The sequence below is a fragment of the Macrotis lagotis genome, chromosome X (assembly GCF_037893015.1).
Source record: "Macrotis lagotis isolate mMagLag1 chromosome X, bilby.v1.9.chrom.fasta, whole genome shotgun sequence".
NCBI lineage: Eukaryota > Metazoa > Chordata > Mammalia > Peramelemorphia > Peramelidae > Macrotis > Macrotis lagotis.
Window position 1 is genome coordinate 424,272,112 of NC_133666.1, and position 110,974 is coordinate 424,383,085.

The 110,974-nt window shown below is 36.5% G+C and overlaps 3 protein-coding genes, 1 long non-coding RNA gene, 1 other non-coding gene and 2 pseudogenes across 6 annotated transcripts; 6 read left to right on the top strand and 1 right to left on the bottom strand.

Moving 5' to 3' along the window:
* Nucleotides 1-1,175: 1,175 nt before the first annotated feature.
* MOS (MOS proto-oncogene, serine/threonine kinase) lies at nt 1,176-2,228 on the top strand. Its single transcript, XM_074208344.1, has one exon. It carries the CDS (start codon nt 1,176-1,178, stop codon nt 2,226-2,228), a length of 1,053 nt encoding a protein of 350 aa, XP_074064445.1.
* A 17,265-nt stretch (nt 2,229-19,493) lies between these two features.
* LOC141499215 (tetraspanin-17 pseudogene) lies at nt 19,494-20,254 on the bottom strand (annotated as a pseudogene).
* LOC141499216 (creatine kinase B-type pseudogene) lies at nt 20,253-23,897 on the top strand (annotated as a pseudogene).
* A 3,768-nt stretch (nt 23,898-27,665) lies between these two features.
* On the top strand, nt 27,666-28,790 carry RPS20 (ribosomal protein S20). The gene is made up of 4 exons (XM_074200722.1): nt 27,666-27,756; nt 27,980-28,079; nt 28,325-28,398; nt 28,568-28,790. Exons 1-4 carry the CDS (start codon nt 27,754-27,756, stop codon nt 28,748-28,750), a joined length of 360 nt encoding a protein of 119 aa, XP_074056823.1. The 5' UTR covers nt 27,666-27,753; the 3' UTR covers nt 28,751-28,790.
* On the top strand, nt 28,184-28,253 carry LOC141503872 (small nucleolar RNA U54). Its single transcript, XR_012473156.1, has one exon. It is a non-coding gene; the product is annotated as a small nucleolar RNA U54 (small nucleolar RNA).
* Nucleotides 28,791-32,569: 3,779 nt separating the features above from the next.
* LOC141499733 (uncharacterized) lies at nt 32,570-76,861 on the top strand. 2 transcript variants are annotated; one of them, XR_012471748.1, is made up of 4 exons: nt 32,570-33,559; nt 54,786-54,909; nt 66,490-66,573; nt 75,268-76,861. It is a non-coding gene; the product is annotated as an uncharacterized LOC141499733 (long non-coding RNA). The 2 variants fall into 2 exon arrangements; XR_012471747.1 differs by lacking the exon at nt 32,570-33,559 and adding an exon at nt 51,443-51,516.
* Nucleotides 76,862-91,293: 14,432 nt separating this feature from the next.
* On the top strand, nt 91,294-92,400 carry LOC141499217 (small ribosomal subunit protein uS15m-like). The gene is given in 2 exon segments (XM_074202061.1): nt 91,294-91,383; nt 91,660-92,400. Coding segments are annotated over 2 exon segments (831 nt in total).
* The last annotated feature ends 18,574 nt before the right edge of the window (nt 92,401-110,974 follow it).

A 110,974-nucleotide genomic window follows, 5' to 3' on the forward strand; every position in this document is an offset into this window, starting at 1 on the left:
AAATCCAGACTCTGATCATTTCTAGAAGCTTTGTTTTTGTAAACTGAAAAAATATTGAACTTTGGTGTTTCCTTCATAAAGCAGGTGTGAAAAATGTTCCAATTTTTTGGTATCAATAACAATTATTTGTTTTATGTATGAGAGAATAAATGCAAGAATGATTTCTAATACTTTGTATTGCATTTCATGCATTTGCTCTACAAAAGTATCAGAGTCTGCAGACTTTGTTTTTACTTAAACCTTTTCTTCTACTTTTTACTCTATATTTACCGTTATTTGAGAGGATGACTATGACTATTCTTTATTCTTTCCTCTTTTGTTGCCAATTTCACTACAAGACTTCTGTAACTCATTTGTCTAGAATCTCTCTTGCTAGTGAACTCACTGGGTGGGCTGAATTGCTATGGAAGGTTAGAAGGATTGTAAGGAATTCCTTCTATATGTTGCTAAGAAGTATTGCTAATTTCCTCTCAATGCTGAATGGAATGTCAAAGCCTTAACTTTTCCCTGATATGTAGGGGAGAGAGAGCCTTGACTTATGAGTACAAGTGATTTTGTTTGTATCAATTACATTAGCATTGCAATTCTTTATTGCTGAATATTCCACCTAATTGTTCCTTTAATAAGTTAAATAAATATGTGCTGTTCTTATTTCAACTATTTCTGCCAGTAACTGCTGGAAGTTATTTAATACAGCTGGAGACAAAGCTGACAATCACTCTAGCCTGAAAAGTGTGAAATAATTTTATTTCATTGTTGTGGTCTATGTAGTCTAAGAATGGATTTCAGCTGATGACACTTGGGGGAAAATACTTCCTTTTAATTAGGGACATAGTAGAAAAGGGAAGATGCTATAAGGTGAGCTGTAGGGCATATATGCCTGTTGTTTATGTTGTGGACTCTACTTGGGAATTTTTTTTTAAATATAAGAACTTGAGTTAGGCGATTGAGATAATGCTTTAATCTGAAAGTAATTGTTTTTGCCTTCATTCAGATTTTTTTCCCCTTCATCTGAAAAAATCCCATCAGCAACAGATGTAACTTATTTGTTGTGGGTTGTGGGGCGGAAGAGGGGAAATGAAGGAAAGAGAATAAAAGAGGCAGTGATGTATCAGGGCGAATGACCTTTTTTTCTCTCCATTCGAGGGGAGCTGGTCCCCTTTTCAGGATGCCACATGCCTTCACCCGTTCCCTTGACCCGTTTCTTTCCCAGGGAGTTTTCTCCCTCGGTGGACTTGCGGTCCTGCAGCAGCCCTCTGGAGCTCCCGGGGAAGGGGGGAAAGCTCTTTTTAGAGGGAACTCCCTCTCCTAGAGCTCGGCGGCTGCCTCAGAGGTTGGCTTGGTGCTCCATTGACTGGGAGCAGGTAAGTTTCTTACAGAAGTTGGGGACCGGAGGGTTTGGCTCAGTCTATAAGGGCACCTACCGGGGGCTTACCGTCGCGATAAAGCAAGTGAAGAAGTGTAGCAAGAACCGACTGGCTTCGCGACAGAGCTTCTGGGCCGAGCTCAACGTCGCCAGGCTGAGCCATAAAAACGTGGTGCGGGTCGTGGCCGCCAGCACTTGCACCCCTGCGGGTTACAACAGCCTAGGGACCATCATCATGGAGTATGGTGGCCACACAACTTTGCACGATGTCATCTATGGGACTAGCTCCGCGCCGGATGAAGAGGAGTCCAGGGTCCAGGAATCCTTGGACCTGGGAAGATGCCTCCAGTATTCCCTGGACGTGGTCAGTGGCTTGCTTTTCCTTCACTCTCAAGGCATCGCCCACTTGGACCTCAAGCCGGCCAACATTTTGATCGGTGAGCAAGAGGTCTGCAAAATTGGGGACTTTGGGTGTTCTCAAAGGCTGGAAGATCTATTAGGCTTGAGCGCCCACCACTGCCACCTGGGTGGCACCTACACACATCGGGCTCCAGAGATCCTCAAAGGAGAGGCTGTGACTAGCAAAGCAGACATCTATTCTTTTGCCATCACACTCTGGCAAATGGTCACAAAGGAAGTGCCATATTCAGGTGACCACCAATACATAGTGTATGCCGTGGTGGCTTATAACCTCCGGCCACCGCTCACTTCCTCTGTCTTCACTGACTCTATCCCTGGCCAAAGACTGGAACACATTATCCGATGCTGCTGGACCGCTGACACATTGGTCAGACCCAGTTCAGACCTGCTCCTGAATGATCTTCAGTCTTTGCACGCTATCTTGGCCCGACTTGAATGCTAGAAGTTAACAAAAAACTTTTGTGTGTCTGCTCATTTCTGTTTTCTTTCTCTTCGCTTGCTTCCATGTGGAGAGTTGGGAATTTTTTTTCTTTTAAAAATATGTAATTCTTGATTTCGAGAGACTTTTTAGAAAATAAAGTGACTTGAACTTTTGTGGGTCTCATTTAATTGAGATTGAATATAGAGTTCCAAGTTCTGTAATTAAAACCTACTTCTAATTAGAAACCAACCTCTGAGCATTATGTCATTTTGAACTGGCTTTCTGCTGCTGCTTTAGTTTCAAAGCTCTTTAGGATTGCACACATACAAACTAACAACTTGTGAAGCTGACAAAATTTGCTTTTATGAAATAGAACCCAGTTGCAGACATTCAGCAGCCAACTCAAATGCAGACTGTTTTTGAAAGAAATACACTATGCCTATATTCATGTAGTTATTTATTTTGCACTTATGCCTTATCCATTAAATCCACACAGGGTCACTTTCTGATAGATGTGCCATTTCCCACAGTAGACTGGGAACATAAGCACCCAATAAATGTTTGTTTGACTTGAGAAAACCAAGGCAGAGAGTTGAATGACTTATCTTGGATCACATTCTTAGTGGTAAAATTAAGATTAGAATGTGTTTCCTAATTTTTGTTAATCTCTTGTCTTAAACATTTATGATATTTTTAGCATTTAAGTATATAATAGCCAATAGGCAGCATATATATGTGCATATATATATATATATAATTTACTATTTCTCTTCACCTGCTTTCACATGGAGAGATGAAAAATTACAATTGTCATCTCATCTGATCCTCACAACTACCTGCGAAGTAGATAACCACATTATCTAGGTTTCACAGATAAGCAAACTGAGGCAAACAGATGTAAAGAGACTCGCCCAGGATCACACAGCTAGTAAGTGTCTGAAGTCACATTTGACCTCAGGTCAGACTCCAGACCCAAAAACTCTAGGCACAGTTGTGACTCCTAGCTGTGTAAAACAACCCCCCAAACCTATCTTTCTTCCCTCTGTATTTTTTTAAATAACTGTTCACTGATGAATGGACCACCTCTACAAGTATTCCTTTTCAGGCTTAACAATGCGCTTTCCTCTTATTTTTTTAAAAATGGTTTCAAGTACTGCTTTTTTTTTACATCACTGTCACGGCCATATGCAAGAGATAAATCTGCTAATTAACACCTTAGTCATGTCTGAAAAATATGTGCCTGGAGCAGTGTCCTCAGATGCTTTTTGTATTATAAACATTGACAGGGATGCATCAGTAAAACTAAATTCATTCATCAGTGTATGTGCATTGAATATTTATCATTTTTAAAAAAATATCAAGTGAGTTTTTTTTTGCATTCTAGTGATCTGCAAATGGTTTTGATCACATACTCATTGATTTTTTAAAAAAAGTTTCAGGGTATAACAATAAATTTAAATTTATAAAGTACATTGCTCTATATGATGTACATTAAAAATGACAATAGAAATAGAGATAGAATGGGCATTTTTTTTGTATTAATAGTAACTCTTCTTTTGTTGTTTTCACTAAAGTATTATGAATAAAAAGTTTGAGAGAAAAGAGTTTCCTATTGCCTCTAGAAGTAAATACAAAATCCATTTGACATTCAAAGCCCTTCATGTCCTAGCCCACCTCTGAGCTCTGGACATTTTTTCTGGCTGACCCCTAAGTCTGGAATGCTTTCCCTACTCAATTCAAACTACTGATCTGCTGGCTTCCCTTTGGTCCCAACTAAAATTTCACCATCTGCAGGAAGCCTTCCCTAACCCCTTTTAAACCCAGTGATTACTCTTTTAATTATTTCCTATTTATCCTAAGTTTGTTTTATATGTATTTGCTTATTGTCTCCCTGACAGAGTATAAGATGCTGGAGGACAATGCCTGGGGTGTTGAGTTTTTTGTTTGCTTTGTTTTTTGGCTCTTTTTCTATTCCCAGTGCTTAGCATATAGTAGGGTTTTAATATTTATTGGCTGATTGAATAGGCTTCATTATTTTTAATAATTTTCCTTGAGATGTATTCCTAATAATGATGTAACTATCAAAGAGAATGCAGTTTTGGGACTATTTGAGATTGCTTTGAAATTTTTTTTTAAACAAACTATAATTCCAAATTGTTTTCTGTAACTGTTAGACCAATTCACAGTTTCAACATGGTATATAGTGCAGTGTTTGTAAACTGTGTTCCAAGTTTCCTGGAGTCCTGGTCAAATTTTCATTACACTAAGGCATTTTAATTTCGAATATTGTAAATATCAATAGATATTTACCATGTAAGTCAAAGTTTTTTTGGGGGGAGGGGGCTTCTATAATGTTTAAGAGTATAATGAATGCAGTCCAGAGACCAAAATATTGGAGAACCATCAGAGGGTTATGGGAATAATAAGGCATTGATTCATACACAACTATAATACTAATCTCTGTGATCCTGGGAAAGATCTTTTCTTTAACCTCTGGATTTCAGCTTCTCATGTATACAATGAAAAGGTAAACTCAATGACTTCTAACCCTCTTCCAGTTCTAAATCTGTGAGATTTATGATCCCTCCAATGTTCAGTATTTTTTTTCTTTTGTCATCTTTGCCAATCTGATTTCCCCCTTTCATGTTGCCCTTGACATTCATTTTTAAACTGACATCAGCACTATGTCAATGTTGAGGTTTAGGGAAGATAAGGTATTGATTATAGGCCCACTGAGGCAAGGAGCTGATAATATGGGCACTCTAAGCCAAAAGTGTGGATTTCTAAGAGAGCTCAACCTTGAGATTTTTTTAAATTTAGTCATTACATCACAATTTTTGACCTGTAGCAAGCTATTTTAAAAATTATACAAGTGAAATATATTGAATCTTGAAAGTATCTGCAAAAGGATTTCTCTGATCAGCCCACAAAGATGATAATATGAACACTAATTAGCTGTGCTATACTGAAGATAATCTTTTACTAATATTCAGAGATACTGAGAGTTTTTATTAAAAAACAAAAGAAAACAAAACAAAACATGAAGTCATAGTTCCCTGGCAATGATATGTGACATATTAAAGGAATTTTTCAACTGATTAGCATCAACCATTTTCCTCTTTGGTTTTGGTGAAATTGCATTTTTCTTCTTTGAAACAATAATTGTTACTTTTTATTTATTAAATATAATAGAAAATAAAGTGAAATAAATTTAATCCATCACTTTTTTGAAGTTTATATAGTTACCTTAAAGGAATTTCTTTGAAAGCTTTATGCTCAGTTAAGGAATCCATTTTCTTTGAAGTCTAACCCTAGCTTTCGGTGGTTCAAACACTACTGGAATATGTAATATGCATAATGAGATTCAAGTGTTGACTATAGCACTAGTTAAAAAGTCTGAGAATACTTCAGTTCTCACTTTTTTAATTTAGAAGGATGGAAAAGAGCCTTTTTCCTTCTTAAATTTGCATTTTTGATTATGTACTTCTGTGATACATTGAGTCAGTTTCTAATAGAAGAAATAAAACAATTTGAAATTATGGTAGTATTTAAACTCACTGAAATCTCAAAGGTCCTTGAATTTTAATGCTCTTCCCCCCCCCCCTTTTCCTTCACCCACAGTGGACCTTGGAGAAAAAAGGACTGGGACATGTGTCCTTTGAGGAATGTGGATTTCATGTTCTGAGTTAACTAGGGGGCAGTGCCTATTCTGCCTCAGGTTTTTATTAGTTGTATTACTCTGAGTTATGCAATCTCTTTTTACCTCTCTTTCCTCTTCTCCAAAATCTTATTTCTTTTTTTTTTCTTTTAGGTTTTTGCAAGGCAGATGGGGTTAAGTGGCTTGCCCAAGGCCACACAGCTAAGTAATTATTAAGTGTCTGAGACCGGATTTGAACCCAAGTACTCCTGACTCCAGGGCCAGTGCTTTGTCCACTGTGCCACCTAGCCGCCCCCCCAAATCTCATTTCTAACAGCACCTCCCTCTAAGGAGAGATAATAGATAAAAGAAGTTTGAAAATCTGAAGACACCATAGTAAGAGGAGGAGGAAGAGGATGATGATAAAATATGTTGAGTGCTGAGCCTGGAGACAGAACAAAACTTGAATTCAAATCTGACCTCAGACACTGATCCTGGGCAAGTCACTTAACCTTAACGGTCTCAGTTTATTCATCTGCAAAATGAACTGAGAAGGAAATGGCAAACCACTTCAGAATCTTTACCAAAATCAAATGATGGAGAAAGTGATACCTGAACTTTGAAGAAAGACAATTAATTAGAAAAGGATGAATTAGGAGGGAACACCTCTCTCCCAAGCATAGAGGGCAGCTTATGTAAATATAAACATATATAGAAGAGGGAAGTGGCAGGTTGAGTATGAGAAACATCTGTTTGCCCAGTTTCTTCAAAACATGGAAAATGTGAAAGGAATCAGTCTAAAATAAGGCTAGAAATGTAGGTAGAAACTAGACTGGAGGAACTTTGATGTGAGGTTAATGGGTTTATATTCTCCTAAAGATAATAAGGGGCCACTGAAGATTTTTGCATAGGAAACTCACTTTGAAGTTACAAACTTGAAATACAGGAAGGATGGTGATACCCATGACAAAAACAGTAATGCTTGGAGTTCAAGTGGATTTAGAGGATGAAGATGAGGTACCTCTGAAATATTTAAGTGGGAATGTCCAATAGGCAGTTAGAGATATGGGATTAGAGATTGGCTATGGAATGGGTACAGAACACTTAATAAACTGTCAGAATTACTTGATCCGCTAGTTAGGCTTCCCCCTTTCATTTTTATTCATTCTTATAAAAGATGGCTGTCATATGGAATCTGAATGCAGAGCAAAGTATACTGTATTCACTTCTTAAATTTCATTTTATATTTTTTCTTTCTTTCTCATGGTTATTCCCCCTTGTTCTAATTCCTCTTTTACAACATGACTTATATGAAAATGTTAAACATGATTGTACATGTACAACATATATGCTATGGAGAAGAGGAAGAAAAAATGTGGAACTTAAAAACTTGTAAAAGGATGAATGTAGAAAACTACTTTTGTGTATGTCTGGAAAAAATGAATAAAATTAAAAAACAACAAAGGATAATTCTCTGAGTAGAAGAAGAAGATGAGAAATTTGGAAATGAAGGTGATATAACAATAGGTTAATAATAATAATAATAAAAACAAAGCACTCAAGCTATCCACACACTATGGCTCATTCTTATCATATAACTGACCCTCTTTTTCTTGTCATATCTGGTCTAGTCATAGCTGTCCTCAATATCTTTTATGCCACTTCACAAAAAATAAGTCATTATTGGTCATATGCAGCAGTGTACTTATATGCATCATGCATCTTTGTATTGATCTTTCTACCACCTAATCTCTTATGAGATTGTAATTTTCTGAAATTCACATTCATATAGTACTACCAGGAAAGTAATTATAGGCAAAAAAGTTGGGCTTCTATAGCAGCTGGTGACTTAGCACAGCACTCCCTCATTCAAATCTGAATCATGGGCTTGTCATGGCATCATTTCTCTTCTGTTGTCTTTTTTTTTTGATAAGGAAGGATGAAGATCATTATGTTGATATGACCAAAAAATTTCATCATCTAAATACCAAGTGTCTGTTGATAGTGCCTCTCCAAGGTTAGTTAAGAAAATAGCTTCTGTCATTAGGATCAAACATAAGAGTCCTAACAGGTTAGTGGTCCGATTTTTAAAAAAGCCTTAAATACCTAAAGTCATTGCTATTCCAAGATAAAATATTAGAGTATGGCATTTGTGGAGGAATTCAGTTATATTCTCAGGTAAATAGGTTATTGTGGTTCAGCAGAGAAATCTGCTTATGATTTTTTTTCTATAGGAAGTTCCAAATAACAGACTTAAGAACTTTTAGAAAACAACTATTATGTATGTTGGGAAAGAGACAGACACATGTATAAGAAATGACAATAAATTATTTCTTTTTTGACCAGACTTATGGTTTTCTTGATAGGGGAAATTCTCATACAGGTCTTAAATTAAAGTCTTCCCTAAAATGATTTTTATGTGTTGCTTATAGAAGTCAATTTTAATATTTTATTCATGCTTTGATTTAAATACATTTCAAAATTCATTTTTATACATGGCAGAGCATTATGCTTAAAATCAAGAAACTAGAATTTTAGTACCACTTCTGATATTGTGTGACCAAAAAAGATCACTTAACCATTCTAAGCTTCATTTTCTTCTATAAAATAGGAGTAAAAATACTCACAGTATTTATCTAGTTGTCATGAAGATTAAATGACATAATACATAAAGTGCTGTGATGGTAAATTTTTATTAATAGCAAGAGGAGACTATTCAAGAAACCAACCTGAATATATGCCCCCTTGAACATTGCACCTCAACAAAGGAACAAGAGAAGCTTAGGAGGGCAAAGTAATGCCTATAAAGAAACTATACTGGCATGGGGAATAACAAATTAATAGGTACAGTTTTCCCCTGGATATGGGTTACTATTTAAGCCAAATTTGCTATAAAAATTTAGAATTTCTAACTGGGGCATATAGTATAAAAAAAGTAACAAAAAAATCATGCAAATCATTTCCTAAAATTCTAGCTAAGCAATTTGGAATTTTGCTAATGAAATAGGTCTACTTTCTATTTAATGATCAAAAAAATCCCAGTCAATGAAACAGCTAGTCTTTGCTTGGACCAGCCACAATTTCATTGTATGTGTTGACATTTTGATTTTTAGCCTTATCATCATTCATGTTGGGGAATGTTTTCTGAATTCATTCAGGGCAATGTCTTTGTGGATATAAATTTCTTTGAACTTTGTAAAAACTTCATAAGTTCATGTCTAAGTAACATGAGATCCCTGAATGAAAGGTGGAGACAAAACATTTTCATAATCACAATTACAAAGATTCCATCTTGATGACTTCATCCTTTAAGTTAACCACAAATACTCTTAAGACTTTTATCTATGAGTTTCACAGAATCTGAGTTGGAAGGGACCTTGGTAGGCATTGCCCAAACTTGTTGTAAATGCCACAGATTTTTTTTTCTCCTTTTACCCTCACAAAATGATTTTTAAAGAGTGCCAACTAAAATCATCATAAAATGTCTAGGAATGCTTTTAAAAAAGGAAGAGAAGGTCTTATTCCTTTTCAAAAAGGTAAAATCTTCTGCAAGTTCACATATTTAATTATGCTTTGTTGGTATCAGGGATGACATAACATTCCTCTCAAAAATGTAGACATTTAAGACAATCCATATTTTTGAGAGGAATGTTATGTCATCCCTGATACCAACCAATACTTCAAGACTCTCTTTTTTTTAATGCTGTCAGTCTTTAGACAATGTGTTTCTGTTTTGCATGTTGCTCTGACTGCTCACAAGATGGCACTAATGGTAAAATATGCAGGCGCCTGATTAAAAAAAAAGACACAGAGAAGCTTGTATTTAGTAATACATGCCAGGAGGATTCACACCCATTATTTTTTAAAAATTAATAATAGAAATGAAGGCCATTAAAAACAAAACTTGCTAAAGTACTTATCTAGTAAACCTATTACTTAAATTCACCTTCATCATTTAAATTGCAGAAATGGAGAAATGGTCAACAAAGACCAAATCCAATTCAATGGAAAGCTTATAAATATAATTTTAAAGATAAAGTTTATGTTTCTGGCCATTTGCTATCTTTAAAGCAGTGAGGGTTTTGTGTTTATGGCAAAAAAAAGGAATATTGAAAAATTTTTAAAAATTTTTTCATCCAAAACACTTATAAAAATAGAAGTAGTAAATGAAATAGTGCTCTAATATGAGTTGACTATACATTGATTAGGTTAATCTAAGTTAAACTAAAAAATTTATAAAATAATATTTGATTGGTTTATGAAAGTTACAAGAAAATATAGGCTACTTCTGTATAAAGGGGATATAAAATTTTACTTCCTATTCATTTTTAAAATGCTCTGTTACTATAATGCATAAAGAATACAGCATTTAAAACTGTTTGATTAAAAACTGAAGTTCAATGAATTCACTGGTAGAATGCTTCTTTACCAAAAAAGCTAAAAACATAGGTTTGGAGAAGACTAATTTTAATGTGGATAGAGCAAAACCTAATTTCCTTGGAGGGAATTTTTTGAACAGAACCTTATTGGTAAGTTTTGATGTAAGGAGAGGTCTAGGTTACTGGGTCCCTGAAACAAAATAATAAAATAAAATATTGAAAAGAGATATGGAAGACCAAAGGAGATACAGAGGAGTATAGAAAAGTTATTTATATTTGTTATTTATAACAAAATAAGTTCCTCTGGACTTGTGATTTCATTAGAATAGAACTCCTTGAGTTAAGGAGTATCTAATTTAAAGCCTGAATTCCCTGGGTGGAAGGGAATAAAAAGTGAATCTGGTAATGCAAGTAGTATGTATCTAATGAAGGCAAGTAGTATGCATCTAATGAAGGAAATGAGTTCAGATGCTTTAAACTCCTAGGACAGACCTCTGTCTATTGCATCATATGGCTTCTGTTGCCACTTCATATCTATTATATGACCTTGTATAACTTGTTCTCTTTACCTTCAGGTAAGCATAAATTCCCTAGTTGCTGACTTCTTGGGAAGCTTAGTTTTCCTTTTCTAAGAAACTCCTTCAACCTTTTTCCAAGATTTTTTTTCTCATAGTCAGTGCTGAAAATGACCTCCAACAAAGAAAGCCAGAAGGAGGGAAAATATCATCAATCAATCAATCAATCAATCAATAAACTTTTATTATTTAATCCCTGGGTCAACAAAATGAGGTTAAAAAAATAATCCCTGCCCTCAAGAACCTCATAATCCCATGAGGGAGAAGACATTTAAACAAATATATATAAAGCAAGCTATATACAGGAAAAATAGGAAACAAGAGAGGGAAGGTATTAGAATTAAGAGGGGATGAGAAAAGAAAATTATAAAAAACAACTAGATTAGTCAGAATTTAATGGAAACAAGAGAAGACAGCATGCAGAAATGAGGAAGTAGACAATCTCATGGGGGACACAGAGAAAATTCCTGGAGTTTAAAGCTGTTGTTGTTTCCCCCATGGAATAGCTAGAAGATCATATCACTGGATCAAAGAGCATATATTGGAAAACTTGAATGGTAGGAGAGGTCTAGAATAGATTACGAAAAAGCTTTAATAGAGAAGATTTTGTTTATCATTTGTTCTTTTTGCAGCTTGGGTTTTTTCTTTTCTCCTTTTTTTTTTTTAAAAGAGAAATTTCTTAAGAGAAAATTTATTCAATTTATCCCTGTGGAAAGCAAACCCAAATCATAAGAGTTATATGGTATTGTTCTTTGTAGATTACAAATTTCAAATTAATTGTCAGATTTTGGAGGGAATGTTAGTACATGATCATCTATTTGCAGATGATTGTATTCTCAATGCAGCCACTGAAGCTGAGATACAACAAAGTATGGATAGATTCTCTGCTGCTTGTGCTAATTTTGGTCTAACAATTAACACCAAGAAAACACAGGTGCTCCATCAACCAGCACCACACCATCCATATGTGGAACCATTGATTACAGCAAATGGAGAAGTTTTAAGTACTGTGGACAAGTTCACTTACCTTGGCAGTGTCCTTTCCAAAGAGATACACATTGACAATGAGTTTGACACTGACATTGCCAGAGCTAGCTCAGTATTTGGGAGGCTCCAAAAGAAAGTATAGCATTAGACTGACTGCCAAACTGAAGGTCTACAGAGCTGTTGTGCTGACCTCATTGCTATATGCCTGTGAAACCTGGACAGTCTAGCAGTGCCATGTCAGGAAACTGAATCACTTCCATTTAAATTGTCTTAGGAAGATTCTGAAGATCACCTGGCAGGAGAAGATACCAGTTACTGAGGTCCTTTCTTGAGCTAAACTACCAGGTATTCCAGCATTACTACAGAGTGTGCAATTACAATGGACAGGACATGTTGTTAGAATGCCAGATATTCACTTGCCCCAAAATAACTATTCTATGGAGAACTCACACAGGGCAGGTGCTCACAAGGGGGTCAGAAGAAGTGATACCAAGACACCCTGAAGGTCTTATTGAAGAAATTTGTGCAGCATGGGAGACACTGATGCAAGACTACCTAGCATGGTATGCCCTAATCAGTGAGGGTGCTGAGCTCTATGAGAAAGGAAGAATTGAAGCAGCTCAAAAGAAATCTGACATTTCTGAATTTACAGTACCCACCCAGGTGTTCTCATGGATTATTTGTACCCAACCTGTGGAAAAGCATTCTGAGCTTGTATTGGTCTGATCAGCCACACACAATAGGACACACTGTAATTTGTCTCAAACATAGTGATGATATTTTGTTCTTCTTTGATATTGAAGGACAAGAACCAAGATAGATAGCTAGATCTCAGATAGATCTCACAGTATGATTTAGGAAATCAAAGTCTTAATTTAAAAAGAGGATAAGATTTTACCTAGTCCAGTGGAAAACAAGGAATTGAAAGGGAGCAAAAATTCCAAAGGGACATCTGACTCCCAGAGGATAAGAAAGTGAGAAAATGTCCCTCTAATTTTTCATTTCTTTCTCCATTCCAGACTCATTATAGTCATTGAAATGAACTAGATTTTGGTGTCCTTGCCTTCCCACTGTATCTGTCCATCTTCCATATTGGCTTTCAAGTCTCTTCCAGTTTTGGGAGTGAGGAAGAATCTTAGGAGTGTATATATATATATATATATATATATATATATATAGAGAGAGATAGATATAGATATAGATATAGATATAGATATAGATATATATATATGTATATTGCTAGTGTCAGTGTCATTTCCTCTGTAGGGCATTTACAAAAGACCTGCTACATAAAGATGAAAAATTAATCCTCTGACTTCAAATCCCCATTCCTCCCTCCCTCCCTCCCTCACTGTTATATTGTCTTTCTTAACTGCCCACTGTTATTTTAACTACCTACATATAAAAAATGATATCATTTAGCTCTTGATTCATAGCAGATTGATGTAGATGCTATAGTTTAGGGTCTTAGATAATGAAAGGCCTTAAAGCATTAAAATAATTATGAAATTTTAAGTTTTTAATTATTTAGGTATTATTGGTAACTTTTAGGTACTCAAAGAGATACTGTCCCATAGCTTAAATTAAGTTGATCCTGCATTTGGAACTTGACTTTTTTGAGACTCTGGTTTTGGAGTTCTTAGGGAAAGCAAAGCCAGAAACCAATATTAATGGTCATTCATGTAGCCCACTACATTAAGAAGCACAAGCAAAATGACTAGGGACTGAGAGAAGATTCTAGGAAAATGATGAAGGACAAAAACCTTTTAGCTCTTCAAATTTCCTCCACAAAAAAGGACAAAACATCACCTCAAGAAATGTAGAACAGCAGAAATAAAAAAGAGTCAGTTTGGGTTTTTTTTACTTATATGTGAAAATGTTATCAATATTTTTACAACATATCATTATTTAAGTAGTTTGAAAGAAAGACTTGGACTGAGCTGTGTATGATGGGGTGACTCTAAAAAGTAAAACTGGGTAGAGCGAGATAAAAAGGAGTAATTATTTTATACAAATGAGACCTGAAAGAATTGATTCAGAAGAAACAATTGATAGAGAGGGTGATAGGGACTCATCAGATATGAGTCAAAGAGGGAACATTAATCATATATATATATATTTATATATATATATATATATATATATATATATATACAGTATAAAAGTCATTTTAAATTTAGAAAGAAAAAAAGATGGGGGAACTGAGTGGGAGAAGAGGGCAGGACTCTTAGAGGGAGAGTAGATCCAGGAATAGTAGGGCAAGGTAGCAATTAGAAGTAAATTAGAAGGGATAGGGTAAATAAGGTGCAAAGGATAGTAAGAACAAATAGGAAGGAGGGAAATGTAAAAGTTAACCTTAGAATGGGATGAATTTACTCAGCAAACATAAATGGATAGCAAATTTAAAATGTTAATATAACAATATATTGCTTTCAGGAAACAATAAAGAGACACAAAATAAAATAAAGGATCAGAGTAGAATTTATCATGTAATAAAAGTAGGAATAGTAATCATGATCACAGACAAAACCAAAGCTAAACCAGATTTAATTAAAAGAGAAAAATAGGGAAACTACACTGTCACCAATGTAATTCAATATTGTTATGGGATTAAAATAATTAGACAGTATAAAATATCTGAGAATATACCTGCCAACACAACCAACTACAGGAACAATATGAACATAAGCACAAAATGCTTTTTTTTTATACAAATAAATTCAGATTGAAATAATTGGAGTAACATTTGTAAATAAAGCCAACATAATAAAAAATGACATATTAACTTAACTAATCTTTTCAAAGTCATCCCAATTAAATTATTAAATATTATTTTTATGGTTAAAAAAATAATAAAGTTTATTTGGAAGAACAAAACATCAGAACCAGAGGGAAAAGATGTGAAGAAAGGAAATTCAGCAATATCAGATCTTAAATCATATTTAAGGTGAGAACATTGTTAAAAGTCCAAAATTATTTTAAATCAAAACTTTTACATATAAATAAAACCCTTGTAACCAAATATGGAAGGATTGCGGAAATTTGGGGAAAATTTTTTATAATAGACAACCTCTCAGATAAGATATGATTGTGTTAAAATACTGTTGTGGTATAGGAAATGATGATTTCATTGATTTAGAAAAACATAGAAAGACTTGGATCTATGAAGAAAGATGCTATCCACCTATAGAGAAAGAGATGACAAGTGGAAATATGCACAGAACAGTCATATATGTGTATATATATATATAAAATATATGTGTATGTGAGTGTATATACATATATATGTATATATATATATATGTGTGTGTGTGTGTGTGTGTGTGTGTGTGTGTGTATATACAGGTTACTTGTAACCTTGTGGGGAGTGAATAAAGTTAAAGTTCACAGTAGAGAACAAAAGGAAAGCTTAGAAGGAAGCAGAGTTGGGTAGCTTTGAAAAACATGTGTAATATATATTATATAGGTGTTCTTAAAATTGAAATTTATTGTTTTATACGAAATCCTCTCATGTTCTATATAATATATGGAAGTTTTCTCTTTTTGTATTTAAGTTTAAAATGAATAAATTTTTTTTAAAAAAGTTAATTGGGTATTGATCTCTTGGTACTGGCTCCTTTCATGCTCTAATGAACAAAATCAGCAACTGAACTGATTAGAGCACATTGGTGAAATTTTAGAGCAGTGGAAGACAACTTTATTTTTTCCTTCATTTACCTGTTAGAGAAGGATGAGCTCAAAATTCAGACTTCCAAGAAGATGGTGGATAATGTTTTCTCCCTTTGGAAGAAGGCTACACTCAGGGGAATAAACTGTTACTATTCCTCATTCCAGGAAATTCAGGAAGCTATTTTCTTAAAATTTCTTATTCAATCACTTACCATTATTGCTATTATTGTATCATTGTGTCACTGACATGTTATAACTATATAACATTCTGTGATTCTTTATCTCAACCCCTAATCAATATGGCAGGTCATCAGAGCATAATTTTCACTGTCTCCTTAAAATCCAGAGGTATCCTTGAAGGGTTGGAGAGTTTTTATTGTTATGACTCATAAGTCCTCAACTTATGTTTTCCCTTATAATTATTATTTAATATCAATTAGTCCAAGCAAATTAGCTTTTAGAAATAAAGAGGTATTTACTAAGATGGTATAGTTTTATTTTAACAAAAAAAAAATCTCACCACCACCAAAGTCTGTCACATACCAGTACAAACAAAATCTGGGGGAAATAGGCTCTAATTTAGAGAGCATACTACAAAAAAAAAAAGCTAACTCAAGTCCAGGACATTGTTTTGCTGGAGTCCTCAATATATTTCTCTTAGGTATATTGTAGCCAAGCTCTTTAAAAGCTTTTTATCTTTTCCTCCTTATATCTTATCTCCTACTTCAGGTACTGCCACTAGTCACTGTCATCCAGGCACAATACTAGGCTAATAGAGATAAGAAGTCTAAAATTGTCCTAATCCTTCAAAGTTAAAGAAGATACTTCTCTAGTCAAAGTGGGGGGGGGGGGGGTAAAACTATTATCCTCTGACCCTAATTCTTTCTCAAGTCTTCTTGACTGGAAGACTTCTAGATACTCAAATGTGTGGCTTCTGAACTCGTTCCCTAATTTTATAGACAGCTCGTTGATTGTGATCAAATTTCCCTGACAAACTGGAATAGCCTTCCTGTTACACCTCACTGAAATGACTAGAATTTAATTCTACTGAGATGTTCTTACTAGAGTAAAGTAATGGGCTATAAAATCTTGTCACTTAAGGGTTTGATCAAATCAATGATATTTAACTTTACATTACTATTATGTCTTCTTTATATAAAAGAAAATTCAGTAAATCTTTGTCTAGTGTAATTAATGTTGATAGTAGATCAGAGATCTGGCAAGAAGTTATGGATCTCTGTAGATCGGGGTGGAGAATCTTTTTTTCTGCCAAGGGTCATTTGGATATTTATAACATAATTTGCAGGTTGTACAAAATTATCAACTTAAAAATTAGCCTGTTATATTTGGTCAAACATTTAATTAATTCACCCTTAAAAAGCTCCTAGATTTCTTGAACTCCGAGTACTGCTGCCATTGCTGTGGCAGTGACAGATCAAATGATTTTGCAGGCCTTATATGGCTCCAATGTAGAGGGAGAAAGGGCAAAACTTTACTTCAGGAAGACTGAGTTTGGGGTGGGGGGAGAGAGACAGATATGAACTCCATTTGGAAGTCAAAAATGAAAGTCCCAAATAAATATTGAAACCATACCCCCCTAGGCAAGCAGAAGTTTCTATAAAAATGAGAACATTTACACAGAAAGAATAATATGTGCACACACACACACACACAAATATATGTATAATAATTCTTTTGGCAATGTTTGAATTGACTGTTTTATGTGGGGTCCTAAAAATTGCTAAAGATACTGAAAACTGTATTTCTCCCAAGTTCAGAAAGAGAAGTGATTTCAAGATTGGAACTGGAGGATAGAATTTTCCTCTAAAAGAGAAGAAGTTTTAAAAAGTCTCTAGAGAGAACATAACTTTTTATGACAGTGCTCTTTCCTGGTTCTCTATACTTATCTCACTCCTTTTAAGTCTCCTTTGCTAGATCATTCCATAGATGTCCTAGATTCTATCCTGGACATTCCTTTCTTTTGTCCTCGTTCATCCTTTCCTTCTTTTCTCTGTCTATTTTATTTGAAGATAGCATGAATTCAGTCAATCAAGCCTGAAACTCTCCCTGGACCTTCATATCTTAAGCTGCTGATTAAACATCTTGAACTGAAAATTCTATAGATATCTTAAATCCCACATGTCAAGAATAGAATCCGTTGTCCCTCTCCCTCAATCTCCCCTTTTCTAATTTCTCAAATGCTGTCAAAGGCACCATTATCTTCCTAGTTACTTAGGTGAACAACCTAGTTGTCATCCTTGACTCCTCACTATATTTCACCCAACCCTACATATCCAGCCACTTGCCAAGAACTCTCATTTCTATCTTTATAAATTTTTCATATGCAGTCACCCTTCAAGCCCTCATTATTTCATACCTAGGTTACTGCAATAGCCTACTTTTATTTACCTTAACTAAAGTTTCTCCCCCCACCTGCCAATGCTGTTCATCTTACATTGAGCTATCAAAATCATCTTCCTAAAACTCATGTTTAGTTTTTTCTTCTTATTGAGATATTTGCTGATTTTGGAATTATTCAAATCTTACCTGGAGTAATTCCTACATATTAATTATCCTTATTATCTAGTGCTATCAATAAGAATACAAGAATATATTCATTACCTTAATAAAACTTTTCTTGGGTAAGTTAAAATGATGAATATTTATCAGATATTTATTGACTTGTCCACCCTTTAAAATAATAAAACTATTACTATATTACCCAGTAGCCCAGTTTTTTCCCCATCTCAATTTCCCTGTCTCAAATTTCTCCTTACTTTTGTCCCTATAATTGCAGATTTTAGAACTGTTAGAAAAATGAGACAGATCCACACACCTACCACAAAGTAAAACAAAATTCAAGATTGTATGATATAATAACTCATGCATCCTTCTAAGAATTTCTTCTTTATTATCTTCCTACTTCTTGATTTACACACTGTTCTAAAAGTCCCTCCTCTATCCTGCATCCACACTCTTATTTCTTTTATAAAATTAAAAGACTTTTATATCTTTCTAGAGATGTTATTCCCTCTTTAACTCATTTCTAGTGAGAATAAGATTCCAGCACTACAGTCCTCCACCCCTACTTGCTTTCACTGTAACAGTTCTTCCTTTCATGCCTTGTTTGCACAAGATAATTGCCCCATATCACCTCTCTCTACCCAATTTTATTTATTAGAGTCATACCATCATACTTAACTCTTTATTATTCTAAAGAGTACAGATAACATTTTCCCACATAAGAATTAAATATCTAGACCTTATTCATTCCCTTATAATTGGTCTTTAATATTTACCCTACATTTCTCCTGGATCTTATATGTCAAAGTATCCATTGAGTTCTGATCTTTTTGCCACAAAAACTTGAAAGCTTTTCAATTCATTAAATGTCCTTTTTTTCATTCAGGATTATATTCAGTTTTGTTGGGTAAGTAATTCTTTTTTTTTTTTTTTGAGCTTCAGGACAATTTATTAGTCTCCACGAGGTTGATAGGGGGCAACAGCAGAACCCTTCCCCACCCCAGCTTTCCCTAGCACATGCCCTCCCCCCCCTCACCCCAAGGACTGTGGCCTGGGTAGCATCAAGGAATGATACTGCCCCTGTTATCAGGACTCTCAGGAACCAGTAATCGATTTAGAACCTTTTATTCTCCCCTACCCCACTTTACATGGAGCTGTTTCCATGACAACCAGCCACCCCAGAAGTCCTTGATAACATCTCTGGACTTTATAGCTGTGCCCAGGGGAGGGAATAGGCAGCTGCGCCCCTTACATTGCCCCAGCATGGACACATACCCACCCCCACTCTGTACAGTTCTCTGTAACCTAAATATGAATACCCTCCCTGCAGCCCCACCCGACTGCAATAACTCAGGGGTGCCACGATCATTGAGCCTGGTGCTGAGTAGGGGCTCCTCAAGGTGGGCCTGCTAAAGTCACCCCTGGAGTTCATCGGCACAGCTGACTGTGGCACCAGCCAGTGCTGCCCATCCTCTGAGGAGTGGATCCTGTTGGCTCAGAGTCACCCTCTCTGCCCTCACCAATTGGCTTTCACCGCATTGATGTCACAAGATTCTGGGCCAAACAAATGCCAATGATCTGGAGCATGGTGATGCCCACGAAGACCCTGGCCACCACAAGCAAGTTGTCTTGCAGCCACTTTTCAAATTGGCCCACACAGCCTTTTGTATGGATGAAGCTCTTTTCCAATTCCAGTTTGAGCCAGACATCATAGCCACATTGGGTATTGAGAACATCCTCTGCAGGATCCTTGACACAGCAGAAGGGCGCTCCACACCGCTCATGGCTGGGGTTCCAGTCAGTGCAGTTAAAATAGATGTTGAGGTTCCAGTCGCTGGGCCCTCAGGCTCCACAGCAAGACCAATATTCCTGAGCAAAGTCAATGAGGTTTTGCAGGTTGATATCATCCTGATAGGCCTTGATGTTGTTGTTGATGAAGATATTGAGCTGATCTCTAAACCAGTCCTTAAAAACAAAGACCAGGGTTCCTGTGACCAGAACCAGAAAGAAGATAAGGCCAAGGAACATTAAGAAAAACTTGAGTAAAAGGTATTGCAGCCTGCAAAGTCTAGCACAGACATGATACCTCCAACCACCATGAAGAACCAGACAGGATCCAGGCCACTCAGGTGGGTAAGTGAGGAGATGTTGGAAAGGATACCCTTCTCCCCCCAGGCCCACAGGCCTATGATCAACAGCAACAGCCTCCAAAAGCCAGAAAACAATGTTAAAACCAAATAGGAAGTATTTCCCGAAGCACTGCTGCTTGGCCAGCATGGGAGCCCCAGGCCTGGGTTGGTGGCCGCCAGGTAAGTTATTCTTGGTTGAAGGATAACTCACCCTTTTGCTCTTCAAAATGTTTTCAAGTCCTTCACTCTTTTAATGTAGAAGTTACTAGGTCTTGTTTTATCCTGACTGTAGCTTTACAATATTTATTTTTTCCCCTTTGTTACTTGTATTTTTTTTCCCTTTATCTGAGAACTTTGAAACTTGGCTATGATGTTCCCATGAGTTTTCATCTTGAGATCTCTTTCAGATGGTGACTGATGGATTTTTTTCTATTTACATTTTACCTTCTCATAGAACTCCAAGGCAATAGTCACTGATTTTTGTAATCTATTTAGACTTTTTTAAAAACAATTTTCAGTCCAACATATCGTAAATTAAATCTTTGATTTTTTTTTGGGGGGGGTTGCAAGGCAATGGGTTTAAGTGACTTGCCCAAGGTCATACAACTAGGCAATTATTAAGTGTCCTAGATCACATTTGAACTCAGGTCCTCCCGATTCCAGGGCCTCCTGACTCCAGGGCTGATGCTGTATCCTTTGAGCCACCTAGCTGCCCCTGATCTGTTTGATAGATCAATTGTTTCTCTAATGAGATGCTTCACATTCTCTTCCATTTTTTTCATCCTTTTGTTTTATTACTTCTTGGTATCTTATACCATTTTTAGCTTCCCCTTGCCCAATACTAGGGATTTTTTTTAGGCTTTTTTTTTTTTTGCAAGGCAAATGGGGTTAAGTGGCTTGCCCAAGGCCACACAGCTAGGTAATTATTAAGTGTCTGACACTGGATTTTGAACCCAGGTACTCCTGACTCCAAGGCCAGTGCTTTATCCACTACACCACCGAGCTGCCCCCCAATACTAGTTTTTAAGGAACTATTTTGTTCCTTAAGTTTTTGGATCTTTTTTTCTGATTATTTACATTTCTTTTCATATTATCCTTTATTTTCTTGTATTGCTCTTATTTCCCCCCAATTTTTCCTCATTTTTAAAAAATTCTTCTAAAGTCCTTCTAAGAACTCTTTCTTTGGTCTTATAATCATTTGATATTTTTCTTTAAAGTAGGAATAACTTTTTTAAACTTCATTATCTTCTGAGTAGGAACCTAGATGTTCTCTATCCCCATAAGTATCTATTTATGTTTGGGTTATTTCTTCTTTGCTTACTCATTCTTTCTATTTTGTATTTTGTCTTCAAGCAGCTTATTATGGTAAGATTCTAGTCCCAGAGTGTAGGAAGTTGGGGACTCAAGTTTTAGGTTTTTATACTGTTGTTTTCTAAATAATGTCTGTGGGCCCAACCATGAGTACTCCCCTCTACCTCTGAGCCCTAGTTAGGTTCATTAGCCATGCTATTACTACAAATGCTCTTGCTCCAGGCAGTCCCTCCCATGGTAGCAAAGTTCAGCTCGCCCTTCTGCCCTGGAACCCAAAATCAAGGACTCTGCTATCCTAAAAGTGCTCACAGCCAACAGGTTCCCAACCATTCTTCTACCACAGTCATCATTGCTCCTCTTCACCCATAGGCGCTGGCATTTGGTCAGCACAGGTAGCCCTGGCATCCTGGTAGGGGAAAAGGTCTTTAATTTTCCCCTACTCAGCTGTGCAAATCTCACACTGCCTTGAGGTGACAGTTCCTGAAGCTGAGGTAGCTGGCTGACAAGCTGCCCAGTAATTAACTGCAGATGTTGTACTCCAATGGTCCAGACTCCCTGAAAGTCTTTCCTAAGATCCTCCCAAGTTGTCTTAGGATACCTGTTTTACCCCGACTTTTAATTATTGCTGCTCCTCAGAGTTCGCTTTGAAGCAAAATTTTATCTTTGTGATTGAAATTTGGAGAGTATGGTTTGTCCTGTTTTATTCATGATCTTCCAGAATCTTCTCACATCTTTTTTTTAAATAAATGATCATTTCTCCAAACCCTATAGCTCTGAGTGAGCCATTGCTATAGATGCGGAATCACTATTGAACAAGATGCATATGTACAAAGATACTTAGAGCAGTTCTTTTTGTTGTACAAAAGAACTGGAAACTACAGGGGTACCCCTCAAATTGAGGAATGACTGAACAAATTATGATTTATAAATATAAAGAGATAGTATTGTGCCATAACTGGGATTCAGAGAAACACAAATCCAAATGGATTTTGAAATCTGGACAACAGAAATATTTTTAGTCATTTAATCTCTCCAAGTCAAATTTGTTGCAATGATCATATATCTCTACCAGCAGGCTCTGCAATTTTTTAGCGTTTGATGTAGTGATCATTATGTCATCTGAAAGTAAAAGTATCTGGAGGACCACACCATCCACAGAGAATCCTGCCTCTATTGGACTATTTTCCTCCATCACAGTGGTGAATAAGTTTGGCCAGAATATAGCTTCCTGTCTCATGAACTTTCTGATATTTATTATAAGGGTGTCATTGAACAGGGTTGTTTATATAGTTACATCTTGTTGCAGTATGGTATAGTGTAGAGAGAGCAGGAAAGCCTTGGGTTCAAGTCCAACCTCTAACAAATATTGACTCTGTGATCCTGAGCAAATCATGTAATTTCTCAGGGTCCTAAGAAATTTATTAAAAATATAAGCTACAGGATGTGGTGGCTGAGTTCAAGCTAAGGTGGCCTGGGACTGACCTCTCCTTATACAACAGTCACATAGATAAGGTGCTGATGCCAGAGCTCTATGAAAAATTCTAGGGTAAGGTTACATCCAGCAGCTTTACTGTGAGTGATGTCATTCAGACCAGTATGGATAACCCAGGGCACCCATTCCACATGACTGTAGGTTGTATGGCTGGAGATAAAGAGAGCTATGATATGTTCAAGGAACTGTTTGATCCTATCATTGAAGGCAGACACGGAGGTCTTCAGATGGGCCTAAGACTGATTTTAACCCTGACAATCTGCAGGATGGTAATGACCTGGATCCCAACTATGTGCTGAGTTCTTCTGTTTAATCTGGCCAGAGCATCCAAGGATTCTACCTACACCCTCATTGTAGCAGGGGCAAGTGCAAGGCCATAGGGAAGTTCTCTGTGGAAGCTCTGGCCAGCCTGGAAGGTGACCAGAATGGGAATACTTTGCTCTGAAGAATATGACTGAGGAGAAACAGTAGCAGTTGACTGATGACCACTCTTTGACAAGTCTGTCTCCCTAGTTTTCTTGATCTCTGGCATGGCCTGAGACTGATCTGATGTTGGGGGCATTTAGCACAACGCCAAGACCTATCTTTTGTGGATCAATGAGGAAAATCATCTGAGGGTCATCTCCAGAAGAGGGTTAACATGAAGGAGGTGTTCACACACTTTTGCAATGAACACACCTAGATTGATACCCGTTTTTAAGACCAAGAACCAAGTTCATGTGGAACTCCCATCTGGGTTATATTCTGACATGCCCCACCTGGGCAAGATGGTGAGATGCAAAAGAAGCTGAGGCTGCAGAAGAGGGACTTAGGGGGTGTGGACACAGCAGTTGTGGGTGGTGTCTTTGATATCACCAATGTTGATTGACTGGGTCAGAGATGGAGTTGGTGCAGATGGTGGAAGATGGTGTGAAGTTGCTCATTAAAGACAGAGAAGCATTTGGAGCAGGGACAGTCCATCAAAGATCTTATGCCAGCTCAGAAATGAGTAGTTGTGTGTCCCCCGTTCCCTGCAGTTCTGCATTTCCTAATTTATTGGATGAATGAATAAGCATGCTTTCACCACATACACCCTGGTGGGGGGGTGCTTCAAATGCAGCCCACCTAATCATGTTGTAGAGAAGTCTTCCTTCCATTCTTAGTATTACTTTTAATTTTGATCGCTGAGATGTTGCTGAATGCTTAAATAACAAACTATTGTTTTAGCCTTAAAAAATAAAAGCTACAGAGAATGAGCTGATCTGCATAGATCTCTGTGACAACGAAATCAAAGTTCAATCCCTGGCCCTGTAACAACTTCCAAAGAGTCTTGAATGATCTTGTTGTATGACTAGGAGTTTATACTTCACTATAACCCATGAAACTAGATTAATAATTAATCACTATTTTTCCTAGCTTTTAAAATTTACATCCATTTGATCCTCAATACTCTATGAGACAGGGTTTATAGGTATTATTATTTCCATTTTACAGGTAAATAGTTAGAATGGTTGTGACTATAAAAAATAAATAAAACTGTGTATTGTACATTTCAAGTCTGGGGCAATTAAACTAGGAGTTTATTCAAATGATGATTGACTGCTTACAGATTCCCCTTTGTGGATTAGCAAATTTTAAATCACAGATTTACCCTCCTTAGTTTGGCACTTGAAGCCCTTTACAATTTGGCTTCATTCTACCTTTCTAGCTTTATTGCACACCCCTTCATGAACTCTGCCTTCTGCCCATACTGGCCTACTCACAGCTCTCTGAAGTTAGCAATCCATGCCTTTTCACTTCATGCCTGGAATGCATTCTACCCTTACTTCTACTCTGAGAATCCTTAGATTCTTTTGAGAACTAGTTCATGTGCCAACATCCATGGAAAACTTTTCCTGAACCTCCCTGTTAGAATTCTCTCTCTCCTGAAAGCATTTTACACACACACACACACACACACACATACAATGTATGTATTGTATGTATGCATGCATTATCTCTACATACATATATATGCATATAAATGTCTTTTCATGTTATATTCCCTTTTAAGGTCTGATGCATAGTATTATACTTAATGTATTTTGGACTGATGGCTGGATTGCCACTGATGATACTATTTTCTTATTTGGGAAATTCTATAGTTATTCTCAAAGTGTGATCCATAGACCACTAAGGATTCCTTGGATGCTTTCAGGGAGTCCACAAGAGTCATACAAAGTCATTTTAATTTCTAATATGGTAAATGTGAATAGATATAATCCACATAAACAACAGGTACTGGGGGTGGGGGAAGAGACCTCAATAATTATTTCTAAAGTCTAAGAGTCCTGAATTCAAAAAGTTTGGGAACCACTGTGCTACAGGAAAGCAAACAAAAAAAGAAGTGAGGATTCCACAGGCCAGCTCACAATGTGATATGCTACTCAAAACAACTACTTTGAGAGGTAAGGTATGCAGAGCACAGGAGGTGATTATGAGACTATATTCTGCCTTGGTCAGATTTCTGTGGGGCATAAGTGTTAGGTTCTGGGTGCTACATTTTAGGAAGGACATCAACAAGTTAGAGAATACAGAAAAAGGGTAATCAAAATGATGAGGAGCCCAGGAACCAGGACATGGGGATTGATTACTAGAATTTGGGATGATAAGAGAAGTCTTCTAAGCCAAAATAAACTGGTTCTCATGTGGAAGAGATTAAATCTATTCTTTTTGACTAAGGGAATCCTGAGTTCCCTACCAGTCTGAGATGTGAAACTTGCCTAGGGTCATACATTGCCAGAACTAAGATCTGAACCCAAGTTTTTGCTATGTCAAGCTCTTTGCACTATTTATTTTTGCCAATTCACTCGATAAAGAAATATTTGTTTTAAAGAATTCCTTTGTCATGGACACTAGTATCTGACTAGCTTAGAAAAGTACAGATAGGACTGGTTTTCCAATTCATTTTGACTCTGACTACCTTCTTTGCTTGGCTGGGAGAGAATATTTCCTAAGTTTTCTTTAAGAATTAAAAATACCAACCACATGGCAAAAAATTGGAAATTAAGTGAATGTCCTTCAATTGGGAAATGGTTTAACAAACTGTGGTATATGTATGTCATGGAGCACTATTGTTGTAGTAGAAACCAGGAGGGATGGAAATTCAGGGAAGCCTGGAGGGATTTGCATGAACTGATGCTGAGCAAGATGAGCAGAACCAGGAAAAACACTGTACGCTCTAACATGGGAGCGATGATCAGCCTTGACTCCAAGGCTAGCTAGTGCTCTATCCACTGAGCCACCTAGGCGCCCCATAAAGCTTCTCTTCTTTTTTTTATAAAGATTTTATTTACTTTGAGTTTTACAATTTTCCCCTGATCTTATTTCCCTCCCCCTACCCCCCACAGAAGGCAATTTGCCAGTCTTTACATTGTTTCCATGGTATACACTGATCCAAATTGAATGTGATGAGAAATCATATCGTTAAGGAAGAAACTAAAAAAGTATAAGAGATAACAAGATCAGACAATAAGATATCTGGGTTTTTTTCCTAAAGTAAAGGGAATAGTCCTTGAACTTTGTTCAAACTGCACAGTTCTTTCTCTGGATACAGATGGTATTCTTCATGTCCCTGATGGTTGCACTGATGGAAGGAGCAGGTCCATCGAGGTTGAAAGGATTTGATTTCTGTCATCACAAAAATACCACAGCCTCTACAAACAAAATGCTTGAAAGATGCAATTGCAACTTCTTTTCATAAAAAAGATGTTTGTCACATTTTTCATATAAGAATATGTGTGTATGCATACATGCAAATATATATGTGTATTTCTATGTACACACGACACTGTCATTGCCACAATGGACCAGCAGATGGCCGTCATCTGGACTGCATTCCCTCTGTGGCCTAGTTTCTGAAGCTTCCCCCCCTTTCTTCCATCTCTCTCTCCTGAGCCTTGGCCAGCCTGTGCCCAGGTGCTCCAGGTGGTTTGGTCCTGTTTTAGGACAAGTCTCCTCATGGAGCTTGTGCCCTGGCATCCGGGGCAGGCGCCCCGCGTGCCATCTTCACCCCGGCCCCCTCCTCTCTACCTAGTACCACTCCTTTTTTTTAAGGTTTTGGCAAGGCCACGGGGTTAGGCGGCTTGCCCACGCCCGCACAGGTGGGTCACTATTAAGTGTCTGCGGCCGCGTTTGAACCCGGGTCCTCCCGACTCCAGGGCTGGTGCTCTATCCACTGCGCCACCTGGCCGCCCCCCCCCCCCCCCCAGCGCCTCTCGATATAAGTTCTCACGGCCTCCCCCCTTCATTTTGACCCCTCCCCGGTGGCTCTCCCTACCCTGCACCTGGGCCCCTCTTCGAGGCCCCCGCCCTCCCCAACCCGGAAGTCGCGCTTTTCCAGGGACAGGGGAGGCGGCCGAGGGCACGTGCTTCTCCGACGGGGGCGGGGCGGGCGCGGTCCACGTGGCTCCGCCACCAAGTCGTCGCCCCCGGCCGAGGCCCGCTTTCCGTCCGGGACTCCCTCCTCACGCCGGCTGCCGGGCCTCGGCTTCCGAGGGTCGGGGCGAGCCCGGAACTCAGGGGCCGGAAGTCGGAGCGCCCGCTCCGCCGGAGCGGCAGGGGTCGCTGCAGGGCGACCCGGCCGGCGCTCCGTCCGCCCGCGGCTGTCGGCGCTCCTTTCCTCTTCCGGGTCATGGGCGCCCAGCGCGCGCGGCGCCGGGCCGCGGCCGCGGCTATAAAAGCGCGGCTCCGGCTCCACCCCTTCCTCTTGGGTGGAGATAGCGCCGCTGCGGCTCCGCGGGCCGCGCTCCCTGCCTTCCTCCTCCTGACTCACCGCTGTTCCCTCACCCCGAGGAATAAGTCGGTCGGGAAGCCGCTCCACCGCCATGGTAAGGAGGGCCGGAGGGGGCTGGGCGGCCGGGGGCTTCCGCACCGCTGGGCCGCGCTGGCCGAGGAGGAGGAGGGGAAGAGCCGCGCGCGGCGGGTTCGGCCCACGCGCGCCACCGGCCCCCGACCGGGCTGGAACGAGCCCCTTGCCGCCCTCCCGTAGCCCGCTTCCTCGGGGCTGGTGTTTCCGCCCCCTCCCCCCCTAATGGCCGCCTTCCGTCGTAGGCGTTCAAAGACACCGGCAAGACGCTCGTGGAGCCCGAAGTGGCCATTCACCGCATCCGCATCACCCTCACCAGCCGCAACGTGAAGTCGCTCGAGAAAGGTGAGCGTGGGGTGCCCCGGGCGAACTGCGGGCCACCGAGGGCCGGGAATGCCCCCCTGCCGGGCGTCCGCCACGGGCCCATGGATTGCAGCCTTCACACAGGTTGGCGCTGATGACCAAACCTCAAGTAGTTGACTTCTCTGTGATTGCCTTATACGCTATTCTGAGCCACCTCCGAGATAGGGTCGCTCTAGACCCCTTTGAATGAACTAAACCAAACCAATGCCTCTTTCTTTCCTTTTCAGTGTGTGCCGATCTCATTAGAGGAGCCAAAGAAAAGAACCTGAAAGTGAAGGGACCTGTTCGAATGCCCACTAAGGTACGAAAGGCTGGGATGGAGCCTTTAGTCCTACACACTTAGAAAAATCTAGCATGGTTGATGGTGTCTTCAGGATACGGATAGATAGCTAAAACTTTATTGCATTCATAAAGTTTTCTTAAGTATAACTTCTAAAACAAGTTTGGTTTGCCCTTCCTCCCATTTTTAGACACTTCGCATCACAACCAGAAAAACTCCTTGCGGCGAAGGTTCAAAGACTTGGGATCGGTTCCAGATGAGAATCCACAAACGCCTTATTGATTTGCACAGTCCTTCCGAGATTGTTAAGCAGATCACTTCCATCAGCATTGAACCAGGTGTAGAAGTTGAAGTCACCATTGCAGATGCCTAATCACTCATCTCTTTAAATAAATTGATTTGCAACTATTGAATTTTGATGTCTTTGAAATCAAGTCATCCTCAGAATAAGTAATTGGTCATAGAATATAAGGTTTTGGAGTAGTTGAAAATTGAGTAATTCAGGAGATTGGAGAATTTAAGTAGAAATTCTCATTGAGAATTGGAGGGCTGGATTGGATTATAAGGTGCTGGAAAAGGACTTGACTTGAAACTAAGATTTGTAATTCAGCTTAAATGGAGGTTGTTAAAACTTTTCCAAGGTCACATAAATTGGACCCTTGGGTTAATATGGACCAGGTTTTATGTTTGGTTTTTAATTCTGGTTTCATCCTGTGAGAATGTCTAGTCTTTGCATTAATCTTAGGATTTAATTTTTAGCGTTTTTTGAAAGTTAACAGTTATAAAAATAAAACAGTTCACTACAGCTGAAGCGGTAAAGGTTGTCAGTTCTATTAATGGAGCCATTCTGTGCCCTTCATTGATCACTAAGCTTTCTCAAATTATGAATTGGAGCAGGATCTGGCTTATGAGAAGGGATTTCTGTACAAAGAAATCATGAACTAGAAGTATTAAGCTGTATGTATAGTGAATTGTTACCTTTTGAAGAAGGAATTTGTAATTGAGCTATAGCAATTGATTTTTTTTCCCCTTTGTCAACCCAGTTTCAAGCTTTGAACCAAAGATCATTCCAGGAAACATAAGTGGAATGTTGTTGGTAAGACTTCTAGTACTGCCTTTCTGAGGAATTGGCCTTTGTAAAGCAGAAATGCTTGATTCACAGCTGAACCAAAATATCTACAGCTTCTTAGTCACTAAATCTGTTTTGAAGCCTCCCAAAATAAAGTGTTAGTTTTTAAGCAGTGTTAAAATTTGAAATTTTGCTTAATGGAGAGTTTAATGCTTGCTGGATTATTAAGTGTCCAAGACAGCATTTGAACTTGGGTATTCCTGCCTCTGGGGCTGGTGCTCTATCCACTGCACTGCCACCTAGCTGTCCCTAGTTTGGATTCTTTTTAATGACTTTCAAGAGTGGCAACAACAAACCCTTTCAGGGTTCCCTATTGTCCAAGAAACAAAAGTAGATTTTTGCTCCATGCTTTTCTTTTATCTTGGCTCAATACTTCAGTTCAGTTACTTTTTAGTCATTTTACTCTTGGTCCCGATTTCTTTTATTATATATACATACTTTGTTCTCTCTGCTTTCAAGAAGCTCCCATTCTAATGGAAAATGAGATGTCGAAATTCTTCAACTTCAAGTAGCACCTGCAGGAATAGATGCCAAGCTGAATTTACACAAAGCTGTTCAGGGTGATACCTTTGGGTGGGCACTTGACAGGAGGAAAGAAACATTGCTGTTTTCTAAGATTGTTGAGTTCAGAGTCCTGGGTTTCCATCAGGATCTAAGTGGAAAAAAGGCAAAGGTGGTTTGATATTCATGGACCACCAGGCTGTTTTGTTAGTGCTGTAGGCTGCTTTGTTGCTTCAATTTGTCTGCTTTACGTGTCCCCTCTGTTATAGGTGGTTGGCACCACAAAAGACTTGTTCCCCCAGATGATGACTGAAGCAACATGGTAATAAAATTCCTTTTGGTTTTTTTCAAAGCTTTAAAAAAAACCTGGGACAGTATGGACAGTGCTGAGAAATTATCAGTCATTTAATGGGGGTGGAAAATCTTAAAATCCACTCACCCACTATTGAGTACCATATGAAATAAAACTGCCTTAAATCTACGTATCTGGAAGTACTAAATACTTAATGCACGCTAGCAAAATTAGTCAAATTTAAATCAAAACTCAAAAATTATGCCTTTTTAAAACTCCTAGTTCATTTTTGAATGATTCAGTTGTAATTTGGATTGCTGTCCTCAAGTAGTTATGTATTTTTAATTTGCTAAAAGTAATCCAAATATTAAGTACAGAACCAAAGCAAGTTTCCAAAATTAAGGTATCTGTGACTAAAAAAAGTCATATACTCTTATTGAAATTCATTTCAATGAGAGCCACAGATTAACAAAGAACATACCTGTGGTCTCAGGGTCAAACACCATCTTTTGAGGACTTAAAAACATTTCTCGTTAGTCATAATTTGGTTCTTCACTTTTTGTATTTTTCTAATATTCCATGAAATAAAATTTTTGAGCAACTTTCTAATAAGACATAGTTTAACAATTTCTTATAAGGTAAAGCAATTAATATCTAATTTTTCTTCCATCTTTATGTGCAAAGATAGGTTAAGTGTTCGAGATGCAAAGAAATTACATAGTCCTTATGTGCTCAAGGAGTTTAGATTACTAAAAGCGATTTAGGATATGATCCTTGAAGAGAGGGTCAAAGATAACTCGGTTTTCATATGTCAATTTCACAAAAAGTTCAATATTGAATTCTTTTTATGTGCTAAGGTTGGCCAAAAAGTTGTTAAATTTCATAAGAAACATTTCAGTTCTTGGAGATCTTGAGCAATTTATTGATGTGTAGCATGAGTCAGGACATGGATTCAGATCCTAACTCTTCCTTAACTGTATTGGTATCCTTAGGACAGGTCCTCCAACTTTTCTGAACTTCAGTTTCGTCAATCTGCCAAATGAAATGTCTGGACTAAACAGCCTGAGAAATTTCTCTAAAGCTGATTAGTTCCAAATGGTCTACTTTTTGACTATTTCTCCAATGAAGAATGGGTTTAACAGACTTGAGATTTCATTAGTATTCAGGGAAGTTGAGATCTCCACCAACAAAAACAATCCATATGATTTAGTAGTCCTAGGAAGTGCCCGAGATAGAAATTAATGACCTTGATCTCACAGATTCCTGTACAAGTCTCACTGACTTGAAGCCCAGTACTGCAATAGAAATAAAATTGATGTTGAAATAAAGGAATTTATTAGTATTTTGGAATCATTTAAAATAGCATGATTCCTAAAAACATCCCATACCACTTGTTCTAGGTCTGGTCCCTGTTTTTTGTTGTTTTAAGAGTGTCTGTTCCTGAAATCCGCTGATTAACTTAACTGGCTATCATAATCTGGACGGTGGACAAACTTGGTGCTTTGTTCTTTCTTGGTCCATGGATATCATCGAGGAGATTTCTATAGTTTTTAGGTTTGATTCAGTCACCACACTAATCAGCATTAAGAAATAAGTACCTGACATCTGGATCTTTGAGTGTCTTCTGAATTAGATCCTTCTCTAGGATTTCCAAGATGTTTTCTGTTTTAAATTTGAGGATCTTATGGACAGACTTAAAGCATTTGTATAACCTGGGCAAAAATCAGTTTTTATCTCCCTACATCCTTATTGCCACCTATTTTAAATCTTCAACATACTGCTGTTTTGCACAAAAATGCCTATGAATATGGTATTCCATCTCTCCCCACAGTAATAAGGGGCAATGGAAACTGATTTTGTTTGAATCTGCAGTGTATAACCCATTGCAGCTGTCAGTATTTCCCTCTATATCTCCTTGATTTAGACAGGCCTCTCTGGCAAGAGCAATAGATGTCTTCCTTGAGTTTTTAAAGGACTGATGTTGAGCACCATCAGGATGCAATAAATTGAAAGAACTTTTCCACCCACCTCAATATGTGTAATCTACCTCCACTCACGGGCTTACCTAGATTGTTGTGCTAGAAGATTGTTCCTACTGCTTTGACTAACAGGCACTATGCGGGGTAGGTGGGGTGGGGCCTGGGACTAAGTGTTCCAAGCTGTTGACCAGGCTTCTCCACAGACTAAAGCAAAAACAAAAGATCTAGCGCTGAGCAGAAGCTAGGAAGAGGAAGGGGGGGGGGGGGATGAGAAAGAATTTGCCCTTCAGATAACATTTTTACTCCAGGGTTTGGGAAGGTAAGAGAGGGAAGGAGAGATGAAGGAAAGAAAGGAGGGGATGGGACTGGCTTGGACCCATACAGATGCAGTTAACATCAATTCTGTCTCGTTTAATTGGAGACTGTATACCAATATAAGATTAAAAGCAACAGTATTGAAGTGCCACTTCCACCCAGAAAGCTAGAGCAATCTACGTCCACAACCTCAAGAGGAGACACCTGGTTGTCTTCAGGTGCCAACAGTCAGATGGTCACAAACAGTTGTCCAACCCACTGCTCAGCCTTCTTGGAGGCTGCATTTCAGCAGGGTAGGATGGATTTGGAAACTGATAATCCAGACAACAAGAGCATATACTGTATACCTTTGCACTATGCTGGTGGATATGAAAATAGAACAAGGAAAAAAAAATCCCTACCTTGGAAGAGCTTTCTTTCCAGAGAAACATGTAAATAACTATTATATAACTCGACTTGTATGTGATGGAGAGCAAGAAAAGTCTGCAGATGTGAGATGAGATGTATCTTAGGAAAATAAAGAGGCAGAGCTGAGGAAGCAACCAATTCAAAGGCACTGGGATAGGAGATGTGACATTATTTTCTATGAATTGCAAATAGAGTAGGATAGCGGTAACCTAGAGCACAAGTAGGAGAATAAGAGTGTGAGAAAACTAGATAGGTTGCAAGGGGCCAGGTACAAAGAGCTTTAATTGTAGAGGATTTTTGTTTGTTTTTTAATCCTGGTGGCAATAGGGAGCCCCTGGAGCTTATTGAGCAGGTGGATGATGTGGTCAGATCTATGCTTTAAAGATCGCCTTGGAAACTGAGTGGATGGTGGATTGTACTGGAAAGAGTTTTGAGGCCAGAAGATCAGTTAGAAGTCCAACAGCAGTAATGAGGTCCTGCATTGGAGTGGCAGAAATGAGTGGAGAAGAGTTGTGAAGTTAATAATGACAAGATTTGTTAGTGGATTGAATATGTGAGGTGAGTGAGAGGAGGGAGATGAGGATAATACTGAGGTAAAGTTTCCAATCTGGATGACTTGGAGGTTGGTGATATCCACAAGGGTAATAAAGAAGTTCAAATTTTTGAAAGAAAGATGAATTCTAGATCAAGCATGTTGTGTTTGGGGTCCCTTGGAATATCGAGTTCAAAAAATTTCAATTTGGGGATATGGAAATGGAATTTAGGAGAGAAACTAGGATTAGATGTATAGATCTGGGAATCATCTGCATAGAACTCATAATTTAACCCATGAATGCTGATGAAAACACCAAGTAAGGTAGTGGAGAGTAAAAAAGAAGAAAAGGGTCTAGAACAGAGCTTCCCAGACTACTCACTGCTAATAATTGTGACATGGAAGAAGAACCAGGGGAAAAAAAAAAACTGAAAAAGAGTAGTATGAGAGAAAACCTAGAAAAGAGAGTATTTAGGAAGAGATAGTGATCAGTGATGTTAGCAACTCCAGAGGTCAACGATAAAGATTATGAAAAAAAAATTAGACTTATTAGTTAAGACATTGTAAGTTATTTTGGAGAGATGTGGAGGCACCATTTGGAGACCACTGGATCAAGGAGATGAGTGACAAACAGTTTGGACAGAAGATGAGGCTGAAGGTTAAATAAATTTACATAATAACTATTAAATATTTTAAATGAATAATAAGTTATACTCAATAAATTTGCAATTTCATATGCAATCATTTTATAATGCAAATGCTTTGTGCTACAAATTAAAAATAAATGTGAGGGAGAGGGAGGAAGAGCTCTGGATTTGGCTGTAAAGGTTTACAAATAATTTTGTTTGCCATTCTACATCTGTGTCCTCAAATCACTTAGTTTCTTTGATCTCCATTTTCTTATCTGCAAAATGAGATAGTTTGACTAGATTGACCTCTAAGGCACCTTTAAAGCAATCTGTAGCACTTTTTAAATTTTATTTTTCAATTATATTTAAAAATAATTTTCAGCATTCATTTTTATATTGTTTTCTCCTACCTTAGGACAGCAAGTAATCTGATATGGGTTATAATGTATACAATATGCTTTGCACATTTCCATATTAGTCTTGCTGTGAAAGAAGAATCAGAATGGGGGGGAGTATGAGAGGGCAAAAGCACAAAACAAATTTGGAAAAATGAAGATAGTATACTTTGATCTGCTTTCAAATTCCATAGTTCTTCTCTGGATGTGAATGACATTTTCCAACAACAGGTCTTTTAGAATTATCTTTGCTGTGTTGCAATTTTGTCATTGCTGGAATGCTTATAATGTGTTTATGCCATCTTGCTTTGTTTGCTATGATATCTAAGTTACACAAATCTCCTGAATGTACTTGGTAGGAGGATTAATCTGACAGCTATGTGGAGAATACTTTTGAGGGAGAAGTGACTGGAAATAAGGAAACAAGATAGGAAGCTGCTATTGTAAACCAGTTGGAAAGTAAGTCATGAAAACCAGAGTAGTGGGGAATAACAATATGAATGTGAGAAATTTTGTGTAGGAAATGTCAAGATTGGGTGTGGTAGGAAACAGAAGAATCAAACCTTGGAAAATGGGAAGATGATTAAGAATTTAGGCATAGATTTTACCAACTGTGTTTTGGTCTTCAAACTAGATGTCAAATTCAACATCTTTTAAAATAAACCTCACTATCCTTCCTAACCCAACCCTCCTCAGCTAGGTGGTATAGAGAATAGGGTGTCTGGACTGGAGTCAGGAAGACTCATCTTTCTGAGTTCAAATCTAACTTCAGACACTAACTGTGTGATTCTGAACAAGTCATTTAACCCTGTTGGACTCAAATTTCCTAATCTGTAAAATGAACTCGAGAAGGAAATGGAAAAACCACTACAGTATCGCTGACAAGAAAACCCCCAAAGGGATCACAAAGAGTCAGATATGACTAAAAAAAAATAACAGCAATCACTGTCAAAGATGCCACCTTCTTTCCAAGCATATAGGCTCACTTTGTGTTGCTCCTGATACCACCTATCACTCACCCACATATGCAACCCATCACCAAATCTTGCCATTCTCTATACCTCCTCTCCAGTACCATAGCACAACCCTAGTTCAGGCTCTGATCACTTTACTCTTGGACTATTACAGTAACATTTTCATTGATCTTCTGGTCTAAGGGTCTCCTCCCTCCTGTCCATTCTCTATTATTTGGCTGCCATGATAATTTTTCTGAAGCATAGGTACCATGTCACCTGCTCACTGAGCACCACTCTTTCTGTGACTTATGGGATCAAATACAAACTCTCTGTTTAGCATTTAAAGTTCTTCATAATCTGGTTCCTACCTACCTTTCAGTCTTCTCACATTATACTATCCTAGATGTACTATATGACCCAACCAGATGAGCATATTTGCAGTTTCTCAAGCAGGGCACTCCATGCCTTTACACTCTCTGTTTCTTATGCCTGGAATGTTCTACTCACTCATCTCTGATTTTTTTAGTTGCTCTGGACTCCTCAAAATTCAATTTAAGTTTCATTTAAGTCCCATAGGAGATTTTTTTTTTCTGGTCCTCCAATCTGATAATACTTTTCCCTTTCAGATTGCCCATGTTGGGGGGAGGGGACTCTGAACTTTTCTCTGTGGGTTGCTATATTTTCCAGAAAGGTTGGACCCAGACCATACAGGAGCCGCTGAACATGTCAAGAACAAATCCTCCACCTCCAGCTGACATACTGTATTGTTTGCACCCCAAGATAGACTTCCCTGTGTGTCCTTGGGAGACAAGACAGGTGCCAGGCCTGGGAAGTTAAGTCTAGTCTAGTAGTTCCCAAGGGAAAAGAATGCTGCTTTTGCCATCTTAATTATTATTCATGATTTCTCATCCTCTGCCAATCCCATTTAAGTAGAGATTTCTGCTTCTCCTTCCCATTTCATAAATATGTAACCTTCTGTTTGGATTGTGAGCTCTCTGTCCTTGCTCAGGGCATCTTCATTTCTCTTGTAATAAAAATAAAGTTTTTGACATGAGTTTTTGAAGTTTCAGTTGCCTGTTGACACCTTTGACTTACCTTATTTATATCTTGTTTATCTCTCCATTTTTTTCTCCTCCATTAGAATATGTGCTCTTTGAGTGAAGGGACTGTTTTTTAAATTTTTATTCACATCCCCAACACTGAGCACTGTGCCTGTTATTTGATCAATACTCAATGATTGCTTTTCACTTACTGGAGCCCAAAAAAGAGATTAGGGCTCTCTAAATTTGGGAAGCAACTCTATGGAGATAATAAATGAACCTATGGAATTGATGAGATGATTGAGTGATAAAGAGAGTAAAAAAAGAAAGAGGTCTGGTGATTTGAGAAATACCTATATTTAATTTGAAAGAGGGATATAGATATTCACTGAAAGAGATGGGGTCAGACCAGCGGGAAGAGACAATTACCAGGGTAAGGAGTTGATTGAGAAATCTTTTATATTTATAATGATTGCTAATCTCCAAGAGACTAGTTATTAGACTCAAATTATGGGCTGAAAACCTAATTTCAAAGGATTGAACAGTGGATGAAAGGAGCAGCCAATTTCTGGGAGTTGTACTTTTAAAAGGATAAGAGGTAGTTACGTAGTATGCTAGGTCTGAGTTCAAGTTTGATCTCAGATACCTATTTAACCCCAGTCTGTCTCTGTAAAATAAAGGTAACAATAGTATCTCCCAGGATGATTGTGAGTTTCAAATGCAATATTTAAAAATCATTTTTCTTCATTCCTGACCCATAGTAAGCAGTATATAAAAATGATAGTAATTATTTGTATACATAGCTATCTATAGAAAGATAGCTTGGGGGGGGCAGTTAGGTGGATAGAAAACTGGCCCTAAGAGGCAGTTAGGGGGCACAGTGGAGTCAGGAGTACTTGAGTTCAAATCCAGCCTCAGACATTTAATAATTACCTATCTGTGTGACCTTGGGGCAAGTCATTTAACCCCTTTTTGCCTTGCAAAAAAAAAGGAAAAAAGATAGCTTGAGAGGATGCTAGTTTGAGGATGGATGAGACTTTTCTATAATTGTTTAGTGGCTAGGAAGGAGACAGTAGATTGAAAGAGACTGAAGATGAGGAAAAGAAGAAATGATTCAGTGACTGGTTGTGGGAGAAGATGGAAAGAAATCAAGAGCACCAAACAGAGAAGTTTTCTTGGCAAGGAAAGGGATTACTTCCTTATAGACTAGAACAAATTAAAACAAATACTAATGCCAAGAGGCATTATTAAAAATATGGAGTAGGAGTGAATTGTGAGCTTATGATTAATGACTTCCATTTTTCAAAGTAGGAGGTAAAGTCCCTACTCAGAAATAGAGTCAGGGAAAAAAATATCACTGTGGAAATAAATTTTATATAATGTGAGCAGCCAGATATTCTTCGGATAGTATCTATTTTAGACTGTGCTTGTATTTTTATTGTTGCTGACTCATGACTGCATAAAGATTCCTAGATAATTACTACATTCCCAGAAACATCCCACATCACCTCTCTAAGTATAAAGGGATCATATGCCAAAATTTTAGATTTTTTTAATATAAAATAATGAAATTAGATCTAAAATTATTTAGGTTTTTGTTGTTTTCATCATTCTCCCCTCAACAAAGTAACAGTTGAATGAGTCAAACAAATAGCTCTTTTGGCTAGATTTTTTAAAGGTTTCCTGAAAGGAATAGTCTATAACCTTTTTTTGGCTGTCTTTTCTAGTAATAAACCACCAATACCACCAAGCAATCCTTCCTTATGCTCTAACTTCTATAGAAATAGAAAATTACTAGTTAGCAGCTTTCTTTTAATAACCATTATTAGACTCAAAGACAATTAAATCTTTTTGACTTTTTTGGTTTACTAGACTAAACAACCATTTAAAAAAAAGTTTTACAATATTTTCCCCATGTACCCTTCAGATTTTCCATGTTCCCCTTGAAATGTCAAGGCCATGGGGGGTGGGGAGAGAGAAGGAAGAATGGGGGTAAAACTGTAAAACTCAAAATAAATAAAATATTTCTTAAAAAAAAGAAATGTTAAGGTCAAAATTAGGGCTGGTCAACTACAAGGTAAAGATGTTGATTACCTTCATCTTTTCTGAGGTATTCTCAATGATATTAACTTTTTTTACAGGGTTGCGCGTTATAACCTGTCCCACTTATTTTTAATTTTCTGATTGTGCTTTATCTTCCTCACCTTGTCACTTTATTCCTTTCTAGTCTTACACTTAACTTATTAAACTTCATTCTATACTATTTTTACCTTTCTTCTAAAGTGCCAACAATCTTACTCAATATATTGTCATTTACTAACTCAACAGGAATATAATTCATTTGGGTATCTGGTGATTTTCCTTTATACAGATAACTCCCAGATCTGTAATTCTTCCTCCAACCTCCTTCAAGACTTAGAAATCTGTATTTTCAAGTCTGTAAAAAAAAACCACTAAAAAAAATGTCTGTGAGACATCTCCTTTCGTTGCCCACTATGTACATATAGCTATAAAGTCAGGAAAAAATAAACTCTCACATTAGCCATATCTGAAATTATGTGTCTCTTTTTGCATTTTAAGTTCATGTCTGTTTTATCATTACTTTTGACTTGTATTTTGGCATTTTGTCATTGATCTGAGTTATTAAATCTTTTATTGAATGAATTGCTCTCCTAGTTCTGCTTACTTCACTCTTCATCAGTTCATAAAGGTCTTCTCAGTTTCCTCTGAAATAGTACATTTCATAATTTTTATGTCATAGTGATATTCTATTAATTGATATCCACAATTTATTTTTGCTATTCCTGAATGGAAGAGCATCCCCATAGGGGATTCTTTACTACTATCAAAAGGGATGCTATGAAGACTTTTGTCCATATATATCCTTTTCCTGTGATTTCTTTGACAGAATGAGACTAGTAATGGCATAGTAGGATCAAAGGATTTATAGTTTGTCACCTTTCTGGATATAGCTCCAAATTGCCTTTCAGAATGGCTGGATAAATTCATAGTAATATACCAGTGTATTTGTAACTCCTCCAACATTCATCAATTACTCTTTTGTCATCTTTGCCAGTCTGATATGTGTGAGGTAGAGTTTCAGAGTTAATTTAATTTATATTTCTAATTATTAGTGATTTGGAGCAGTTTTTATATGATTGATGGTAGCTTTGCTATCTTCCTTTTAAAACTGTTCATATCCTTTAATTGCTTTTCAATTGGAGTAGCTTTTATTCTTGCTTAAATATCTTTGAAAAGAGAAATTTATTGCAAAAAATGTATTCTCAGTTACTTGTTTCACTTCCAGATTTTTGAAACTTTTAAATTTTATACAATCAAAATTGTCAGTTTCATCTTATGTAATCCTGTTGCTTTAATCATGAACTCTTTCCCTATGCATAGATCCTAAAAGTAATTTCTCCCTCAAATTGTTTATGATATGATCTTTTATATCTAAGTCATGTGTCATTTGAAACTTATCTTGGTGTATTGTATATTCTTTTGCATATAATGAGTTTTTTTGTCAAATATTGAGTCCTTATCCTGATGAATAGTGACTTTTGGTTTGTTTTTTAATAGTATGCTATTGTGTTTGTTTGCTTCTCTATATTGTAAACCTAATCTGTTCCACTGATGGAACTGTCTTTCAGCCTTTGTTTCTGTCTGCCTCTGACTTTTCTTGGTCACTATTTGTCTCCTTTGAACTGGTAATAGTTTTAATGATCATTGCTTTCTAGTATAGTTTGAGATCAGATTGACAGACCTTTCCACTTTTTTCATTATTATATTGAGAGTATTGAGTTTTTGTTCTTAATGTGAATTTTATTATTTTTTCTAGCCTTAGAATTTTCTTTAGGGAGTTGGTACATGGTCTCATATTTCAAGAAAAAACTATACAAATCTATGAGAATAAGAGGAGGAAAATAAAGAAAGAAAATTCTTTGATCACCTTAAAAAATTATCTAAGGAAGACCAAAGAATGTCATAGCCAAAATCTAGATCTCCTATATCAAAGAAAATTACTGCAAGCATCCAAATGGAAGCAGTTTTATTGTCAAGGAGCATAGTTAGGATCACTCCAGACCTGCAGCTTCAACTATAAATAAGAAATCTTGATAATTTTTTTTTTTAGGGTTTTGCAAGGCAAATGGGGTTAAGTGGCTTGCCCAAGGCCACACAGCTAGGTAATTATTAAGTGTCTGAGACCAGATTTGAATCCAGGTACTCCTGACTTCAGGGCCAGTGCTTTATCCACTATGCCACCTAGCCACCCCAAAGTGATTTTTTTTTTTTTAGATTTTTCAAGGCAATAGGGTTAAGTGGCTTGCCCAAGGTCACACAGCTAGGTAATTATTAAGTTTCTGAGGCCAGATTTGAACTCAGGTACTCCTGGCTCCAAGGCCAGTGCTCTATCCACTGTACCACCTAGCTGCCTATAATATTTTTAAAGCAAAAAAAAAAGGTTTACAACCCAAAATAATTATCCCTATAGACTTAACTATCATTCTACATTGAAAAAAAATGTATCTTTCATGGAATAGAGAATTTTCAACCATTCCTGATGAAAAGATCAGAGCTGAGTAGGAACTTGAAATAATAACATAAAAGTTCAAAGAAACTTAGAAAGATAAATTTCCTTGGTCAGCTGTAAAAACCTTTATGAAGTGGTGCTAACAGTCTATCTAATAAGGGAAGTAGAAATAAGTATGTAATTAAAAATCTTATTGTATTCAAAGTATCTTTTTTTTTTTTTAGATTTTTTCAAGGCAATGGGGTTAAGTGGCTTGCCCAAGGCCACATGGCTAGGTAATTATTAAGTGTCTAAGGTCGGATTTGAACCCAGGTACTCCTGACTCCAAGACCAGTGCTCTATTCACTGCGCCACCTAGCTGCCCCATATTCAAAGTTTCTTGAGGGAGTAAGGATCAACATATGTGAGACAGAGGCTCTGAGAAAGGAAGGAAATGATGAGCAAAAGGACTAATTTAGAAAGTAAGGAAAGGGGAGTAGAATTTTGTATTTCTCATAATTAAAGTAAGGGAGAAATACATACAAGCATGGAGGAAAAGAAGTGGAATTGTATTAAATGAACCTCACATATACAACACACACAGTTTGGTATAGAAATATATTAAACTCAACATGTGAACAGTGGGAATAGTGAGAATGGGATAAGAGGATAATATTTATATTAAAGCAAAGCAAACTATTTGATACTAAAGAGAAGAAGGGGGATGGGGGAAGAGAAAACATTATTATTAATAATGATGATGAATTGTTTTTATATAAAGGAATGCCTTAAATTATCTCAGTCAACTAAGAAATGGCTGAACAAATTTTTGTACATGGATATAATGAGCTATTATACTTTAAAGAGAGATGATTTCAGAGTATGGATAATATGAGCTGACCCTGAGTCATGTGAATAGAATCAAGAGAACAATGTATTAAGATTTTTAAAAGAAAACCAACTTTGAAAGGCTTGAAAATTTTGATCAGTGCAGTGATCAAGCATGTCATTAGATGAACTGTGATGAAGTAAGAGATGATGGAAAAGGAGGTACAGAAAGAGATATATGAATGTTGCTTCTTTGTAGATTCATTTTGTTTTACTTTGCTTATTTGTTATAAGTATTTTGTTTACCTTTCAGTTTTTAATGAGACTGATATTAGCAACAGTGATAAATATGTATGGGTATATATATCCATACAAACACAAATACAAATCTATTTATAGATCTATAAATATGAGAAAGAGAACCACTGAAATATTCTTTTAAATACACAGAAAAAACAGAAGCTCAGAAGGAAGCATATATAAGCAGGACAATTTTGAAAGTAATTTGTAAAATTTATCATATATCAAATATATATAATTAATATATTTGAATTATAATTATATGAATTATATATTATATATTTCAAATTATTGTTTGTAGATTACATTCAAAAGAAACAATATGAAATGAGATTCAGTTATATATATATATTTATATCTATTTATTTTTTGTGTTCTGATTTTTGTGTGGAAATACATTTGAGTGTTTTAATTTAAAAATTAAATTTAAGTTAAATATGCTTAGTGAATTGAGTGAATGAAAAAATTTACCAAGCATTTATTCTGTGTCAAGTACTATTCTTAATAATGATGAAACAAATATGAAAACAAGAAAGAGTATATAGAAAGAAAGGAAACAAATTCCTTTGATTGGATTTGTAGCAGATAAAAAGGGGTAGTAATATAGGAAGCCTGAAAGATAGGTTGGAGTCAGATTGGGAAGGGCTTTTTTTTCAATGGTTAAGTGACTTGCCCAAGGTCACACAGCTAATAAATATCAAGTGTTTTGATGTCAGGTCCTTTTGACTCCAGGGCTGGTTTTTATCCTCCAGCTACCCTTAAGAAGGATTTTAAAAACCAAACAAAGGAATAATATTTTATTTCTGGAGTCTTTTTACAGAAAACAACTAGAATTTGAATATAGTAGTGAATCAAAGCATGTGGTTTTAGGACTGCTATTATACTCTTTAATTCTAAAAGAGCTATGATGGAAAAATGTATCTACCCCCAGAGAGAGAACTTTGAATGCAGATTGATGCATATTTTTTTCACTTTTGCTTTATTTTCAGCAGGTTGATAGGAAAATATGTTGTATGACTTCAAATACATAATTCTCAATGGGTGGGAGAGGGAAAGAAAGGAGAGAATGTGAAACTATAAAATTTTTAAATGAATGTTAAAAATAAATAAAAATAAAAATAAATGACTATAATTAAGCAGAACAAATTCCCACAGCCAGATAAAAATGTCTATCTTCCTTTTGGATCCAGAGTCCATCATTTCTCTGTCAGGAAGTAAGTAGCTTTCTTACTCACTGGTCTTCAATGTTGTTGTTGTACAAGCTGTTTAGCTCACTTCACTCTGCATCACTTTTTCAAACCATCTTTTTTGTCTTTTCTTTCTTTTTCTTCTTTGTTTCTTTTCTTTTTTCATTTTTCAAGGCCATAAAGTTAAGAGAATTGCCCAAGGTCACGCAGATATTTGTCATTTCTTGTGATGCAGTGATGCTCCATTACAACCATTTAACATAATTTTGTTCAGTCCAACCCAGTCAGCCCTTAAGTGATGTTTTTTCATTTTTTGTTTATTTATTTTTATATTATTACAATAATCTTGTTGTGAGAGTAATTATAACCCCCCCCAAAAAAAGATGAGAAATCTCAAAAATAGAGAGAGAAGAAAAAAAATGTACTTCAATATGTGTTCGGATTTCAATGGCTCTGTCTCTGGGATGAGTTACCTTCCTTGCTATCACTAGATGGATTTCCCTCCACTCTATTCCTTTCCACTCTCATCTATTCCATTCTCTTCTTTCATCTTGGTCCTGTTCAGAAGTGTGTTGTATCTGAGTACCCTCCCCCACAATCTTCCCTCTCTTCTATCGCCTACTCCCCCCTTCCCCCCATTCCCCCTTATTCCATCCCTTTCCTCTCATTTTTCTCTAGGTAAGATAGATTTCTGTATCCTATTAAATGTGTGTTATTTCCTCTATGAGCCATTTCTGATGAAAGTGAAGGCTCACCCCCCCCCACCTTCCCCCACTCCACTCCATTGTAAAAGCTTTTTCTTGGCTCTTAAGTTAAATATCTTAGCCCTTCTTCTTCTTCTTCTTCTTCTTCTTCTTCTTCTTCTTCTTCTTCTTCTTCTTCTTCTTCTTCTTCTTCTTCTTTCTCTTCCTCCCAGTACTTTTCTTTATCACCATTGATTCCATCTTTTTACTATGTTATACCATTATATTCATCTCCTTGCTGTGCCTTGTCTATATATTCTTCCCATGCAGGAATACAACCAGTTCAACATTCATTAAGTTCTTCATAGTTAGTCCTTCTCCTCCACCCCCTCTATGGTTCACCTGAGTCCTGTATTTGGAGATTAAACTTTCTGTTCAGCTCTTGTTGGTTCAATAGGAAATCTTGAAAGTCTCCTGTTTCTTTGTAGGTCTGTCTTTTCCTCTGAAACAGGATGTTCAGTTTTGCTGGGGAGTTGATTCTTGGTTGTAAACCAAGATTTTTTTGCCTTCCAGAATATCATATTCCAAGCCCTATGAACCCTTAATGTAGATGCTGTCAGAACCTGTGAAACCCTAACTATAGAGCCATTTGCTTCTGGCAGCTTTTAGTATTTTCTCTTTAACTTGGGAGTTTTGGAGTTTGGCTATAATATTTCTGGAAATTTTTCTTTTGGGATCTCTTTCAGGATGTGACTGGTCCCTCAGTTTCTATTTTATCCTCTGCTTCTAGGATATTAGGGCAATTTTGCTGTATTATTTCTTGAAAAATGAAGTCTAGGCTCTTTTCCTGGTCATGACTTTCAGGTAGCCCAATAATTTTTAAATTATCTTTTCTGGATCTGTTTTCAAGGTCATTTGTTTTTCCAATGAGATATTTCACATTTTCTTCTAATTTCTGTGTGCTTTTTTGGTACAGTTTTATTTCTTCCTGAGTTCCCACAAAGTCATCACCTTCCTTTAGTTCCATTCTGTATTTGAAGGAGTTATTTTCTTCAGAAAGCTTTTTTTAATCTCCTTTTCCAGCTGGCCAATTCTGCTTTTTAAGGCATTCTTCTTCTCCTCATTTGCCTTTTGTGCTGCTTTTTCAATTTGGCCTAAACTGATTTTTTTTTTGCAAGGCAAACAGGGTTAAGTGGCTTGCCCAAGGCCACAAAACTAGGTAATTATTAAGTGTCTGAGACTGGATTTGAACCCAGGTACTCCTGCCAGTGCTTTATCCACTATGCCACCTAGCTGCCCCCTAAACTGGTTTTTAACATGTTATTTTCTTCAGTAATTTTTTTGTATTTCTTTCAGCAAGCTGCTGACTTGCTTTTCATGATTTATCTGTATCGCTCTCATTTCTCCTCCCATTTTTCCTCTACCTCCCTTAATTGCTTTTCAAAGTCTTTTTTTGTGAGCTCATCCATACTATTTCTCATGGAGGTTTTGCATAATTTGCATAATCAATTTTGTCATCATCTGAGTATGTATTTTGATCCTCCATGGGACCAAAATAATTTTCTATGGTCATATTCTTCTTTTTCTGTTCATTTCCTCAGCCTATGACTGAATTACCACACTTCCAAGGCTTTGGGGGATTTTTGGGACAACCCATGGGGACCTTAATTCCTCCCAGGTCTTATGAGAGGCTCTGACTACTCTCCTGCCTCCTGTGTTCAGGCCTTCCCCTCTGCCCTAGAGCTGTGAGGATGGTCCCTGCTCAGCTTTGGTGGTATTGGGGGGGGGCAAAAGTTTTTTCATTTTTTTCATATTCTTTTTCTTTTATATTCTATGCCACCTGAAAAAAAAACTATAAATATTTTTGTAAACCTTTAAGTTTGTTTTGTATAGGATTACTTCATCCCTTAATTCCTTCTATTTCTTAATCTATCCCTTAATTCCAATTCATGTCAGCTTTCCCTCCTGTTTCCTGCTAAATAAAATGCATTTCTGCATCCAACTCCATGTGTATGTTCTGATCTCATTTGATAAAACTGAGGTTCAAGTGTTGGTTACCTACCCCCTCACTGTTTGTAAAGTCTTCCATCTGTTCACCCAAATAATGTAAGATAATTTCTCCCATTTAACTTTTCCTTTCCCTCTTTTGAGTGTATTTTCCCTTTTCATTGTGTGCTTTTAAAAAGATCATCAAAATAACACACCCAAAAAATCCCTCTCACAATCCCAGATCTTCTGCCTTATTCTTAGACTCCTTCTGGGATCCCTGATGATATTAAGGTTCTAAGGAGATACACATGTCATCTCCTCAAATAACAGTTCATCCTTGATTAGTTCACTGTTATTTCTCACTCATTTGCTTTTTGTCTTTTATGACTAATGTTCATATTTCAAGATTTCTATTTAGCTATGATCTTTCATCGGGAATATTTGGAGATCCTCTGTTTGAAAGACTATTTTTCCCTAGTATGAGTTTACAATTTTTGTTGGATAATTTTTTTGGTATAAGATTATGGCTTTTGCATTTACAATTTTCATTGGATAATTTTTTTGATATAAGATTATGACTTTTGATTTCCATAATATCATGTTCCAAGTTCTTTGTTCCCTTATAGAGAGATTGCTAAGTCTTGTGTGATTCTGACTGTGACTTTTGATAATTGAATTTCTTCTAGCTTCTCACATGATATCTCCTTTTCCTGAAAACTTTGGGTTTTAGCTTTGATGTTCCTGGAAGTTATCATTTTACACTTTCTTTCAGGGGTAGCTGGGTGGTACAGGGGATAAAGCATTGACCCTGAAGTCAGAAGAATCTGAGTTCAAATTCTGCCTCAGGCACTTAATAATTACCTAGCTATATAATCTTGGGAAATTTACTTATACTCCATTGTCTTGCAAAAACAAAAAAAAAGTTTCTTTCAGGTGATTGGTAGATTTTATTTTTGTGTTGTCCTCTGATTCTAAGCAGTGTAGATATTTTCTTTCTTTTTTTTTAAATTTATTTTTTATTCTCATTTTGTACAAATGTTTTTTTACATTAATTGTTTACATTCTTGTTTACAAGTAAACAAAATACCCCTCTTCCCCCATGAATATAGATAGACTTGCTTGGGTGAAAAAAAGTAAAGGGGAGAGAAAAAAATTAAGATTAAAAAAAATAATAGTAATAATTGTAGGTATGGCCAGGTGGCACAATGGACGAAGCACCAGCCCTGGAGCCTCGAGCACCCAAGCCCATATCCAGCCTTGTAAACCCAATAATCACCCAGCCGTGTGACATGCAAGCTCCCCGATCCCCACTGCCCTGCAAAAACCAAAAAGAAGGAAAAAAAAGACCCAAAATAAAATAAAATAGTAAGAATAGTAGGGGTGGCTGGGTGGCAGACAGAGCATTGGCCCTTGAGCCAGGAGCACCTGGGTCCAAATCCGGCCCCAGACACCCAAAGATCACCCCGCTATGTGGCCCCAGGCAGGCCATCCAGCCCCACTTGCCCTGCACCCTCCCCCAAATAATAATAACAAAAAATGTGCTTGAGTCTTTGTTCCAACACCAACAACTCTGTCATGGGTGGATCTCATTCTTTATGATAAGTCCATCACAAAAGTTACTTCCATATTTTTCTACCGATGCCATTGCTGATCGCAATTCCCTCCTTTCTTATTTTTCCACTACCATGTACTCTGTTTTCTCTCTCCTTTCACACTGACTCTGCTGTAGGGTCGCTGAGTGGCACAGCAGACAGATCCCTGGTCCTGGGGCCAAGAAGCCCTGAGCCCCCATACCACCCCTTAGGCCCAAAATCCACCTGGCCCCATGGTCCCGTACAAGCCATCCAATCCCAGCCCCTTGCAAAAGTAAAAAAGAAAATGTGTTGTATCTGACCGCTCTCCCCCCATGGTCCATCCTTTCCTCCATCACTCACATCCCCACCCCTTCCCCCTGCTCCCCCCTCCTTCTTACTCCAGATGTCTATACCCCATTGAGTATATATGCTGTTTCCTCTCCTAGCCACCTCTGATGAGAGCAAAGATTCCCTCATTCCCCCTTACCTCTCCCATATCATTGCAATAGCTCATTGTAATAAAAAAAATCTTATGTGAAATATCTTGGACTATTACCCCTCTCCTTTTTCTTTCTTCCATTCCATTTCCCTTTTTTTCTATTGACTCCATTTTTAAACCATATTTTATCTTCGAATTCAGCTTTCTCCTGTGCTTCAACTATAAAAGCTCTCTCTACCTGCTCTATTAACTGAGAAGGTTCATATGAGTATTATCAGTGTCATTTTTCTATGCAGGAATACATGCAGTTCATCCTCATTAAGTCCCTCATATTTCCCCCCTCTCCTCCAATCTCCATGCTTCACCTGAGTCCTGTATCTGAAGATCAAACTTTCTGTTCAGCTCTGGCCATTCCAAAAGGAACATTTGAAATTCCCCTGGTTCATTGAAAGTCCATCTTTTTCCCCTGGAAGGGGACATTCAGCCTTGATGGGTAAGTTCATTCTTGGCTGCATTATAAGCTCTTTTGCCTTCTGGTATATTGTATTCCAAGCCCTACGAGCTTCCAATGTAGTTGCTGCTAAGTCCTGTGTGATCCTGACTGCAGCTCCACGATATTTGAACTGTGTCCTTCTGGCTGCTTGTAATATTTTCTCTTTGACTTGGGAGTTCTGGAACTTGGCTATAATATTCCTAGGGGTTGGTTTTTTTGGGATCTCTTTCTCGGGGGGATCGGTGGATTCTCTCCTTTTCTATTTTGCCCTATGCTTCTAGAATATCAAGGCAATTTTCCTGTAGTAATTCTTTGAAAATGATGTCAAGGCTCTTTTCCTGGTCATGACTTTCAGGTATTCCAATAATTTTTAAATTATCTTTCCTAAGTCTGTTTTCCATATCAGTTGTTTTTTTAATGAGATATTTCACATTTTCTTCTAACTTTTTAGGTTTTGAAGTATTGATTCCTGATTTCTGGTAAATTCATCAATCTCCCTGAATTCTATTCCTTGTCTGAAGGATTTGTCCTCAGAGAGTTTTCTTATCTCTTTTTCCATCTGGCTAATTTTGCTTTTTAGAGCATTCTTCTCCTCAATAACTTTTTGAACTGTTTTATCCATTTGACCTAAGCTGGTTTTTAGCATGCTATTTTCTTCAGCATTTTTTTGGATTTCCTTGACTAAGCTGCTGACTTCATTTTCATGTTTTTCCTGCATCTCTCTTTCTTTTCCCAGTTTTTCTTCCAACTCCCTCATTTGATTTTCAAAGTCTTTTTTGAGCTCTGTCATAGCCTGAGCCCAGTTTCTGTTTTTCTTGGAGTCTTTAGATACAGGAGCTTGTGCTTCCTCATCTTCAGACTGAGTATTTTGATCCTTCTTGGGCTCATTTGCAAAATATTTCTCAATAGTCTTCCTTTTGTTTCTCTGCTTGCTCATTTTCCCAGCCTGGGCCTGGTTTGGGGTGCTTCCTGAGCTTTTGGGACATTCCCACAAGGGTCTCAGTGGGTGAGGCTCTGTCCTCCCTCCTGGTCTGTGAATGACCATAAGTATCTTCCTCTGCCATGGGACTGAGGTGGAGGGCGGCCCTGCTGTTCTATTGGGGGGCCTAGGCTGAGATCAGGATCTGAATGTGGTCAGAGCCCCAGAGTCCTTTTCCTGGGGCTGAGGACAGAGCTCTGCAGTCTCTCTTCACTCCCCTCCCTCAGATCAATGGGCTCATGCCTTGCTTACCGGCTCTGCCTGCTTCTGTTTCCTGGTCTGGGGGGAAAGACCAAGCTGCTGGCTGTGTGCCCTGAGGGCTGGGCTCCACATGCTTGCTCTGGCAGAGGTCCCCCGCTGTTCCCCCACTTTGTGCCTGGTGCTCCTCGGGGTGCAGCTCAGGAGACTCTCCTGCTGCTGTGAGCTGAGACCCCCAGCGCCCTGGGCCTGCCTCCGGGAGGCTGAAGTTCTTTCACTCTGGCAGGCCACCCCTCTGGCGGGTCGCCTCTCTGATCCCGGGGAGCAGAGCCTTTCTGCTTTTTTCCAGGTTACCTCGAGTAGGAGAACTGCCTCACTGGGTGCCTTTGTGGGTTCTGTGTCTTGAAAGTTTAGTTAGAGTCCTTAGCTGATGAGTTTTATCAGAGAGCTCCTAAGACTGGATCCCTTCTTGTCGCCATCTTGGCTCTGCCCCAGTGTAGATATTTTCTTTTGTGACTTATTTAATATGAATATAGTTTAGGCTCATTTTTTTGTAATGGTTTTCAGGTAATTCAATAATTCTTAAATTCTCTCTTCTTGATCTAATTTTCAAGTCAGTTATTTTTGTTGAAATACTATATACTTTAAATTTTTTCACTTTTTTGACTTTAATTTTTCTTTTCTCATAGTCATTAACTTTTTTTTTTTAGGTTTTTGCAAGGCAAATGGGGTTAAGTGGCTTGCCCAAGGCCACACAGCTAGGTAATTATTAAGTGTCTGAGACCGGATTTGTACTCAGGAACTCCTGACTCCAGGGCTGGTGCTTTATCCACTAAGTCACCTAGCCGCCCAGTCATTCACTTTTGACTGATACCAATGAAACAGATTCCTTGAAAGTTAGAATGTAAGTTTCTTTAATTCTTTCACTGAAGTTTTCTTTTACTTATTCTCTTTCCAATTTTTCTTGTATAGCTCTCAATTCACTTCCATTCCCTCACCCCTATCCCCCCCCCCCCCCCCCAGCACATTCTCTTCTTTTCCATTTATTTCTCCTGGTGTTATTTCATTTATGCAAATATTTTTCACTTTTACTTTTTAAACTCTTTATTTTATTTTATTTTATTTTTTTTAGACTTTGACAAGGCAAATGGGGCTAAGTGGCTTGCCCAAGGCCACACAGCTAGGTAATTATAAAGTGTCTGAGACCGGATTTGAACCCAGGTACTCCTGACTCCAGGGCTGGTGCTTTATCCACTGCGCCACCTAGCCACCCCTTAAACTCTTTATTTTATCCCAGAATTCTAGTTGAACTTGTGCCCATGCTGCTGGGTTTGGGGCTCTGGTGTAAATGTTTTGGAGTTATTTCTTCTTTGTGTCTTGACAGTGTACCATAAAAGCTTTTTTGGTACTAGCATTCTTTTTTGTTTGATTCTTAGTCCAGTCTTCCTGCCTTTGCTCTCTGTATCTCTGGACAAAGTGGCCAAGCTGTTTTCAGTCTTTTTCTATCCTTTTGGGTCTTCTTGTTTTCTCAGGGTATTGAGTACTATGTTATTCTAGGATCTCAAAAGGCTCATCAAGATGGGGACCTGAAAACTTTCCCCAATCTGTTTGCCCAGAGCATTCTGATTCAAAAGGAAGTATGAAGCTTGTCCTTTGGATCTGAGCAACAGAATTCTGGGTTTGCCCCATTGGATCTCTAGTAGAATGTTGCTAGACTAAGCCATTGTCAACTAATAAGAAAGCTCTGCAGGTTTAGAGTGAGAGAACTACAGATTGCCTGTTGGTATGGGATTTCTTTCCTAATGATTTTGCTGAAGGTGTTAGGGCTAAGATCAGAATCTGAGATGCTATTTCACTTTCTATTGTCCTAGAGACAATAGAGAGCCATTGAAAATGTTAAATGAGGTGACATGGTTAGATACTCGATAGAATTATTGAGTGAAGGCTGTATAGAGGGAAGAGACTAAGGACTAAATAAAAAACATCAAAAGTAGTAGGCACTTCAATTTAAGATATTAGGTTGTTTTTTAAAGATTTTCATTGACAGTGATTTAGTAAGAAGTGAGAGAATTCTTTCACAATATGACTAATATGAAAATATATTAAACATGATTGTACATGTACATGTTTTGCCAGGCTGTTCACTGCCATAGGGGAAGAGGGGGGGAAGGGGGTAGACAAATGTGGAACACATAAATTTGCAAATGGATAAATGTTGAAAAATTACCTTTGCATGTAATTAGAAAAATAAAATAAAATTTCAATAAAAAATGAGGAAAATATGGGAAGGTTATATACTTTTGAATAAGGCTATTTTATGTAAAATATACTGTAATGTATTTTTTCATCAAATAATTGTTTCAAATTTTTTATGGACTTAAACTTACCTGCCCCCCCCCCATTCCCATACTGTTGGTTATTCTCATTGAAATAATTTTTACTGATCAAACTAACAAATAACTATTTTATGAGCTAGAAAAAAGTTACAAAATTCATTGGAGCAACAAAAGTTCAAGAATAGCAAGGGAACTGATGAAAAAAATGTTAAGGAAGGTGACCTAGTTCTACTAGATATAAAGCTGTATTATAAAGTGAGAGTTATCAAAACTGCCTGGTACTGGTAAAGAAATAGAGTAATGGATTGGTGGATTAGGAAAGGTTCAAAAGAAACCACAGTAAATGACTACAGCAATGTACTCTTTGACAAACCCAAAGACATCAGCTTCTGGGATAAGAACTCACTTTTTGACAAAAATTGTTGGGGAAAACTGGAAAATATTATGGCAAAAACTAGGCATAGACCTATATCTCACACCCTATACCAAAATAAGGTCAAAATGGATACAGGATTTATACATAAAGGGTGACACTATAGTTAAATTAATAGATCAAGCAATACTCTATGAAATCTATGGAAAGGGGATACATTTATGACTAAACAAGAATTAGAGCACATTATAAACTGCAAAATGAATGATTTTGACTATTTAAAAGTTTTTGCATTGATCAATTCTGCCCACATTAGAGGGGAAAGCAGAAAGCTGGGAAATAATTTTCACAACTAGGAGTTCTGATAAATGTCTCATTTCTAAAATATATAGAGAATTGAATGAAATTAAGGTTACAAATCATTCCCCAGTTTATAAATGGTCAAAGGATATAAATAGATAGTATTCAAATGCAGAAATTAAAGCTATAATCACATGATAAAATGCTCAAAATCATTATTGATTAGAGAATGGCAAATTAAAACAACTATGGGGTATCTCCTCATACCTATCAAGATTGGCCAAGATGAGAAAAGGGAAAATGATGAATGTTGGAGAGCTTATGGAAAGAATGGAACATTGATTCATTGCTGGTGGAGTTGTGAATGGATCCAACCATTCTAGAGAACAATATGGAGCTATGCCCAAAGAGCAATAAAACTGTTAATACCCCTTGAAACAACAATTCTGATTCTAGATTTATATCCAGAAGAAATTATAAAAAAATGGGAAAAGTCCCACATGTGCCAAAATATTCATAGCAGTTCTTTTTTGAAATGGCCAAGAATTGGAATTTGAGAGGAATGGCTAAACAAGTTATGGTACATGAATGCTATGGAATATAATTGTTCTATAAGAAATCATAAATGGTCAGACTCTAGAGAAGCATGGAATGAGTTACAGTTACACTCATACTGAGTGAAGGAAGAAGAACCAAGAGAACAATGCACACCTTAACATTGTGAGATGATCAATCTTTTTTTTTAACTTTTAAAGATTTTATTTGAGTTTTGAATTTTACAATTTTTCTCCCAATCTTACTTCCCTCCCCCACTCCCCCCCCAGAAAGCAATCTGTCAGTCTTTATTTTTGTTTCCATGTTGTACATTGATCCAAATTGAGTGTGATGAGAGAGAAATCACATCCTTAAGAAAGAAAATAAAAGTATAAGAAATAAGATCAGACAATAAGATATCTGTTTTTTTTCCTAAGTGAAAGAGAATAGTCCTTGAAATTTGTTCAAACTCCATGGCTCTTTATCTGGATACAGATGGTATTCTCTATTGCAGACAGCCCAAAATTGTCCCTGGTTGTTGTACTGATGGAACAAGCAAGTCCATCAAGGTTGAATGTCACCCCCATGTTGCTGTTAGGGTGTACAGTGTTTTTCTGGTTCTGCTCATCTCACTCAGCATCAGTTCACATAAATCCATCCAGGCTTCCCTGAATTCCTGTCCCTCCTTGTTTCTAATAGAACAATAGTGTCCCATGACATACATATACCACAGCTTGCTAAGCCATTCCCCATTTGAAGGACATTTACTTGATTTCCAATTCTTTGCCATCTATAACAGGGCTGATATGAATATTTTTGTACAAGTGATGTTCTTACTTCTTTTCAGAGATGATCAATCTTGATGGAAGCATCTCCTCTCAGAAGTTCAGAGAGCTAGGCCAATTGTATTAGACTGGCTATGGACAATGTTATCCCCATCTAGAAGAAGAAAAACCAAATCAAAACAAAATTCTCCAGAATCTGATGAACGTTTCATAAAAATTATTTCTTATCTATCTCTTACCCTAATCCTAATTCCTCATCCCAAAATGACTAATCTGTAAACATTTTTATCAAAAATTTTAAAAAATCTTATAATTCTCTTCTGTAATTGGGCAGTGTAGGAGAATGAATAATGGGTCAACTTTGTATCAGACAGATGTGAGTTCAAGTCTTATTTCTGACATATACATTGCCCTTGTGATCATAGTTGAGTCATTTATTTTTTTAATTCTTTTTATTTTAGGCAATAAGGTTAAGTGACTTGCCCAAGGTCACACAGCTAGGCAATTATTAAGTGTCTGAGGTCAGATTTGAACTAGGTCCTTTTGACTCCAGGGTTAGTGCTCTATCGACTGTGCCACCTAGCTGTCCCAGATGAGTCATTTAATTTCCAGGTTCCTAAGGCAGTGATGTGCTTGTAAACATTGAGCAACTAGATTATACTGACACATTTTTAACTTTAATCTGCATTATTTACACTTTTTTTCATCACTTTGTTAAACCTAGAAAACCAACAAAACAAATCAAACCCTGATTTGGAATATTTGCTGATTTCTGACACAAGATTGCTCACACTGAAATGTAGCAATGACAGTTGGTAGAAACTGACTTTGGGACATCCTGGCCTCAGGTAACTCTCTAAGATAACTCATTGGTCTGCATTGCTTTTACTACATGGAGGTAGTTTTACTACCTGGAGGTACCCACATCAATGAAATCAAAAGATCAGAATAACAGAAATAATTCTATGTTATTGGTAATATAATTAGATAAGTGATATTAGCAAATTTAAGGTCTTTTGTAATTTATACCTGACTTTAATGAGTTATACAGGTCTTCATGCATATATGTTTTAAGAAAATGTAATAAAATATGGTCAAGGATAAATTAAACTGTTCCATTTTCAGGCAGTCAGGTAAGTCATATTTTTTGAGGACATACTTTGCTATTAATATTTATTGTTCGATAATTGACTATGTTTAAATTATAAAACTTGACAATTATATGACTTTAATGAAGGATCTATTTGACCTAGATAAATCATATAAAAGTGGCAAGAAATAGAGTGAATTTCTTCCCCCCCAAACTACTTTCTAACAGATCTAAAAAAATACTTAAGACTGAATCCTGACCAGAAAATTCAAGAAAATTCATAATGAGTCATTTTCCCCAGCATGATTGGCACAGAGAAATAGAGAAAGATCTGTAGACATGAGGGAATGAGTTGGGCCAGGAGCTCACCATGTGGAACTTTCCAGCACAAGGGTAAAGCTATGCACTAGGACAAGGGGAGACACTCATACCAGAATACTATAGTAGTAATTGCAAAATCCAGGGCAAACTGAGCAGCATATCTGTGCCCAGAGGTAGCATTCTGGAATAGGGAGCATAAAACCTTCCTCAACCGACAAACTCCTAGAAAATTAGAATGAAGCAAATAAGAGATAAGGATCTATAAAACAATAAATTTTAAAACAATGAAATAACTGAAAAAAATAGAAGTAAATTAAGGTTTCTCATAGCAGAAAGAACTGATCTAGAAAATGGGTCAGAGAAAAATTAAAATCAATCAGACTCCTGAATGCCCTAGGAATGTTTTCTCAGACCCTCACCTCACCCCAAAATGTCATAAATCTTAAAACTGCCTCCATCACTTAGGACCAGAGGACAAAGTAGAAATAGAATCCATTGATACTTCTTGATGGAAAGTGTGAAATAGTATCTTTTAGGAACATCATAGACAAAATCTAGAATTTAAGAAAAAAATACTGCAAGCTGATGAAATTTGCTACCCACATCCTCTTAGAGAGGTGAAGGAGTCCAGAATTTATAAAGATATAGCTAGATATACATATATAGCATATGTGTGTATGTATAGATATGACCAATGTGGAAATTTTTTTTTGCAGGACTATACATGTTTGTAACAAGCACTTTGTTCTTTCATTACTGCTTGGTGGGGAGGGAGTTGAATTGGGAAGGAAAATAATGTGAATTTTTGCTGATTGAAAAAATGAACAATTTTTAAGAACCTCCCAAAGTCCCAAAATAAATTACATGAAAAAATATTTTGATTTAAAGAGAAAATCACACTTTAGAAATTATTTTTATTTGTCTGTTTAGGAAATTATGATCTCAAGAGAGCTAAGTCTTAGAAATATTTTTACAATAATGTTCTTTATTCTTTGAGAGACAAACTTGCTCTGTTGTGTTTTAAGTGGGTAGAGTTATTGTCTTCAACTTCTGGCTAAGATATTTTGAGAAATGCTGAGGCTATGAGGAAACAGATGTTTTGAATTTGTTTCATTGAGTTTTCTTTACTGCCAAAATGTGGCTCTTGGCTGTACTTGCTAAAGGTATAAGTTAATTGATTTTAGTTGCCTTTCAACTAAATTAAATAATTTACAAACTGTATCTTTTTAGGAATAAGTTGAATCATGTGCACTTTCAGAAGTCTCCTCTGGCATTGATTTTTTAACTCTATAAACCTGAGCTTGGTTGACTTCTAACTAGCAATTTTTCCTATTTTCTTGGGACAAGATACTAATAGGCATCAGTTCAGAAAGCATTTTTAGGGTGAGAGTATGAATGGCTAACTAGATGCATTATCCTTATCAAACATTGTTGAATGCCTAATGGCTAGCTTATCCTTTATTCATAACCTATTCATTTGACTCAGACCAGCTGCAGTCAGATTCTCAGGTGAATGTTGAAGAGGTGGGAGACAAAGATGGAAAGTTCTCCATTTATTAAACCAAATACAAGTGCTTAAATATCCTCCCCAATCCCTGGTCCACTCCCACTCCTGTGTCACTCTCCAATCTACCAGTAAAATAATACTCCTGTGCTAGAGGACACCAGGTGATAAAAGTTTACTTCCTCAGGCTAGTACTCCTACACACAAGAGTCCCTTACAAAACATTAAAAAAAAATGAATTTTTAAAGATATATGAGGACCAGGTAGGAAAAGACACTTATAAAGACATATTCTTGAGATATTTTGTATAAAATAAATTTCTCTTATTCAAATGAGGTCCTGTTGAGAGGAGAGTATTTTTATTATTTTGTAGATATACAGTGGATCTCTGTTATTAGCATGAGAGAAGCTTCCAAGATCCTAAAAATAAGTAACAAGAAATCTAAAACCATCAACTAAGCAAAAGATTTGCTTTTCCTATTTAAATGGGAGTAGCTACAAATAATATCCTAGTTAATTCAAAACTTTATCCCTACCATGCAATTGAGTAATTAGATCTGTTTTTCAGGATATTCCCTAATATTTAATCTTCTAAGGTTTGGGTTCTAAAAGAGCAATTAAAGAACAAATAAACTCAGTTACATATAACAAATATGTATGTATATATATATATATACATACACATGTGAATGTGTGTGTATACACAATTAAATGTGAATGCATGAATATATAAATACACTCATGTATATATTATACATATTTGTATATGTGCTTGTATATGGGACTTTTCATTCCTTTTTTTTTTAAGTTTTTGCAAGGCAATGGGGTTAAGTGATTTGCCCAAGTTCACGCAGGTAGGTGATTATTAAGTGTCTGAGGCTGCATTTGAACTTAGCTCCTCCTGACTCCAGGGCCAGGGCTCTATCTACTGCACCACCTAGCTGCCCCTTTGTTTCTTCTTTTCTTAATTGGCATTGGTTGGATGTTAAGCTATTATCTTAATTGCCTAATAATAGATAGGACTTTGAGGACCTGTGATGCAATGGAAAGAACACTACTACTCTTTGTTAGTTGTAAGAACTTAGATAAATCACTTCTCCCAGGTTCAGCTTTCTCATTTATAAAATGAAAGAAGAGAACTAGCTGTTCCTTATTCTCTGCAAAATAAAAAATTCTATTAAATATTTTTTAACCCAAGGGTTGCTAACCTGAGGTCTATGAACTTGTTTTTAAAAATATTTTTATATTTAACATGATTTTTTCCTTTGTAATCCTAAGTATTTTATGCATTTAAAAATATTATTTTGAGAGGGAATTCTCAGGTTTCACCAAAAATGCCAAAAGAGGCTAAGACAAAAAAAAAGTTTAGAATCCTTAAGCTTTGTGCATATTTCTAATAGCCTCAATTGGAATGTAGGAAATATCTTCCAAACTAGTTTTTCCATGTGAAACTTATTGTGTACCCAATTAAACTCAGCATTTGTTAATTTTTTTTTAACCCTGCAGCAGTTTTCAGGGTTCTTTGTTGGGTGTTAGGTTTCTAGAAGAGACAATTTAGATAAGACATGAGATCTGTGCTCTTTGAACTTTCAAAAAATGTGGTCATTAAATATAACGCAAGTACATAAAGGATTTATAAACAAGGTGCCAGGAAGGTTAAGCGGAGTCTAGTCATAATAAATGGAGGGAGGACCAAGGAGACCTATAAGAGAAGGTGAAAGAGTTTGACTTTAGTTGACAGGTATCTAGAAATTCAATAGTTAAAAGGGGTTTGGCAGAAATATTGAGCAATGGCAGAAAAGTGTAGGGAGGTAACATGGATTTACTTTAACTTGAGAGGAACCAATTAATAAGCATTTAATAAGCACGTTCTATACGCTAAGCACCAAAGTATGGTGAAGTAAGGCTGGAGGAGTGAGCTGGGGTCTTGAATATTAGGATATGGAATTTTCATTTTTTTTCAGTCATCAATAGGAAGTCGCTGAAGATGTTTGACCAAAAGACTAACATAAGATCTTTGCAAGAGGAAGATTCCTTTGGCAGCGTTAGGAAGGGGCTAGGGAAGGGGAAGATGTGTAAGAAAGCTATGGCATACTTTTGTATGAGTGAAATTTGTAAGAGTGAAATTTCCAAAAGAGACTATGGACTTGAAGAGAATGGGAAGTATTTAGAACTTCTGAGGGGGTATGAAATGAGAAAAAGAATACAATAGGATTTGCTGAGTAGCAACAAATCCCTAATGAGGTGAAACACCACAAATTTATATGGGGCAAAATCAGCTATAAACTTTGACCTTTTATCAGTTTCACTCTATAATTTGTCATTTTTTGCATAAGATATGACAGCAAAACATTTGTTTCCAAGGTATCAGAGCTTTATAGCTAAAAGTCACCTAAGAAGTTATGTAGACCAATTGCCTCGCTTTGATGACTTTGCCAAGGACACTTAGCTAGCACTAGCAGAGGTAGGATTTGAATCTAAGTCCCATTTAGTTTCCATAAATCACAACATAATTTTTATCAGACTTCTAGGATTAAGGATGATAAGACAAGTGAAGTTTCAGAGTAAGTCCCCCCCCCCAAAAAAAAACCTCTTGGATCTATTTTTAGTGCATATTTTATTTATATTTCTGTTTAAATGTCTTTATTTTCATCTTAGTCAACTGACATTTGTAAGAAAGTTGGCTACTCTAAACACTACTCTAAAGCAGTTTTTAAAAAAAAACAAAACTGAATTCAGAATTCTGTCAATTTATTTTCTTTTCTGGTCACAATTGGGATTAGGTGACCTGGGCAGAGTCACACACAGCTAGAAAGTGTCTGAGGCTGGTTTTGACTCAATTCTAATACACTTTCCATTACATTACCCAGTTACCCTAATTCTGGCAATGTTTAGTACATTTTTTCCCCAAATTTGGAATTTCCTTATTGTTATAAAGAAAGAGTAAATTTTTTTGCCATTACATGTCATCATTGCTATGAATCCATATTTTCATAATACTAAGAGACATATAATTTTTATTAGAATTAATCTCATAAAATTGTCACTGTCTTGATTGATCATTTGATGATAACTATAGTCAAAAGGATGCCTCTTTAGGCATTTTCACTCAGAATTGAGATGTTTACATGCCAAACACTTGGCACATTTATGATCCTAAATTCAAGTTTTGATAGATAATAGATATAAAATGTAGAATCTTGGCATATATTTAATAATAATAATATAATAATAACTGTTACTTAAAATTTGATAAACTTTTGATGAACATTATTCTATCTCATTCTCACAAAAATCCTAGGAGGTAAGTATTACAGATATTATTTTCATTTTATAGATAAGGAAATTGAGGTCAGAGTAGGTAACTTGCCTATTCAACATAGCTAATTAGTATTAGAAGTGGGATTCAGACCCTGGGCTTTCTGTCTCCAAATCCAGTGCTCCATCCAATTTGCCAAACAATGGTCCTTAATTAAAGAAGCACTGGGGTATCTTACCCAATACCTTTATTTAAATTATCCAGATAGAACAGGAATTCTGAAACAGTAGTCCAGTAATGGAGCAACTAACTGGTGTAATAGAGTGCCAGGTCTAGAGTCAGGATGACTTGTCTTCCTGAATTAAAATCTGACCTTAAATATTTACTGTGTGATCCTGGGACAGTCATTTACCCCATTTGCCTCAGTTTCCTTATCTATAAAGTGAGCTGGACAAGGAAATGGCAAACTATTCTGGTATCTTTGCCAAGACCCCACATTGCATGTGGAGTGGAACACTACTGAAATGACTTACCAGCAATGTCAGTGAAGTACTTGGTAGAATCTGCCTCATAAGGTCTATGGTACAAATCAGAAGCCTGTTTAGGCTATCATCATCTCTTTTAATCTGGCAGAAATTCTCAGATATCTCTATACTTCTGGACCAGAGAACCAAGGGATATAACGCTTTGCTGAAAATATAGATGTAAAAGTAATAATTTGAACATGTTTTAATATAATTGTTTCAGTTCAATGATTATGTCACCTAATAGTAGATGAAAAATGTGGTGGTGCCTTCCTCACCATTCTCTTAGTGGGGAGAGAAGAGACTCCAGTTGTGATAGAAGTCAAGCAGTGATCAACCAAAATTTGCTCTTCAGTATTTCTCTGGGGCACCATGGAGAGCAGGAGGCATATTCCTGGCCCAAAGAGAAAACTCAGTTTATCTGAATGAGAGTAGAAGAAAATCAGCAAAATTTCTGAAAAATTAACAAAACTTCCAACAAAAACAAACATGATTTGGAAATGGTATGAGTGTTATTTAGACTCCTCTAGCAAGACCTTAATTAACTAGAATTTTTGGAGAATGGAATGACCTAGCTAATGGATTTCTCTTTTTTGTAAGGGGAGGGGGGAAGAAGAATAAACTAAAGGTTAAATATTACTCCAATGGCTTTAGTCAAAAATATGGCATTTACAATTTTAATCTTTCCATGATTCAGAATTTTGTATTGATTCAGAATTGTCATTATAAAAACTAATTCTTAGTATGAAGTACTATAGATTTAGAAAGAGGTTGAATTAGATGGAAATGATTGCATAATAGCCTGTGAGAATCTCTGTGAGAATTTTCCTATACTAATCTTTAAAAAACTCCAATTTATATAGTACTTAAAGATGTTTTTAAAAATATTGATATCCTTTTTTTAGCATCACCTTTATTTTTGAATAGTCCCTTCCCTTCTCTTCCCACCCCTCTCCAATCTCCCTCCCAATCCTTTCCTATCTATCTCCCATCTCTCTCCCATCTCTTCCCTCTCCCTTATCCCCCCCCCCCCCTTCTTCTCCTTTCCTTCTCCATCTCTCTTCCCTTTCCCTCATGGATATAGTACAAGAATGAAAGTCAAGTGAATCCAACCTCAGCAACTTAATTGCTGTGTGATTAGGTAAGACATATAATGGCTCTGAGCCTCACTTTACAAATAAAGAAAATGGTGTTGGGAGCCAAGATGGTGACAGGAGAAGAGGCTCTCTTAGGTGCTCTCTCTATAATGTTTCAAAACTCATAAAATAAGGACTCTAAATTTTTGAGAAACAGAACCCACAGAGGGATCCAGTGAGGTAGTTCTTCAGTCCAAGGTAACCTGAAAAATAGTGGAAAGGCTCTGCTCCACGGGGTTAGAGGGGCAGCCCACCAGAGTGAAGGAACTTCAGCCTCATGGAGGCAGCCCCAGGGCACCTGGGAGCCACAGCTCATGGCAGCGGGGTCAGTTTCCTGACCTACACCCTAGGGCTCACTGGGTACAACTTGGAAGATCAGTGGAGGACCTCTGCCAGAGCAAGTGTGTGAAACCCAGCCCTCAGGGCACTCAGCGAGCAGTGTGGCCTGCAGCCCAGATCCAGGAAATGGAAGTAAGCAGAGCTGGTAAGCAGGAGCCGCAGGCAAATGAACCTTGAGTGCCCAGCATACCCAAGGTAGGGGAGTGGAGACAGGTGTTCAAGGTCTGTCCTCTGTACCTGGAACAGGACTCTGGGCTCTGACTACATTCAAATCCTAATCACAAACTAGGCCCCTCATAGAACAGCAGCCCCCACCCCCCATCTCAGCCCCATGGCAAAGGGGTGCGCTTGTGGTCATTCACAGACCAGGAGGGAAGACAGAGATTCACACACTGAGATCCTTGTGGGATCTCAAAAGCTCAGGAAGCACCCCCAAAACCAGGCACAGGCTGGGGAAATGAGTAAACAGAGAAAAAAGAGGAACACCATTGAGAAATACATTGTCTTTGATCCCAAGAAGGATCAAAACACTCAATCTGAAGATGAGGAAGTCCAAGCTCCTGCATCAAAAGACTGCAAGTAAAACAGAAATTGGGATCAGGCTATGACAGAGCTCAAAAAAGATTTTGAAAATCAAATGAGGGAGATAGAAGAAAAATTGGGAGAAGAAATGAAAGAGATACAGGAAAAACATGAGAAAGAAGTCAACAGCTTAGTCACCAAAAAAATGCTGAAGAAAATAACATGTTAAAAACCAGCATAGGTCAAATAGATAAAACAGTTCAAATAGTTATTGAGAAGAACTGGCCAGATAGAAAAAAAATAAAAAATCTCTGTGAGGAAAACAAATCCTTCAGATGTAGAATGGAACTAAAGGAAGCTGCTGATTTTACGAGAAGTCGGGACACAATACTTCAAAAGCAAAAGAATGAAAAATTAGAAGAAAGTGTGAAACATCTCATTGAAAAAATAACTGATCTGGAAAACAGATTCAGAAAAGATAATTTAAAAATTATTGGGATACCTGAAAGTCATGATCAGGAAAAGAGCTGTGACATAATTTTAAAAGAATTCCTACAGGAAAATTGCCCAGATATCCTAGAAGCAGGGGGCAAAATAGAAATTGAGAGAATCCACTGATCTCCAGAAAGAGATAAAAAAAAAAACCAACCCCCAGGAATATTATAGCCAAGTTCCAGAACTCCTAAGTCAAAGAGAAAATATTACAAGCAGCCAGGAGGACACAATTCAAATATTGTGGAGCTGCAGTCAGGATCACACAGGACTACATTAAAGGCTTCTAGGGCTTGGAGTATAATATTCCAGAAGACAAAAGAACTCGGAATGCAACTGAGAATCAACTACCCAGCAAAACTGAATGTCCTCTTCCAGGGAAAAAGATGGACTTTCAATGAACCAAGGAAATTTCAATGTTCCTGTTAAAATGACCAGAGCTGAACAGAAAGTTTGATCTTCAGGTACAGGACTCAGGTAAAGCATAGAGAGTGGAGGAGAAGGGTAAAATATGAGGGACTTAGTGATGATGAACTACATGTATTCCTGCATAGAAAAATGGTACTGATAATACTCATAAGAAACTTCTCATTTAATAGAGCAGGTCGAAGGAGCTTTTATAGATGAAGCACAGGAACGAGCTGAATTTGAAGATATAGTGTAAAAATGGAGTCAATGGCTAAAAGGGAAATGTAATGGGAGTAAGAGAAAGGAGAAGTGGAATAGATTAAGATATTTCATATAATAATATTTTTTATTGCAATGAGCTATTGCAATGATATGGAAGGGGGGAAGATGAGGAGGAATGAGGGAACCTTTGCTCTCATCAGAGGTGGCTCAGAGAGAAAACAGCATATATACTCAATGAGGTATAGACATCTAGAGTAAGAAAGAAAGAAGGGGACAGGGGGAAGGGGGGATGTGAGTGATGGTGGAGAGGGTGGACCACAGGGGAGAGTGGCCAGATATAACACATTTTCTTTTTTACTTCTTTCAAGGGGTTGGGATCAGATGGCCTGTCTGGTACCACAGGGCCAGGTGGTTGCTGATCCTTAGGGGTGGCATGTGGGCTTGGGGCCTCTTGGCCCAAGGGCCAGTGATCAGTCTGCTGCCCCACTCAGCTATCCTACAGCACATTTAAGAAGAGGGACAGAGTGAAAGGAGAGAGAAAATATAGTATATGGTAATGGGGAAGTACAAATGGAGAGAGTTGCGATCAGCAATGGCAACAGTGGAAAAATATGGAAGTAACTTTTGTGATGGACTTATCATAAAGAATGTGATCCACCCATGACAAAGCTGGTGGTGTTGGAACATAGACTGAAGCACATTTTTTATTATTGTTATTATTTTTTGTGGGGGGGGCTTACAGGGCAAGTGGGGTTAGGTGGCTTGCCTGGGGCCACACAGCTGGGTGATTGTTGGGTGTCTGGGTCAGTATTTGAGCCTGGGTGCTCCTGATTCCAGGGCTGGTGCTCTATCCACTGTGCCACCTAGCCGCCACTACTATTATTATTATTGCTATTTTACTTTATTTTTAATTTTTTTTGGTTTTTGCAGGACCATGAGGTTGGGTGGCTTGCCCAGGGTCACATAGCTGGGTGATTGTTGGATGTCTGGGGCCGGATTTGAGCTAGGGTACTCCTGACTCCAGGGCCCATGCTCTGTCCACTGTGCCACCTAGCTGCTCCTATTATTATTATTTTTTAATTTTAATTTTAATTTTTTTCTCTTTACTTTATTGCTCATGAGAGTCTATATTTTTGGGGGGAGGCTGTATTGTGTTTACTCTTAAACAAGAATATTTTAGCAATGTATAAAAAAATCATTTGTGCAAAAATAAAAATAAATAAATAAATAATATTAAATTGCAACTGCAAAAAAAAAAGAAAATGGTTTTAACAATACCTACCACATTGGATAGATCAAAGGAGATGATCTACATAAAGTGTTTTGCATACAGTAAAGCTCTATATGACTCTCAACTATCATTACTTAGAAGTAATTATGGATCTGAGATCTGGGGCAAATCTGGAGTATCCTGATGTAAGGCTTTGATGAGGAGGGGAGATGGGATTCTCTCTCTTCAGATATACAACTCTATAAACAGAATTCATATTCTGTTAACCATTTCTAACACTGAAGTTGGAGTTTCTGTGCAAGTCAAAAGATTTGACCAGGAGGTTAGTGGTTGTTTTCCAGCCACTCCCTTTCTTCATTGAAGAATAGGCCAAAATTTTGTAATGTTATTGGCCTGCCTACTTCAAACTCCTGACTCCTTGCTATATGATCCCTAAAGGCACTATAAATAAAACTGAATTCTGACATTATTAACCTTATAGCAGTTCTACTATCTGGTCTGCATATGCTTTGGGAATTCCATGAATGAATGAATGACTTTTTAGACCCTACATAAGGCCTAAATATTTTTCAATTTTACAATAGATTTTTTTTCTGGTTTTGGAATTATTTCATGCAGACTTTCTCTCTGTGACTTGGCTGGATCAGAACATTGTAATAAAACACAATTCTTTGGAGACTGACTAGAAGAAGCTGGGAACATTAATAATTCTCTTTTTATTCTTGGCAAGCATTTTGTGGCACTAAAGCAGAGCAAAAATCTTGAAATTTTCAGAAGAACTTGGTTCCTGTTCATCTCAGCCTGACCCTGTTTGGGGGTGGTAGACAGTGACATAGCTCATTAGATCCTAAGTTTAGAGCTACATAGTCCTGTGGAAGACATTTAGCCTTATCCTCTCATTTTACAGAAGCAGCATAGAAGCACATAGACAACACAATTATATAGATTGTCAGAGCCAAATGAGATTTGAACCCAAGTCTGATTCTAAATCCATCAACTTTTTTGTTAGCTATACCAAGTGGCAGGTCTTGATGATTAGTTAAATTTTTCTCACTTAATTTATTAAACATTCTAAAAACTAATTATACTATTTTCTTCCCCTTATATCAGTTTCACATCAAAAAAGTATTTTAAACAAATGAGATGATGGTGTGACCACACATTTATCTTTATCTTAATCAGTGCTATCTAAACACGAATTGTCATTAATTCTAAATTATTTCTGAAAATTGTAAAAGCTGATTTTTTAAAGTGTTGAGTAAGTCTGTATGTAAACATTTTTGCATTAGTTCATAACTCTGATTTCAACAATAATGAGAAAATTGTCTCTCCAATTGCCAATCTTGGCAACTCTTCTTTTATTTATATACTCTAATTTAGAAAGCATCTTGGGACATTGAGAGGTCAAGGGACTTTCCTAGGAGAGCACAGCCAGGATGCGTCAGAGGTGGAACAGCTTTGAAGGTATCTGTCCACCTACTTTCCATGCAACTTCTCAATAAAGTCCTTTGAATAAATGTATTTCTATTTTAAGACTTAAAGAAAAGCCCAACATCCTGTTTTTGAATTTTTTTTCTTATTTGCCAAGTAGAGAAACACATTTTTTCATCTCACAGACCAAAACTAGTCCAGGAATCTGTTTTATCTCCTACTGTACCAGAACAATGATGTGCTCTGCACACCAGCTGAGTGTGTCATAAACATCCAAGGGATAATTGACAAAGAACAAAATCTTCAAGTTTTTGAGTTGTTCCCTTTGCTTAAATTAGAGTAAGAAAGGGAAATGTACCTTTTAAGTTTGAAGCTTTTTTTCCTTATAGTATGGCTTTTCAAATTAAAATTGTCATGGTCAAGTAGCAGTACCAAAATTTTTAATGTAGATGTTCTTTCAAACTTCTCAGAAGTTTATGTGTGTTGATGAAAATATAGAGAATCCAAAGGACATATTCTTCCCACTTATAGTCCCCTCTTAACTATTCACGGTCTAATTATTCAATATGTGAATTACTTAGCTATCTTTGTATCCTGCTTCCTGCTCATTATTGTGACTATTATATGTGCTAAGAGAAGAAAAATCCAAATTAGTTAAAATTATCTCTTGGCAGCATTGGGAGGAGGGTGAAATTATTGACTGAGAGGAAGTTACATTGCCTAAAGGGTTGTTTCGAAATTATGGTCCTTGAGTGTCTCTAGGAGAGGCTTGCATTCAATGCTTCATCATGTTCTGGGAAGAACACCATATTAATCTCATAAAATTTTAATTCCCCCAAAGTTTTAGTAACTACATTAAAAAAGTTCTGAGTCTTAATGCCAGAATTAAATACTTCTCACTAAACTTTGCTGCCATTGTCTGACTCTGAATTGTACTTAAAAATTTTGCCTTGCTCTTTCAGTCTCATTCAATGAGAATAGCATATCCAAGGATGACCAATGCTTCTACTATTGCACACTACTAATACTGCTATCACTTAATTTAGACTTTAAAGTTTGCAAAGCTGTATACATACATTCATATGTGATCTTTCCACAACTGTTTAAGGTAGGTGTAATTATTAACCAATTTTACCTATCAGACAATTGAGGCTGAGATGAAACTTGAGGCCAAAGTCATTTATTATTTGAGGCAGATTTTGAATTTGAGTCTTTATTACTACAAGTCCAAACACTTTATCTAATAAGTGTCACCCAGTTGCCTCTTGACTACACATTTCCCCTATGCTGCTCCTATTCTATGATAGGAATCTTTGATTTCTCTCCTTTTTTTACCCATTCCTCCCAGACATTCAAATGTTCTATAACTTCAACCTCAGTGATGGTTCTTGATTCAGTTCTCCATTTCTACATATATAACTCTGGTTGAGTACCTCTCACGTGAGCCTTCAAACTCTTCCTACTCCAATTCTACCCACAAATAAAGTAAGTAAACCATGTCATTCCCTCCTCAAAAAAACCCTTCAGTGACTACCCATTATCTATTGAATAAAGTTCAAATTCTTCTATTCCTTATTTCTAAGGCCATCCACAATTTGCCCCAGTTTACTTTTCTACCTATCTCCTTTTAATTTGCATTTTCATGTTATTTATGGCATATGAATATGCAAGTGATCAGCATGGAATTTCTGGATCGAGAGATCTTTTATTGACTTAATATTTATGTTCTGGAGAATTGCTTGAAACATAGAGTAAAATATTTTCCCAAGGTTTGTGATAAAGCTAACAAATCAAGAAGATTTGGATCCAAGTTTTTCCTGGCTCTAACCCTGACTTTCTACCTCTCTACCACCACACAGTCTCTATTTTTTTTTAGGTTTTTGCAAGGCAATGGGTTAAGTGGCTTGCCCAAGGCTACACAGATAGATAATTATATTAAGAGTCTGAGGTCAAATTTGAACGCAGGTACTCCTGACTCCAGGGCCACAGCTCTATCCACTGTGCCACCTAGCCACCTCCAGTCTCTATTTTAATCTTAAAACTTTTATTAGTCATTATTTACACTTTTTTTCCTAGATAGTAAGATCTGTGAATATAGAGATTTCTTCTTCTCTGAAGCACCCAGAACAATAGATACCAAATAATTTTTTAATGAATTGCTTACATTATTATTTTAAAAGCACATCTCAGGGTTCCAAATTTCACCTATCTCCAAAATCTCATCCAGTCAGTGCTAATAGCATGACTCTGAACAAAATCAATAGAATTCTAAATGTGTATTCTGAGTCATTCCTCTCACCAAAACAAATATACACAATTTACAAAACAAATACTTTAAGTTTTGTCTCTTTACACAAATGTATGTTTCATCCTGCATCTTGAATTCCTGATCTTTTTTTCCCTAGAGGTGAGTAACCCACTGATCAAAGTTTCAAAGTCTTTCAAAGTTACTTGACTGGGGCGGCTAGGTGGCGTAATGGATAAAGCACCAGCCCTGGAGTCAGGAGTACCTGGGTTCAAATCCTGTTTCAGACACTTAATAATTACCTAGCTGTGTGGCCTTGGGCAAGCCACTTAACCCCATTTGCCTTGAGAAAACCTAAAAAAAAATTAAAGTAAAAAAAATAAAAGCAAAGTTACTTGACTTTACAATGTTTTTGTCATTGTATAAATTGTTTTCCAAGTTCTGCTCACTTCATTCTGCATCACTTCATACAGATCTTACAAGTTTATCTAGTCATCCCTTCATCATTTCTAATGACCCAATAATATTACATTACATTCATATTCATTAATTTGTTTAGCTGTTCCCCAACTGTGATTATTCTCTTAGCTTTCATATCTTTTCAACAAAAAAGAGCTATTATAAATATTTTAGTCCATATGGCCCTTCTCTTCTTTCTTCGAACTCTTTGAGGTACCAACATAGTAGCAATATCACTGGGCAAAAAATTTTGCACAGTTCAATTGCTTGGGGGCAAAGTCTCACTAACCATGCATTGATGTATCTGCTTTCCCACAGCCCCTTCAGCATTTGTCACTTTTATTTTGATCAACTTTGCCAATTTGAGGCATGTGAGGTAGCATTGTTTTCTTGCACAATTCTCTAAAAATTAGTGATTTGGAACATTTTTTTCACATGTTTATTGATAGCTTGAATTTCTTCCTTTGAAAACTACTAGCTCATATCTGAGCTCCTATTTCTTTACCACCTTAGCTCACCACCTTCTTTTTAATGAAGCAATTGATTAAAAACAAGCAAACAAAAAAAAAACCCCTCAGGAATAGAAGTCAGAACTCTAGCTCTTAATATCAACTTTGTACTTACTAGTCATGTAATCTTGGACACTTCACTCAGACCTCAGTTTGCTTCATCTTCAAGGACTTGAAGAGCTTTGAGTTGTTTATTGGCTTTACCATTATGTAGCTTCTACAATGTTTAATCAAGATGACCTTTTAGACCTTCTGCTTTGACTTTAGTATTCTCCTTTTCATGTTCTGGCTCTTTTCTCCTCACCTTACCTTTCATATAAATGCATGTATATAATATTTGTTTTTTCATTTCCTTCTACCGGTATACCTCACATTAATTTACAAAAATGAATTTACACAGAAGTTAAATGAGGGGGTTTGCATTCTCTTGAAAGGATGCTTTAAGAGACTCCTTTAAAGAGCAAGTTTTCCCTGTTTGTGTATAAAGTGATCATTTAAGTAAATCTTTAATTAAACACTAACTTTTTTTTACTAAAAGTTCTTTTTTCATTTTTTTATTACTTAATGCAACAAAAATATATTTAAAAAAAGAAAAAATATATTAAGGAAGTAGGTATTGGTTGAGATTCTTCAGTTTCTTCTAACATTTGTTTCCCTTTATTCTAATAGTGCCTTCCATTGATTTCCATACAGATAATTTTTTATTATAATATAGTGTGATTTGATTTAAAAAGTGAATACTTTCCTTTTTTTTGGTTTTTGTTCATGAATTCTAATTAAGATTTTGATTACTGAGATTCAAAAGGCAGTACAGTTGGATAGAATGTTGGCCTGGAGTCAGAAAGATAAGTTCAAATCTGGTCTCAGATGCTAGTTTTATGACTCTGAACAAGTTACTTCAATGCTGGCTGCCTCAGTTTCTTTTTTTATAAAAAAGGACATAATAGCATCTGTCACTCAGGATTATTGTGAGGGTCAAATGAGATAATATCTATAAAACACTTAGCAAAACTTAAAAGTGCTACATAAATGTCAGTTACTATTATTGTTAAAAGTTACAATAATCTTCGTCATCAGTTTCTTTTCATTTTTGCCACTAAAACCTCCTTCCTTCCACTTTTGAAGAAAAAAGAATGAATTTAACTGTCTGGAATATGTATAACTAAGCTGCTTGTTTTTAAGCCCAAGAGACTTATGTAATTTTACATGGCAACATGTGCTAAAACTTTTGGAGGGTGGAGATTAAATGAAGAAACAAACATTTGTTCAAGCCTCAAAAGTGTGCTCTCCACTTTTCAAAAGAGCAATTTGTGAGCAAAACATATTCCAAGCCAATTTGGTCACTGTAGGATTCATAAGTGCACCCATTGGTCAGATTCTTCTCCACCCCAGACCTAAAGCTTATAAATATCTTGTTTAAGTCATTGATTTAAGCATTCATTCCTTTCCAATATGGCTTTCATAGATGACATCTTTATGTAACCGAATTCTTCTCCTCTTCTTTCTCCCTCCTGCACTTTGGGCTTTCTTCCAGTTCCTGATGTTTTATATTGTAAATAAGTCCTTAAAAATAGCTTCTTATGTCTGAATTCAGGTTATTTTGGAGATCAGTTCTTTCAAAACAAATCTTGAGAATCAAGAGTATTTTTTTCCTTAAGGTTAAAATAATGCTTTCGGTATATTTTTCAATCTAATATCTGAATATCTGGAGCTTAAATAATATCTTAGTATAATTCAGTAACTTACATAAATTTTTACTGATTCATATAAATATTAAACTCCCCACCCCCAATTCTGCCTCCGGAGAAGATGCAAAAATATCTACATGTCTACTAAAGTCATTGATTTGAGCTATTGGATGCAATAATATGCATTTAAAAACGTGTATAGCCATTAGAGCTCATTTTTGTTTATGTTTATGAAATCAGCATCACTTGTTATACCAGGTTATTTTCATAGGTGCTTATTAAATTAGGATATATTTCTTATGGATGAACTAGACTGCTACTAAAATATTTATGAAATTTCTTAAGAATCATTTCTTTTCCTAAGCAAAACTCTTCCATGTATTTTGATTCCAATCTCTATCACTACAGCAAGCTGCCTTTCATATTGTAATATTTCTTTTTAATAAGTTTCTTTAGATTAGCTTATCTAGAAGACCTCATCTAGGTTTTAGGATTGGTCTATCCCAACTATTCTTTAAATGATACTAAGAAATTAAAGATGGGTTAATGATAAGCAGAAGCAGTATGATTATTGAGATTGAGATGGGATACCTTTAGCAACTGATCAACAAGGCAGCATTTTAGGAATATAAATCAAACTGAAATATTTTTCCCTTCAGTTATGGACTGGGACTGGGAATGTGTAGACCTGGGCTAAAGTACTAAAGTAAAAGGTCTGCCTTTAGCTAGCCCTTAAGCCAGTCACCCAATCACCCTTAAATGTGTAGTGCTTCACAATGAAAGGGGTCTCATTAGTTGGTTTCTAAGGTCTCTTATAGTTCTTTGTCTATGTAACTGGTACAATTGTACTCTGGAATATAAGCTTGAAACATAATTTTGTGACAGCCTTGGGATTGTCCTATTGCTTAATAAATACTTGTTGATCCATTGATGATTCATTATTCCTGTTTCCTTGGTTTGAACTCATCTATGGTTAAAACTTATGAGGGCTTTTGGGTCCCTATAGAAAGTGTTTCAGAAGCCCCTTCTACATTCATAAAATACTACTTGGTTGGTTGAATGTCTAAGTATTTGTTTCCTGTTAAAACGGAACTCAAATAATTACAAATTGATGAGACAGGAATGACTGCATCAATTGATAAGCATTGATGATTTTGCCCGATCTCTTCAAAACCTTCAAGTCTATCTCTGTCATACTGAAACAGATGGACCCCAAACTAAACAATGACCTAACAAAATTCTAACGACGTGGAATAGTATTGACTGGCCACATCATTGTGGCAGTACACACTGTCTGATTGCAGTCATCATCAAAGGGAAACAACACTCCCTAGTGCTGTTCTTTGTTGCTGTTGTTCAGGTGCTTCAGATGTATCCAATTCTTATGATCCCTTTTGGGGGTTTTCTTGGCAGAGATACTGGAATACTTGCCATTTCCTTCTCTTGCTCATTTTTGCAAATGAGGAACTGAGGTCAATATCGTTAAGTGATTTTGCGAGGATTACGCAGCCAGTAAGTGTCTGAGGTCACATTTGAACTCATGGAGATGAGTCTTCCTAATTACAAGTCCAGTGTTCTATCTATATCATCAGTGCCTTACTTAGAAACCTTATTGCTGTTCTCAGCCCTGTAAAAAGCAGGATATCTAGGCATCATCCCTATCCATCAGAGCTTATGTTAAAAAATACATCCTGATTTCAAATTTTTTTTCTGCTATATCTGTTCAAATCTATGTTTTTTTCCATCTAAAATTGTGAAGTCTTTTTTCCCTCTCTCTCTCAGTGACTATTGGCAATAGGAAACATCCTGGTATATTGGAAAGATCACTGGCTCTGGAGTTCAAATCATATCTATACCTATATGACTTTGGGCATTTGCCTTTCTTGGATCTCAACTTCCTCATTTGTAAAATGAGAGTCATAAATTGGATAACCTATAAGGATCTTTCAGCTCTAGATCTAAGATTTTATGAGATTTTTGAAGGAGTCAGTCAACCTTACTCAATATAGTGGCATACTTGAATTTCAGAATATTTTTGATTCTGTCAATAAAGTCATACTTGGAATTTGCCCTAATTTCTTTTCATTTTATTCAATGTGATATTCCCTGACCATCCATTCCCTTCCCCTAACACTGAATTATTGATGACACTCTAATGTGTAAAGTCGAATACGAAAGTTTATAGATTCCACATTGCCACTGTCATGTCTCTGATAGATTCTTTTCCATATTTACCTTTGAAGGAAGTTTGGTAGCTTAGTTGAAAGAGTATTGATGAAGAAAGGCCTGAATTCAAATGTGATCCCGGATACTTCTTAGTTTTGTAACCCTGGGTATGTCACTTAACCAATATTTGTCTGGGTTTCTTCATCTGTAAAAAGGTGAGTTATAGGGGCAGCTAGGTGGTACAGTGGATAGGACACTAGCCCTAGAGTTCAGATCTGATCTCAGACACTTAATAATCACCTAGCTAAGTGACCTTGGGTAAGTCACTTAACCACATTGCTTTGTAAAACCTAAAAAAAAGTGAGTTATGAGAATGCTGACCTCCCAGCATTGTTATGAAAAATTAAATGAGAAAATAATTGTAAAGCATTTTGCAAACTTCCAGCTGTTCTATTAAAATGATTACCATTATTATGCTAGATAGCAAAACTAAACTGCTGAACTTTTATAGGACAACAAGTTTCCTAGGGGTCACAGAGAAACATGCAGAGATTAGATCAGCACTGTAGGATAATTTTGCTCAAAACTGATAATGTGATGTAGCTGAATAATATAAAAGGAATAATTATAGCAGGTTTAACCTCATAAAGAATATCTGTATTAACTTCCTAGTAGTCTGGAGAAATACAAGGCATAGTACAGGATAGAGATAGGGACTAGCCTTGTGATTTCATGCCTTCCACCAATGCAAATGTCTGAGAATTACCTAGAGGAGTGGTTTCAAACTTGAATAGGAATGGAGGCCACTTAACATATATAAGGGTCCCTGATAGTACATATTGATTTAGATAATGTTAATATGTGATTTTCTATTTTTTATTGACTGGACAACAAGTTGGTGTAGTAGATGGATTCCCCAAACCTGGAGTCAGGAAGTCTCATCTTTGTGAGTTCAAATATGGTATCAGAAACATTCTAGCTGGGTGACCCAGGACAAATCACTTCATCCTGGTTTGTCTCAGTTTTCTTATCTATAAAAATGAGTTGGAAAAGGAAGTGGCAAATCATTAGTATCTCTACTAAGAAAAGCTCACATGGGCTCGTGAAGAGTCTGACATTACTGAATAACAAAAACAACAAATGTCTTATTGAATTTTGTTTGGTTAAATATTTCTCAATTGCATTATCTGCCCTTGGGAGAGTTGTGGGCATGCAGCCTGCAGGTGTGTTTGATGCTTCTGGCCTGGAGCCCCAATCAATTTACAGATTAAGTCCAGATCACACAGTTCATATGTGTCAGAAACAGGGTGTAGATGTGTATAAATGATAATGGCTATTTTGTTTTGCATCTTCCCTGAAGATAAAGAGATCCACTTATTTAGGTTATGGCATTTGGGACAAATAAATTAAAGAACTTCTGATGAATCAATTCATTGAGTGGGGGGGAAGGGATGAAGTGACAGAGTACATTATAAAATATCTATGAGACAAGAGGATAGATTAGAAATCCCCGAATTTTTTCTCCCCAAGTCCTAGGTTTCTGTGCTTCTGATCTTAAAATATTCCAAAGTGCTTGTCCTGACCTACTTCTTTTTGCTGTAATATGACATTACTGTTCATTTTCCCTCCCTTTAACTAATGCTTGTTGTTTTCTTTTCAGGAATGAAAGAGAGCTTTGTTTCATTCAGAGAGAGCAAACTAACTTGACTCTTCCAGCTATTCTTGTGTGGAAAAAGCAACACTTATGTAGTCGTCAATGTAAATCAGTGAACCAGTGAATGCTTTATGTCTTGACATTTTCAACACTGGCCAAAGAAGTAAGCATCTGATTCTATCAGGTCAATGGGAAGTTAGAGGAATTTTGCTTCTTCCTGAACTTCTGGATTTATTATGGCTTTGAGAAGATTTGTGAAACAACATGACTAATATGGAGATATGTTTTGCATAACTGCATATGTTTGATCTATATCAAATTGCTTGACTTCTCAGGGAGGGACAGACTATGGAACTCAAAATTTAATTAAAAATGGTTAAAAATTGTTTTTAAGTGTAAATGGGGAAAAGAAAGGAATGTGAAAGGAATAAACCAGAATGATATCACAAATCCACTGATTTCTTATGCAGTTTTGCTTCTTTGTTGATATATGATGAAGTTAAACTGAGTAGAGTTGATATGTCCAGGCCTGATTTCCAGGGATCCCAGTATCCAGAGAGGTTGGGTGTGCTGGAGCCACTTGACCTAGCAGATTGTTAAATTTTTAGTCTTAGCATTTACACCTCAGAAATGGGCAGAAGATATAGATGGACTTAGGAAAGTTAGAGAAACTATTAAGAATACAGATTAAAATCAAAATTGTACTGTGTACATATTTTTTCTCTGAGATCTGGTTATAAAATACTTGCCAGCATATTTCTGGATATTTATATTATGAGATGAGCCTCATATGAATACCATAAAATTTTTGGAAAGGGTCAAAAGATCAAGGTGCCAGAGTAAAACTTCACCTTTTGCACAATTTTGCTAACCTTTCTTTTATGCTCAAGGGAAATATGTGTCTTTCCTTTACTCTTTCCTACTCTATGGAATTGTAAAAGGCATGAACATAGCGGGTATAAGGGGAGTCGGAGAGCTGGGATAGAGAAAAGGAAGAGAAGAGCTAGAATACTAAGATTCAAATCCTGATTTTTGTTGTTAAGTAACTGACTGCCCTTGGCAAATCACATATTCTCTAGCCTGCAGATACCTCATCTGTCAAATATTGGACTCTGACTAGATGATAACTGAACCTCTATGATGATAACTGAACCTCTATAATGTGTCAGTTAATGAGCATTTTTTTAAATAAGTATTTCTTAGTGTCTTCTAACTGCAGGCACTGTGCTTAATAATACAAAGAAATGCAAAGCATTTCCTGCCTTCAAGGAGCTCACAATCTAATGGGAGAGATAATATGAAAACATCTACGTACAAATAAAACTTATGTACAGGATATATAAGAAATAATCAAAACAGGAAAGGTTCTAAAATTTAGAGTGATTAAAAAAGGCTTCCTATAGATTGTCAATTCCATGTTGTAGATTCCTACTCTTCTCTTAGGATACCTTATAATACCATACATAATACATGATCCTATAAAATATGGACCAAGTGAGGGAATGGTTAAATTTATATATTAGACCTGGAAATATGTTTAACATGATTCTACATGTGTAACCTATTGCCTGCTGTCTTAGGGAAGGGGGAGGAAAGAGGAAGGGAGAAAAAAATTTGGAACTCAAATTTAACAAAAATGAATGTTGAAAACTATTTTTACATGTAATTGGAAAAAGTACTATTAAGATAAAAAAGGAAAAAGGAAAAAAATGTATGTGTTAGATTTTACTAAAGTTTAATACTTTTTTGTTCATATTGAAAATATAAATAAATCAAGCATTTTCTTTTGTACCCTTGAGTTCTGTATACTCATTTTGGAGAATACTAGTGTAGACTGTCATGATATTACTATGAGAGAATAGAGGGAAAAGAATTTATAGAATATAGGAGGCTTACCACTTTTAGTTTGTGTGATCTGAGGCAATTAACTCTCTTTCCCTGCTTTTTAGTCTCCTTATCTTCAAAATGAGATTAATAACATTTGTACTGCCCCCTTCCACCCAAGATATTTTTAAGGGAAGTATTTTATAATCTGTCAAGTATTAAAGAAAGGAGTTATATAAATAATAATAAACAATGGTCAAAGAAGAAGGTAAGGGTTGGAATTATCAGTTTCAAACTTGGCGGTGTCAGGCAAAACAGCAACAACAAACACTTATTAACTGCTTACTGGATGTAAATATAAATTTAAAAAGCCCTGCTTTCAAGGAACTTACATTCTAATGAAAGAAGACAATAATACAAAAGGGAACTGAAAAGCTAGGGAGAAGAGGGAAAGAATAAGATGGAAAAGGATGGTGGCTTTTTTACATTTTTACAAAAAATGAATAAATAATTTATCTATTTAAATTATTTTTTCAAATGTTGAGTTCCTAATTCTCTCCCTCTCACACCTACCAAAAAAGCAATTGATGTCACTTGCACATGTGAAATGTAAAACATATTTTCATATTAGCCATATTACAAAAATAAATAAAATAAAGTAAGATGTTATACCTCATCTTACACTCAAGAGTTTATCAGTTGTCTTTCTGTATATCGATAGCATTTTTTCATCATGAGTCCTTTGAAATTATCTTGGATCATTGTAGCCAAGTCTTTCACAGTTGATCATCATTACAACATTGCTGTTATTATATACAATGATCTCCTGGTTCTTCTCACTTCATTTTGCATGAGTTCATATAAGTTTTACCTTGGTTTTTTTTTTCTGAAACAATTCCCCTCATAATTTTGTATAGCACAATAGTACTCCAAAACAATATGCAACAACTTGTTTATCCACTCTCCAGTTGTTTTGGTCAGACCCCTGCTCTCTAGCAGCTTCAAGCTCTAGCTCTCCTTTCTGTCTTGAAAATGAGGGTCCCTTTTCCCTTGTGATCAATCACAAGTGTTCCTCTGAGACCTAGAATTGGTTCTGGGCAAAAAAAATTCCAAACAGAACCAGCTGCACCAAATGCCAGAAATGGGTCCTTTGCAATCTCTTTTTGACCATTTGTCTGACACCCTTACCATCTCTGGAATGAGCACTCCTGAAGCTGCTACTGATGATTCCAAGGGGAGATATTGGCATTGCCCTGGTATACATGTGCTCTGGCCTCTTAAGTTGCCTTAAGCTGGAAAACTGTCTTACCCTGACCTTTTGTAGGCTCTGCTGCCCCCACAATTTGATATTAGGTATTATTTTAAAGTTGTCTGAAGAGGAATGTCAGGAGAGTTCAACTGCAATGTGAACGTATCAGCTCTTCCATTAACTTCCCCCTATTTTGATTTTTCATTTTTAGGGCAACACAGAACTTTTATACTTTCCTCACTAAATTTTATAAAAAAGGGCTATTCTGCTTTTGTGAACTTCACTGACAAAATATTTACTGATGAAGTCCTCTTCTGATGAAGAAGAAATGGATTTAACCATTTTGATTGGGTGTTGTTTTGAAGTCAAGTCCAAATCTTGAAATCATGAGTATGATATTTGAGGGAAAACTTTGAAAAAGTTATTTTAGCATAAGATTCGTTGGGGCATGTCAACCCAGCTGAGAATTCCTGACCTCTATCAAGAAATCATTTCCCCCATCCTAAATTACTCCTATTTCTATGTATCCATTCCTAATTAGTCAATCAATAAGCCTTTACTGTGTATCTTTTATGATTATGTTCTAGCTACAAAGACAAGAGCAAAACAATACTGGCCTTCAAAATGTCAGAAGTTAATTTATATATATATATATATATATATATATCACAAACCATGTGCCAGTCACATTTGTTTTTCCCACATATTATATTATTTGATCCTCACAACAACCCTATGAAGTAGATGCTTCTAGTACCCTCATTTTACAATTAAGGAAATTGAGGCAAATAGAGGTCAACCAGGTCAGTGGTCAAATCTTGTCTGAGGTCAGATTTTCTTGATTTCAAATCCAGTGCTCTATGCAGTGCTCCCTAGTTGCCTCTGACGTGTGTGTGTGTGTGTGTGTGTGTGTAGTGAAAGTAATAATTTCTTTTAACTTTTTTGTGATAGAAGATTAATTTCCTTTAGAAAATACTAAGCTTCATATCAGGTCACCTTGCTTCATTAGGTAGAAATTAATGTATGGAGACCATCCTTCCATGAAGAGACAAGAAAATTCAGGAAGAGATAAAAAATGATAATATGTGTAGATCAATTTCAGTTAGAGATATTGTACAAATTCCTATGCACAGGTTGCTGAAAATATTAAGGATTTTTTTCCATTTCCCAAATTGTATAAGAATCTACTCGCTTTCCCAGTTTCTTGGTGATCATCATGGGATGGTCTAAGAACCCTTTAAATTTGTTTGGTAAATCCTAGAGATTAAAACTTCATGTCTGATCTACATTTTTCTATTATGTTCTTTTAACACTTGTTTTTAAACTCCTTAAAATTTTAGAGTTCACTATATATGTTCATTTCTATTAAATGTTTTATATACACACAAAATAATTCCTTATTAATAAAATTGAAACAGCTCTTTAACTGAGTCCCATACTAATTTAATAAATATTATTTATTAGATAAATTGGAAAAGTGTTTTTCTCATGAAATTTTGCTCATTTCTGTCCTTTCTATTACACACACACACACACACACACACACACACACACACACACACACACAACAGAGAGAGAGAGAGAGAGAGAGAGAGAGAGAGAGAGAGAGAGAGAGAGAGAGGAGAGATACTGAATCATTTAAGCTTAAATAAACATCAAAGTTATTGATGACAATAGGGGGCAGCTAGGTGGCGCAGTGGATAGAGCACCAGCCCTGGAGTCAGTAGTACTTGAGTTTAAATCCAGCCTCAGTCACTTAGTAATTACCTAACTGTGTGGCCTTGGGCAACCCACTTAACCCCATTTGCGTTACATAAACCTAAAAAAAAAAGTTATTGATGATACAATTTATTAACAGTATAGCAAACAATAATGCAGATGTTTCAGGTTTTTATAAACGATGTATCAAGTTTTATATAAAAAGTAATCCTACTACATGTGATTTAAAAGACCCCTAAAACTGAAGAACGAAGGCAATTGTGTGTTATTTTCCCTCATTAGATTGTAGGTTCCTTGAGAACAGGAATTGTCTTTTCTTTTTCTTATTTGTATCTCCAGCACATCCAGAGTCTGCTATATAGTAGGTGCTTAATAAATGTTTATTGAATTGAATTATAGTCTTAACATTAGAATTACAGGAAATGGGATGAACAACATTCAGTAAACCACAGTGCAGGCAATTAAGTACTATTTTACTAAGATAATGCTAAGGTAATTTTACTAAGGTAAAATTATTTAATGGAAGCATTTCAAAGGAGGTATTATGTTGTTTTTTGGGATTCACCTTTTTTTTAGGGTTTTTTTTGGCAAGGCAAATGGGTTTAAGTGGCTTGCCCAAGGCCACAAGCTAATTACTAAGTGTCTGAGACCGGATCTGAACCCAGGTACTCCTGACTCCAAGGCTGGTGCTTTATCCACTATGCCACCTAGCCGCCCTGGGATTCACCTTCAACAAGTTCTCATCCTTATTGTCAGAAAGATATCAGTTACTAATACAAGAGCCCTTCAGATCTTTGACATTAAAGACATTAAAGGTTACTCTAGAAAATAATGGCAAATCATTTATGGTAAACTCCAATGGTACAAAATGTTTTGGATCCCATGAAATCTGATTTTTCCTTTCTTTGGACTACATAAAGCAAGCTCTTCTAAAGTTAGTATTTTTTTCTCATCATCTTCCTTGAGGAATAGGTTATTGTATTGTCATACAAGGCAATTGATTAAGGAATTGTACAATAATGTTGTTTAGTCATTTTCCCTGGTGTTTGACTCTTTGTGACCCCATTGGAGATTTCTTGGCAAAGACACTTAATAGTTTACCACTTCCTTCTCCAGCATATTTTACATCTGAGGGATCTGAAGCATATAGGGTTAAACAACTTGCCAAGGGTCACAAAGCTAATAAGGGAGGCAGGATTTGAACTCAAGAAGAAGAATCTTTCTGACTCAAGGCCTGGAACATCTATTTACTACACAATCTTGTTAATGGATGATATAGCCACAAATGAGATTGATGCTTCTTAAAGGATAATAGATGCATAGATTTAGAGACATGTTGTCCAATTCTCATTTTTTGTGGATGAAGAAGCAAAGACATAAAGAAACGAAATAACTTACCCCAAATCACCCAGTTTAAAAGTAGCAGAACTGGAATTTAAATCCAGGTCCTCTGACTCTGAATCCAGGTCCTCTGACTCTAAATCCAGAACTCTTTCCACTATAGTTTTTCTTTTTTTATATATTCTTTGCTCAAAATATAGGTAATAAGCAAGGTGTTTTATATATATATATATATATATATATATATATAATATGTTTATATATATATGCATACACATACATGTATGTGTATCATATACATATTTATATATACACACATATTTACAGAAGAGTATAGTTTGGCATCATATATCTATATCTATGTCTCTATCTATCTCTATCATCTCTATCTCTATCTCTATCTCTATCTCTATCTCTATCTCTATCTCTATCTCTATCTCTATCTCTATCTCTATTTCTATCTCATCTATATATATCCCTGAGTTTTGGTAAGGCATTTTCTATGACTAGGATATAAGTATAGCAGAACATCCCTTATTCAAAAGAAATAGTCTAGATGAGTAATAGAATATCATCATATAGGCATATTCATGTAGAAAATAACTCTTTTGCTCCAAAGGTGAAATAGATGATGAGTATGGAAAGCAGATCACAAATCTGAAATAGAAGAATAATATAAAAATAATAAAACTTCAAGCAATTTGCTAGAGCTATAATTTAGCTCTTAAAAAAAATAAAAAAAACAGTAAGAAGAACTTTTGGACCAGATTTTGTACTACAAGTAAGAACTGATAGATAAATGATGAATCTTGGTTTATCAGCTCTATAGGATAGGGGAAATTAGGCACAATCTATGAATCTGAAAGATCAAATCTCAAAGAATTCAGAAAGAAGATAGTTCTTATTTCCTAAAATTATTTTAAAACATTTTATTGATATACTACTTCAGAGTGTATTTTCCCTTCTACTACCCAGTGATTCATCTCTTCTAACATTAGAATGAAAAAAAAGAAAAAATACAATCCAGTTGAACTAATCAACACATAAAATGATGTCTTTAGTATATGCAATATTGTACACTCATAGCCACCCCTCCCTTGCAAAGAAGGAAGTTAATTTAAAATTTTTTTCTTCTTCTTTTATTTGTTTCCATTTCCATTGTTGTCATCCTGCTTTTAAAACTGTTTTCTCAATTTACTTACATTGCTTCTTCAAAGCTTCTTTAAATTCTTCATATTTAGCATTTCATGCAACCTTTAATGTACCCCATTTTATGTTATTACCCAATCATTGTTCATGGTCTAAAATTCTATGGAGGAAGTCATTTCAGGAAAAAAGGCAGGCTGTTAGAATGACATTCTGATGATATGACTACAAATAAGAATTAAAAAAGGGGATAATTATCTAAGGGGACTGGATTGATGTACATGACAACATATTCACCTTAGTTTTTTTTTCTATTTGTATTTATTTTATTTTTGTACAAATGATGTTTTTATATGTTATTAAAATATTTTTGTTTAAGAGTAAACATAATACCCCCTCCACCCCAAAATATAGACCCTTGTGAACAATAAAGTAAAGGAAAGATGAAAAAATTAAAATTAAAATTACAAAAAGTAATAATAATAATAATAGGGGCAGCTAAGTGGCACATTGGACGGAGCACCGACCCTGGAATCAGGAGCACCCGAGCCCAAATCCAGCCCCAGACACCCAACAATCACCCAGCTGTGCAACCCTAGGCAATCCACCCCAACCCCACTGCCCTGCAAAAACCAAAAAAAAAAAAACCCAAAAATAAAATAAAATGATAGTAATAATAATAATAGTAGGGGAGGCCAGGTGGTGCAGTGAACAGAGCACCAGGTCCAAATCAAGCCTCAGACACCCAACAATCACCCAGCTGTGCGACCTTGGGCAAGCCACCCAACCCCATTTGCCCCACACCCCTCATCCAAAATAACAACAACAACAATAATAATAATAGTAAAAAATGTGCTTCAGTCTGTGTTCCAACACCACCAGCTCTGTCATGGGTGGATCACATTCTTTGGGATAAGTCCATCACAAAAGTTACTTCCATATTTGTCCACCATTGCCATTGCTGATTGCAACTCCCTCCATTTGTACTTCCCCACTACCATACACTATATTTTCTCTCTCCTTTTACTCTGTCCCTCTTCTTAAATGTGCTGTAAGGTAGCTGAGTGGCACAGCAGACTAATCACTGGGCCTGGGGTCAAGAGGCCCCGAGCCCACCTACCACTCCTAAGGCCCAGCAACCACCCTGCCCTGTGGTCCAAGGAAGGCCATCCAATTCCAGCCCCTTGCAAGAAATAAAAAAGAAAATGTGTTATATCTGCCCACTCTCTGTGGTCCACCCTCTCATCCATCACTCACCCCCCCACCCCCCTGTCCCTCTTCTCTCCCTCTTATTCTAGACGTCTATACCCCATTGGGTATATATGCTGTTTCCTCTCTGAGCCACCTCTGATGAGAGCAAAGGTTCCCTCATTCCCCCTTGTCTCCCCCCTGCCATATCATTGCAATCGCTCATTGTAATTAAAAAGAATCTTATTATATGAACTATCTTAGCCTATTCCACCTCTCCTTTCTCTTACTCCCATTACATTTCCCTTTTAGCCATTGACTCCATTTTTACAATATATTATATCTTCAAACTCAGCTCTCTTCAGTGCCTCATCCATAAAAGCTCCTTCTACCTGCTCTATTAAATGAGAAGTTTCCTATGAGTATTATCATTATAATTTTTCTATGCAGGAATATATGTAGTTCATCATCATTAAGTCCATAATATTTTACCCTTCTTCTCCTGAGTCCTGTACCTGAAGATCAAACTTTCTGTTCAGCTCTGGGTATTCCAACAGAAACATTTGAAATTCCCTTGGTTCATTGAAAGTCCATCTTTTTCCCTGGAAGAGGATATTTGGTTTTTGCTGGGTAGTTGATTCTTGGCTGCATTCTGAGCTCTTTTGTCTTCCAGAATATTATATTCCAAGCCCCACGAGCCTTTATTGCAGTTGCTGCTAAGTCCTGTGTGATCCTGACTGCAGCTCCATGATATTTGAATTGTGTCCTTCTGGCTGCTTGTAATATTTCCTCTTTGACTTGGGAGTTCTGGAACTTGGCTATAATATTCCTGGGGGTTGTTTTTTTTTATCTCTTTCCAGGGAAGATTGGTGAATTCTCTCAATTTCTATTTTGCCCCCTGCTTCTAGGATATCTGGACAATTTTCCTGTAAGAATTCTTTAAAAATGAGGTCAAGGCTCTTCTTCCTTATCATGACTTTCAGGTATACCAATAATATTTAAATTATCTTTCCTGAATCTGTTTTCCAGATCAGTTGCTTTTTCAATGAGATTTTCTTCTAATTTTTCATTCTTTTGCTTTTGAAGTATTGTGTCCTGATTTCTCGGAAAATCAGCAGCTTCCTTCAGTTCCATTCTAGATCTGAAGGATTCGTTTTCCTCAGAGAGCTTTCTTAATCGCTTTTTCCATCTATCGAATTCTGCTTTTTAAAGCATTCTTCTCCTCAATAACTTTTTGAACTGTTTTATCCATTTGACCTATGCTGGTTTTTAACATGCTATTTTCTTCAGCATTTTTTTTTGGATCTTTTTGACTAAGTTGCTGACCTCTTTTTCCATGTATTTCCTGCATCTCTCTCATTTCTTTTCCAAATTTTTCTTCTGTCTCCGTCACTTGATTTTCAAAATCTTTTTTGAACTCTGTCATAGCCTGATCCCAATTTCCATTTTTCTTGGAGTCTTTAGATGCAGGGGTTTGTACTTCCTAATCTTCAGATTGAGTATTTTGATCCTTCTTGGGATCACAGACAAAGTATTTCTCAATGGTGTTCCTCTTTTTTTTCTATTTACTCATTTCCCCAGCCTGTGCCTGGTGTTGGGGTGCTTCCTGAGCTTTTGAGTACTATTGGGACCCCACCCACCCACCCAAGGATCTCAGTGTGTGAAGCTCTGTCCTCTTTACTGGTCTGTGAATGAGCACAAGCACACCCCTCTGCCATGGGACTGAAGTGGGGGCTGCTGTTCTATGGGGGTCCTAGTTTGTGATAAGGATCTGAATGTGATTAGAGCCTCAGAGTCCTGTTCCAGGGACAGAGGACAGACCTCGGAAGTCTCTCTCTACTCCCCTAACTCTGCTGAGTACTCAAGGCTGAGTTGCCTGGGGGCTCCTGCTTACCACTCCGCCTGCTTTTGGTTCCTGATCTGGGCTGCTGAGGCCATGCTGCTTGCAGAGCACTACCCCACTGATCTTCCAAGTTGTGCCTGGTGCTCCCTGGGGTTGTAGGTCAGAAAACTGTCCCCATTGCCATGAGCCAAGGCTCCCAGCACTCTGGGGCTGCCTCTGGGAGGCTGAAGTTCCTTCACTCTGGAGGTCACCCCTCTAACCCTGTGGAGCGGAGCTTTTCTGCTATTTTCCAGGTTACCTTGGGCTGGAGAAGTGCCTCAATGGATCCCTCTGTGGGTTCTGCCTCTGGAAAATTTAGTTAGAGACCTTATTTTATTGGCTTTGAGAGAGCACACCTAAGAGAAGCTCTTCTCTTGTTGGCATCTTGGCTCCCTCACCTTAGGTTTTTTAAAAGATGTTTCTAGAAGATGGAAGCAAAGACAGAAAAAAATTTTTAATTTAAATTAGAAATTTAAAAAGCATCATGATCCTGGAAGAATTGTGTTAAAACTACAAAGTCTCATTATGAACTAAGGCTTGTGATGAATTCTAAGAACAATAACAACAGAAAAAAAATGAAACCTTTTTTAAAGCTTTGCAGGAAACAACAGCAAAAAGAAAAGACCAAAGAAAGAATAATACTAGAACCTGGAGTAAATAGATTGATGTTAACAATTGAAGAAAAGCAGAACTTGCAACTCTTATTTTGTTTCTGTTTTGACTACCCAGAAAAATAATTGTCTGTGGGAAAGGAACATAAAGGAAAAATTCTTTAAGTGAAAACTGAAGAATCAAGATCAGTGAGAAAAAACTAAGAATCTCTTATCTGCCATCAATGAGTTTAATTCCCCAAACATTCAAGAATTACATCCCTGGGTCATGAAAGAATTTGTGGATTCCATTGTAAACTACCAATGATGCCCTTTGAAAATTTGTGGAGAATGAGAAATTCTGCAGGACTAGAGATGGGCAAATATATGCTTCAGGTTTCATAAAAGAGAAGAGGGAAAAGTCTTCAAACTATAGATGAGACTGTTTTAACACCTGTTAAAATTCTGTAAAATTTTTCTAAAAAGATGGTTTGTGAATATGCATAAAGGGAAGTTTGAAGAGGTCTAAGTATCACTATTGGCTTATCATGCTTATACCAGACTACATTTTCTCTTTTCAATGGTGGGTAAGAAGAATGTTGTAGATATAGTACACCCTAATTTCAGTAAAACATTTGACAGTTGATCACCATATTAGTACCCAGCATCCTAGGCACTTTCCAATTGTTCAATGTCAGAAAATGATATAATTTTCTTGGAAACAATGAATGACTGTGTGTTCCAATCTGCCTTGGTACTGCACTCCAAGGCACATGAGACCTTTCCATCTGACTTACAGTTGAAAATTTCTGTATATGTTTTTCTTTCCCATTAGAATGTATTGACCAATGTAAAGAAAAGTCTTTACTGAGCTGAGTATAATTGTCTGATATATTGTTCTCTCTACCACAAAAACTGAGCTACTTTCATTTCTCCATAAATTGTCCCATCCTTTACTGCTTCTAAATTTTGTTTATACAATTTCCTTTGTCCAAAATATCCTTCCTACCTATCCTACCTGTCCTTTAAAGTCCAACTCAAATGCCACCTCCTCTATAAAGCCTTCCCTGGTTCACCTGAGGTGAAGACTTGTCTCCTCAGATATTATCTAGCTCTGTTTTATAATTCCATTGAACTTGTCATATAATATTTTGCATTATCATCAGGTCTTTTGACTTATTCTTATGCTAAATTATAACATCCAAGAGGACAGGGACTGTGTCTTAGGCAAACTTTGTGACTCCTTCATTACCTAGTATAGTGCAATGCAATATAGTAGATGCTAGATCAATGTATGGTTATATAAAGTGCCTTTTTCTTTCTGCTTTTAGCCTTTTTCTGCTTGTCTCTGAATTCTTGGGCATTTTGGAAGATTGAAATTGATGGGATTGTTACCACCAAAAAAGTGGAATGTTACAGTTGCCCTATTTGTTTGCAAGTATGTGGTTGTAAGACTCATTAGTCTGCAGAATCTTAACATTCTTGAGCATAATCTTCTGTAATAGGGATACCTTAATTGGCAGGAGATGCTAAAATCAGGCATTGGACATAAATAAATGTGATTTGATCACCATGATATCACATTTCATAATCTCTAATGTGCAAATTTGAAGTCCTCCATCCATAATTTCCATGAGTGATTACCACAATATACTACTGCTTAAAAAATATTTGTAAACTTGTAGCTCCTTCATTTTTCCTTTTTACAGCTGCCACTAATCTATCTCTTTTAATCTATCTAAGACATCTTATGAAAATTTTCCCCCTTGTTTGCAAGATAAGTTTTATTTTTAGAAAACAATTATGACCATGATTTGACCAGATCATATTGAAAGAATTTAATATCACCATATTGCTATTGTTTTCAGTTGCTTTCAGTTGTACCTGACTTTTTATGTATCTACCATTTGGGGTTTTCTTGTTAGAGATACTTGAATGGTTGCCATTTCCCTCTCTAGCTCATTTCACAGATGAAGAAACAGGCAAAACAGAGTTAAGTGATTTGTCCAGAGTCACGCAACTAGTAAATGCCTGAGGTCATATTTGAACTCAGTAAAATGAGTTTTCCAGACTCCAGGCCCTGTACTCTATCCACTGTGCCACCTAGCTGCCCATTACGGTTGTGTAATATTAATAATATTAATTCTGTCACATTACAGAATACCAATACTCCTATAAAAATGTAAAGTTTCTTCTATGTTTTTGTGGTTGTTCTTTTTTGAATTTTATGTTTTCATTCTTTCAAAATATCACAATGATTTCTAAAAGGATATTACTATTAGATATTAGAAACAATTCTTCAGTTGAATTAAGGAGAAAGGAAACTGAATGAATGAAAGAAAAAGCATTTATTCAGTACTACTTTGGTCAGATCACTGTGTGAAATGATGAGAATACAAATTGAAAAGTAAGCTCCCTAGAAATTCTAATGGGAAAAAACAGATACACAAAATTTCAATTGTAAGTCTGATGGAAAGGACCCATTAGGATGCAGTGACAAGGTAGATAGTAATGAATACATTGTTTCCAAGAAAATTATCTGACATTGAACAATTGGAAAGTGCCTAGGATTTGGGGAGTAGAATGTTCTTTTACAGATCAAAGGTAGCTGAGATGTAGCAATTCCTGAAATCCTCAGGTCCATAGGAGTTGCTTCAATCAATGACTGAATACTGGGTTACAATGTTCTTAGTTCAGGATTCTTGGTTATTTCCATTAGTGTCTGAGGGGAAGTGTTGGTTCAGGTAGTTGTGATGATTTGACTTTTCTGGCATTTGTTGTCAAGGAGCTGCTGTTATTCCTGGGCAAGAGAATTATATATATATACATATATATATATATATATATATATATATATATATATATATATATATATATATATATGGCTATGCATTTATGAATGAAAATGTCATTATCTTTTCTTGAAATTTTTTTTAGGTTTTTGCAAGGCAAATGGGGTTAAGTGGCTTGCCCAAGGCCACACTGCTAGGTAATTATTAAGTGTCTGAACCCAGTTACTCCTGACTCCAAGGCTGGTGCTTTATCCACTACGCTACCTAGCCACCCCTGCTTGAAATTTTTTTTATTTTTTAGGGGTTTTTTGCAAGGCAATGAAAACAATGTAATCTTGAAAGTCAGGTCAAGTATATTAACCCTATTTCATAGACAAGACCAGTTTAGAGAGCCTAAATGTCTTGCTCAGTATTATATTAACTATCTGATTAGAATTTGGGTCTTTTAACTCCTAGTATAGTAGTTTTTTCTGTTATAATCAGAAAGGTAAGCCATTGACAAATTTGCTTCCTCATGTCTTCTCATTTGTTGAAAAGTGATGAGACTTGTTATGTATTTGTAGCAATATCTTTGGCCCTGGGATTCAGCATGAGTAATGGCCTGTGAAACTATACCTCTAACCTAAATTGAAGGATAAGAAACATTTATTTTAGTAGAATGAGAGTTTTTGTTTTTAGCACCATGGAATTGTTGCCAAAGGACTGGAACTATACCAGAAATGGGTAGTTGGAGCAGCTTATAGATGAAGCAGTTGGATCTGATGACAATCTGGCCTTAACATTTGTTCCCTCAGTATCTGCCAAGATTGATTAGGTTTATTTGATGAGTTTCTGTCCCTTCCTCCATCTCCTATCTCTACATCAAAACTGCATGCTATATGCCTGGTAAAGAGACTCACCTTTCCTAATTCAAGAATATTGTTGTCTTTTGATCAAAGGAAATTTGATTAGTTTCATTTCTCTAGCATATAAAATAATGATTGAAGTGTGGGAAAAACATGACTCATCCTTCCTATCAGCATCAGATTTGAGGGTGAGTAAAAAGTAAGACAAATAGAACAGTGGAATCAAATCCACTGGAATGACTAAAATAATCAGAATAATTTGGTGGCCCTAGCAGGAAAATTTTTTTTTCATTCATGGAATTTAAACTTTAGCCAAGTTGACTGGCATGCATCTATTCAACATATTGAAGATTATCTGCATTCAATTTTGATCAAGAAATTCCAGCCAACATTTTCCTGCTTTCCATTCTGTGGAGCCATATTTGGCAAAAGTAAACCCAATGGGCTTTTATCTTGTCTTCTTTTTTCCTTCTGAATTCTCTTCATTATACCAAAATAATCACAGCTCCTATCCATATGGAAATAAATGCTACTATTACATAGATATCTCATTCATATTCACAATAGCTCTTTTTAATCAGGTAGGGTTCTTGCGGGGAAGGATTCATGCCTTGACCTATATAATATGAAACCAAGTCTACTGACTAAATTTGATTAAAAATTTATTTAGCAACTGTTAAATGAATGCCACTTTTTAAGGGGCTAGAGATGCAGAGACATGAACAAAACAGTTCTTATCATTAAATAACAATATTTCTATTGAAATTTGACTGTGTATAAAGTATATATACGCAGCAAAGTAAAGATGAGAAAATTTGAGGAAGGAGAGAATATTAATAGAAAATCAAGAGAGTCTTCTGAGGAGATAAGAAGCATCTGACTTTTAAGACAGAAAGTTGAAAGGCCAAAATAAGGAATTACATTCCAGTCAATAGGAATAGCTTGAGTGAATGCATGGAAATATGATAACTAGCTAGTCCAAATTGACTGGAATAGAAAGTACATGAAGGGGAATAATGTGAAATACAGCTGGAATGGTTGACTGGAGCCAAACTGTGCAAGGGCATAGGCACCAGGATAAAGAGTTTATATGTTTTCCTAGAGGCTGTGGGGAGCCTTTGAAGATTTCCAAGCTGGGAGGTAATAAAGTCAGAGCTGTGCTTTAGAAAGACTATTGGACTGCTATGTGAAGGATGGGTAAGAGAGTTGAGATTAATTAGGAGCCTATTAAAATTGTACAAGTGAGTGGTAACAAAAAGTGAATTGAGATCTTGGCAGTGTAAATGGAGAAGGGGATGGATACAAGAAATGTTATGGAGGCAAAATTGCCAGAAGCTGATCAGATAGGAGAAGTAAAAGTGAGGGAAAAATCCAAGATGGCTTTGAGATTATAAACCTGTTGATTAGAGTGGTCTTCTATAGAAAAAGAGAAGCTTACCCAAAGTTAGACAGCAAGATGATAGAAGGCTTTGGTTATGTTAAGCCTGAGGAGTCAGTAGGACATTCAAATAGAGATATCCAAGAGTCAGATATGTTCATTGAATATGTGAGTTGAGAAAGATTAGTACATCATTTAGAAATGATTATTGAACCTTTGGGAATGGATGAGATCATCAAATGAAAGCCCAGAGAGAGAATAGAATAGAAGCTCCAGGAAAGATCTTCCAGGGAAAAAATAATGAGATAATGATCTCCCCCAGTAAAAGGACCTGGGAAGGAATGGTTAGATAGGGGGAGAAGTAGTTCAACCATAGAAGAAAGAACATTAAATAAGGCCTAAGAAAAAGTTGCAAATTTAGCAGCTAAGACATAATTGGGTCAGGCTCAGGTCCCGGTCCTGGCCTGCACACCTACAGCCAGAGTAGCTGAGGGGGCTCCATACCTGCTGAGACCTCTGGGAAATGGCCTTCTCTTCCTTCTCCAGGAAGCCTGAGCCTAAGCAAATAAAGCAGCAGCCCAGAGCAGCCAGATAGATGACCTGCCTTCCTCCGTGCTGCTAAAAGATTATCAAAACGTCCCTGGAATCTACAAAGTAGGTGATGTGAAAAGACTCTTGTTTCTGGAAATGGCCAATCAGAAGGAAAAAATGAAGATAAAGACAGAACATTTGCTAAACAAGATCTCAGTAAACCCAGAAGATATCACATCCCTGGAAACTCATGTTATAAAACTGACTGTCAAGATCCAGATCCAAAGAACACATGCAGAAGAAGCCTCACAAGGACAAGGCTCACAAGCGATCCTACTTATGACCATTGACCAGAGAAAAAAGTTGCTCGATAAACTTCAACAGACCAACTTTGAGGTGTTTGGGAAGACCTTCAAAGAAATGGGCATCAAGTACACATTTCTTTCTCTGTATTACTGCCCAGTGTACCAACAATGGATGGCTAAGAAAACTTTTTGTAATAGGGATTTCCAGGAGGCACAGAAGCAGAAGAAACAAGAGGAAACACTAAAATGTGAAGCATCAAAGAGTCCAGAGAGACAGGAAACTTCCATTTTAATAGCCCAGTATCCACCAATCATGTGGCACTTTATTAAATACAAAAAATTAAGTTAAAATCCAGTCATCCATGGAGAACATCACTAAAAACAAACTAGATGATTTTGATTACATTAAATTAAAAGGTTTTTGCACAGACAAAACCACTGTAACCAAGATCAAAAGAAATGTAGTAAACTAGGAAACAATCTTTACAACTAATGTTTCTGACAAAGGACTCATTTCTAAAATATACAGAGAACTGAGAAATATTTTTTTAAAAAAAGCCATTCCTCAATTGACAAATGGTCAAAGGACATGCAAAGACAATTTACAGATAAGGAGATCAAAGCAATCCATAGTCATATGAAAAAATACTCTAAATCATTACTTATTAGAGAAATGCAAATTAAAGCTTCTCTGAGGTACCACCTCACACCTTTCAGACTGTTCAATATGACCAGAAAGGATAAAGATCATTGTTGGAAGGGTTGTGGGAAATCTGGAACACTATTACATTGTTGGTGGAGCTGTGAATTCATCCAGCCTTTCCATAGAGCAATTTGGAACCATGCCCAAATGACAATATAAAAATGTGAATACCTTTTGATCCAGCAATACCACTACTAGGTCTATACCCTGAAGAGATGATAAAAAGGGTAAAAACATCATTTGTACAAAAATATTCATAGCAGCCCTGTTTGTGGTGGCAAAGAATTAGAAATCAAGTAAATGTCCTTCAGTTGGGGAATGGCTTAGCAAACTGTGGTATATGTATGTCATGGAACACTATTGTTTTATTAGAGACCAGAAGGGATGGGAATTCAGGGAAGCCTGGAGGGATTTGCATGAACTGATGCTGAGTGAGATGAGTAGAACCAGAAAAACACTGTATACCCTAACAGCAACATGGGGGTGATGATCAACCTTGATGGACTCACTCATTCCATCAATGCAATAATCAGGGACAATTTGGGGCTATCTGCAAAGGAGAATACCATCTGTATCCAGAGAAAGAATTGTGGAGTTTGAACAAAGACCAAGGACTATTACCTTTAATTTAGGAAAAGACCTGATATCTTATTGTCTGATCTTGCTATCTCTTATACTTTATGTATCTTCCTTAAAGATATGATTTCTCTCTCATCACATTCAATTTGGAACAATGTATACCATGGAAACAAATGTAGACTGGCAAATTGCCTTCTGTAGGGGGTGGGGAAGTAAGATTAGTGGAAAAGTTGTAAAACTCAAAATAAAATCTTTAAGTACAGAAAAAAGAGCAAAGGGATGAGACAAAACTTGATTTTAATTTTTTTAGAAGATCGTATTTCATTTCCTTCGTTTACTTTTCTTTTTTAGTCTATTGATGATCACCTTCCTTTGAAAAATTAAAAATAAGACCCAATTTAAAAAAAATCCAGTCATCCTTCTGTCCTGTTAGAATATGAGGAAGGACAGAGTTGAAGACTTGAGGAGAGAGAGACTTCACCAACTTTGTACCTGAAGACTCTTCTGTGGTTCATACATATGGATACAGGCATGCTGACTCCCAGGAGGCAAGGACATGACTCAACTAGTTTTGTTTTGTTTTGTTTTGTTTTGTTTTTGCAGTATCCAGAATGGTTGAGTGTTTTAATAAATGATACAAGAAGTCAAAAGAAATAATTGGTAACTTTGGAGAGAAAAATGTCAGTAAGATTGGAAACCATATTTCTAGGAGTTAAGTGAGGGGAGAGTGAAAAAACTGAAACAAATATCTTTGTGAAGTTGACTGAGATGAGGCATGGAAAGAGAATATGGAAGTGGCATATAAGGAATATATTGATTCTTCTTCCTACCTCAAATTACTTGGAAGTTAGAAAGGGGAAGAATGTAAAACATAGAATGTTCTGCAATAAAGAAAGTAGGTAGGAATGAGACTTTTTTCTGGGGAGAGAGCTAGGTTTTTATAAGCACTAGAGAAGGAACAAGTGGAAGTGATCAAGAATATAGGGAAGTTTCCAGTTGATAAATGGTCAGAGGATATGAACCGGTAGTTTTCAGAGGAAAGAAATCAAAGCTATCTTTATTCATATGAAAAATGTTCTAGATCACTAATGATTAGAGAAATTCAAGTTAAAACAACCTTTCAGAGTGGCTAAAAGAACAAAAAAGGAAAATGATTAAAGTTAGAGAAAATAGGGAAAAACTAGACTGCTAATGCACTGTTGGTGGAATTGTGAATGGATTCAACCATTTTTAGAGAGAAATTTGTAATTATGCCTAAAGGGCTGTAAAACTCATAATACCATTTGATCCAGCAATCCTACTGTTATATCTATATTCAAAAGACATAAAAAAATAAAAAGGGGAAAAGGACCCATTTGTTCAAAAATATTTAGAACTTTTTTTGTGGGAACTAAGAATTAGGAATCAAGATACCCATTAATATAACAGAATATTAATTTAATATAAGAAATGACAATCAGAAAGATTTCAGAAAAATCTCTAAAGATGTCCATGCAAAGAGAAATGAATAGAATCATAAAGACAATGTATATAGTAACAGAAATATTGCATGATGAAGAACTGTGAATGACTTAGCTATTTCTTAGCAATATGATAATCCAAAAAACCCAAAGAACTTATGATGAAATATGCAGTCTGCCTGGAGAGAAAGAACTGATACTGTCTGAACAAAGACTGAAGCATGCTATTTTTCCTTTTTCTTCCTTCCCTCCCTCCCTCCCTCCTTTCTTTATCTTTCCTGCTTTCCCCTCAAATTTATGTCCCCTTCTAATTCAGACCTATCCTTACCCAGTCCTTATCCTTCTTTGTTTGATTTTCTTATTAACAAACTTCCATGTATATATATAAATGTATATGTATAGTTTTACATGTTAAAACAATTTAAAATTTTTTTATGGTTTTGAGTTCTTTTCCCTCATTCCTTCCCTCCTTCCTTTCTTTTCAGTTCTTCTTATACAAATTGACAAAATGCAAATGTTTTACATGATTACATGTATATGAAATATATTGGATTACTTTCTATCTCAGGAAAAGGAGGAGGAGAGAATAGGAGGAATAGAATTTGAAATTCAAAGCTTTAAAATGTTAAAAATTGTTTTAACATGTAATTGGGGAAAATAAAATTATATATAAAATATAGGGAAGTTTGTTAAATCAGAGAAGTAAATAAAACAGAAGGATAGGAATTGGGTAAGAATAGATCTGAATTAGAAGGGGGATACAAATATGAGGAGAAAGTAGGGAAAAAAGAGATTTTAATTTTAGCAGACTCTTGAACACCAAAATATGCAGGGAAACAGATATGAATTTTCCAGCCTAGAAAGGGAAGAGCCTGTGATAGTATTCAGTGGATTGGATAAAAGGATGGCAGGGCCCCATGGTAATGATGGCCATTAGGAAGTTCAGGTCTTGAAAGAGGCCATCATCTCAGGAACTTGACTCATCTCTCATTCTTTACTATGGTACTTGATAAAGATCCAGACCAGCACAAGAATGGTAATGGCAGAGTTGAGATGATCCTTGCCCTCTTAGGTTGTGTGCTTATAGACCCCCCAGTATGGACCTCATTGTATCCTGGTATCTCCAATAGAATCACAGATATGCTTTGGGCTGTTTGCTCTAGTTGTAAACATTTATGATTACATTTTTGTGCTTCACTACACTGCCTACATCTTTGAGTTCCAAGTAGGAACTTTCATGATCCATAATGGTTTAAGGATTTCTCATCTCAATACTATATCACTAAAGTGCCTCCCAGCAAACTACAGCATTTTCTATTAGATGAAATAAAAATTGACTCTGGGACAGCTTCCTTCCAGAGATCCAACATTCTGAGACAAACCAGCCTTCTTCTCTTTGCCAACAAGTTGTTGAATTAATACCATTTTTGTCCAAGAACTCTATTTTCAATTTTTTTTCTTACAGGATTTGTTAAAAGCAACTGAAGATCTGAAATCCAGATTAATTATGAAACAAAGAACAAACTGCTTCTGGAGTTTCAGATTTGTAAAGAGTTGGCAGTACCCATGTATTAACAATTACTGGAGTCAGAGGAAACTTTAGAGGTAAGAAGATGCAAAAAAAAACCCTCAAAAAGACCCTACTTTGGCTCAAGTATGTATGCATTTGAAAGGAAATACATACTAATGGTGATTATCTAGATATTAAGAAAATTGTAGCAAATGCTCTCTTGTAACCATGGACACCAGTAACATACAATAGAAGAGCCAATGTTGCTCTGTAATGAAATTCTGTATAACTTTATTATTACTGTTTTAAAAATATGAACTTTGAAATTTCATTTCTTGTCTAACCCACAATACTTAGAAATAGAGAGAGAGAAAGCTTGACTTTTAAAAATGTAGTAGTTTATTTGTCTTCTTTGAGAGATTATGCCAAGGAATAAGTTACTTTATAGGACCCTTTCAAATGCCTTTTATCACTTGGATGCCTTTTGTCACTATTTCCTTCTCCACTCCTGTTTCATATGAAGAGGCAGTACCTTTCCAATACCTATCTACTGGAGGGAGTCCAGCAGTCATGATCAATTGAAGTATTCAATAATAAGAATACAAACTACTTAAGGTTAAGATAAACTGCAAATAAAGTCTCATATTATTCAGAGTGGCCCAGGTTTGAAACATTAAATAGTCTCTTGTCCCAGATCTTCAGGCTCTTTGTGTTATGTATATCTTCAAAATGGATCATGATCTTTGAGGACCTTGGTTTTTTTAATCTTTTTCTTTATTTCTATCTCCAGTGATGAGCCTAATTTTCCTTCAGTTCCCCACAGCTGAAGAAGCAAGATCTTTTTCTTTTTGATGCTTTGGCTTTGATTTAAAATTATTATCCATACAAACAAATGACCCTCAACTTGACTGATGTTTTTCTGGACTATGCTCATAGGAAATATTTGACTAGTCTTTCTCTTGGCTATAGACATTCAGTATTTTATTCAATTTCCCTGAACTGCTCTTTCTCTTCTGAGTTTGGTTTCCTCCCAACTAGCTTCCTTTGACTTTTCTGCCTATACACTCCTTTATACATTTAACCCTTTGTTTTCTTAGTCTTTTTCACTTTGGGTCTGTTCCCTGTGTGTGTGTTGTTATTGTTGTTAGGAGTAAAATTAGTTTATTTTTCTGCCACCAATTTCAATAAAAATCCTCTTAATTCTTTACAACTCTGCCCCCTGGTGTCATCAGTTCATGTAGGCTAGACTAGGGCTCCCCTCCTCTGTTCAGGCCCATACACTATATAGTCTTTTTTTCAGGGATCCTAAATTGTTCTGAATAATATTAACTTATTAAAAAATAACTATTGCCTCTTTGGAATCACTCCTTTTAAAAAACACTTAAAATAGTCAAGACTTCACATTTAAACTTGGTTCTCCATCCCTGAAGTTGTCTCTTAAGTCATGATTGCTTTGGGGTAAGGGTAAAGAGGGGAGATATAGGGAGGTTCTGGCTTTGTTTCATATTCTCAAATCCATGACAGCTGTCTTATGAAGAGGTTTGCACCTGTGTGCATGTATTTGTATGTAGATTTATTTTGTTTGCTTGATTGGTAAAAACTCCATTTTAACATGTTATCACAATCCAACTTATTTTCTCTCACTTATCAGCATGGAATAGAATTAGACCCTCTAGGCAAGGACTAAGGTTTAATCTTCCAATACCACATCATGTAGAATATCTTTAGAACACATACTCCAGAAAGACTTATGTATTGATTACTCTGTTGTAATCATTTAAAGCAACAACTTTGAAATATGTAAGAAGACTATGAAGACAAAAAAATGGAGAGCAGATTAAAATCTCTCTCTCTCTCTCTCTCTCTCTCTCTCTCTCTCTCTCTGTAAAGGTCATCAAAAAGCAAGCCTTCACATAAATTTATGCCAATAGAATAGTTTATGGTTAATTAAGAAAAAAATTGAAGTGTTTTCTGTTTGATCTTAGTTAATTAAACACATGGGCCAATAGGGTCTAGTCAAAAGGGCTCTGGACTGGATTAGAAAGACCTGACTCATAGTCACAGATCTGTCACTGTCTCTTACTTGAGCACTTTACCATCTGTGTAACATAGGCAAATTCTGTAGTTTTTCTGGACCTCTTTCTTCTTCTTTAAAATGAAGATGTTGACTAGATGCTCTTAGACCCCTTCGAAATTTTCACTGAGATACACTTACTCTCTCTGGGACTTGCATTCCTTAACTGTAAAAATAAAATAGCTGGATTTGATGATCTCTGTCAGATATAATGGATGGAAGGAAAGAAAGTTACATTTAAGTTCCAGTCATGTACCATTTGCAAAGTGCCTCATAAATATTATCTTTCATTTGATTCTTACAGCAAACCTGGAAGGTAGATGCTATTACTATCTCCAGGTTGTTGTTGTTGTGGTGGTGTTATTGTTATTCAGTCATTTCTGACTCTTTGTGACCCCATTTGGGCTTTTTTTTTTTTGACAAAGATACTGGAGCGGTTTACCATTTCAAAATTTCTTCAACTCATTATACAAATGAGGAAATTAAAGATGATTAATTGAGTTGACCAGAGTCATGCAACAGTAAATATTTGAGGTTATATTTGAACTCAGGAAGGACAAACATCATCATCATCATCATTAAGTACCAATAAATGTCAGATATCATTCTAAGCCACTGAATATTTAAAAAATGGCAAAAAAACAGTTCCTGCCATCAAGGAGCTCACAATCCAATGGAAGAGAGAATAAGCAAGAAAATAAATACAAAGCAAGTTATACACTGGAAAAAAAGTAGGGAAATGATTAAAAGGGGATAGGAGCTAGAATTAAGACAGGTTGGGAATGGCTTCCTTTAAAACATTGATTTTAATTGAGCTATGAAATAAATTGGGGAAGTCAATGGCTTTAGTTGAAGATGGAGAGTTTCAGGCAGGGGATCAGTCAGAGAAAAAGCCCAGGCTGAAGAAATGGAGTGGCTTGTTCATGGAACAAGAAGAAGGCTGGTGTCACTAGTTTGAATAGTACATGGTGGAAAGTAAGGTATAAAAAGATTGGAAAGGTAGGAAGGGCTATGTTATGAAGGTTTTTAAATTGCAGAGGATTTTTATATTTGATTCTGGAAGTGATAAAGAATTACTGGAGTTTATTGAGTAAAGGGAAGACATAAACAGATCTGTAGATCTTTAGAAAAATTACTTTGGTTGCTGAATGGAGAAAATAGGGAGACTAGAAGTAGGCAGACCCACAAGCAGATTACTATAATAGTCCTGGTGTTGGGTATTGAGAGCTTGCCTCCAAATGGTGGCAGTGTCTGAGGAAAGAAGAGAGCATTCAAGAGATACTGAAAAGTGAAATTAAAAGACTTTAAAAAATGATTGGGATGGAGATGAGAGATGAGAATTCTAGGGTGTCTCCTAGGTTGTGAGTCTGAGGGAAGGGGAAGATGATATTGCCCTTTATGATGATAAGGAAGTTAGGAGTTGAGGAGGGTGGTGTAGAGGAAAAGATAATGAATTCAGCTTTGGACATATTGGGTCTAAAATATCTACTGAACTTTCAGTTCTAAATGTGTGGGACATTGTTGAAGATGTGAGAATGGAGGTCAATAGAGAGGATAGAATAGGAGAATTATGGAATTATCAGAAGTGGGATGGTAACGCAAACTATGGGAGCTGATGAGATCACCAAGTGTGTAGTATATAGGGAGAAGAGAAGAGGACCCAGATCAGAACTCTGTAAGTCATCTATGGTTAGAGAGAAGATCTGGATGATTGATATCCTCTTCTCTCTTAATTTTCTTTCTGTTTTTAATGATTTTTTTTGCAAGGCAATGGGGTTAAGTGGATTGCTTAAGGCCACACAGCTAGGTAATTATTAACTGTCTGAGGCCAGATTTGAACTCAGGTACTCCTGACTCTAGGGCCGGTGCTCTATCCACTATGACACCTAGCCACTCCCTTCTCTCTTAATTTTCAAGAAACTATTCACTCCTGGTTCTCATCTATCTGATCCCTTCTCTGTTTTCTTTGTTGGATCCTCCTCTGGGTTTGAATTGTAGGTTCCTTAGAGTTCTATCCTGAGCTCCTCTTCTCCTTCTACACTACTTCACCTGATGATCTCATTAGCATCCATAGATTTAATTACCATCTCTATGTTGAAGATTCTCAAATCTACATATCCTGTCCCAAACTGTCTTCTGGCTTCCAATCTCTCATTTCCACCTTCCTTTTAGACATCTAGAACTGGATAGATAGTAGATATATTAAATGCAACACATCCAAAATAAAACTCATTATCTGACTCCCTAAAACCCTCTCCTCATCTTCTTACTCCCTCTGGTGAATAACCAAAGAGTTATCCTGGATTCCTTACTATCTCTAATTCCCCATATCCAGTCTGTTGCCAAGACCTGTTGACTTTACCTTTGCAACATCTCTCCAATATGGCCCTCTTCTTTCCTCTGACACTACCACTACTCTAGTGTAGATCCTCATCACCTTTTGCCTTGTTATGGAATAAACTGGTGATAAGTCTATCTTCCTCAAGTCTCTCCCTACTACAATCTGTTCTCTGTTTAATTGTCAAAGTAATTTTTTCTAAAGTGCAGATCAAATTATGCCACTTTGATTTGTCAAAAATGTAGTAGCTAATCTTTTTGGGGGGGGCAAGGCAATGGGGTTAAGTGACTTGCCCAAGGTCACACAGATAGGCAATTATTAGTGTCTGAGGCTGGATTTGAACTCAGGTTCTCCTGACTCCAGGCTGATCCTCTATCCACTGCACTTCCTAGCTGCCCCTAGTAGTAGCTAATCTTTCTTCCATCATTCATGAGTGATCCTTTTAGATCTTATCCATTGATTTTAGTGTCTTGTTCTTCAACTATGTACTGGAAAATTTTTATGGAGTAAAGGTTTGAATTGAAGGGAATACAACTTCATTATTCCATATAGCTTCTTTCCAATGTCAGAATATCAAGTCTTCAAGAACTTCATAGTGTGTAGCACTAGCCCTTGAAGTATGAAATCTGATCTTTTTAAAGTTCATATACCAAATCATTTGTCACTTTTTTGGGAGGTGGGGAAATGCAGGCAACTGGGGTTGTGTCTTGCCCAGGGGTCACACAGCTAACAAAGTGTCAGACCCTCCTGACTTCAGAGTCAGTGCTCTAACTACTGCTCCATCTGGCTGCCCCAACCTGTTACTTTTTGTAAGTGGTATATAATAATGCAAATGTATGTATGTTTAATGTGTGCTAATGCAAAATTGTTTAATATGTGATTTAAAATTAAGATGTAGAGAATGTAGAATTCCTCACTTTGAATATTTTATATAGAAATGAAGAATTTTATCTAGCCATTTATTTAAATCAAGTTGTAAATTTTTCTGCTGCCATTTGGAATAAATAAAAATTTTGACCAAAGCTGAAATAAAATTAGAGAACTAAGAGGGAGAGGCATACATAAATTATTGAGAGACTAAAAAGAATTTCATAAATGTTTCCATTGAATTTCTTTTCTTGCTTTAAAAACATTTTAAAGAGTTATTTCTGAGTGTTCAGAATGAAGATGGTTAAATTTAACCTAATCATTTACACGATAGAACACTAGGTGGCGAAGTTCTATGAAGAAACAAAAGTTCCTGCTTTTTTTTTTGTTTTTTGGATTTTTTTCTCTTTAGTCCAAGGTCTTTTTTATTTTCTGTAGTCAAATTAAACTAGGCTTGCCATTTTAAAATGATATTGCAACTTTATCAAAGTAGTTCAATAAATAATATTTAGCACAACTTTGGTTTTTTTTTAGTCTCAAAACTGTCTTTATCCATAAATAAGCAGGTTCACTTCACAGATAAGGATAGCACACCTCAGTATCCCAAGGAGTCACTACAGGAAGAAAATGGTAAAACATGACCCAAACTCTTTAAAGCAACATGAATTCACACCTATAGGACCTGATAGAAATAACTCCCCTAAAATCTGTGACTGAGTTATCAGGTATAGTCTGATATCCAAATACATTTGAGGAGAGCATATTTCAAAGGGTTCCCAGGAGACATAAGTAGGAATCTATGGCATCTAGGCAAAGATCAACACAGGAGGGATGGGAACCTCTCAATCATAAAATTCTGAAGATATAGACACAAAAATTTCAAGGAGTAGAAAAAACAGAAATTGCCTAAAGAGACTGACATAAATATTTGGGGAACCCACCAACCAAATTAGATTTTATAAATGATCCATACAGAAGATAGAAACAAGAGCAGAGAAGAGATGCCAAATATAAGAACATCACAGTCCTATAGAAAGGCGCTTAAGCTGGTGAGAACACATAAGGAACTTACCAGTCAATTCAGATTTTAAAAAAAGATATATACAGAAAATAATAAATAAGAGCAAAGGAGAGTTGTTGGATATAAAACATATTAGGGTATTGCAGAAAATACTGTTAGGGATGTTAAATCTCAAGAGAAGATGAGGCTGTTGAGGAAACCTAAACCCAACAAATTTTAAAGAGAGTTACATGGGGAAAGAGAAGCATCAAAGAAAGACTGGGATCAATGAATGCATTGTCTGCAGGGAATGATGATAAGTATCAAGAGATAGATAGCAAGGCTTCTTATTTCTTATTTTACTCTTTTGTTTGCTGGGGAGAATGTCTTTTGAGTAGGAAAACACAGAACACTAGCCAATTAGGATGATGGCAATATCCAAGATAAATAACAAGATAATAAGAAAGTACTTAAGGTTGATGGTGACCAAGTGACTAGTAATTAGTAAATTCCTGTTATGTGCTAGGAACTGTGCTCGGTGCTAGGAATACAAAAATGAACATGATGAATTCAAATCACCTGGAGCAGATGAGCTATCTTCTTGGGAACAGAGAATTGGCAGATGTGACTGCTGAGGGGCTATCACTGGTCTTTGAAAGTGAGGTACTACAGGACTGCAGAATGGTAAAATTTCCTGAGTTTCAAAAATTGGAAGGGAACAGATTGTGAAAACTAATGATCAATGAACCTGAATTCTATTTCTGGGGAAATTATAGAACGGATTATTAAAGGAATAGAGAACCTCTGAAAAAGAAAGTAATGACAAAGATACAGTGTAGTTTCATCAGAAAAAGGTTATGGCAAGCATCTTTTTTTTCTGACAGGGAAATGTTGCATACACTGTTTGCCTAGATTTTAGCAGAGCATTTGATGGAATGTGTTACATTATTCTTGTGCTAGAGATGGAGAGATGAGAACTAAAAGGTGATATAATTAACTGAATTTAGAACTAGTTGGAATGTTAGGCTCAAATAATCATTCAATGTTGCTTTGAGAGATTTTTAGTGCTATTCCTCAGGGCTCTATAACTATGGTCCTGTGCTATTTATCATTTTTAAGAAACCAGTAACTTGAACAAATATGTAGCTGGCATGACTATCAAACCTCAAATGACAGAAAGCTGAGGATAGCTGACATAATGGATGAAAGAATTAGATTCAAGGCTAGAATATTGGACTTAACATAGATGAAATTCAGTTGGGATAAATGTAAAATTTTATTCTTTATTTCAAACAATCAAGGATACAAGTAGAAGATTATTGAACCACGATTAGAAAGGAACTTGTTCAAAAAAATTCTAATGTTAGTGTACTACAAAATTAATTGCAAGTCAATGATACTCTTGCAGTATATGACAGTGACCACCTTAAGAAACCTAGCTCATAGGAATACAAAGATCAAAGTTCATAATCTGTTCTGGTAAAGCTACATTTGCAGTGGTCTCCAATTCTTGGCATCAGTTTAGGATAGGCATTGATAAATTGAAAGATGGGAGAATGGTATTGCCTTTCTTTGTATCTCCAAGGCTTAGCATGGACCCTATCCTATGTTAAACACTTAATAAATGATGACTAACTGGCTGATTAGAGAACAACCAGGATGGTGAAAGGCTTTGCTTGAATCCATGTTGCATTAAGATCAAAACTCAGAATGCTTAGCCTGGAAAAGAGAAGACACATGCTGGGCATGATGCATTCTTAAAATCCCTGTTGCTGGGAAGCTGAAACTAGTGGAACAATCGAGTTTGGCTAAAACCGATCAGATTTTGTATTAAGTACTTACCAATATAGCAAACCACCTCTTCTTCGTGTAAAGGGGTCACCTAAGGAGAACTGCCTAAGGAGAACTAATCTGGACCAAACTGGAAAAAGAGCTTCTATGCCATTCTGTGGTGTGGTTTGGACCCATTCAGAATAGGGGTTTGAGGGGGAAGAGGAAGGTATAAGTGAAGGGAGACAGGGAAAGGGGAGAGACTGGGGAATGGGAAAAAGAGAGAGAAGGGGGAAAGGGAAGGGAAGGGGGAGAGAAGAGAGGGATGGGAGAAGAATGAGAGGAGGGAGAAGAACAGAGGAGAAGAGGGGAAAGAAAAAGGGAAGGGGAAAAGTAAAGGAGGAGGGAAAGAACGAAGTAGGGCAAAAACTCAAGGAGAACAAATACTTTTTTTTGAGTACTCTATTATTAGAGTACTGAATCAATCTTTTGGTTTATAATGGACTTTTGTCTCTATCTTTAACTTCCTTGGGATCAAAGTAGTAGAATACCTTAGTAGTAGGATAACGATCTCAAAACTTTGAACAGTTTAGTCAATATATATATTGCATTGCAGTCCAAATCAGTATCCAATATGAATGAACCAGTTCCCAGCTACACCAATAATGTTTTAGTTCCTATCTTTTTTTAAAGAATTTCCAATATTTGATAGTGGGGGGAGAGAAGGAGATGGAGTTCTTTTATAATTCTTGACAATTTTCTTGGTATGGGATGAAATTTTGGACTTGTTTTAATCTGGAATGCAACTTCTTTTAGGGGGCAGCTAGATGTACAGTTATAGAGCACCAGCCCTGGAGTCAGGAGGATCTGAGTTTGAATCCAGCTTCATATACTTACTAGATTATGACCCCAGACTAGTCACCTAATCATGTTGATCTCAATTTCTCATTTGTAAAATGAGTTGGAGAAGGAAATGGCAAACTACTCTAATATCTCTGCCAAGAAAATATCATATAAGAGTCACAAAGAATCAAACACAACTGAAGCGAGTGAACAACAAGCTTCTTTTAAAAGATAATGTGGTGTAGTGGAAAAAGTTTTGGATATGGCATCAAGGAAGACCTGTTTAACTCTCCTCTCTGATAGTTAATAACTATGCAACACTAAACAGTTAAGTCACTTAAATTCATTTAGTCTTACTATACAAATTCTAGTATTATTTGTATATCTGCTTCTTTATTTTTACATTATAGAGGGAAAACCATCACTTGTTATATTGTACATATGATTTCCAGACCTGAATCAAGGACTCCTTTTGCTAGGGGGAAAAATGATTTTTCACCTCTATATAAGTCTTTACTTGTTCTTTTTTATTTTCTGAAATAATTTTGAGCCTTTTTAAAAAATTGGGTCTGTATCCATTTCAGGATATAACACTTTGATCATTTCAGAAGCATAACAAGAGAGTACATAAATTAATTCACAAAATTTCAGCAACAAGGATTAATGTTTTCTGTAGTTGCTAAGGCAGATTTCCCATGTCAGGCTCATCTGATCCTTTGAAGTTAGGAATTTCAGACTTTTGTATTTTGTGCCCCAAAGAAAATATGGAATTTGTGAATCCTTCCTCACATGCCCTCTGCTCCTTCCCCTTTCCCCCACCAATTACTGAAGAAATTTTTAAACATGTTGACAGATTAACAACTGCTGCTTGGTGGGATGGAGGTTTAGGGCATGATCTTCTTTGTTATGCAATTCGCTCTAAATGTTCTTCATTTGAATGGATTGGCACAGTAAAAATCCATTTCCAAGAAGATGCTTATAGTTTCTTTCTCGTATACACAGGAAAGGGTTATCTAGGTACATTTTAAACATATATTTTCCCATACTTTTCTGTATTCATCATAGTTATTTCTTATACCACAGTGATATTACATTTGTGTACCACAACTTCTTTAATAACTTCCCAATCAACATTAATCTTCTTTGTTTCCAACTCTTTTTTAACCAAAAAAGGAATGGAACTTCCTTTAATGACTATTCAATAAATTGACTACTCACTTTACCCAGCAGCATATTGTCCTAGGAATCTCTGATTTCAGATTTCCTTTTTGCCTGATTGTGTTTCCACCCTACTTCTACATGATCCCTTTCAGCTTACCATCCTGGAGTCTCAGCATTCCCATCCAATAGACAATTCAACTAAATAAACTTCTCTTAAGTTTCTGTGGTATGGACATCAGTTTAATCATGTCATTCTTCAATTCAAACTCCAGTGGATGCCCATTACCTCCAAGATCAAATAGAAAATCTTTTGTCATTCAGAGTCCTTCATAATCTAAGCTTCCCCCCACCTTTCTCTGCCTCCCACATTTCCAGAATTCTTAGACCTTACTCCCAGACATATATACTCTTTGATCCAATGGCACTAACCTTCTTGCTGTTTTAGAAAGAAGACAGTCCTTCTCTGCCCTCCAGGAATTTTTTTCTGGTTGTCCCCCAAGCCTGGAAGACTCCTTCTCCTCACCTACTGATTTCCCTGACTTCCTTTAAATTCTAACTGAAATCTCATCTTTTATAGGAAGCCTTTTTCAACCTCTCTTCATTTTATTTAGTGCCTTCATTCTGTTTCTTATTTATCATGTCTTTAGCTTGTTTGTAACATGTTTGTTTGCATGCTATTTCCCCAATTAAATTATTATTAAGTTCCTTGAAGATAGAGACTGTCTTATTAGGAACTCAGATAAGTAGTCATACCCATTTGTGTATACACACACACACACACACACACACACACACAAACACATGTGAATTTGGGAATTGTAGGGATAGAGATGATGGTTGAAACTATATAACTAAGGTATCTTGCTAGGACGGAAGAAGTTTGAGGGCTAATCCTTGGTGAATGCTTAGTTAGGGAAAAAAAGAGGAGGAAGAAATAAAGAAGAGCTAATCAATTAAAAAGATTGATGAAAGCCACAAGAAAGTGGTGCCTCAAAAGTTAAGGCAGAGAGAATACTCCAGAAAAAAAAGAGGTTAATCAGTCTGGCTGTATGCTCCAAAGAAGGTAAAGAGGACAGGATTGAAAAGGACGATTGGATTTCATAATTAGCTGGTGATAGCTGACCTTAGAAAGACCAACTGATTATGTCATTGAAGAAATAGAGGCATCTGATGGTGACAACATTTTCTAAAAAGTTTTGCCATATAGAAGAGTGGAAGAAAGGCATTGTAGCTTGAGAAAGATCCTCAAGAGAATGGTTAAGGGGAACTTCCATAATTGAGACTTTATCATGAAGGAATGATCTAGGGGATGATGACTGGAGCAGGCTGAAGGGGATATAATCTGACCATAGGAGAAGCTCATTAATAAAGAAAATGAGGGACAGAGAAGAAAATAGGGGCAATGTTGAGAAGTTTAGGAATGACAAAAGGGAGAGGAGATTCCCTGAGTAGGTTGAAATAGGAGGTTGTTGGTGTTGTAAGTGTTGGACCTGGGAGTAAGCTTGGGATCATGAGGAAGGAGGAGTTTGGGACAGTTGCTGTTTTAATGAGCCAAAAGGAATAAATTAGAAGATTTTCTGAGTGGCATCAAGGACTCAGTTAAGATTATATATCATAAATTTTTAGAGGATAAAATCAGAATAGTATACGACAGAATATTGGACTTGGAGTCAGCTATGTGGCCCTGTGCAAGTCATTTCCTTTCTCTCAGGCTTCATTAACTATATAATGAGAATAAGATTAGCACCTACTTCTCAAAGTGTATGAGGAGCAAACAAGAAAACATATAACATAAATTTGTAGTGAGCAAATCAGCTTGCTTTGTATTGCAATTTTTCGCTGCAAGGTTTTATAATTTCCTCCAGCTCAGCTCAGCAGTATATAAATTGGAATAAAAGAGGCAAATGATGAACTTAATCAGTGCCTAGTCCATAGTATGTACTAGATAAATGTTAGTTATTATTGTAATTATTCACTGTGATTTTGATCCCTTCCTAGTGTAGAACCTCTTGGCTGCAATCTCTCTTACCACCTTTTTAACCACTTATGACCTAATTTAGTAAAAGTTGGTAAGGGAATTATAGAAATCTGATTTTTGAGTGACTGACTATATTCCAACTTAAATTACCTCTGTTAATGAAGAAGCCATCAACTCTCCTGTGAGTCTAGTTTTAGAACTGAGGGGACCTTAAAAATCATCTGATCCAACTTCTTCATTTTATAAAAGAGGAAATTAAGGCCTGAAGAAGTGAAATGATTTGCCCAAACCCATAAGCAGTGACAACTCCTGACTCCAAATCTTGCTCCTGTGACCATCAGTGGATAGCATCAGATTTTTGTGCATTTCTTAAAGCAGCCATGTTTCTAGTAGTGGTTGGAGTCTCGGTATAGAGGAATTTTATGCTTCAAAAAAAATCCCCCAACAAACTCAAAAAACTAGCCAGTAGGTTCCAGTATCAAATTTTTACACTGGGCTATAATGTAAAGCCATTCTGGAATGATTAAATTCTATTGTTAGCAATACTGTAAATCAACTACTTCTGGCTAGAATTTTCTGATAACAGTGAAAAAAGGGACCTTCAGTATTGTCACTGTCATCTTAACTTTCAAGAAGAAAAGAAAGTTGATTGTGGTAGCTTTTGAAATCTTGTGACATTTCTTTGCATTTCTATTCTTAAATAGTTGTATTCATAAGAATACAGGAAATTAAACTGGGAGTCTTTCCTACTGCACATGCCTCAGATTGAAACTTTTCTTGGGATAATATTGTGTATTGTATATGCACATCTTTGGTGTGTATGGTTTAAACTCAAAACTGATGTTATCAAAACATTTTATTTGACAGTATAGTCTCTTTGGACTATATATAGTTTTCAGAAGTATATATGAAGGGGAGGGGAAATACAAATCCTATTTCAGATTTTCATTATTCATGTCCCCCAAATCATCAGTTTCTAGGCTTTTCCAGATTTTTTTTGTGTTATTAGGTGGGTGCATTTTCTTTGAGAAACATTTGGGGCTTCATTCACCACTCCCATATTAGATTTATGAACATTTAATTGAATTAAGGAATTTTGGTGACAGGAACATTTAATCTGCATTACATATAGAGCTTTACAAAGGGAAGCCTCCTCTTTCATAGTCCTGCCAAGATTCCACTAAACAGGAGCAAGAAATACAGCATGGTTAGAACTCAAGACAGTAAATTCAGAGGTACTGGATCCCCACTTTTTACAATTTTGGGGAGAGGCATGAGGAAGGACAGAGGAAAGTGCAGGTGATGGTGAAAGGAGGAATTGAAGGCAAAGTGCACTATTTGACTTTCCATAAAATCCTAGACTTAGAGGAAGGAAGAACCTCAAAGTCCAATCATTTCATTTTACAGATGAGAAAATTGAGAATGAGAAAAGTTAAATAACTCGCTCAGAACCTCACAGAAATAGTATTAGAGTCTAGGTTTCAACCAGGTATTCTGAGATTACATTAAACACTTTTGTTATTCCACCACTTAATGCTACCCAAAGCTGGGGAAGTTAGCAACTCATCAGTTGCCACAAGGGCAGGGGCATAATGTCACAGAATTAAATTACATTTCTATTCTTCTAGTCTTTGAACTTGTCAAACTCAAATAACTAGTTGGCAAATTCTTTCCAAACTACTTTTGCCTTGTATTGAATATGCTTAGTGAAGGCAAATGGCAGAGGAAAAAGAAATTGAATCAGGTAAAATATGTAGAATCTTGAACAAGTTTAAAAATTTTTAATGTTTTATTAGGTTCTCATGATATGTTTTGCCATATTAGAATACAAATAAAAATGTCATATACTTTATTTGGACAAGATTTATTTATTTTAGGAGTATCAAAATAGAATACCAACAGCATTCCCTAAAAATTGTGGCTATTTCTGATATAGCATTTGCCATAGAAAGGGAGGTAATCCATTTTTGGCTTTGGGGAAGAAGTGGGATGGAGGCAGGATATCTGTGTATTTAAAAGTAGTTTTGGAGTTTCTAAACTAACTGGGGAAGAGAGTCACTATCAGAGAGGGCCTTCCACTGACTAAAGGAAACCATCAAACCTTGGGTTTTCACTTTATGGCCAAACCATCATTTTGTTCACCTGAATAGCACCCTTTCTCCCCCCAACCTAAGACTTCTACTATAGATGGGGAAAGTCAGGAAGATTTCTTTCATTTGGCAAGCAAGAACCTTCATCAGAACATGTGCTAAGACAGAAAAATATTACCACAAAAGTCCCTCAAGTAAACTATGATGGGTATACATAAGGATATTCAGCAAGTTATTGCAAGCATCAATCTATTATACAATCCTTGACCTCAGTTCCTGATTTTGTCTGTCAGTCATGAAGTACTTCAAGATGACAATCTCAGAAACCTGGAAGAGTTTTTAAGGAGAAGGATGAAAATTGGCTTGTCATATGTGAAGTAGGATGTGGGTCTAGCATATAGGCCAGATAGAAGAGTTACAAGATAAAAGGAAACAAAATGATAAAAAGGAAAGATTTCTTAACAGGTCAAGCCCTGAGTTTTCAGGTAAAGATTATTGGAAATATAGGAGAAGCTGAAAAACAATGGAACCATGAAGAAATATTAGGAAA

Bases quoted from the DNA above. Each gene is read 5' to 3' on its own strand.
- MOS (XM_074208344.1), top strand. From the start codon at position 1,176: ATGCCTTCACCCGTTCCCTTGACCCGTTTCTTTCCCAGGGAGTTTTCT.
- RPS20 (XM_074200722.1), top strand. The intron at 28,080-28,324 runs GTGAGCGTGGGG...TTTCCTTTTCAG, and splicing joins CGTGAAGTCGCTCGAGAAAG to TGTGTGCCGATCTCATTAGA. The intron at 28,399-28,567 runs GTACGAAAGGCT...TCCCATTTTTAG, and splicing joins CTGTTCGAATGCCCACTAAG to ACACTTCGCATCACAACCAG.